This window comes from Nelumbo lutea, chromosome 4 (genome assembly GCF_056320005.1).
Source record: "Nelumbo lutea isolate HS-2025 chromosome 4, American lotus-T2T, whole genome shotgun sequence".
Taxonomy (NCBI): Eukaryota; Viridiplantae; Streptophyta; class Magnoliopsida; order Proteales; family Nelumbonaceae; genus Nelumbo; species Nelumbo lutea.
Window position 1 is genome coordinate 42,079,262 of NC_142687.1, and position 144,179 is coordinate 42,223,440.

The 144,179-nt window shown below is 39.3% G+C and overlaps 3 protein-coding genes and 1 pseudogene across 3 annotated transcripts; 2 read left to right on the forward strand and 2 right to left on the reverse strand.

Moving 5' to 3' along the window:
• Window positions 1-11,371: 11,371 nt before the first annotated feature.
• On the reverse strand, window positions 11,372-11,809 carry LOC148855419 (uncharacterized). The gene has a single exon (XM_088984909.1). The coding sequence runs from the start codon at window positions 11,807-11,809 to the stop codon at window positions 11,372-11,374; it is 438 nt and encodes a 145-aa protein (XP_088841035.1).
• A 20,194-nt stretch (window positions 11,810-32,003) lies between these two features.
• LOC148855420 (putative metal-nicotianamine transporter YSL7) lies at window positions 32,004-39,768 on the forward strand (annotated as a pseudogene).
• A 2,403-nt stretch (window positions 39,769-42,171) lies between these two features.
• Window positions 42,172-59,436, forward strand: LOC148855421 (eukaryotic translation initiation factor 3 subunit B-like). The gene is made up of 12 exons (XM_088984342.1): window positions 42,172-42,440; window positions 42,565-42,691; window positions 42,802-43,039; window positions 50,182-50,328; window positions 52,688-52,816; window positions 55,714-55,842; window positions 55,931-56,014; window positions 56,097-56,221; window positions 56,321-56,519; window positions 56,604-57,136; window positions 58,408-58,516; window positions 58,857-59,436. Exons 2-12 carry the CDS (start codon window positions 42,570-42,572, stop codon window positions 59,205-59,207), a joined length of 2,166 nt encoding a protein of 721 aa, XP_088840468.1. The 5' UTR covers window positions 42,172-42,440; window positions 42,565-42,569; the 3' UTR covers window positions 59,208-59,436.
• Window positions 59,437-76,390: 16,954 nt separating this feature from the next.
• On the reverse strand, window positions 76,391-103,077 carry LOC148855422 (26S rRNA (cytosine-C(5))-methyltransferase NOP2B-like). The gene is made up of 17 exons (XM_088984343.1): window positions 102,694-103,077; window positions 102,435-102,601; window positions 102,233-102,296; window positions 102,012-102,145; window positions 101,835-101,918; window positions 100,764-100,838; window positions 100,615-100,686; window positions 100,423-100,496; window positions 99,600-99,652; window positions 87,494-87,603; window positions 87,026-87,094; window positions 86,802-86,876; window positions 86,186-86,278; window positions 86,012-86,091; window positions 85,831-85,930; window positions 77,021-77,307; window positions 76,391-76,864 (listed from the first exon to the last, which is right to left on the reverse strand). The coding sequence occupies exons 1-17, from the start codon at window positions 102,944-102,946 to the stop codon at window positions 76,792-76,794; spliced, it is 1,863 nt and encodes a 620-aa protein (XP_088840469.1). The 5' UTR covers window positions 102,947-103,077; the 3' UTR covers window positions 76,391-76,791.
• Between the last annotated feature and the right edge of the window lie 41,102 nt (window positions 103,078-144,179).

Here is a 144,179-nt window from a genome sequence, read left to right on the forward strand (position 1 = left end):
TAAATCCACATATTTAGAACATCTTCCAAAAACATACACGATGTGAGGCTCCTGTGGGTGCTGATGTGATCTCAGTTGGACCGGGTCGCAGCATGGATTAGACTCGTTCAAAGTAAAGACTCGTTCAAGCAAGACTCGAGAGACGAAGCTGTGAGTAATGACTCAGTCATATGAACTTAACGCGGCGGAGCAGGACACTGGACACCCCGATGCCAACTCAACAAATATTTATACCAAAGAAACTTAAAACTGTCATCCACATCCCCAACTCGGAGATACTTCTCACTCAGTTCGAACTCGGATATGGCGATAAATACTCAGACAATCGGAAGCATATCTACTCCTTGCGCAGGGAGAAGAGCTCGTTTGGTTCCCAAACGAGGTAGAATTCTCATCGTCATCCTGAAAAAGACCTGCTCCCTTCTTCCTTTCACCAAGCAACGACGCCGTTGTAGTTCTTCTGCTGTTTGCCCATTACCCATCAGCTCCTCTTCTTCTAATTGATTTCTCACTTTGGCATTAATGTTTCCTCCAGAAGCAAAACAGAACAGGCCGGAGTTCAACTGGGATCCGGGTGGAAACTCTTGTATATTGACATAATACTTTACAGCTTTTAGTTTGATCATCTGAGGTCATCCTCTGTCTATATAAACAGTTTGTGTTGTTGGATTCAAGGATTGATTATTCAGTTTCTTCCACCAATGAGTACTGGTATAGGGCAGTAGCTAACGGAGAATTCAGAAATCAGTAACAATGAATTCATGATATACAAAATCTATTAAAACCAACTAGAATTAATCTTCGCAAAACCAGAAATTGATTCCAGTTGAATTAGGGAACGTGTAACTGTGCAAGTAAGGAGGTGGGATTTTCATTTTGAACGTTTCTCGGAGACGTTAGTGGGACCCATTACGTTAGTACTTCATTCATTTTTGAAAAAGTGTGATTGACCAAGACGTTATCCTTTCACTAAGTGGGGATATTGGCATTTCACTTTTCTCCGAGAAGGCAACAACTTCTCGTCGTCTCCTGTTCAGGGCTGCAAATAAGTCGGATCAGATTCGATTCGAATCCGATACCGATCCGAGGATTCGGATATCCCTCTCGATTCTAACAAATTGGATCAGGTCGGAAAAGCCAATCGATCAAATTCAGATATTGGCTGATCCGATCCGCTGTGGCCCGAATCAATCCGTTAATTATGAAATATTATATATTATATATTATTTAGATATTATATATGTATATTCTATATATTATTTAAATAATTATATATTATATATTATATATTTTAATATATTATTTATATTACATAATATAAATATAATTCTAATCAAATCAGATTTGAATCAAATATCCGATAATACATTCGAAGTCAAATTCGAATCATGCTTTTGAAAATCCGACAAATCCTTATCGAATTTGGATCAGTCGGATTTTCTTAATGGATTGGAATAGATATGCCCTTACCGAATCCGATCTGATCCATTTGCAGCCCTACTCCTATTAGGGGTGCTAATGATCCGATATCCGATCCTCTTTGTATTAGATAGTGTATGCCCTTAGCTCCAATTAGGTTGATGCATAGATACATTTATTGTAAATGAATAAATGTAAATTATTGTTTCATATTAATATTGGTATGCTTCTATGTAATTACCCCTTAACTGCACACTTATGAGACTCGTGTTAATTTAAAATGTTCTTAGCCGTTGGATAAACTTTGGGAGTTTATCCTGTCAAGGTTGACACTGATGTGCTATCAAAGAAGTTGGGGCAGCTTGTCTCAGTTGATAGGGTTAGACCCGAAGCACTTGTAGTGTGTGTTTAGATGAAACACTAAATCCAAACCATTTTCCAGTTATGCCCTGGTCCTTGGAGTTTGATGGGCAAAACTAGAAAGAAGTCGAGAAACAGTTGGAGAGACAGATCAAAGCCCTTTGATTAGATTGAAGATGTGAAAATCTCTCCAACAAATTTAGGGAATACTTAAAGGACAATGGGATTATAAAACAGTTGTCTCCTCCTAAAACACCACAATTAAATGGTGTGTTAAAGAAAAGAAATTAGAATCTATTAGATATGGTCCGATCACTCATCCATTTAGAGTTACCTATATCCTTTTGGTGGCATGCATTGGACACTACACTTTATGTGCTGAACCAGGTTCCAGCTAAGTCAAGTCCTAAGACTCCTTTCAAATTATGGAATAACAGGAAACCAAGTGTAAGACACTTGAAAATATAAAGTTGTCCAACACACGTCAAAAAGACAAGTGCGGACAAATTAGAATCCAAAACTAGTTGTTGCTTATTTGTAGGCTATGCCAAGGACTCCGTAGGGTATCTCTTCTATGACACACTTGAACAAAAAGTGTTTGTTAGTAGAAATGTCTACTTCTTGGAGGACTACATCCTGAACAATCATCATTAGGAAATTGTTCTTGATGAAGAGAGCTCAGGAGTAGTGGAAGATAATCCACTGATTCCAGATAATAATATCCAGCCTAGAAGATCTACCTGGGTTTCTAGACCTTCAATTCATTACGACTATAATCAAGAAAGTTACTTGATGAAAGCTACGGACAGTGAGAAAGATCTCGTGAGTTATACAAAAGCTATGATGGACATAGACTCCCTAAAGTGGGTAGATGCCATGAAAGTTGAGATGGACTCAATGAAAACCAATAAAGTCTGTACTCTCATAGACATGCTCCTTGGGGTGAAAGCAATCAGTTGCAAGTGGATCTACAAAAGGAAGAAGGGCCCTGATGAAAAAGTTGAGACCTATAAAGCTCGGTTTGTACGGAAGGGTAAACTCAAAAAGGAGTCATTTATGGGGAGACCTTTTCGCTAGTGGCTATGCTAAAATCCATAACGATACTATTAGCTATAGTTATACATTGCAACTATGATATTTGGCATATGGATGTCAAAATCGCATTCCTGAATGGATATCTTACTGAAGATATCTATATGTAGTACCCGCAAGGCTTTGTTGTTAAGGGTTAGGAACACATGGTGTGTAAGTTGAATAGATCCATTTATGGGTTGAAGCAAGATTCTAGAAGCTAAAACATCCAATTTGACTTAAGAATCAAATAGTTTGATTTTGAGAAAAATTCGGATGAATCCTATGTTTACAGAAAGGCAATAGGAGATAAGGTTACATTTATAATTCTGTATATAGATGACATTCTACTCAATGGGAATGATATAGGAATGTTTACTATGGCGAATGTATGGTTTTCTTAGCAATTCTCCATGAAAGATCTTGGAGAAGCCTCTTTAATCTTAGGACTTCGGCTCTATAGAGATAGATCGAAGAGGATAAGTGGATTATACCAATCTAATGTTGACAAGATCGTTAACATATACAATATGCAAAACTCCAAAAAGAGATTTGTTCCTTTCAGGCATTAAGTTACTCTCTCCAAAGGAATGTCACCTAAGACCCCTGAGGAGATTGAGGACATGAGAGAGGTTCCCTATGCCTCAGTCGTAGGGAGTGATGCGTTTGGATTACACTAGCAAGTGCACTAGCCAATCAAGTAATATATTGATGAATAGAGTATCGTCCCCACGGGGATTAATCCAACAACTACTAGTACTAGATCTGCTTTATGTTATCTAACAGTCCAAAATCTAAAGACTGGTTTCCTAATTAACGAACTATCCTAAGTATTCTCAGGTTAAACCACCTTAAGTAATTGGAGAAAGTGCTTCACAAAAATGCTAGCAGAACCGATTCAACAATTATATCATTAACCTATCCAACCGAAGTTGATTTCAGCTATGGGTTGGCTATTTCCTAATTGCATGAGTAGCCTCTTTCAAGCACATACCCATCTATCTATGAGCAACAACTCTTATATTTCTATCAAGAATTTAATTGCTATAGATGCATTAAAGACAAGGAAATCAAATGAAGTCAATTCTTGATGAATGAATTCCAAACGAATCATGCAAATTATCTCTAAGATACATTCAATCCATTTTTTTGATCAGTTGATCTAATTACCTAAACCCTTTTTCAAGAAATTTAAGTAATCCAAGAAACAAGAGTAGTTCGGCCAAAATTACTCTTATTATCGAAAACCCTAATCAAGAAATTCCAAGACTGAATCACCAACAATTGAATTATCTTAAAAGATTAATTACAACTCTGAATTAACATCAGCCATGGTTCGCATAGTAGAAAGAAAGAAAGATTCAAACAAAGAAAAACCCTAGTTGAACCTAGATTATCGAAATCATTGAATTAAAGAAGAAGACAACTCAGAAGTTCTACATCAATCTTCGATCTCCTTTCAATTCTCCTTCGGTAGCCTTGTGATCCTTCTCCTAGCACTTCTCCTTCTTGTTCTTGTATCAAGGGGTCAAACCCTAATTTTTTCTTTTCCTTTTTCTTTTATACTCTTTCTTGCAGCTTTTGGTTGAGAGTTCTACTCCCCTTCAAACTCTGCTAAAGTCAGCCGCCTCTTGGAGCCACCCATAAGGCTGCGGTTGGGCCTCTTTTCTTGATGAACTGAAGTTCTCCCCTTGCCGCCATATCAACATGTCTTTATGCTCTATTGACCCTAAATTGTCCCAAATTCCTAGTTTCCTGAAATTCAGCTCAATTAGGGTAAAAACAATTAAGAATCATCATCAAAACCTTGTATAAAACAATAAAAACAATGTGTAGCGTGCACACACATCAAACGCACCTACACTTAAGTTTTTGCTTGTCCTCAAGCAAAGATAATACTCATAAACTAGCCATTCCCCCAGATTATTCCTATCTATCGCATGAATTTTAGGATGAAAATGCATTAGGTGGTCGGAAATCATACGTAAGTGTTCTAATTCATCCCCATGACTGGACACTCTTACCACCTACACAAGAGAAAAAGAAGGGGAGAACATGAGATTCTTCATGCTCCAACATTCAATTCCGTTCAGTAAGTATTAGTTCCTTGACTGGCATAACTAACCATCACCTCGAGCTTAGTCTTGAGTCCTGTCAATGCACTAAATTGAATGTCCAACTATATTTTTGTCCCCTTGAACTTCAACCGTCACCGAATTTTTTTTTTTTGAATGTGAGTGCATTTTATGCTCCATCTCACACGGGTCACAGGCTAGAGGCAGATGACAATACTCATATTCCAAGTTGCTAGTTTTACTATTCAACTTGGAATAGTGGAGTTGGGACTAAACTCATATCATAAACTGCTAGTTTTACTATTCAATTCATGACAACGGAATAATTCGAACTTTGTCCCTTCTTCTTTTTTTCTCAATTGTTAAAATTCATGCATTAATAGTTCATGATGTTCAATAATGGCTCGAGTGTTCATTAAAACTTCAATCAAGTACACTATACACATGAATAGAGTTAGTGCTGGCCATGATGAAAGTCCATGATGAAAGTCCTATTCGACTTCCTAATCCTCATGTATTGGATAAAATTGGATAAATCACAGGAACAAATTCTAGCACTTACAAGTGATTTTCCTCCAACTTCATCATATTCTCTCTTGGAATTCACCTTATAGACAACAATAATTTTAAGGGGATTACCAGTTTATGCGGCCTATCAATGTATTTATGTATTGGGGTGCATGGCTATAGCCTCCCCCACACTTATCATGAACATTGCCCTCAATGTTCATATGGATAGAGTGTGAAGATGGTTTAACAATGTGGATAGTAATAATTCAAGCATCTGAGGGGATTGAGAGAACTTCCCTGAAAAGCTTTTAGAAATCTGAAGTGGCTCCTTCGTTTGAACCCTCTAGCTGCTAAGGATCAAAAGAAACTAGGAGGAGCGAATGGCAAGCAACTAGGGATGATCAACTCCCAATGCAATCAAGACCCTAAAACTAGAGAAAAAAAAAACTCAAATGATACGGAAAGAAGAAAGAAAAGAAAAAAAAACTACTTATCGACATTGGGTTGCCTCCCAATAAGCGCTTGTTTTCTATCTGAAGCTCGACATTCCAGTGGGATCAATGATCGTCTAGGTATACAGTTGATGGGATAGGCAATGCTCCATCCACTATATATGGTTTAAGGCACTGACCATTGACCTTAAACGTGCCTTGTGTCGGGTGCGTTACCTCTACAGCTCCATGAGGGAAAATTTGTGATATGGTGAAGGTCCGGACCACCTTGATTTCAGCTTACTTGGGAACAACCGGAGGCGTGAATTATATAACAGGACTTGCTGTCCTACCTAAAAATCATGCCTCAATAAATTCTTGTCATGCCATCGTTTGGTTCTTTCCTTATATATCTTGGTATTCTCATAGGCTATAAGTCTGAATTCATCCATCTCATTTAGTTGTATTCGTCTCTATGCACCTACGCCTGCAAATCAAAATTTAATAATTTTAGGGACCAATACGCTTTATGCTCAAGTTCAACAAGTAAATGACATGGTTTGCCAAAGACCAACCTATATGGGGACATGCCAATAGGTGTTTTGTATGCAGTCCTATATGCCCTCAATGCATCATCTAACTTGACTGGCCAATCCTTTCTAAAAGAGGATACCATCTTCTCCAAAATTCTTTTTAATTCCCTATTAGCTAATTCGACTTGGCCACTGGTTTGAGGGTGATATGGGGTTGCTAATTTATGCGTAACACCATATTTTTGCATCAACCGCTCAAATTGGGTGTTGTAGAAATGAGTTCCCCTATCACTAATTATGGCGCGAGGTGTGCCGAATCGAGTGAATAGCTTTTCAAGGAATTGAACTACTCTCCTAGAGTCATTTATGGGTAAAGCCATGGATTCCACCCATTTGGGCACATAGTAAACAACAACTAGGATGTATTTATTTCCAAAAGAATTTGGGAAAGGTCCCATGAAGTCAATACCCCATACATCAAAGAATTAGTGAGAGGCATTTCATTCTGTCAAGAGATATTACCTATTCTTTGGCATTGGTCACATGCATACACATACCTGTGAGCATCCTTGAACAAGGTGGGCCAATAGAAACTTGATTGTAACACTTTGGTTGTTGTGTGGTTGGCTCCAAAATGCCCTCCTGCTTCTTGGTCATGGTAGTATCGGAGTATCGACTCCATCTCCTCGTCAGGGACACACCTCCGAATGATCTGATTTGCACAAAGCTTATACAAAAAGGGGTCCTCCCACAAATAGTGTTTCACATCAGAGAAGAATTTCTTCCTCTGCTAATATGAAAGATTAGGAGGGGGGACGTTTCCAGCGAGATAGTTAGCAAAATCAGCATACCAAGGAGATGTATCTACCTGAATTGAATAGAGCTTCTCATCCGGAAACTCATCTCGGAGGGTGCTGGTCGTCTTCCCCCCCCCCCCCAAACTCATCATGGATTTCAACATCAAAATCTTGCAGCAACAGAATCCATTGGTAGATGTCTGAGTGTCGAGTGATTTGTATGCACAACAACCTTGGACAAGATCAGATATGAGTGAAATTTATCAAAAGCAAAAATTACCACTAGTAAGTAGTTCCTTTTCCATTGTGGTGTAATTCTGTTGAGCTCCGTTCAAGGTCCTGCTAGCATACTAAATTGGATGGAAATTTTTGTTCACTCTTTGTCCTAGAACAACTCCAACTGCTGAATCACTTGCATCGCACATCAACTAAAAAGGGAGTGTCCAATCCGGGGCTACCATGATCGGTGCATTAATCAGCTTATCCTTCCACAGGATATGATTGATTAGCTGATGTTTCAAAATTTAATGTTGGTTCATTGGAACCATATAAACCCATACCCAGAACTCCTAGTAAAAGAAAAATAGTTGTATGCTTCCAAGCATTCAAGGGCACATCTTTCTGCGATAAATTGGACAATGGCTTAGCTATCTTGGAGAAATTCTTGATGAACCTTCTGTAGAATCCTATGTGTCCCAAGAAGCTTCTCACAGACTAGATGGATGTTGGTGGTGGCAACTTCTCAATTGTCTCCACCTTGGCTCTATCAACCTCAATCCCTCTCTGTGAAACCTTGTGTCCAAGTACAATACCTTCTTGCACCATGAAGTGACATTTTTCCCAATTCAGCACTAGATGGGTTTCCTTACAATGCTTGAGTACCTTTTCCAAGTTATGTAGACATGCATCGAAGGAAGAGCCAAAGACTGAAAATTCATCCATGAAAATCTCCATAAACTTCTCCACCATATCAGAAAATATAGCCATCATGCACCTTTGGAATGTTGCTAGAGCATTACATAAACCGAATGGCATCCTCCTGTAAGCAAAGGTGTCATAAGGACATGTGAAGGTGGTCTTCTCCTGATCTTCAGGTGAAATTGGTATTTGATTGTACCCTGAGTACCCATCTAGGAAACAATAGAACTCAAGACTATCTAGCCTCTCTAGCATTAGATCGATGAAGGGTAGAGGGAAATGATCCTTGCGTGTGGCTTCATTTAGTTTTCTATAATCGAAGCACACTCGCCACCCGGTAACCATCCTAGTCGGTATGAGTTCATTCTTCAGATTTTGTATCATAGTCATGCCTCCTTTCTTTGGCACTACTTGGATGGGGTTCACCCATGAGCTGTCAGAGATCGGATAGATAATACCTGCGTCTAATAGCTTGATGACCTCTGCCTTCACCACATCTTTCATGTTCGGGTTCAGGCATCTTTGGGGATGAACCGTGGGTTTGCTTCCATCCTCCATCAGAATTTTATGAGTGCATATGAACGGATTGATACCCTTGATATCCGCTATCTTCCAAGCTAGAGCTGTCTTGTGTTCCCATATCATCCATAATAGTTTTTCCTTTTGCAAAGGGGTCAAGGCTGATGATATGATCATTGGTAGGGCTGATAGTACTTCTAAGAAGGCATACTCCAGATGCGGTGGGAGTTGTTTCAGCTCAAGGGTGGGCGACTCTTCAATTGAAGACTTGCTCTTTGGCATCGAGGGTCTATCCAAGTTCTCCAACTTGATGAATCCCTTTCCTTGAAACTGAGGATTGGCATTCAGGTATGCTAACATGCTTTGGATTTCTTCATCTTCTCCCATTATGGCTTCTCCTTCTTGTATGCATAGCTCAAGGGGATCGACGGACCTGTTAACCTAAAAACACCCTCCAACCACATAGTCAATGACATTTATCATATAACATGAATCATCACTAGAAGGTGCATGTTTCATAGCATCAGACATTTTAAAAATTACTTCCTCATCTTGAATCCTAAGGCTTAGTTGCCCTTGTTGGACATCAATCATTGCCTTTCCTGTAGCTAGGAAGGGTCACCCTAAGATAAGTGGGACGTCAACGTCCTCTTCCATGTCTAACACTATGAAATCCACGAGAAAAATAAAATTGTCAACCTTAACAAGTACATCTTCTATGATTCCCCTAGGATGCTTGATGAACCTATTAGCTAATTGCAATGCAACTCTAGTGTGTTGGGGTTCACTCAGCCCTAATTTCTAAAAAACTGAATAGGGCATCAGATTTATCCTAGCTCCTAAATCACACAATGCCTTATTAATATTTAGACTGCCTATAGTGCAAGGAATAGTAAAACTCCCTAGATCTTTCAGTTTCTGAGGCAGCTTGTTGAAGAGGATTGTTGATGTTATGGACACACCACCCGATAGTGCATTGTGGCGCAGTCATAGGCAGCAGCACACACAGCGGGCCGCCCAGCAACACGCATCGCACGGTAGCACCGCACAGCAGCCGGCAGTGCGCCACACACACTACCTGGCAGCACGCCACACCGCACGACAGCAGCACTAGGTAGCAGCATGCACCGCACGATAGCAGCACGCACCTCATGGCAGCAGCACTGCGAGATGCGCACACTGCCTGGCAGCAGTAGTAGGGCAGGGCCAACATGACAACTCATCAGGGTGGGCCCACACTTATCTTACCACATCAGCTCTGCCCGCCAACTCGCCGCCAACTATACCATTCCTCATCCCTTATCCTTATCTTTATCTTATCTTATCTTAAGTAAGAGTTGTGTGACCATTAGAAGTAGGTAATTAGGAGTTTGAGTTCAAGTTGGAGTTTGAGTTTAATTAGGAATTTCCTTCTGTAATCTCCTATTTAAGGAGCCACGAATTGAAGTAAAGCATTGAATTTTCCCAGTCAAGAAAGAGAGTAAGGAGAGTTTGGGTGGTCTCTTGGACAAATCACCCATTAGGAGAGTTTGGGTGATCTCTTGGACAAATCACCCAGGCGATTGCCACAATAGGGTCTGTACGCAAGGGCAAGGGCAAGGAAAGATAGGAGTCTCTCCTAGTGGACCGACCCGTTACGAGATCCTATGCACGGGACCATAACAACTGAGCATTCTTCATTCAATGCAACTGTAGCCACGTCTCCCAGTTTGCTTTTGTTCGCCAAGATTTCCTTAAGGAGCTTTGCATAATGTGACATTTGGGCTAAGGCATCTACAAAAGGAATGTTAATATGTAAACTCTTGAAAATTTTAAGAAACTTACCAAATTCCTTTTCCATTTTGTGTCGCTTAAGCCTATTGGGAAATGGCACTTGTGGCTTTTGACTTGTCTCTTTCCTTGAATCCACTGCTCTTCCTCCTTCTTTTAAATTTCTAGGGTTGTGCCCATCTTACCTTCTTCCTTTGTTTTCTTCTCCACCTCTTGCAGCTCCTTACCACTCCTCAAGGTAATGACTTTCACTTGTTCTCTTGGATTTGCCTCTGTATTACTGGGCAAGGCACCTTGGACTCTAGAGGATATCATTTGTGCCAACTGCCCCACTTGAGTCTCTAAATTCTTGATTGATGCCTCTCAATTCTGAAATCTTGTTTCCGCACTTGATATGAACTTAGTCATTAGCTCCTCAAGATTAGATTTCTTTTCTGACTAAGCAAAGTTTTGAGGGAGGGGTTTCACCACATTTTAATTTGACCATAACAGATTGGGGTGATCCCACCATCTGGGGTTAAAGGCATGAGGATAGTTATTGCCTTGCTACCTTTGCAAATTCCCTACGAAATCTACCTGCTCAGGGAACTACATGAACTGATTTCCAACATGGCATTCGATGCTGATATGACCTCCCCCACACCATTCATAGGCTACGGCTTGAACATGCATGGCTACCAATTGCATTTCATCAATCTTCTTGTTGAGGGTGTCGATTTGTGCAGATAGTGTTGTATAAGTGTCTACATTGTGAATGTTGGGTTGTCTCCTAACTTGGGCTCTCTCAGAATGCCACTGATAATTATTTGCAGCCATTTCCTCAATAAGTGCATGGGCAACCTCAGCTGTCTTGTTGTTAATGGATCCCCCAGCTGCAGCGTCCATAATGGTCTTGTTTGCTTCAATCAATCCATTGTAGAATGTTTGAACTTGGAGCCAGAAGGGAAGTCCATGATCAGGGACCTTCCTCAGTAATTCCTTGTAGTGCTCCCATGACTCATATAATGATTCCCCATCTTTGCTGCCTTTGCAGCCTTGGATGGAGGGAAATACTTGGATAGGAAGCAGTTGGTCATTTCATCCCAAGTAGAGATCGATCCAGCTAGTAGAGAGTTCAGCCAAGTCTTAGCCTTGTCCTTCAAAGAGAACGGAAATAATCTGAGCCTCACAACATCATCACTGACTCCGTTGTGTTTGAATGTGTCACATATCTCCAAGAAGTTGGCAATGTGAGTGTTCGGATCTTCATTAGCCAAGCCGCAGAACTGAACTGTGTTCTGGATCATTTGAATGATTGTTGGTTTGATCTCAAAGTTCTTAGCAACTATTGCTGGTCTCACAATGCTCGAGACTGCCCCGGTGAGGGTTGGCTTAGCATAGTCCATCATATTTCTTTGCTCAGCCATCTTCGTTATCTTAGCTTTCCCTTGCTTCGAAGCTCTAAGGTGATGGTGGAGAGTTATTTCAATCTATGGATCGTAGATGGTGCTCTCCTTTCCACTGTTGCGTGTCATATACTGAACAAGTCAAAGTCGTAAAGATACTAATACACACATATCATGAATATATTGTACAAAATCATATTAACAATAGTAGATGGTTCTTAATATTGTTGTGATAATCCCCAGCAACGACACCGAAAACTTGATGTGTTTGGATTACACTAGCAAGTGCACTAGCCAATCAAGTAATATACTAATGAGTAGAGTATCGTTCCCATGGGGATTAATCCAACAACTACTAGTACTAGATCTGCTTTATGTTATCTGACAGTCCAAAATCTAAAGACTGATTTCCTAATTAATGAACTATCCTAGGTATTCTTGGATTAAACCACCTTAAGTAATTGAAGAAAGTGCTTCACGAAAATGTTAACAGAACCGATTCAGCAATTATATCATTAACCTATCCAACCGAAGTTGATTTCAGCTATGGATTGGCTATTTCCTAATTGCAAGAGCAGACTCTTTCAAGCACATACCCATCTATCTATGAGCAACAACTCTTATATTTCTATCAAGAATTTAATTGCTATAGATGCATTAAAGACAAGGAAATCAAAGGAAGTCAATTCTTGATGAATGAATGCCAAACGAATCATGCAAATTATCTCTAAGATACATTCAATCCGTTTTCTTGATCAGTTGATCTAATTACCTAAACCATTTTTCAAGCGATTTAAGTAATCCAAGAAACAAGAGTAGTTCAACCAAAATTACTCTTATTATCAAGAACCCTAATCAAGAAATCCCAAGACTGAATCACCAACAATCAGATTAGCTTAAAAGATTAATTACAACTCTGAATTGACATCAATCATGGTTCGCATAGTAGAAAGAAAGAAAGATTCAAACAAAGAAAAATCCTAATTGAACCTAGATTACTGAAATCGCTGAATTAAAGAAGAAGACAAATCAGAAGTTCTGCATCAATCTTCGATCTCCTTCCAACTCTCCTTCGGCAGCCTTATGATCCTTCTCCTAGCACTTCTCCTTCTTGTTCTTGTGTCAAGGGGTCAAACCCTAATTTTTTCTTTTCTTTTTCCTTTTATACACTTTCTTGCAGCTTTTGGTTAAGAGTCCTACTCCCCTTCAAACTCTGCTAAAGTCAGCCGCCTCTTGGAGCCTCCCATAAGGCTATGGCTAGGCCTCTCTTTTTGATGGGCCGAAGTGCTCACCTTGCCGCCATATCAACATGTCTTTATGCTCTATTGACCCTAAATTGTCCCAAATTCCTAGTTTCCTGAAATTTAGCTCAATTAGGGTAAAAACCATTAAGAATCATTATCAAAACCATGTATAAAGCAATAAAAACAATGTGTAGCATGCACACACATTAGGGAGCATCATGTATGCTATGTTGTGTACTCTACTAGACATTGCTTTGGCCATTAGTCTTGTAAGTAGATACCAATGTTACCCAAGACAAGAGCATTGGATTGCTATGAAAAACATGTTAAAGTACCTACGGAGGACTAAAGACTATTGTCTTATTTTTAATGGTAGTTCAGTACAGATGGCTGGTTATACTGATGCCAACTTCTAGCCGGAGACAGATGATAGAAAGTTTATATCTGGATACTTTGGGACCCTGTGTAGTAAGAAAAAAATAGCTTATGACCGAGGCCAAGCACATTGTTGTAAGTGATGCTACCTAATAAGTAATATGGATGAAAATTTTGTCTTAGAATTTAGAATCCTACCATATCACACATTCCATTGTTGTGTGGCAACATTGGATCTATAAGAGATTGTTAGTAGAAGGGACATCTAGACTCAAAAGGTAGCATCAGCGGAGAATGTGGCAGACCCTCATTGACACAGAAAGAGTTTGAGAAACACATGGACAGTATGACATTAAGGCTTGTACCCAATTGGATCTAAGTGCAAGTGGGAGCTATTAGATAGTTTTGCCCTTATCTCCAATTAAATTGATGTACGAATACACTTATTGGAAATGAATAAAAGTACATTATTAATTCATGTAGATATTGGTATGTTTCCATGTAATTACCCCTTAAACTAGACACTTATGAGACTTGTATTAGTTTAAAATGTTTTCAGTTGTTAGATAGACTTTGGGAGTTTATCTTGCCAATGCTGACACCGATGTTCTACCAAAGAAGTTGGGGCAGCTTGTCTTACTTTCTAAGGTTAGACCCGAATCACATGTAGTGCATGTTTGAATGAAACACTGAACCTGGACCATTTTCCAGTTATACCCTAGATTTTGGAGATTGATGGGCAAAACTGAAAAATTACACATAACCCCTAGACTTGATTATTGTGAGCATCGAAAAACGAGTTCACTTGGGCTAGAAATGGAGTCACCACCCATCAGTTAGGAAATAAAGGTGATGAAACCTCCTAAACCAGTCCGAGTAAGACTCGGATGGGAGAGGGAAGGGGTTAGGTACCCCTTTCCCGGGTTCAATAGGTGGGGCCCACATGAGGTTCCAAAGCAAGGAAATAAGAATTATTTAAGCAAACCTAAAAAAAAGGAATAGAGAAAACCACAAGAATAGCTATCATAAAAAATTGTGCCTATTTTTATTTACCTTTTTTATTTTCCTCTTTAATTTTACTTTTTATTTTTATTGCTATATTTTGTCATTTTTTTAATTTTCTTTATTTTTTTTGGTCTTCTAACGACACACTATTTGTGTGTTTATTATTTAATTGATCACTAGCCTACTTTTCTCCTCTAACCTTTCCAAATTCGGTATTATATTTCATTTGCCAAGCTAATCATTTGGTATTATTATTATGCTGTCATTTTTCTTTTGCTTTTTGTTCCAGAACTACACCACTTTCTGTAACCAACATCCCCCTACATTCAGTATAATCTACAAACATATTCAATTTATCTCTCTCATCATCGATCCCTCATTTCTCTTTTCTTTCTTATCACATTTATCCCTCCTGATGTAGCATTTGTTTCATCTGCTATACATAGATTAAATGGCTTAATTTGAAGTACCTAAATCAACGATACAAAGTAAACACTACTTAATCTACCCCCAAACAATTGAAGTAAAAAAGCATAATCGGAACTGATCAACAATTAGCAATTAAAGAAACAAAAATAATACACTGGTATTAGCCATAAACACAACAGACGGAAGAGATGACAGATTAATAGAATGAAAGAGAGAAGAATGACTCTATCTTAAAATCAAGACCTATTGGATTTCCACTCAACCTGATCTAATCCTCATAGAAAAGAGAAGAAAAAGAAAAATAAAAATGAAATAAAATAAAACAAAACAAACTAGCTGGAAACTAGCAAAGAAAATCATTAGGAAGAAAAGTTGATAAAATACACTAATAGCACTTACCTGTCTAGGGATGTTGGCTTGAAATCGGACGCTGCAACAGAGGGATTTACCACTTAATTTCTTCAACAACAGTGATGATAAAAGATTGAAACCGAGGGACTAGCAAAGGATGACTCTACTTTGGATGCGGATCACTTTCAAAACCAAGGAATGTCAAAACATTTGAGCTGCAACTACTACTCGACGATTCTGTTCGACTAGCGACCATCACAAAAAAAAAAAAAAAAAAAAAAGGGGGTGCGGTTGGGGTTCTAATGAAGATGAAAATCTGGAGACTGAGGGGATAGTGACAGAAATGAAGGAAATGCAAGATCAAGGGGTTCAGTTATTGCTGGTTACATCCGAACGCATTGCTGCAACGATTTTCAGCGACGAGAGCTACACCCAAGGGCGATTGGGGCAATGTAGAGGGAGTGATGGAAAAAGAATGGAGAAATGGTAAGAGAAGAATGAGGGAGAATGATCAGAAGTGGAGGGGTTTTTTTATTGAAGTGTGAGACAAAGAAGAAGAAGAAGAAAACTGAAAGAGTGAGAGAGAGGTAGAGCGGAGGTGGGTTGGTTGACACCACTAAGAATGGAAAGGAGGCGGGGATTACATTCCCCATCCCCGACCCTGACCCCCATCCCTATCCCCGATCCCCGTCGGGGAAAGGAACCTTCCCCCATCCCCAACCTCGACGGGGATGAATTCTCCATCGAAGACCCAAATCCCCGAGGATTTAGTCATTAACAAAGAAAAAGTGCTGAGAGAGAGAAAGAGTGACTAAGAGAGAGAAAGAGAAAGAGAGAGGACCATTGCGAATTGAGGTCGGCAATAAGAGAGAGAGTTCGACGTGCGGCGACGATGACAGATGAAGGTCGAGTTTTAGTTATTTCTTCTTTGAGTATCTCCGTCCTCTGTTGAGACTCGAGTGGTAGATTGGTAGTCGGCAACGATAAACGTCCGACAGGTGAGTGGCGACAGTAACGGCGGTCGGCGAATCGGCGACGAAGACGAAGTAAGAAGAAGACTAGGGTTCAAAGTTCTCTATTTTGTCTGTCAAAGACTCGAAGTGTCGAGTGTGTTTTTAGTTTCAATCTTTTAAAAAATGAATAATATTATTATAATATTATAATATAAATATTATATAAATAATATTATATATTATATAAAAAATATATAACATTATATATATATATATATTAATCGGGGCCGGGTCGGGGCAAGGATTGCATTCCCCACCCCCGTCCCTAAACCCGATAGGGGATTCAAGGATAGCCCTATCCCCAACCCCGACCCTCCCAAAGTACCCCTCCCCATACCTGGCCCCGTCGGGTCAGAGAACTCGGGTATTCGTCGGGAACGGGGAAAATTGCCACACCTAGTTGTCACCTCTGAATCGCCACTACCTGGGTTGGGTTCGAACGAAGAAGGGGATGAATAGTCTCTCCTTCAAATTCTTCTGATTAGGGCGAATGAAGAGATTAGTTTGAATTTATATGGGAGGTAGGGGTAATTATGTAATTTTAAGGAATATTGGGGTATTTTGGTAATTTTTGATAAATTGGGTCGAACCAGGTCCAATGGGTTGAATCGAGGTTCTGGTCCAATGGTGGGTGTTTTTGGGTCATTAAATGGAAGGTTGAGAAGGGTCTAACCGCCGAGAGGGGTTTTAGCCGAAATGGAATCTTTTTAGATGAAAGGGTAAATGAGGATATTTTTGGGTGAAATTTGGAAATGTGGGGTTTTTGGACATTTTGGGTTCACTGGTAGGGTCAAATTGGCCCAACTGGGCCCATATCAGGCAGATTTGGAAAGGGCTTGATTTAGCTAATCTAGAGCATCGAAATGAAATCAGTATGTGATTGATGAGCAAACAAAGGCAGTTTCGAATGGAATTTCATAAGCTAGGGTTTTTGGGCAGTCGAATGTGATTGGTAAGGTTATATTAGGACAATTGGGTCTGGATTGGGCGGATTTGGAATCCGATCAATCTAGAACCTTAAAATAGAATCATGGTGCGATGGAGGGGCAAGCAAAGGTGTTTTGGGTGGTCAAGATCTAATGGTGATGTTTGATTAGTCTTGGATAGTCATGATCGTAGGAGTTTGTGTCAATGAGATGTTTTAGAATGAAATCTTTGTTTGATGGATGGACAAATGGAGAAATTTAAGAGTGACATTTTATGAGTAGGTGTTATGGTATGTTCGGAGTCTAAAGGTGTGGTGTGATCGGTTCGGATGTGTCAAGGTCAAGGTAATTTGGGTTCTAAGTGTTTAGGCTAGCGAGAGACATCAAAATGAAATCTTTGTTCGGTGAGAGGGTAAATGAAGGAAACTTGAGTTCAAATTTCATGGGTAGGTGTTTTGATAGGTCCTGTGTCTGATGGTTGTATTTGATTTAATGGTTAAGGTGTAAGTGGGGGTTTATCAATGTCATCGGGTAGGTTTAATGATGGATCCGGGGTTTATCAATGTCACCAGATAATGTCATTGGATAGGTTGGATGGGTATAATTGGGTGTTTACAGTAAATTATGGTTTAGGCAGCAAACTAAGCAAAAATTGAGTATTGACAATTATTATACTACACTATGTGTTGGATTGGGTTATCTTTGATATGCTAATCAGTGAGATCCATCTAGGGTCAAAACAAGGGTATGTTGGGGTAGTCTGAGAATTCACTTGAGTGGATAATCGTAGTGATAGGATCAGCCCCTTTGTCACACAAAGTGAATGATAGAGGTTACACTCTTCAGATGGAAACTTAAACTACTGGTAGTGTATTTCAATTGTGTTTGACATTTGATTTTGCAAATTCAATGCTACATTTGTAATTCTTTCCCATATTTTATACTTTTATAAAACCTGAGTTGGATTTTCTAGTTGAAATGGGTCCAAATGAATCCAAACCCATTTTGCGTGAGAATGAGATTGGACCACTGGATATCTTATGACACATTTCACGAAAAATAAAAAGATTAATGTTTGATGCTACAACTTTACAACATAGATAATTGTAAAGGATTAAACTTTCTTTTCTTATCCTTTTACTTTTCCAAGTATTATTATAATTTCATATTATGTGGTTAATCTCAGATGATGATCGCCAGCTTTAAATTGGCGTACCCTAGTGGTAGTGCAACTGCACACCTTATCAATAGTTTCCACACTCCTCAAGGATTTGAGCTTGCTAAGTAAGATTTGTTTGATAAACCACGATGTTTCTCTCATTAAATTTCAAAATAAAAATGTCAATATCTCCTATTGAGTTTCTCTTATATATTATTTAGGAACCAAGTCAAAGCATTAGGCAAGTTCTTCCCGTATAGCTTCTTGTGGTTTCTCTTCCAATGGTTCTTCACTGTAGGGGACAATTGTGGATTTGCAAAATTCCCTTTACTAGGTCTCAATGCCTATGAGAACAAGTACGTAAAGTACTCCACCATTCTTGGCATTATCCATTTAAATGTTACGTTGCACAAAAAATTGAAGACCACATGGTTTAAATTGAAACTCCAAATTCTAGAGAATGCATATATATAACATTTTGTAAAGTAGCAAACTTCTTCCGCAATTCTACCCTTTTATTAATATTTTCTTTAATGCCATAACATGTTTTAATGCTAAAAACCTGTGGTGCCCTAGGGTTTGAATGGTGAGGATTAGAAGTTAGGTGGCACCCTAGGGTTTGAATGGTAAGGATTAGAAGTTAGGTGGCACCATAGGGTTTGAATGCTAAAACGAGAGTGCACTAGAATGAATGGTGGAGATTAGAAGGGATGGAAAGTCGAGATTTAGCAGTTAGGGCGGCTAGGGTTTGTTGGAGATGAAAAGAATGAGTTGGGAGGTTGACGGGTTTGTCGAATCCCTCAAAATTAGTACTAGTCCCACAATAAAATATTTGCAATAAAAGTGGTTCTAGGTCGAATCCCACAGGGAGCAAATCAGTAATCTCTTAGCCGAATGGATAAAGTAATTGTGTGGGAATATTAAATAACTAAAATTAAAAGAATAACAAACTAAACAAACAAGAGAAAATCAGTCTTACCGAATTCTGGTTCAAGGGTTTGGGTTGAATCGATTGGCCATCAATCCTAAGTACAATTTAGCATTCTTGCAATTCAAGCATTTAACCTTAGATTTATTAGGATAGCCATAATAAACCTTGTGTTTTCCTAATTCAGTTGACCAAACCCAGCATTCGATCAACACTTATCACCACTCAACTGGGTACGATAGCGTTCCATGTTAAACAGTGATAGCATTAAGATTTGTGAAAACAGTTAAACCAAAATAACAATAATTGAGATAGCTGCAATTACTGAATTTTGTTCCATCGATTCTTTTAGGTTGAACCATGTTAAAACATTGGTCAAAGGCTGTCACGAACAATTGACCCAAAAAAGATAACAACCTAATTGCTACTTGTACCATTATTCGTGACAATTACGGATCACCGAAATCATGGATAGCAGTAGGAAAATCAACATTAATTCAGCTTGTCAGACTAATTAACATTAACATCCAATAAAAATGTGCACAAGAACCAATGAATACTTGAATTAAAAAGAAAGAAAATAAAGTAACTACAGAACCTCACAATGACACAATCGAACCTCCCCCCTTGAACCAGAAAAAGAAACTTAGCTACTCATGATCTGCACAATCTCCATGCTCTTCTTCTCCATAGCCGAACTGCCTTCTTGCTTCTTGATCTTCTTGATGATCTCTTGGATCTTGGAATGAGTGATTGCTAGAGCTGGTTCGCCCCCCTCTTATATAGCCAAAGGAGAGGGCTGTTTTCCAACTCCTTCTAGGAGATCATCTTATCTTTAGGGTGTTTTGATCTTATCTTGAACTAATCCTATCCTATCTCTTATCTAATGCTCTAATCTCAATCTTCTTATCTCTCTAGGATTACATTCAAGACTTTAGATCTGATAAAACTCTCTCCTTGGAGATTACATTCGAAATTCGAACTCTTAACTCTTGAATTCGAGTTGGGCTGCTTCAAGGTACTTCTGCGAGTTGGGCTTAAGTTGTGAAATGGGCTTGGCTGCGAACTTGCTCTGACTTTGGGCTCATTTTCGTACTCGATGCGAGCCGAATCTGTCAAAACCCAAAACATAAAAGTTGTGGGCCTTCCTTTCATATCTTTCTAATGCTTCTTGAATTGTCCAATTTGGTGTCCGGAATTGAGAGTTAGGCCCAGATTACTGACTATCGCCGAAACTGTGCAAAATCACCCGATTTGCCCTATTTTCTTCCAATTGCCTTTTTTATTGCCCTGAATCGAAATACAAGAGTAATGAGTCCATTTAAGTGCTAAATAAATGTAAAAGAGTGAATATTAGGAGATAAAATTAGGGTTTGTTTTAGTCTCATCAAAGGTGCCCTAGGGTTTTCTAAGGAGAGGGGGTATGCTAATACAGTAGAAGGGGCGCCATTCTGGGTTTAGTTTTTCACAGGAGGTGTCCTCTTGTGCTCAGTTTTTCACAAAAACACCCCCTCTCTCGGCTGGATTTCACACCAGCTTCCCAAAAACTATATTTTAGCCTTGAAACTTCCCCAGTTTTTCCCAAGATTTGCACAGAGATCCTCAAAGGTCACAATATTGAATTTAACTGGGAAAACGAGACAATTTAACTATTATAAGGCATAAAATACCCCTGAAATGATGCCCTTAATGCATCAAACTACAGAGTTATTAGACATTGACCAGCTAACAAATCGAATTCCGATACAAATATGGGATTCAACCATGAATCCAATAGTGGTTTGTGGTGGAAGCGCTTCATGACCCGCTTCGAATAAAGTTGAGAAAGACCCGAAGGCAAAATTTCATAGTGGTTTGTGGTGGAAGCATAGAGCTTGGGACGCAAGGATGTTATTTTAAACTTTGATACACCACTTAAATGGTTGAGATTAGATTAAAGATCTCAAGGTACAACTTTGACAATCCAAATCTTTGGGTAAATTAAACACATCATTTGGAGAGTTTATATTAGATAGAATCGTGGAACACCTTCTGAATGGATGGAATTAGTTTACTATCTTTGGATGCCATTTTGATGGCCAAGATATTAGGCGTTATTTCTCACATCACTTCTTTGTTTATGTTTTGTACGATTTTTTAGTTGCTTTACTTGAGTGGTCAAAGATTAGTTGAAATCTTAGTACTTTCCTTGCATGGACAATGCCAATACTTTGACTTTAGGAAACCATTATACTGAGTTGAAAATTTTTGTTGGATGGCATAGATATTAACACAATGATCCTAAGAGACAAATTTCATGATTTAAGTCACTGGGATAATTTGATGTACTTCATTTAGTATGCCACACATAGCTATGAACCGTAATACATCACTTGGATTTTAATGACAAGTTGACTAGTCTTTATAATTTCATTAAGATTCTGAGCCAAACATTAATCTGCTTGTTTCATCAACTTCATAACAAAGACAATAGTTCGGTTCTCCCTATTGCAGATACACCCTCTCCTAGCAACCTAACTCTTTCTTATGATGACCAATGCTGCACAAGACTCTTCCTAAAGGGCCTAATTCCATCAAGGTTTGCACTAGTAAGTTATGTTGTCATCACTACTGGTGTGTTCGGAAGTGTGTTGTTAACCACTTCGGAATACCAGTTTAATATTTATAAAATTTTTCAATTCTCAAACAATTACTAACGTAGTAAATGGGTGAGAGTGGGTCGTATCGACAGGGAAGCAAGTGAAAATTTAATATAGACTTAGATCTAGACAAGAGAATGCAATTGGGAATGGCAAAAAATAAAAAAATAAAATCTATTATTGCTGAAATTAAATGTCTTGAATTTAAACAAGACAATAAATAAATATCAGAATTTAATAATGTATGGGAATCAATAAAGGAAATAAAAGAAATAAATAAAAAAAATGACCCATAATCCGGATCTGGTGGCGATAGCTGTAGATCGACCAGACAGCTTGCAGAAACCCCTCCTGACAAGAACCAGGCGTCTGTCATTTCTACAACCCTCGAACCCCTCGAGACACCTTAGCATTGAACTAAACGAATTTAGATCTACAAAACAAAGAAACGAACAAGAATTAAATCTAAAAGATTGAAAAAATAAAAAATAGCAGGAAAGAAAATAAAGAAAAGAAAAGAATGGTTGATCAGATCTAGTGGCGGTAGTTGCAGAATGGTTGAACAGCTTGTAGGAACCCCTCCTGAAAAGATCTGGGCGTCCTCCCCTTCTACTACCCTTGAAATCCTTAAGAAACCTTAGCCTTATAAACTATGTGAATTGACCAACGCCTTCTACAGGGCCCCTAGGACACTTTTTATAGAGAATGATGGACACAACTAGAAATAGGGAGAAAGATGGGGGCAAAAGCTGAGTTTTAGCAAAGATAGGGATGCCCTAGGGTTTCTAATAGATGGATAAGATAGTTTTGGGGTGATCCTATGGCTGAAAATAAAAGGAGAGGGCACCCAATATTATGTAGGGCTGAGATTTGGATGTCCAGAAATGGAGGGTGTATATTAGAACATCTAGGGTTGAAGGGTTAAGATTAAAAGAATAGGTGGTGCCCTAGATTGAATGGTTGGGATATAAGATGGAGGGAGTGGCTGAGATTTAATAGTGGGGAATAGAATAGGTGGCTCCTAGGGTTAGAATGCTAAAAAGAGAGTACCCTACAATGGATGGTGGAGATTAGAAGGGATGGAAGGTGAGGATTTGGAAGTTAGGGGTGGCTAGGGTTTGTGGGGAGCATGCTAATATAGTAGGAGGGGCGCCAAACTGGGTTTAGCACCTAGGAGGCGCCCTCATGCTTTCAGTTTTTCACAAAAACACCCCTCTCTCAATTGGACTTCACACTATTTCCCAAATCTGCATTTCAACCATGAAAACTTCATAGTTTTCTACATAATTTGAATAGAGACCCTCAGAGGTCACATCATTGATTTTAACTGGAAAATGGTGCACTTTGACTATTCTAAGGCCAAAAATACCCCTGAATTGATGCCCAAAATCTGCATTTCAACCATGAAAATTTCATAGTTTTCTACATAATTTGAACAGAGACCCTTAGATGTCACATAATTGATTTAGCTGGAAAAATGGTGCACTTTGACTATTCTAAGGCCAAAAATGCCCCTGAATTGATGCCCTTAAGGCATTAAAATGTAGGGTTATCACACCTCCCAACTTAACCATTGCTAGTCCCTTAGCAATGCAGCCTTAAAATTACACTGAGTATATAGATCTTTCCCATTACAAAGTCATCCCTAACAGAATTAATCAAGCATCTTGATTCCAGCATTTTCAAATTCTATATAGATTGGTATTGGGCTTTAGGGGTAAAACTGTCTTATTTTGAATATTTTAGAAACATGGATTAAAAATCTTATTTACCCTTCCATTTGCAAACAGTCTTGATAAGATGAGATTGATTTTAAAATCAGACGTGTATTCTTCTTATTATTTCTAACAACGAATTTCTACCCCTAAACTTATTTTTATTGTTACCTTTCACCGTTTTACGTGAATCTTGACACTTGACTTAGGTGAGGAGACCCGGTTACTAAGTCTAGGGTGTCCATTGACCTTCTATTCCTTTTTGTTTTTGCAACACTGTTCAGGGTAGTCCACTGTCTCTTAACAATTTGAAGAATTTTGTCTAATTTCTCAATCTTTCTCTTCCTATCTTGACATGGGCAAACTTATGAGTATTTTTCAATTTCCAAACGGTTTCGACAATATTCAAACAAGACCAATTTTTGACTCATATCACTTGCTACCAATTTCTACAGAATTCAATATTCTTTTATTAGTTTCTTTAACTTTTTCTATTTGGGAATATCTTTTAATGGAGAATTTTAAAAATTTCAGTGAAATTTTAATTCTCCATCTTTAAAGGCATAGCTTCACAATTTTTTCAAATTTTCTCTCTCTTTCCTCACCCCCAACTTAAATGTCATTGTCCCTAATGGCATGACTAGAATGATGCAAAGAAGATTTGGGCCAAAGGGAACAACAAGTAGGGTTTTCCTAAGGGGTTCAAGGTATGTCACTTGGTCTCGAATCAAGAAAAGAAACAACAATTCTAACACTATAGGCAAAAATCAACTGAAAACTACATTGGGTTGTCTCCCAACCAGCGCTAAGTTTAACGTCTTCAGCCGGACACATTCTCGCATTATTCCCACCTATACTCCCTGACTCACTTTCATCTTCATACAAACAGGGCTCAGACTAGGTTAACCAAGGGGTATACAAGTCATCTAAAAAGTCATCCACTATATCTACCGTGAATCCATCTCTCCCTAGGTTTGAATACTTGGAAGCACTAAAAACATTTAACTAGACCTCCTACTCCCCAAATGAAATGTCCATTTCCCCCGATTTACAGTTAGTGTTTGTATCAGCCGTTGCTAGAAACAAACATCTTAAGATTATCGGGATGTGGTTCAGATCCTCTGTTAAGGTCATGTTTGGGATGATAAAATCCACTAGGAAGTGACAACTCTCTACCTTAACAATGACATCCTCAATAACACTTCGACGAGTCTTGACTGACAATCAGCGAGTTGCAGAATTACTGGGGTAGGCTCTAACTCACCGATCTTGAACCTGTTATGAATGAACGGAAGCATATTTATACCGACCCCAAGATCCAATAGAGCCCGATCAAAGTTAATTCCAATGATGACACAACTTATGAGAGGAGCACTAAGGTCTTTCATATTCTGGGGTAGTTGATTTAGGAGAGTTGCACTAACATCTACTAAGAGCATTATTCTTTGTGGGGCCGATCGTGGCTCCATCATTTGAATACATAGCTCTTTTAAAAACTTGGCATAGGCTGAGATATGTTGGATTGCGTCGAGGAGAGGGAAGTTAATATGGACTTCCCTGCTCTCCTCATTGCGAGCCTCTTTCTTCTTTTGCCACGGCCTGACTGTGAGTGCAATTAGAAAGGGAACTATGGGTTGGTTCACTATTCTTCTAAAGTTTCCGCTCCTTCTTCTTCTCCCCCCAACTTAGGGTCTTCCTGCTCCTTTTCACTAACTCTCTTTTTCTCGTACAGGTCCTCTAAAATCTTCCCACTCCTTAAGGTTGTAATAACTTTTGTATTTTTAGGCTGAGGGTCCTTAGGAGGTGGTTAAACTTGTTGTGAAGGAAAACCCAGTGGTTGATTTCTAGGACTCACAACTAGTTGATTTGGTAATTGCTCTACTCCTCTCCTCTTCTTGGCTTTGGCTATCTGTTTTATTCGACTTTCTAATCTATCAATGGACTGCTGCTGATTTAGGATCAGCTACTGAACCTTCATGAATTGGTCATCGATATTATGGGTTTGAGGAGGTTGTGGGTAAGCCTAATAAGGTTGGGCCGGTTGGTTTCTAGGATGCATCTACTGGAATTGACTTTACATTTGTGGCCTCTGAAATTGGTGGGCCATGGAGTTAGATAGGTTGTATTGGGACTATGTATAGGTTTGACATGGTTGAGCCGGTTGAGTCCCATGGTAATCATTGTACTCTTAGTGGGTCTATGCTTCAGACCACTAAGAGTGCATATCTGGTAGGGGGTTTTCTTGGGCTTGGGCCCTGTAAGTGAAGTTGGGCTGATTTTCCCACCTAGGGTTATATGGACTAAAGAGTGGGTTAGCATTGGGTTGGAAAAATCTGTTGGCCGCGTGTACTTGGTTTGGACTGACTGGTTGACATGGGCCTGCCACAGGGCACTGGCTAACATGATGGGCCAGGCTTGCACAGATGGAACATGATGGATAGGCTGACAAGGTTGGGTATGGGCCACTTTGTTGATGATATGCAAGGACTTGGTCAATTTTGTGGGCCATCCCATTAATCTTATCCAGTTGTCGAGACACATGGTTGCAATCTATCTATGGCTCAAGTTGGAAGTAGTTTCTCATTCCTCAAACTCCGACCATTGAATTCATTCTGTTTTAACCCCCTTTTTTTTAATTTGAAATTTAAATTTTGAATTTTAATCTCAAATTTAAAATTTTCAATTTAAACTCAATTTTGAATTTTTTTTTCTTCTCCTTTTTTATTATTTTTTTAATTTTTTATTTGAATTTTGAAATTTAAATTCAAATTTAGATTTTTAAATTTAAATTACTAAAATTTAAATTCAAATTTGATGTTTTTTAATTTTTTTGTTTTTTTTTTCTTTTTTTGAAATTCGAAATTTATATTTTTGAAATTTAAATTCAAATTTAGATTTTGAATTTTAAATTTCTAAAATTTAAATTCAAATTTGAATTTTTAAAATTTTATTATTATTATTATTTTTTGAAATTTGAAATTTAAAATTTTGAAATTTAAATTCAAATTCAGATTTTGAAATTTAAATTCCTAAAATCTAAATTCAAGTTGGAATTTTTAAATTTTTTTTCTTATTTTCTTTCTGTTTTTTTTTTTAAGGCAAATAAATGAACCACACGACCTAGGGGTTGACCTAGGGTTTCCTAAACTAGTGGTTCAACCAATGTGAATCCTTTTAGGTTCACTTGGAATTACACCATTTCCTTTGGTTAGCCAGGTAAGAGGTGGGGATGTGGGAGGCTCCCCTTGCTCTCGGAATGACCTAATTATGTAACCACAAAACCCGCTTTGGCGTAGCCATTTAACCTCTTTCCTTAGACACCAACCGCCGGTTATGGAAAGTAATTACAATCTTTCCTAAAATTCAGCACACCTTTGAACCAAATGTGAGGCTTTCCTAAAGGATCTTGCTATCCAAATTTTAAATTAGGGTTAGGGTGAACCGCATGTAAAGGATAGTGATTTTTGGGCCAAGAAAGGGTGATGAAATCCCCACCATATCTTATTTAAGTTGGATGCCCTTAAATAGATTAACAGGAATAAAAAATAAACAATGCAAATGCAACTAACTACAATGCATAAACAATTATCTCTAAAACGCAATTCAGCAATATAACATAGAAGAATAAAATAAACTAAGCACAAGAACCAATTAAAATAGAAAGAAACCTAGCACAACTAACACAATAATTTAGCAATTAAATAAACATATATGATGCATGCTCTAGAATACCATTGACGGGTTGTCGAAGCCCTAAAAATTAATTCTAATCCCACCTTAATATAAACTTATAGTAACTGTGGTACCAGGTCGAATCCCATAGGGAGCCAGTAATTAATTTCTCAGCCGAATGCGCAATATAAAGAGTGGGCAATTTGAATAATTTAAAATTCTAAAATAACAAAAGAGCAATTAACAACTAACAAGGAAAATTCAGCCTTACCGAATTCTGATCCAAGGGTTCAGATTGAGTCAATTGGTCATCGATCGTAGGTAAACTTCAGTAGTCTTGCAATTCAAGTATTTAACCTTAAGATTTATTAGGATAGCCATAATAAACCTTGTGTTTTCTTGAATTAGTTGACCAAACCCAGCATTCGATCAACACTTATCATTAATCGACTGGGTACGATAGCATTTCATATCAATTAATGATAGCAATAACCTTTGTGAAAATAGTTACACCAAAATAACAATAATTGAGATAGCTGCAATTATCGAATATTGTTCTGTTGATTCCCCTTAGGTTAAAAAATACCCATACATTGGTCAAAGGATGTCATGAACAATTGATCCATGTAGGATAATAACCTAATTGCTACTTGTACCACTATTCGTGACAATTACAGATCATCGTACAATGGATAGCAGAAGGAAGATCAACATTAATTAATTTGTCAGACTAATTAATATTAACATCCATAAGAACATGCACAAGAATCAACGGATACTTGAATTAAAAGCAAGAATTTAAATTAAACACAAAACTTCATGATGACACAATTGAATCGAAAATCCCCCTTGAATCAGAAAAGAAAAGCTTAGCCGCTCATGGTTGTCGACTCCCTCTTGCTCTGCTTCCCAAATGGATGGACTGATCTTCTGAATTGATTGAGTGCTTTAGTGATTGAGTGATTCCTTGATTGATTGTTTGATGCTGGTCTGCCCCCGCCCCCCCGCCCCCCCCTCCTTTATATAGCTTTAGGAGGAGGGGCTCTCTCCAACTCCTCTTAGGAGATTATTCTCAAAAATAGAAAGTCCTAATCAGTTTTGATCTAACCCTATCCTATCTCTTATCTAGTAATCTCTCTTATCCAGTAATCTCAATCCTCTTATCCTTCTAGAACTACAATTGAAATTTAAATCTAATGGGACTCTTTATTCTAGAATTCGAGTTGGGCTTCTTCAATAAATTGGGTTGCTACAAGGCTCTTCTATGAATTGGGCTTCAGTTGTGGGCTGGGCTTCTCTATGAATTTTCTCCGACTTCAGGCCCGACTTTGACCTCGATGCAGACCGAATTTGTCAAAACCCAAAACATGGAAGTTGTGGAGTTCTCCCTTATCTTTCCGGTGCATCTTGAATGATCCCAGTCGGAGTCCGGGTTTGAGTGTTATGCCTAGATTACTGAATGGTGCCAAAAATGTGCAAAATCGTCTGATTAACCTTGTTTTCCTCCTATCGCCTTCTTCCTTGCCTTGAATCGAAATATAAGAGTAATGAGTTCAATTAAATGCTAATTTAATGTAAAAGAATGAATATTTGGGGATAAAAATATGATACTTTTTATTTCCATCAACCGTACCCTAAATATTGGAATCAAAATGCAAGAAAAATATCAACCAATTTTATTTTGATTTTTTTTATATTTTTTTAATTCAAATTTTAAATTTTTGGGAGTATAAATTTAAATTCAGATTTTGAAATTTAAAATTGATTTTTTTTTATTTTTAACCTTTTTTATTATTTTTTTTCCCTTTTCACATTTTTAAATTTGAAATTTTAAAATTTAAATTTCGAAATTTGAAATTCAAATTCAAATTCAAATTCAGATACGAATTAAAACTTAAATTTAAATTCAGATTCGAATTAAAATTTAAATTTAAATTTAGATTTGAAATTTAAACTCAAATTCGAAAAGTTTAACAATTCCTATTTAACAATTAATTATTCAATTAAACAACTAAAAGAAAAGAAATTAAATAAAGCAACAAATAATAATTGCAAATAGAAAATACAACAACAATTAATTGTGCTAAACAGAATTAACAACTACCAAAAATAAATTCTGACAAACTAATTGCTAGTCTAGAAATTAAACTAAAAACAAAATGATCAAAAAAAATTATGCAAGAAATAGATAAGATAAAAGAAAAAAATATGCTGAATTTTTTTATTTATATTTTTTTGTTTTTTAATAAAAGAAAAACGTAAATCTAAAAATTAATATGAAAATAAAATTAATGAAAGAAAAATACACTGCAAAAATAAATAAAATAAAATAAACAATTTTTTTTGTTTCTTTTTTTTACTTTTTATTGTTTTTTATCTGAAATAAAAGAAAAAAAAGGTGTCTAAAATTTAAACCAAAAATAAAATAAAATAAAGTAAACAAAAGAAAATTATGCTGCAAAAAATAAAATAAAATAAAATAAATGATTTTTTTTGTTTTTTTTAATCTGAAATCAAAGAAAAACACAAACCTAATAAAGGAAAAAAATCAAACAAGAAATTAAAATAAAGAAAGAAGAATAGATCTAGAATCAATTGTTTGTAGTATTATTACATCCTGCAGAATCAAAGAGAAACAAGAATTAAATTGAGATAACGTATCAAGTGATAAATCAAAAAAGAAAAAAAATGAAACAGATCTGAAAAAAAGTAAATAAAAAATTTTCTTTGTGCTTCCCTGGCAACAATGCCAAAAACTTGGTGTGTTCGGAAGCGTGTTGTTAACCACTTCGGAACACCGATTTAATATTTATAAATTTTTTTAAATTCTCAAACAACTACTAGATCCAAACAAGAGAATGCAATCGGGAATGGCAGAAAATACAAAAATAAAATCTATTATTGTTGAAATTAAGTATTTTGAATTTAAACAAGACAATAAATAAAAACCAAAATTTAATAAAGTATTGGAATCAACAAAGGAAATAAAAAAAATAAAAAAATAAATGATCTAGAATCTGGATCTGGAGGCGGTAGCTGCAGATCGGCCAAACAGCTTGCAGAAACCCCTCCTAACAAGAACCAGGCGTCCATCCTTTCTACAACCGTCGAACCCCTCGAGACACCTTAGCCTTGAATCGAACGAATTTAGATATGCAAAACAGAGAAACGAACAAGAATTAAATGTAAAAGATTGTAGAAATAAAAATAACAAGAAAGAAAATAAAGAAAATGAAAGAATGGTTGATCAGATCCAGTGGCGGTAGTTGCAAAATAGTTGAACAGCTTGCAAGAACCCCTCTTGACAAGATCTGGGCATCCTCCCCTTTTACAACCCTTGAACTCCTCAAAATCCTTAGCCTTGTGAACTGGGTGAATTGACTATCCCTTTCTATGGGGCCCTTAGGACACTTTTTATAAAGAAGGGTGGACACAACTAGAAATAGGGAGAAAAAAGGGGGCGGCAACTAGGTTTTAGAAAAGTTAGCGATGCCCTAGGGTTTCTAATAGATGGCTAAGATGGTTTTGGGATGATCCTATGGCTGAAAATAAAAGGAGAGGGCACCCAATATTATGTAGGGCTGAGATTTGGGCGCTCAGAAATGGAGGGTGTAGATTAGAACATCTAGGGTTAAAGGGTTAAGATTAAAAGAATAGGTGGTGTCCAAGATTGAAAGGTTGGGATATAAGATGGAGGGAGTGGCTGAGATTTAATGGTCGGGAGTAGAATAGGTGGCTCCTAGGGTTAGAATGCTAAAAAGAGAGTACCCGAAAATGTATAGTGGAGATTAAAAGGGATGGAATGTGAGAATTTAGCAGTTAGGGATAGCTAGAGTTTGTTGAAATCCTACTACTTTTCTTGCATGGACAATGCTAATACTTTGAGACCATTATACTGATTTGAAAATTTTTCTTGGATGGCTTAGATATTAACACAATGATCCTAACATCACTTGGATTTTAATGACAAGTTGACTAGTCTTTAATGAGAACCATGAATAAAAGCATCTTCTTATGGTAATATAAAATGGATAAAGAGAAAATTTGACTCCTGAAATGCTCGGGACAGAAGCATTTTAGGATCTTATTAGTGTTTGACAATCAAATTAATTTTGAAATTTAATACAACTTGTACGATGCATTGCGAATCATATCCATTTGCAAAGGACCCAACATGTGGCTTGACTTGAAAAGAGACGTTTCGTCGTGTTTCCACCTCTACTGTTCTATTTTAAACCATTTTACAATTATTTTCTGATTTTGCTCGCATTAATTTCAACCATTCCGTTTTCTTTATTTGTGCATTTGTAGGCCTTTCTTAAGTTACCTTGTTGTATCCATGCGTTGTCATTGTAATCTTGCCTGGTTTTGATTTTGACTATTCAAAGAGAAAACAAATATTTCAAACCAATTTCAATCTAGGAATAGTCAAAACATGTGGCATGCGTTGTAAAATAGGCCCTAATAAGAGTTGCAATACCCATTTAAATCCCTGAGGGCTACTTGCATATCCCACACAAGCATCTCTATTCAAGATTCAACGATGGAGTGAAGACTAGATGATGGCATTGAGATCAAGAGTAGCCCCTTTGCAAACTCAAAAGACCAATCCTTGTTGGACAGAAAGGTTGTTGACAATGACAAGATGTCATTTGAGTGGACCTTCGAGTGTAAGGAGATCCCACCATTGCAAAACCAACTTACGCAAAGAGCATTTGTCGTGAGCTTCCTCTTGGGAATTCTATTCACATAAATCATGATGAAGGTCAACCTAACAACCGATATCATACCTTCTCTAAATGTTTCTGCGGGACTGCTGGCGTTCTTCTTTGTGAAGTCATGGATGAAACTCTTGGAAAAGTCTGGTATGTTAAGGCAACCTTTCACTCGGCAAGAGAACACCATCATCCAAACTTGTGTTGTCCGTACCTCTGGAATTACCTTCAGTGGTGCGTTTCTAATTTTGCCGTGGCTTTTTATTCACATCATCTCTGCAGAATTGCCGAGGCTTATGATAGGCCAAACATATGCAATAGGTTTTCCTTACCTTACGTTTGGGCCTAGCAATTCCGAGAATCACTTAACGAGCACTGATGGAAATAAACTTGTAAAAAACTACGTGGAGTTATAACATTTTGACTCTTATATAGATCACATTGTTCCAAATAAAACCATTCAATTTTCTCGTGCTAAATATGCACCCAATGGTTGATTTGCAAGCATTTAGTATATGAGTTTGCTACTGATCTTGCTTAACCCGTTACCTTAGCTAACATGTCTTAATTATTTGAACAAGCAGGGGGCTTCGGAAGTTACATTTTAGGAATGAGTTCGGTTGAGGTGAAACAATCTGCAGAAGCTAATGCGGCACAAAATGTCCAGAACCCAAAACTAGGATGGATGATTGGATTTCTATTTGTTGTTAGCTTTCTGGGTCTATTCTCTATAGTGCCCCTCCATAAGGTATTTGTTGCAGACCTATCCACTCATGTATTGGCTAGCCTTAAGGGGTCATTTAGGACCAATCGAAGCACTTGAATTGAATGGCTATGCTTTGTCGTAGTCTCCCTACGAATTAATTCCGTATTCAATGCTACGTTTGTAATGCTTTCCCATATTTTATACTTTTAGAAAACCTGAGTTAGATTTTACAGTTGAAATGGGTCCAAATGAAACCAAACCCATTTTGCGTGAGAATGAGACTGGGCCATTGGATCTCTTGGGACACATTTCCTGAAAAATAAAAAGATTAATGTTTGAGGCTACGACTTTACTACATAGGTAATCGTAAAGGACTAAACTTGCTTTTCTTACCCTTTTACTTTTCCAAGTATTATTATAGTTTCGTATTTTGTGGTTAATCTCAGATCATGGTCGTTGACTCTACATTGACGTACCCTAGTGGCACTGCAACTGCACACCTTACCAAGGAGTTGAGCTTGCTTAGTAAGATTTGTTTGATAAACCATGATATTTCTCTCTCATTAAATTTCATAACTCAAATGTCGAGATCTCATGTTGAGTTTCTCTTATATATTATTCAGGAACCAAGTCAAAGCATTAGGCAATTTCTTCTCGTTTAGCTTCTTATTGTCTCTCTTCCAATGGTTCTTCGCTGCAGGGGATGATTGTGGATTTGCAAAATTCCCTTCACTTGGTCTCAATGCCTATGAGAACAAGTACGTAAAGCATTCCACCATTCTTTGCACTTTCCATTTAAATGTTACATTGCACTGAAAATTGAAGACCTCATGGTTTAAATTGAAACTCCAAATTCCAGAGAGTGCATAGATATAACATTTTGTGAAATAGCAAACCCCTTCCGCAATTCTACCCTTTTATTAATATTTTTCTTTAATGACATAACAGGTTTTACTTTGATTTTTCGGCTATTTATGTGGGAGTCGGGATGATTTGTCCGGACATTATAAACATATCATTGCTGATCAGAGGGATTCTCTCCTGGGTAACATGTGGCCTCTCATTGATGCTAGAAAGGGTGATTGGTATCCTGCAGATCTCTCCAAGAGCAGCCTCAATGGCCTTCAAGGTTAAAGTGTTTGCTCTTCTTTGACTGCAGATCTTTATTGCCATTGCTATGATACAAGGTGATGGCCTCTGCAATTTCATTAAGATTATGAGCCAAACTTTAATCTGCTTGTTTCACCAACTTCGTAACAAACACACTAGCTCGGTTCTCCCTATTGCAGATCCACCCTCTCCTAGCAACCTAACTCTTTCTTATCATCACCAGTGCCGCACAAGACTCTTCCTAAAGGACCTAATTCCATCGAGGTTTGCACTAGCAGGTTATGTTGTCATTGCTGCCATCACCATCGGAACCCTTCCTCATATATTCCCCCAGCTGAAGTGGTATCATGTGTTAGTCATCTCTTAGACAGTTTTGTATGCCCTTAGTTTCAATCAGAATGATATACTTTATGAGTTTATTGTAAATGAATAAAAGTGCATATTTGATTCATGTTCCCTTGGTATGTTTCTGTATAATCCCCTTAAACTGGACAATTAATGAGACTCGTTTTAGTTTAGAATGTTCACAGCCGGTGGGTCGGTCTAGGGACACCTATTCTGACAAATCTGACATTGTGGTGCCACCAAGTTGGTTGGGGTGGCCTGTCTCAACTACCAGGGTGAGACCCTAGTCACATACAGTGTAGGATTAATTGAATATTTGAACTGGACCAGATTTTCAGTATTGCCCTAGACCTTAGAGATTGATGGGCAAAACTGGAAAGTTACACCAGACCCCTAGACTCGATTATGATATTGCATTAGGTGTCGGATTGGGCTGTCTTTGATATACCAATCAGTGAGATCCTTAGCGGGGGTCAAAACCTGGGTATGTTGGGACAGTCTGAGAATTCATCTGAGTGGGTGATCATAGTAACAGGATCAGCCCCTTTGTCGGACAAAGGTAATGACCGGGGATGCACTCTCACTGATGGAAACCAAAACTGCCGGCAGTCGATTTCAATCTTTGAGATTTGTTCTGCAAAATATATTTTATATGAGATATAAAAGTATATATATTATGGTTTCGAAACGATTTGCAAAATGTTTTAATTCCTAGGATCCATATAAGCAGAGAGTGCAACATTGTTCCTTGCAACCGAGGGAGAAGTCCTCTCTTGTCGGGCAATGTATGATATTTATGGGCTGAGAGGTTAAGTGTAAGACCACTGAGGATAATACCTGATGGGCTAATCTTGCATTTGCCCACAATCCCTGGGTGTTACAAGGTGGCTTGGCCCAGGGACCACTTAGGGTAAGTGTTGGGCCCATAGAGTCCATTTGATGGGTTTCAGGGGGTGCATTGTCTATAACAGTGTATTCGGCCAGGCCTTGTAATAAAGGCTAGGACGAACCCATATGGATAATGTGTAGATCAATGCTTGGGTCCCACGCCATACAAGGAAGCTCAACTAGGCAGCAATTAGGAAGGTTATGTGAGCACATAAGCTTAATGGGCCTAAAGCGCATTTCGAACTGGGCCATTTAATTAGTTAATAATGGGGCGAATTCTGAGATGGATTAGCAGATAGGATACGGTCTTGACCCTATCCACTCAGAGAGTCCAGATCTGAATGTGATTCAAATCTAGAAACCTCCTAATGAGATTAGGAGAAAACTAATCTAATCTGTAGATAAGATAAGGGTTTATCCCTATCACCTAAAGAGAGGTCTTATCCAAATATGATTTGGATAAGCACCTCCTAATTGGATTAGGAGCTGACCTTTTAGGTTAACAAAAGAAGGAGGGGGCGGCAGCCTTTAGAAGACACTCAATCAGGTTTTCTTCAGAGCTGAAATCACAAAGAAGAAAGAATTAAGCAACCCTGCAGAATTCTTTCTGGCTACCTCCCTATTCTTGACGCCCTGTTTGCCAGTTCGATCTCCAGTTGTGGGAGAAGTCAAGATTTGATCTTGACATCAGTTCTTTGAGAAAGAATTGATAGGAAGCTGTCCTCACGTGCCATCCTGTTGATTCTTGTGAAGGATAGAGTCATTGGGTTCAGATCTGGTTCAGTTTATGGTTCAAGAATGATCCTTGAAAAAATGATTTTCTAAATAGGGATTGTGATTCCCAGTTGAAGGGAGAGAAAAATTTTTGAAATTCGCTCTCTTTATTCCGCAATCTTTGGGCGTCCATACGATGGATCTCTCATCCCTTCAGTGGTATCAGAGTCATGGTTTAAATCTTGAACCAATTTGTTTCAGATCTGAACCTACGCAAATGGGCAGAGGGCGTTCTACTCGATTTGCGCAAATATGGGTTTTGGGAAACTTGTTCCCAAAATTAATGGGCGAATAATCTGAAATTAATTTTATATAAATTTGATTATTATTTAGAACTGTTCTTTATGATTTTCTTGATTTATGGACTGTTCATACAAGAGGAGATCAAAATCTTGATTTGCGCAGGGAACCTGCGATTTTGTAGTTTTTGGATTATTTTGTTACATTTGGTCTGTAAAATATTTTTTTTTTAATTTTTAGACTGAATGTATAGGTATTCGATCTGATGTAATCATTAATAGAAATAGGATTTCTATTTATTTTATTTTTGGATCGAAGATGGCGGCGCAAAAAGGGAGATTTCACAGAGAAGAAGATTTCGTAGATGGGAGAAATACAATTTGTGATTTGCAGTTTATGAAACTGCAAACTGTGATCTAACCTTTGTTTTGCAGGATGGATTGTGCGAACAACCCTGTTTGACTGATTCTTGAATTTCTTTTATCAGTATTTAATTTCAGATTATTTTCTTGAATTAAAGATTTAATTAAAAATCAAACCCTTGACCCATTCGAACCAAGATTGGTTCAAACAGTTCGGACCAAATCTAGGGTTTAATCAAGGCTGAAAGTCAGCGCTAATTTTCCCACTAATGGGCCTGAGGATTGATATTTAATTAAATGGTTAATTTGGCCCAACCTGTAAAGGCCCAATTTTAAATAGTTAAAACTGCAAAAAGCCCACTTAAAGCTATATGGGCTGAACCTTTTGACCCATATACCTAGATAATATTAATGGTTAATGTTATGGATTTAAAATGGGCTTCAAATGGGCCTTATAGATGATTAATTGATTTGATCAATTTATCCATGCATGAGATGTAAGGATGTGTGATGTGCTACGTACATGGACCATAAGTGCTTGGCCCATGCTTTATCGACAGTGGCTCTTACGCACACCATGGCTGAATGCACATCATTGCCATGGTGTCCCCTTTTGGTCATTGGATGACCTCCCTCAGTGGTGGGCCCCACACCTCATCAAGAGGTTACGTGCGGAACCCTAGCCGATTAAGGCCCACCAAAATCTAACTTTATGAAAGTCAATGGGAGCTACTTTGGTTTGACCTAAATCAAACTAAGGCGTAATAATTGTTCTCTCCAGCTAATATGAGTGCATGTGATAGGGAGATTCATATGATGAACTCTTTAAAGGCCTTCCATCATTAGCATGAGAATGGGTCCTTCAATAATGATGAAACGCACCAGAAAATGGGTTATCCATTTGCTGTTGGGCTTGTTAGGCTTGTCTAAGTGTTTCATAAGATGATAGGGGCGTCATAGACCGATGTGGGAGGGGCTTCACTAGAAAATGAGAACTCTCTCATAGTACCTTGGCGTTCACGAATATGATGGGTAAGCACTCACTGGATAGAAAGGTTTACATGAAAATAGTTTTGAACCTTGTCTGACAAAGGCCAAAGGAAAAACTCATATGAAGAGTGGATATGATCCTTCACAAAAAGGTGGTGGGGTTATGTAGCTGAAACAGTTGGCTCCATGCACCCTATGTGATTTCCCACATTTCCAAAGACAACCCATAGTCTCCGTCACTGAGAAAGGAGGGAAATCTCAGAGATGAATAAATAGAAATAGAACATAGATTAAAATCCATATCTATGTAATGAACATGAATCAAATAAGGTTATGGACTGATGTTTGCTCTTTTATCAGAAAATGGCAAACGGATCATTTGCAAACCTTCTTGACGACAACAAGCTTAAGGGCCCAAACTATGCCGACTGGTATAGGAACCTTATGTTGGTCCTAGCTTCTGAAAAGCTAGACAAAGTGGCAAAGAATCCTGCCCCGAAGCATCCGGGCGATAGGGCTTCTTTGTCGGACAAAGGTAATGATTGGGGATGCACTCTCACTGATGGAAACCAAGATTGCCGGTAGCCGATTTCAATCGTTGAGATTTGTTTTGCAAAATATATTTTATATGAGATATAAAAGTATATACATTATGGTTTTGAAATGATTTGCAAAAGGCTTTAATTCCCGGGATCCATATAAGCAGAGAGTGCAACATTGTTCCTTGCAGCCAAGGGAGAGGTCCTCTCTTGTCGGATAGTGTATGATCCTTATGGGCTGAGAGGTTAAGTGTAAGACCATTGAGGATAATACCTGATGGGCTAATCTTGCATTTGCCCACAGTCCCTAGGTGTTAGAAGGTGACTTGGCCTAGAGACCACTTAGGGTAAGTGTTGGGCAAATAGAGCCCATTTGATGGGTTTCAGGGGGATGCACTGTTCATAACAGTGTATTCGGCCAGGCCTTGTAATAAAGGTTGGGTCGAACCCATGTGGCTGATGTGTAGATCAATGCTTGGGTCCCACGCCATACAAGGAAGCTCAACTAGGCAGCAGTTAGGAAGGTTATGTGAGCACATAAGCTTAATGGGCCTAAAGCGCATTTCGAACTGGGCCATTTAATTAGTTAATAACGGGGCAAATTCCGAGATGGATTAGCAGATAGGATACGGTCTTGACCCTATCCACTCAGAGAGTCCAGATCTGAATGTGATTCAAATCTAGAAACTTTCTAATGAGATTAGGAAAAAGCTAATCTAATCTGCAGATAAGATAAGTGTTTATCCCTATCACCTAAAGAGAGGTCTTATCCAAATATGATTTGGATAAGCACCTCCTAATTGGATTAGGAGCTGACCTTTTAGGTTAACAAAAGAAGGAGGGGGCAGCAGCCTTTAGAAGACACACAATCAGGTTATCTTCAGATATGAAATCACAGAGAAGAAAGAATTAAGCAACCCTACAGAATTCTTTCTGGCCGCCTCCCTGTTCTTGTCGCCCTGTTTGCCAGTTCGATCTCTAGTTGTGGGAGAAGTCAAGATTTGATCTTGACATCAGTTCTTTGAGAAAGAATTGATAGGAAGCTGTGCTCACGTGCTATCCTGTTGATTCTTGCGAATGACAGAGTTCTTGGGGAAAAACACTGTTGATTCTGCTCCATCTTGCATTGTACCATCTTCAGTGGGAACAGTCTTTGAATCCTTTTTTGGGCATGAACACCTTCGTTGGGGGATACTATTTCTCCGTATCAGGTGTAATCCGCTCCTATTCCTTTTGGTTCAGATCTGGTTCAGTTTAAGGTTCAAGAATGATCATTGAAAATATGATTTTCTAAATAGGGAATGCGATTCCTAGTTGAAGGGATAGAAAAATTTTTGAAATTCGCCCCCTTTATTCCGCAATCTTTGGGCGTTCATACGATAGATCTCTCATCCCTTCAATCTACATCTTTGCACCCATCCTATCTTTCTGCAATGCATACGGGTGTGTACTTAGTGATTGGTCTCTAGCTTCAACTTCTGGAAAGCTTGCCATCTTCATCGTTGGAGCGTGGGCTGGGACTACTAATGGTGGGGTTATTGCAGGTCTCGCAGCTTGTGGTGTCATGATGAACATTGTCTCTACGGCCTCTGACCTAACGCAGGATTTCAAGACAGGGTACCTAACTCTGACTTCCCCCCGTTCCATGTTCATGAGCCAAGTGGTTGGGACTGCCTTGGGTTGTGTTATATCCCTGTGTATCTTTTGGCTCTTCTACAAGGCCTTTCCTGATATTGGGGTTGCCGTCTCAGAATATCCCACCCCATATGCTCTTGTCTACCGCAATATGTTGGTACTGGGAGTTGAAGGGTTCTCAGCTCTACCCAAGCACTGTATTACCGAAATATATGACTGAAAATGTCCATTTTTTTCAACCCCGGATTTCTATATTGATGGAGGGGCCAACACCGTAAGATTTTATTAACTAATCAAACAAAAATGCTATGAAGGGGATGTAGAAGGCTTACCCCTCTAAGCAGCGATAAATGGGGATGACATTATTTAACACCAAATTTTAATACAACAGCATGGAGAACCCGACCATCCCCTAAATCCCAACAACAAAATTAATTGAATCCAATAATTTGAGTTTGAATTTTATCTTCATAAAGTGGACAACCCGGCCGTCCCCTAGAGGAAGGTCTAGATTGAGAGAGAATAACTTGTCTTCATGATATCGTTCCATGCTAAGTTGGCTAGTGAAGCAACAACCCCATTGTGAACCCTTAGCAACCCACCACAACCACAAGTTCTAGGGTTGCCTTTTGTAGCCCCATCAACATTAACCTTTACTAAATTAAGGACCAAACATCACCAATCGGTAATCCACACTTTCGCAAAGACGGGTGCAACCCCTTACTACCAAGGGGTTGTAATTGGAGTAACTTCTTGCAACAAGTTTCCTTGACGTCTTTATAAAACCATTCAACTTTCTCGTGCTAAATATGCACCCAATGGTTGATTTGCAAGCATTTAGTATATGAGTTTGCTATTAATCTTGCTTAACCTGTTACCTTAGCTAACATCTCTTAATGATTTGAACAAATAGGGGGCTTCGGAAGTTATATTTAAGGAATGAGTTCGGTTGAGGTGAAACAATCTGCAGAAGCTAATGCCGCACAAAATGTCAAGAACCCAGAACTAGGATGGATGATTGGATTTCTATTTGTTGTTAGCTTTCTGGGTCTATTCTCTATAGTGCCCCTCCATAAGGTATTTGTTGCAGACCTATCCACTCATGTATTGGCTAGCCTTAAGGGGCCATTTAATACCAATCGAAGTGCTTGAATTGAATGGCTATGCTTTGTCGTAATCTCCCTACGAATTAATTCCGTATTCAATGCTACGTTTGTAATGCTTTCCCATATTTTATACTTTTAGAAAACCTGAGTTAGAATTTCCAGTTGAAATGGGTCCAAATAAACCAAACCCATTTTGCGTGAGAATGAGACTGGGCCATTGGATCTCTTGGGACACATTTCCTGAAAAATAAAAAGATTAATGTTAGACGCTACGCCTTTACTACATAGATAATTGTAAAGGACTAAACTTGCTTTTCTTACCCTTTTACTTTTCCAAGTATTATTATAATTTCGTATTTTGTGGTTAATCTCAGATCATGATCGTCGACTTTAAATTGACGTACCCCAGTGGCACTGCAACTGCACACCTTATCAAGGAGTTGAGCTTGCTAAGTAAGATTTGCTTGATAAACCATAGTGTTTCTCTCTCATTAAATTTCATAACTCAAATGTCGAGATCTCATGTTGGGTTTCTCTTATATATTATTCAGGAACCAAGTCAAAGCATTAGGCAAGTTCTTCTCGTTTAGCTTCTTGTGGTCTCTCATCCAATGGTTCTTCGCTGCAGGGGATGATTGTGGATTTGCAAAATTCCAATGGTTCGTGATACCCTTAATTTAATCCAATATAACTTAATTCGATACTATTACATAACCATATAGTGTATAATATATAATCTGATGCAGCCAGGAAGTCACCTTGTTGTCAAACTTAGTGAAATTTTAAAAGGAAAAAGGAAATTGTAAAAGAAAATCAAAGCATGTGGTCTCAAGAAAATAAAGAAAAATAAAAGGTTAGGCAAGGATTAACAAGATTAGGTATTGCATATGAGTTTTTTTTTTTTTTTTTTTTAACATAAATCCCATTAACATTCTAATATCCATGAAAAGGTGTTAAAAAATTGGAATATAAAAGTAGAAATAGGCTATCTATAAATGCTAAAAACCAATTAACAAGTTACTCAACCAAAATGCGAAAGAAAACATAAGCCCTAGAAAAAGTCAGTGAAATAAAATAATCTATCTTCGAAACTAGCTTCTATTATAGTATATTTGGAACTGGAATGTGTGAAAAGAAAATAAAGCTACATAATCAACAAGTTAGCAGGTTCACTTATAGTATCTCACTTCTTCCGATTTCGTTCTTGACAATATCTCACTTGTAGTGGTTCACCCTCCACCTTTGCTTTTCTGTGCTTCAAGTGCAATGGGCTTTCACGAGAGGGGCATGCTAGAAAAATCACTATTCATCCGAAAAATTTATGCCTTTTTGTTGAATGGTTCATTGAATTGGATAATAAAAAACTATTGAGGTGTTTGAATAGATATTTTATTCTCTAAATGGAGAGTTATTGTTTATTTTGGAAAGAATACAAATTCAAATATGTATATGTATATATAAAATAATATAGAAGGTTTGGCACTACATAATTATACTTGTACTCCTTCCATTAGTGAGCCTAAAGGGTTTAAGGTAGGTGATAATGCAAATTTTTTAAGGCATGAGGGCTTAAGTGTAAAAAGACAGACAAAACAGAGAATAGAATGATTTGGATCGATTGATGACCCGGCACCCGCCTGATTCGACACCATCGATATCATAAAACCCTAGACCCTTCTACCTCTTTTCCCTCTTTCTTTCTTTTTTTCCTTTTACTGCACCCTTATCGCCATCATCTTCCGCGGCAGCTCCGACATCGAGCGACTGCTCGACGGCGGAACTTTAGGTAATCTCTATCTCTCTTCCCCAAAATAATTATACTCTCCGCCCAACACTTCCTGTGCCTCTGTCTGTTTCTCTGTCTGTGTTTTTCGTAATCTAACCGACCTCTCTGGATTATTTTTGTGCAGTGTCGATGGCGACGATGGTTTCGATGGCGGATATCGAAGCGAAGGCCATGGGGCTGGGAATCGATCTTTCTAAAGTGGATTTAGACGTCATTAGGCTACCTCCCGGCGAGGATTTTGGTATTAAGAGGTACCATACCCTTAGCATAACCCTAACTCCACTACCCTGGCTAAGAATTTAGTTCTGAGTGTTTATAATTTTTTTATTATTTTAACTCGATTTATTGTTATTTTTAATAGTGATGATGAAGACATTCTTCAAGAAGATAATCTGGAATTTGAAAGTGGGTTAGGAAATATAATTGTTGTTGACAATCTTCCGGTTGTTGCACCGGAGAAATTCGAAAAGTTGGAGGGTGTTATCCGAAAAATTTACAGTCAGATCTGTGTACTTAAGGAAGATGCCATTTGGATGCCTCTTAATCCTGAAACTCAGAAGACACTGGGTTACTGCTTCATTGAGTTCAATACTCTTCAGGTATCCAGTCTTGTTTTCTTGTTTATCTGTTTGCTTATCGGTAAGTGATATGAATCGTTCTTCAAAGTTGTCTATTCACGTCTGTTAGAACCTCGTTGGTAAATGAGCTTCTGCAATTAAAATTTTATGACTTTGTTCACATGGGAGCACTGGAACAATTATACGTTTCGTTGGGGTTTTTAGGAACCACATTGTTATGATTTTTTTTCCATTCGTTTCTCACTGAATCTGAAATAGAAATATCACAGGTTTCCTTGAATTGTGCATTCCTTGTGAAAGTAAAACGTATGTAGGTATTTTTATTACTGGTTTAAGTTCTAGGGTTGTTAAGTGGTAATAGTTTGTAGAAGAAGAGGGGGACAAGAGAGAGAACTTAGGGTCATTAAGCAATACCTCCTGGAAAACCTTCTCAGGCAACAGGGGAATGGAGAAGAATTACGAAGAAAATTTTCCTAATGCATTTGCATCTAGCATAAATTTTCACGTACTCAAAATCTCAAAATACATTAGAGATTTTACCAACTTAGATAACTGACTTCTAGTTTAGTTTTTTATGGATCATCCTCTACTTTCCTACCTTTGAAGCCACCCATTGCCATGAAAGAAGTGAGAATAAGTTCGGCTGATGGTACACACAACCATATCAGGTTTCTTGAAAGGTGAGGTCTTGGGCTATGGCTGAATGGCAACCAAGTTTGGCTTTTCAGGTGCAGAAACTCAATGTGGGTTTCTTCTTTTTCTTTCTGGAAATGAAGAAGAAGCTCTTGACATTCTCAATTGTGAACAAGGTCAGTTCTGTTGCCCAGAACTCAAGCTAGGGGGATGGAGTCCTTTAGTTGGGGCTTAAAGGAACTTGGGTACAACAAGCTTGGTGTGGATAAATGTCTACAACATCCCCTTACATGCTTGGTTCTTCCAAACTTTTTTAGCTATTTGGGATGCATGTGGAAAATTAAGCTCTGTCGATTCAAAGATTTTCTCGTGGAAGAACCCGGTCACTACACATACCCTGGTTTAGGTTAAAGAAGCTGAAAGGTAAGGTTAAAGAAGCTGAAAGGGCAGGTTAAAGAAGCTGAAGTGGGGTTAATATCTTGAAACTAAAGGGCGCTGACATTTTTTCCAGCCATTATTTTAATAGTCTAAAGGTTTTTAAGAGAAGAGGCTTTAAACTTAGGAGTTCAAACTTCCTCAAAAGAGTGAAGTCTCTATCCAGGATTGATGCGGGGAAGAGAAGAGTTGGAGATGCTGCCAATTGGGTTTGGGAGATTCATAATTACAAGAGTTAAGGAGATGAGAAGATCGGTGCTTTCTTTGGGAAGGTAAGGCCAAGGACAAGAGTTTGCGACAATGGTTCTACAAATTCCTACTTTGGTTCGTGGTGTCATGACGATCAGGTTTTGGATTTGCTTATGGCTTCTTCAAAACATTGGACACTTGGTGATGAGTTGGCTCATGTCGGGGTTTACGAATTGGATGTGTCTTTTGACTAATGGCACAGGACACTTCAAGGCGAGGTGGTGGATGGTTTGGAGAAAGAGAGGGTAGATCAAAAGTTTATGTGGAAAAAGGCGAAGATCCTATTGAAGATACTAGCGAAGTGGTTGAAAAGGAATGTGCAGAGAAATTGGAGACTAACCATAAGACTTAGGCTTTTCAATTAGGTCTCTCTCAAGCTGAAATCTAGCATGTGTTGACCGGTAGGATAGGAGCTGACTTGGGCCATTAGAAGGAAGGTGGTTGGGATTGTGAAGACTATTGGCAGAGTCACTGTTGATATGGATGTTTATAATCCTCAGGGGTCAAGTTTTTCTCATATTGTACATGTGACTAAGGTGTTTTCGCAGTTGAAGGATAGCGTTGTGGGGGCAGGGCCTACAAATAGGTACAAAAGAATATTTAAAAGAACAGGAAGGAAGACAATGGTGCTGGTGTCTAAGGAGAGCTGCGGGGTGGGTCAAGTTTCTTGGGAATCAAAAACTATGGTGGGGAATCTCGAGTCTGAGGAAAGAAAGGAGGATGGGTTCAACTCTAAGGAGGAGGTGCAGGCTTAGTTCCTATCTGATAAGCTGCTAAGACAAGGATGTATGCCTATTGATGGCCTCACCAACAAAGATGTTGAGGTGGGTGGGGCTTGGTTTGTTTTTCTGGGGAGAAGAGGAGTTTGCCAGAAAAACCTTTGAGGAATTTGAAAAAAGAAAGAAGAGAGGGCAAGGAATGAGGATGATTTAGGGCAGGAGGAAAAGTTTGAAAGGGAGGATTAGGGTGTGCTTTTTAGGGTGTCTCTGGGTTTTTTTTTTTCAGTTGAAGGTTTGTTTTTGGTTTTCTGTAGGCATGATGGTCTATAGATGTGGTGCTTCATTTGTGGTGGTAGTGTGTTTTTCTGTGTGTGTTTTTTGGTTCCTTGTTTTGGGGGGGTGTAGTTTTGCAGTTAGTTTGGAGTTCTCTTGGTCTTGTGTTCTTCTTTTGGCCTTTTGGGTGATTCCTTATCACCTTAACAGAAGCAATGACTTGATTCCCATGTGGTATTTAACAGACCCCCTCTAATTAGAACCCCAAATCGAATAGGATGGTTCTCTTTATATCTTTAGGATGTTATTCTGTATTTCTGAATTACTAGTGATAGAATAAAATATTGTAAGAAATAAGGAATTTGGAGACATGAAGCATCCACCTGAGGATGTCTTGGGCTGTTCTTCCAGTTAAATGTTCGGGGAAATCCTGAAATCATCTACAATGGAAATCAGTTGATGTATTGGCAATGCATAGAAAAAGAAGTAACCCCGTGTTTGTTGAGATAAACATTTCAATCCTATGTTTTTCTGTTTATATAACAACTGTTTCCTGTGATCATTCTACTAAATCTCTATTAAAAACATGGAAAAGCTACAATGGTGACACCAGATGTCAATATCTAACAATAAAGGAAACCTCATAAAGAAATGTAAACAGTATAGTACAAATTCCAATGGCACAATACTTGCTACCCAGGAAGACCTGCTACCTAATATTGTCTTGTTTGTCCAAACCCCATTTCACGTAGAGCATCACCTAGATAGCCTTGGGATCCATTTGAACAAGATCTTCACTTTGGATTCCAATTTCCAAGAATCTAGCTTCTCCAGTAAAGACATTATTGTGAGTCCATGCATATGTGCTACGATCTTGGATTTGAATTGGATGAAAGAATGTGTCCTAATTAGTCAAGGTTACTTCCATAGCTTCTAAAACTCCAAACTCTTGATGTATCTATGTTTTCCATGAGATACCCATCAAGGTTGAGTTTGATTATTCTACAATGATTGATGACTAAGTTCTTTTAACCAGTAACTGAAATTGCTTTTATTGAGAATATCAGAAATATTAAGGTATTTACATTACTATGTATTCTCTGTATGGTGTACAATTCACTCATGGTGCTAGTTGATACTGTTCCCCTATGCTCCTAATAGATTCCCAAGATAATCTAGTCTTTGTTTTTAATGCAAGGGATATTCTCCCCACTGCAAAACCTTCTACTAACTCCTTGTTAGAGTCAGCAGGTGCGTTAATGGAATGAGGGATTCAGTAGAACCCTGAACCTACATTTTGCTTCTAACTATCTTGTTTCCCTTGTTTGATGCTGGAGTCTCCATTGTCCTCCCATCTCACCCTTCATCGAGGATATGGTGGTTTTTGGGTCTCCTTCATCCATGATATCTCAAAAACCAGTTTCAGTTGATATGGTGGTTCTTGAAACGTTGATATTGCTCCATTTCTGCTTCAATAAATCTTTGATACCTATTGGTCTGGGAAAAAAAGACAATTTGATTGGGGACTGTAGTACATCTTCATTTACCCTTCATTCCCAATGTAAAATGTTCCATTCTAGTGATTTTATCTTAGGGACAACACTTTAGCTTGCCCTCCTTGGGTGGGATCAAAGTGCCCATTTGGGAGGGCTGAAGTGCAGGAGATCAAATCAACCCCCCACATGACTGCTCCCTACATCGTCCCACAGCACATCTCTGCCGTGTATTGGGAACTTCTCCCAATGATGACATCATCATTTCTGGTACTATCATCGGGAGATGTTCCCAATACACGGCGGGCATGACTGCTCCCTACATCGTCCCACAGCACATCTCTGCCGTGTATTGGGAACTTCTCCCAATGATGACATCATCATTTCTGGTACTATCATCGGGAGATGTTCCCAATACACGGCGGGGATGTGCTGTGGGACGTTGTGGGGCGCAGTCTTGTGGGGGGCTGATTTGAACTCGAAGTGCAATAGCTTCTGGCTTTCCAAGGTGGGTCCATGCATCGTTTTCTGCAGTCTTCTGGGCTTGGCAAGCTTGGAAAACAAAAAGTCAATCTTTTTCCATTTGCTAAGAGAAAGACAAGAAGACTGAAAGATGCATGCTTAGAAAGACCGGAACTACCAAATTTTGGGAAGCTTCAAATGAAGCTTTTTGGTCTTTCTGTGCGGTAAATAGCTTTTAAATGAGTTATTAAAAGCCCAGTAGACTGAGCTGTTTACTAATTGGTCTTGATCTTTAAAGACAAGACCCCAAAAGTTCAAGCACAAACCTTCCTAAAAAGACTTGTCAAATGGCACCTTGATTTGCTATTTCTAGAGTGGATCATTTTACATTGGAAAACATTATTCTGAGTCCAGGTGCCTTGGCACAAATCATGGGTGATAATGGTGAACCTTGTACTTTCTTATACATGAGGCCTGAAGCATAGTTTTCAAGGCACCAAGGCGAGGCTAGGTGACCATGGGGCACCCAGGCACCAAAGTGAAGCTAGGTGACCATGCGGTGTCCAGGCACCTAGCTCTCACCTAGGCAATGGAATTTAAAAATAAGAAGCTGGTGGATTTTTGCTCCTTCTGAACTAGTTTTTTTGGTTTATGTATTAACCTACAAACTTTGAACTTACTCTTTTGCTTGTGTTTCTTGTAATCTTGCTTCAAGTAGGCAAAACAGATTATTAGAGTTATAACTTACAAGTTAAAACTTAAAAGAACTGGAGGGGGGCTGTAGCCCCTGTGTTAGATCAAGAAAACAATAGAACCTAAGAAGAAGGGGCGGAGCCCCTGTTTTACATCAAGAAAACCTAGGGAGCAAATACTAAAATAAAAAAAGAAAATGAAGAAGAAAAGTAGGGGTTGGAGCCCCTGTTCTAGACCAACAAAAGCTGGTGAAGAAATACTAAAATAAAAGAACATGAAGAAAATGAACATCGTCTTCTCTTGTGCTTCGTTCTTCAAAGTCTTAAGTCAGTCCACCGGTCCTACCTTCCCCCCTTTCCCTGTTGGTGAGGTTTGGTGCAGAGCAATACCTCCTAGGGTTAGTTTTTGTTGGGAAGCCTATCTGGAAAGAATCAACACTAGTGATCTACTCCAAAAGAAGAGACACAATACTTGCTTGTCACCTCAGTGATTTGTTCTATGTAAAGTGGATGGGGAGACTGGTTTTCACCTACTGGTATCTTGCCACTTTGTGAGGTCAATTTGGGACTGGGCTTCCTCCTTATTTGGATGCAGCTGGAATCCCGCATCAGACTTGCAGGGCCTTTTCTCCCCTACCTTTTTCAGGTAGCGGATAAAAAGGGGAAGGATAATGTGGAGAGGACTAAGGGCTGCAATATGTTGGACACTGTGGGAAGAAAGAAACTCCAAGATATTCTCAGAAACCCAGAGAGGAGCAGCAGATTTGAGGGCTATCATACATTTCAGGGCGGTACAGTGGCTGAAATCTTTGGAACTATTCACAAATTACACTGTGGATGACATGTTGAGGAAGTGGGGTGAAATTGCAAATTGCACACAGACCAAGTCAGTAATGAATGTGGCTTGGACTCCCCCACCTAGTGGATTCTTGAAAATAAACTTTGATGGATGTAGTAGGGGAAATCTGGGACAATCGGGGATTGGAGGTGTTTTTAGGGATGAAAATGGGGTCATCTCTGCCATGTTCTCAGGCCCAATTGGAGTGGGTGATTCCCTTAGAGCTAAGATCTTTGCAGTTATGGAAGGAGTCCGGAAAGCTAAGGAGTTGAACATCAAAAAACTCATAATTGAAGGGGATTCAGAGGTGATGATAGGGTGACTAACTAATGATCAAAATGGTTTATGGAAGTACAACAATGAGAGGAGGAAATTCATGTGGCTGGTGTGGAAGATGGAAGTTAAGACATGTTGGGTTAAAAGATCGGCTAATTCCCTAGCTGACGGTTTAGCTAAACAAGGGGCAGAATGGGATTCATTGTTTTGGGCTAAACTGTAACTTAGTGTCTTCTTTTCTCTTTTTCTTCTTTTTTCCTTTCTTGAGGCTCTTTGTGACTCTTGGAAGATAAGTGTGTTAGTCTTCCTTCTGTAAATTTTCTACTGATAATTTAATGAAAGTGTTATTGATCAAAAAAAAAAAAAAAGAAAAGAAGGGGTGGAGCCTCTGTTTCAGACACCAATGATGAGGTGTTTTACATCAAGAAAACCTAGGGAGCAAACACTAGAATAAAAGAAGAAGATGAAGAAGAAAAGTAGGGGTTGGAGCTCCTGTTCTAGACCAACAAAAGCTGGTGAAGAAATACTAAAGTAAAAGAAGAATATGAAGAAAAGAAGGGGTGGAGCCCCTGTTTCAGACACCAATGATGAGATGGTTTACATCCAGAAAACCTAGGGAGCAAACACTAAAATAAAAGAAAAAGATAAAGAAGAAAAGTAGGGGGTGGAGCCCTTGTTCTAGACCAACAAAAGCTGGTGAAGAAATACTAAAATAAAATTCGTTTATTCATTTGAACAAAATGTGTGGTTAAATGTGTTTTGTTTGTTAAATATTTAAGAAATGCTTCTTTTTTTTGTATCAATAACTGATCAGGCAAGTTCATTAGATTCAACTCAATTTTTACTGTATTATGTTATTTATCTATTTTCTACTGCTATTTTTAGGAAGCTGAGCTTGCAAAGGAGATGAAGAAATACTAAAATAAAATGCATTTCTTCATTTGAACAAAATGTGTGGTTAAATGTGTTTTGTTTGTTAAATATTTAAGAAATGCTTTTTTTTTTGTATCGATAACTGATTAGGCAAGTTTATTAGATTCTCTTATTTTTTACTGTATTGTTTTATTTATCTAGTTTTGGCTGCTATTTTTAGGAAGCTGAGCTTGCAAAGGAGAAGACCCAGGGTTATAAGTTGGACAAGTCACACATATTTTCTGTAAATTTATTTGATGACTTCGACAAGTTCATGAAAGTACCAGATGAATGGGCTCCTCCAGAGACGAAGCCATACACACCTGGGGTAACCCTCTCTGCCTGTTAATGTTCTGTGTGGGACATCATATTATGCTGTTGAATGGTCTAGTGAGATTGATGCCTGTCTTCCAATTTTAGGATATTATTTCCACTAGATATGGAGATTTGTATTGTTTATTAAACACCAAACAACCTAATGAGATCGATTTGGATAACACCTTGTGACTTACCTATTTTTGTGGGTGCTTACCTTCTACTGATTTAAATTGATGAAGGAAAGTTGGCAATTATATGTAATCATCCTCAAATCCAAATCACCAATATAGTGTGACAAGTTTTTCCTCTATCATATCTTCTATTTCTTTTATCTGTTTTTAATTCTTTTTGAAACTTGGGAAGTGAAGTGATCTTCATTCACTAGTTAATTATATTTTTAGGGTTTTTGATTTTGCATCTGGGAGAAGATTTTGGTTTACAGATTATTTTGCTTTTGGTAACAAAATTCAACATATTATGATTTAGTGAATGCTATGATAGTAGAAACTAGTGATGTATCTGAATCTTATTGAATCCTTGAATGTGTTTGGTATGGATGCTTGATGCTTGAAATAACTGGTTAATAATGTATAAATTATTTAGTTGAATTCTTTTAGTGTTACAATATTCCTGGAGGCCTTTGATGTCATTTGTCTCCATTGTTCTCTCCCTAACATTGGGTGGTCATAATATTGAAAAATTGAAATAAAGAATGAACAAATAGATGTGGACCCATAGAGTGCTGATCATAGGAGTTGGACTTTTTCCCTATATGGCTCCTCTGTTGCTTAATTTTTCAAGGCCTTATCCCAATACCTTCCCATAGCAGGTCCATCTTTTCTGTCAAAGAGATGCCAACCTATTCCTCCTAGAATAGGGGCTTTCTGTGGGGAGTTTATTTGGAGAAAATCAATATCAATGACTTAATTCAAAGAAAGAGGCAAAATCAATGCATGTCTCCTCAATGGTGTGTGTTATGCAAAGCCAATGGTGAGACTTGCCATCACTTATTAATCTCCTGTTCTTTCTCCTTGCATTTGGGTTTGGCTTTCTTCCTTGTTTGGGTGCAGGTGGATTCCCCTGGCTAATATGCAAAGAGTGTTTTGCTTCTACCTTTGTCAGTTGCCAAATAAGAGGGGTAGGATGTTGTGGAGATGCATAACAGCTGCCACATGCTGGGTATTATTAGAAGAAAAGAATCTCAGTTTTCTTATTTTTTTCAGAGGAAGAATGAAGCAAAACTGATATTATTGACAACAAAGAGCAGTTTCTGTCAATGTTAAAAGGCTGATATTTGAGGGAGACTCAAAGCTGGTGAACTGGTTGCAAAATAAAAGATCTGAGTCATTGGATGTATAATAATGAGAAGGAAAAGATTAGGAAGTTAACAGAAAACATGGATGTGAGAGTAAAGTGGGTAAAGAGAAGTGCAAATTCATTTGCTGATGCTCTTGCTAGACAAGGGACAGGTAGAACTCAATTTGTTTGGGCTCAGTTGTAATTAAGGATTCTGAAAATACTTGTGATCGGAGAGAGATAAGAAGGGTTATCTCTCATTGTTTCACTTAATGTGCACACCCTAATGTACCTTTTTGATGTCTTTTAATGAAAAGTTTCAGTATTGATAAAAAAAGATAAACAAATAGATGATTTGGTGTGCATGTTCAACTTTATATATTTCTTATTCTCCACTAACTGAACTGGTTTACTGTCTAAATATTGGACATATATTTTTGTAGAATTCTAGATATCTGAGTTCAGATATCTTGGTAATTGGCATATATTGACATGTAATTTTCAATTCAAACTAATTGTTTGGAGTGGTTTTCATGTGATATATTTGTAAACTAATGGGAGATTTTCATTGTTGGAGAAGCATTGGTCAAATTAAAGTTCGAGGAGGTTTCATGTTTTTTTTAACAAGTAAAAGAGGGGTTCTCATATTTTCTCTCTATATTTGGTTTATTAGAAATGTTTGGGGGGGGCAAGGGCGTACTGTATTTTGTTTCTTGGTGTTAATCTTGCAAATTTCTCATTTTTTTTCTTCTTTTTGCAAATATAATCCCATTTTCATTGTTAAAAGTTTTGGGAATTATCCTGGACCATAAATTTATGGGAAGTAATTAAAACATAATTTGTGTTAAAGCTTTGGTAATTCTGACTTTATTCACAGTTTGTCTCATTTTTTATGGATCCAAGGCAGAGGAAATTATTATTGTCTGTTTGCATGTCCTGATTGTGTTAGCAATATTTTTTTTTCATTATTTTCCTACTTCTATCCATTTGCACTTCTTTCGAAAGATATTGAATACTCAATGTCATGTTTGCTGGATATTTAATACATAATACAATTCTATATACTATTGCAGGAAAATCTACAGAAGTGGCTAACTGATGAAAAAGCACGTGATCAATTTGTTATTCGTGCTGGTAATGACACTGAGGTTTTATGGAATGATCCTAGACAACTGAAGCCTGAGCTTGTCTATCGCCGCACTGTAAGTGGATTCAGATTCTTCCTTTTCCAGCTTGTATGGCACAAGGTTTTACTTGTCAAGATACATGCCTCTTCCCAAAGGAAATCCCTTTGGATTTTTTCTACTTCTTGGCAACAGTAGTTGGTATTTTCAGCAGTGAAAGGCAGTAAGTGGGGAGACTTGAGAGCATTTTTATGAGGGTAATTCTGCCCCCAAGAGAGAGATATCTTGCTTTCCATTTTTCCAACCTCAATTCCACCCTCTCTATAACGGGTCTCCACGCGCTTGCTGACCCATATTTGGCCCCAACTGGGAGGCTAAAATAGGAAAAGGGAAGCCTCCCTATCTGACATTCTAAAGTTGCTGCTAAAAGTGATATCTCTTCCTGGCTGATCTCTCCAACTCCAATCAGGGTACTTTTCTCCAGATTCACCTTCATACCTGTTAGCAGCTCAAAATTAACTAATAATGCTCTAAGTTCAGAACTTGATCCTCCTCTGCGTTTAGGAAAATGAGAGTATCATCTGCAAACTGTAAACGGGAAATGTTGGCCTCTTTGATCCTACACTGAATCCTTCTAAGCAGCCCTGCTAAACTCCCCTCCTTAACAACAGATTTAGAATTTCCATTACCAGCACAAACAGTAAGGGGGACAAAGGATCCCCTAGTCTCAGCCCACTAGAAACTTGAAAAAACTTCGAAGAGACCCCATTAAGGATTAATGAAAGGGATATGGAAGAGATGCACCCATACATCCAGCTCCTCCATTTTTCTCCAAATCGCATCAGCCTTTGAATTTCTTCCAAGAATCCCCACTCCACATGATCATTAGCCTTCTCTATAATCTAATTTGCACTAGACCAGGCCTTCCACTTTTCAATCTTGAATATATGCACTCACTTGCCACCACAATGGCCATTTGAATTTCCCTTACTATTTCATGGAGCACTTTTCTCAGCCTATTTGATAAAACTTTGGCCAAGAGCTTATAAGGGCTGCATATTAAGCTTATTGGTCCAAAATCCTTTATGTTCGCAGCCCCGGGAATACCATAGCCAGTTTCATCTCTCATTCTCTCCAAACTACCCCTGCACAAACTTTGCTTTCTCCATTTCTCCTTGAACCCACCACTGAGATTAAAGACCTCAAGATTTTCTTTTCAAGTAAATAAGGTTGATCAAAAAGAAGCCATACCATTTACAATGTGATAGAGGGATGAAGGTTGAATCCTGCCTAGATGAATCACATGTCAACATGGAGTACCAACTACCAAAATCTTAGATTGTCTATATGTAGGAAGCAAATGTATTTAAATTATCATTTTGAATATGTTTTGCATGTTATGTTTATGTATTTTAGGTTGAGATAATATGTTTTATAAACATTTATTTTAAAATTTAAGTTCATATTTTTAATTGATATTTTGTTTATTTTTAATTTTTTATTTTGTTTTGCATTTTTGCATCTTGCCTTGTGCCTAGGGTATAAAATGCTCCTTGCACTTTTTTTGTGCCTTGTACTTTTAAAACACATTCCAAGTAGCTAAGCGAAATCATGCATCTTGGAATAGCTTCGTTACATGCCCATGTCGAGAAGGATATGGGAACCCTTGGCTATTTAACAACCACAATTGGGCATTGTTGTTGTGGGTTGCTTTGCGGACTGCCCTACCCCCCATCTTTGCCCACTTGACATTACAATGGGGTTAAATTATAGCCACCATTTCTGGAGATTGCCCTAGCATGATCACGAAAAGAGAAGTTAGGATCCATTATCATGAGAGTTCAGCAAAAAATTTTAGTGCTAGCTGCCAACTTGATGCAACTTTCCTTTATCCTAGTTTGGGACTGGCAGTATTAGACAAGCTCACATTAGCAGAGTTTGTTCTTGCATAAAATTGAAGAATGAAAATTTACATGCTTCACTATTTTACACAATGATGGAGACATGTAATGAAACATCTCCCAATTCAAATTGCTATGTTAGTCATAATAAGTAGAACCAAACAAAGAAAATGCACTCTTGCCAAACACCACATCAGTAAGAACCATGGACATGGATCATTTAATCTACTTTTAGTTGGGTTATTTTTATGGGTCATGGAATTTGAGTTGTGAATTGGAATTTGAGGGAACCATCAAATCGGGTAACCGTGTGTTAGTATTATCCATCTTAAGTGGTAATGATCAGTGATTTAGTGTTTTTCAAAGGTCTTTCATGGGTTAATTACTATAAAAGAAGTGAGGGTTGCAGCTTAAGGCTTATCCTGAACGCAAGGATCTAGGAAATTGTCCAAGGCTCAATGTTGAAAGTCATGCCTACTGATTAAAAAGGTGGGAGTTCATTCCTTTAAAGTGAAATTTCTTTCCTTGAAGGTGGAAATATTATTCCTTACTATTCTTGATCATTTGTTCTATCTACTTGTTGGGATTGGACTGGAACCTTTAGGACTGCAACTTATATATCCTTGAGGTAAATTGATGACTACTGTTTGGTTTGATACGTAAAATTGTAAATAACTAAATTTTAAATCTTAATTGAGGTACTTTTGTGTCATAAGACTCATAACTTGTTTATGTTATAAATCATTTACATAGTTTATCATCTACAGCAAGTGAGGTATCGTTTATCATTTTAATTTTTCATTTCTTCATTTAAGTTCATGTTTCTTTCTCCAAAAATTGAGGCTTCTCATGATGCTTGATCAGGTCATGCCTAGTGCATCTGAGGTTCTATTGTCACCTTGCTTTTCTAAAAAACTGCTTTTGATTTACTTTTTTGGTAATTTGAGCCAATACTTATCTATTTCTTCCTTTTTGTGTCTAAGTTGCCTTTTTCTCCTTTTTGCGTATTTAATTATTTACCTTTTACCTTTTAAGAAGTTATATAAATGAGCAAACTTTTGCCCTGTTTGGCAGTTTTGGACTGAGAGTTTTGTTCAATGGTCCCCACTTGGCACTTACTTGGCCACAGTTCACAGGCAGGGAGCTGCTGTTTGGGGAGGTGCCACTACCTTCAACCGCCTAATGCGTTATGCCCATCCACAGGTTACTTCCTGTTCATAATTTCACTTTTTTCTATTTGATTATCTTGCTTTCATTTTTGTTTGTAATTGCTTTAGTGAAATGATTACAGGTTAAACTCATTGATTTTTCTCCTGGGGAGAAATATTTGGTTACATATAGCAGCCACGAACCAAGCAATCCCCGCGACACACATGTGAGTATTTTTATGCCTTGGGAATATTTTTTTTAATTTATCCAAATGCTTCATCTCTCGTGCTGACGTACTCTTAATTTAGAGGGTTGTATTGAATATTTTTGATGCGAGGACTGGAAAAATTATGAGAGATTTCAAGGGAAGTGCAGATGAGTTTGCAACTGGTGGAGCTGGGGGTGTTTCTGGAGTGTCATGGCCTGTCTTCAGGTGACTTTTCTTGCACATATTTATTAAGGTACCCATGTTGAGCAACATTGTTTGGTTTCTTTCATTTCATGGATGACTGTCATTTCCTTACATTTTCAGATGGGGTGGTGGAAAGGATGACAAATATTTTGCTAGAATAGGTAAAAATGTTGTATCTGTCTATGAAACTGAAACATTCACCCTCATTGACAAAAAGTCATTGAAGGTTGAGAATGTCTTAGACTTCAGCTGGTCACCTACCGATCCTATCCTTGCATTATTTGTTCCGGAGCTAGGTGGTGGGAACCAACCTGCCAGGGTGAGTAGTAGAAGTTTTCTAAATGAGGAGTCCTTTTTAGAATGATAGTATCTATTTATTTTCTCAGTTTTACTCTGTTTACAGGTTAGTCTTGTTCAAATCCCTGGGAAAGAGGAGCTGAGGCAGAAGAATCTCTTCAGTGTAAGTGACTGCAAAATGTACTGGCAAAGCAATGGCGATTACCTTGCTGTTAAGGTTGATAGATACACGAAAACAAAGAAAAGCACATATACTGGCTTTGAGCTCTTCCGCATAAAAGAACGAGACATTCCCATTGAAGTTTTGGAGCTTGAGAATAAGAATGACAAGATTGTTGCTTTTGCTTGGGAGCCAAAAGGTCACCGATTTGCAGTTATCCATGGAGATAGCCCAAAGCCTGACATAAGCTTCTACTCAATGCGGACATCTCACAACACAGGCCGGGTCTCGAAGCTCACAACTCTGAAAGGCAAGCAGGCCAATGCACTTTACTGGTCACCTTCTGGGCGCTTCATTATCCTTGCTGGGTTGAAGAGTTTTAATGGACAATTGGAATTCTACAATGTTGATGAGCTTGAGACTATGGCAACAGGCGAGCATTTCATGGCAACTGACATTGAATGGGATCCTACTGGGAGGTATATTAAATATTTTGGAAACTTCTCTTATGTTTGTTTTTTTCTCTCATTATATGTCATTTGTTATGGTATTTGGGATTTAAAACAATTAAAGTTCAACAATCCTCTGTGATTATGGCATGGACCTTACTCTCGATCTGGGTGCCATAATTATCCATGTCAAAATTGGGTATATGTGTTAATACTCAATTAGGAATTTGTACAAGTCTATGAATTTAAAATTTGTAGGGTATAGATCATAGTTTTCAAGGTGCCAAGGCAAACCTAGATGACAGGGGAGCGCTTAAAAAGGGGATGAACCCCTATTTTTGCCATTGAAATAGAAATAACAGAAGGGCAGAGCCCCCTATCTTTCTTCCAGAAAAAAGAAACAGACCCCTGTTTTTAGTTCCAGCAGAAGAATATGAAGAAGAAGAAGAGAGGAGGAAAGAAGGGGTGGAGCCCCTGTTTTTGTTCCAAAAAAGAAAAAGGGGTGGGGCCCCTGTTTTTTGTTCCAGAAGAAGAAGAACGGAAAGCATACCTTCTACATTATGTGATCGATTTCCCTCTCTTCTTCAAAGACATACAACTTGGAACCTTGATGAGAATATCTCTTGAACTTGTCTTCGAATATCATATCTCTTGAACCATCTTCAAATATTTTATCTATTATAAACCTTAGAAAGATAAAAAAGTTAATAAAATTTATTATAATATCAAAAAAATAAAAATATAGATTCGGTGCATCATGTCTATGTTTATATTATTGACTTAAAATATAAAAGCATATTAAATATGCAAAACTTACAACAGGTTATAGACTTATCATATGGCATTTGGGCAAGGCAAGACCCAAAAAGTGCCTACATGCCTAGGTGACTGCCTAGGTGTCGCCTTGACCAACTATGGTATAGATGACTATTATCTTTGAAGAATTCTTGGTTTTTTGGCTTGCTCTTTTTATTTATATGATATCTGTTGAAGGTTTTCAAATGCAGTGTATTTGTATAATTCTATTCCAAATGGTTGTGTTTTGAGGCCCCTGATGGTGTATGGCTGTGGACAATTTGGTTTTTTGGTTCTGGAAAACCCTATGTTAAAGGTCTGTTATGGGTATTTCTGGACCAGACAGATCCATGGACACCCCCAAATGCAACTTATCTCTTTTTATTGAAAATTGAGTAGGATTAATTTGTGTCAAGATAGATAATACTCCTATGCCTCCCCTTCCCCAGAATCAGTGAAGATTTAAGGATGAATGTTTAATTTGTCTTCTTTCTTTGGATTTGTAGATATGTTGCAACTTCTGTTACTTCAGTTCATGAGATGGAAAATGGATTTAATATCTGGTCCTTCAATGGGAAGCTTCTATACAGGATACCGAGGGATCATTTCTGTCAGGTAAATATACAAATACCTTGATAGAAATTTTGTAAACATTTACCCCCTTTGTACATTTGTCTCGTGTAATGGTGCACACTGATGATTGATATGTTGCACATGAACAGTTGATTCCTTTCTGTTGATCCTCTATTATTTCTTGTCATACCTTGGATGGCTGGGTCTGGTGACTGGAATCATGTGGTCATATTGATCCTATATGCGGATGTCATCATGATTCCTTACTATCATTTAGTCATAAGTTGGCATAAGTTGTGTTTCTTGAAAATAGATTTATCAGAACGTCACTCACTATGTTCTAGTGACTTTCATTTTCTTATACTTCCTGTTGCTCTGCCAGTTCTTGTGGCGTCCAAGGCCACCATCTTTCTTGAGTGTGGAGAAAGAGGAAGAGATTGCAAAGAACCTGAAGAAGTATAGCAAAAAGTACGAGGCAGAGGATCAGGATGTATCATTACTCTTGAGTGAGCAGGATCGTGAGAAGAGGAGGATGTTGCAGGAAGAATGGGACAGGTGGGTGATGCAATGGAAGCAGTATCATGAAGAAGAGAAGGCCTACAGGAAAATGTTGAGGGATGGGGAAGCAAGCGATGCAGAAGAGGAATACGAGGCCAAAGAAGTGGAGGTCGAGGAAGTATTGGAAGTCACAGAGGAAGTTGTTTCTTACGAATTTGAACAAAGTGAGGGTTAAAAAAGTGATCAGAAGTTGTATCAGTTTGATTTTTTAGCCTGAATTTCAATACAAGCAACCTGAGGGTTTTGACTGAGACTTTTAGGCCATATTGGTTAGAATTTTTTATCTGAATTGTAGTCCCTCTGAGAGAAGCCCCAATTTTCTTTCCCAGGAACTAAGAGCTGGTTAACTTGATGTTTTGCCCATGTTCATTTATGTTGTTTAAGTTAAGAGCACATTTCTCAAAGTACTCAATTGTTTGAGTGGGCTAAGGTTTTCAGGGCGAATGCGGGATTTTTCTTGTCGACGCTTTCATGCTTGCTTTTTGTTGAATTGGATACCCCCCCCCCCCCTTGTTTCTTTTTGTGCTAAATAAAAGGAAGCAGCTTTCTTTATTTAAAACCAAACTTTACATGCTATTCGCTGTGATTTGATCCAGTAATATGATTTGTCGCTTTAGTTAGTGACCGGTTCATAAGTTGAAGCGAACCCAGGGTCAGAATTTTTAGGCCCAAAGTAAAGTTGGGGTGGGTGGGTGGGTGGGTGGGCATTGGTGTGTAGAGTAGGGGTTTTGACATTTTGAATGTGTTCTGTAGTGGAAATCAGAAATCTGCATTGGGCCTGTTCGTATTTTTCTTTTAAACAATTTTGGCATCATCGTATCGTAGCTTCCTGTCAACCAACATGGTATTTTCCTTGAGCGATAATGATGTTGCTGCCATTGGGACATTAGATAATGTTCATCCTCGATCTGAAAAGGGATCATGAGAACCATAGATTTGGAATAGAGAATGATCTGTGATATTAATATTAGACCCTGTTCGCATTTTGGTAAGTTATTTATCCAGTAAATTCACTTATCCAGGTAATTGTTTTTCAGGAAAGACTTATCTGAGTAAGTGTATTTATCCATGTTCTTTTATTTTCCATATAAATAAGGCAATGATCATTTTATCCACAAAAATCCACTATTATAAGGGGCATTTTGTCCCTTTCAAATGTTGACGACTTTCCTCCAAGGTGAGAGTTATTTATCCACCTAATAGAGATACCCAAGAAAATAAACTTACCCATCTTAATATTCATTGTTTGTTGCACAATTTAACTGTGACTGAGTCCCACTCAATTGTGGATATGGGTGTAACCTGGCTCATCAAACAGTAATTTATTTCTTCCTTCCCCCATGAAGTAAAGGATGACGCAATCCTTTCCAGAGGTGAGAACGTGCAGTTCAGTGACGTTTGTTTTGAGGGTGTCTATCTAGAACTGTATAGTCATGTGTGTGGTTGTAACTGGCACCAAATAGCCCGGGAAAAGGACAGGCAAAAAGGAGGTGATGAGGATCTTTTTGTTTACAGCACAAAATACGCATCTAAACCTTCAGGTTTAAGCCATTTGGCACATTCGTTTTTTTTTTAAGAGACCATCCCATAAAAATTTCCATAGGAATCTTAAGCCTCCAGATAAGATTAGGCTCCATTTCAAGTGAGTAGTGGAAGGGGCTGCTAGGCTGAGCGCAGTGTATATCCTAAGTGGGTTTTCTTCCATACCGCTTTGTCCACCAATTCTGGGTTGGGCTGAATGGCCAATATATGTGGGACGACTGTTGGGTCGAAGGTCTCATTTAGAAGTGTTTAATTCCATATACCATCAGTATTTAGGAGGGAGACTTTGAGATGGGAGCCGTGTAGTGTTGAATCGGTTCTCAATTTGGAGCTGAATTAAGTGGGTTTGCAGTTGCAAGAAAGGTTACCAATACTGCTATTCCAGCAACATAAAACCTCCAGAGTGACCCCCTACCCCTAGGCCCTAGCTTCTTTTTAAGTTTATGAGAATTGGTTGACAACAACCGTGTTTTGGAGAGGAAGAGGAGGCCTGGTTTTACTTTCTTACAGAGGCTTTGGAAGTGTCTTATTACTTTGAGATTGTGGTCCACATTTATTGAGATTGTGGTCGAGACCCATTATGAATATTGCAGATATGGGACAATTTGTTCTTCTTGAATATTGGATGTGCTCTAAACAGAGCGCCCCACAGCCCATTGTAGGCTGTTAAGAATGTATCAGGATATTCTTTGGATATATATATATATATATATATATATATGAATATGGACAAAAAATCAAGATATATTGATATATTAGGAAATAGAAATAAATCATAAAAATTATATTAATGACAATATATAAATATAAGTTTTATATGACTATAATTCAGTTATTTAAACATAAAAATGGTTCATATACATTGTGACACATCGCAACACATTTGATAATCAATGAAAAGTGATGGAAGAATTTTAATTTTAATGTATTAGTTTTCACAAAATCAATATAGTTTGTATTATTTTTTATTATTATATAAATTTTAATAATTAATTTTAGCATTTATTACCAAACATTCTTTAGGAAGAGAAAAATTAAGAATCAAAGTGCATATATTTATGACAAGCAATTATAATATAGTGCAATGGTAGACTTGTGATCATTACAAACTAAGGACTAGGGTTCACATCTTCTTGTTTGCAATTTTTATGGTCAGTTTAAAATGTGTTTAATGCATATGATAAATTCGAATTTGTAACATTAATTAAAGGAGTTAGTTTAAAGCATATGATAAATTACTCTCTATAACTATAGGGGTTATAGAGAGTAATTAAAAGAGTTATTAGAGAGAGAGAGAGAGAGAGGGAATAGTGTTGCCATGATAAAAAAATCGAAATGTAGCTGATGGTCTGTATCGGGTCTGTATTAACTGATAAGAAATGACTCAATATGGGCTTCTATTGAACCTATACAGACAAAATGAAAGGAAACCCTTGATTTGCGTTCCACATATTAGACTCCTATAAAAATGATTTGTTGGCCGCTACAGGCCAGTATGTTACAAAATTTTAAATCTTGTTGCGTTATCATTGGTCCCACAGCCTGAAATACAACTATCAAATTCAGCTAAATTGCTTTCAATTGAGATCATTTGGTCATATGCATAGAGACCATCTATAATACTTGTTAGGACAAGTGATTTATTACAAGTTGAAGGGACTAAAGGAGTTATAAGAAAATCGAAAAAGACTTGGGTTGAGGAAATAAGAAATGATTTAAGCACCCATATTAACCATCAAAATGGCACCCATAGATTAACCATGAAAAAACGAAACTCATCTAGCCAACCCAATATGGTTGGGACAAGACTTAGGTGTAAAATGATGATGATGATATTAATATGTAAAGTTAAAGAATATATATATACATATAGATAGATAGATAGATAGATAGATAGAGAAAACTAATGTAAAAATATAGAAGAAACATTGGGTTTATTTGCTTCACGGTTAGGGTCAGAATTGGAACCAGATTTTGAAATCACCTAGAATCAGAATCGATTCAGATTTCGATTCCCATCTTGACCGATTTGAAAGAGTTTTGTTCACACCTGCTTGATATCAAAGAGAATTGGAATCGGAAGAGTATCATCACTACCACAAATTAAAACATGATCCTGATTGATTTATGTGGTCCCTAGTTGGTAGGAAGATAACTAAGGTAGGTGAAAAGTAGGGGTGCAAATGGATCGGGATTTGATCCGAGATTCGATTCTATTTGATCATCCTCCTATCTGATCCAAGAAGATCCAATCCGATATATTATATATCTATAAATAAATAAATAAATATATATATATATATATAATACATATATATATGTTATTTATTTATTTATTTATATTTTTATATTATATTTTATAAATTTATTATATTATTTGTTTTTTATAAAAAAACATGTATATGATGAAAATAATTAAAAAATACTTGTATTTTTTGTTTCTACTTTATTTAAATTAGTATATTTTATTTTTCTTTTAATAATTTAATAATTTTTAAAGAAAACAAGTTGGATCAGATCATATCAGATCCAAAGATCTGACTTATCGATAGGATTCAAATTCAAATCGAGTCTTATCAAATCCGATCGGATCTTCGGATCAGATTGGATTTAACATGAATAGTGTCAGATCAGATTCGAAAATACCCTGATTCAAATCCGACCCGATCCGTTTGCATCCCTATATCAATGGACTAGGTTTGGGTCAAAACCGAATAAGTTGCTTTAGTTATCTGAATTTTCGATTTTATTTCCTCAGTTTTGTTTGGTTTTTTGTATTTTTTATTTTTTTATGTGTACCCTTAGTTTAAACCCTCCCTTTACATCTTTTTTCTTCTTTCTCATTCAAAGTGGATGAAAAAAAGATAATGTGCTTTGCACTGCCCATTTTTATCATTTGAAATGTCATCCTTTCACCCATATGAATCTTAAAGGGAATTTTAATAAATTAACTTTTCTATCAATCTAGTTAATGGAGAGGGGCCAAAGTTTTGGAGTCTTAATTAAAGTTCAAGGGGATATTTGCCACGTGAAGTTCAGGGGCTACGTATCACTATTCCCAAAGTACATGATGGTACTCTATCATTTACTTTTTTTAACATTACATAACACACATTATAAAAGAATTGGATCATTAGTTTGGAAAGATATAGGCATTGTTCTATAGTGTGGATGTAAAATTGGGTGATGTGAATAAATCCATTCCATACCAGTCTAGAGTTGTTCTGTAGCATAGACAAATTGCAGACTGAACAACACCACACCTATAAAGGTGTTCCCTAGGTTGTGGTGTGATTCAACCCACCTACTATTTTGATTCCATGCATCTCCCATATAATATTTGAGATGATCTACACCATTGATCTAGTATAAAAATTATATTTTTCTATAAATAAGTTAAATAGTGGAAAATAACACAAATTAACCATGATTGAATAAATTACAAAGACCCCCTATACTATGGGGTTAGTGACAAATACCCCTTGAACTTTCATTTGTGACAAAGACCCCTTAAACTTTCACTTTGTACAAATACTCCCTTCATTGGAGTTCCATTAGTTAACTTTGAAAAAGGTTCTCATTCAGATTTTTTATTTTTTTTCAAATCCCCAAATTACTCTTTTCTTATTTATTTGAACAATTTATCATTTGATTAGTTTTCTAAATATAATATTGAAGTCTTCTTGGTTGCTCCAATAGATCCTTGTAATTTTCTGGCTGGATTCAATATTCAAATGAAATCATAGCGGTTTCTTTTTGATAGATAAAATTTATGATTTTGTTTGTTTTTTTCTTGACTTATTGGAGAAAGGAGTAGATAATTTTTATATTTTAAGATGATGAGAGACATTCATGTCAATGAAACAGATGGAGAATTAAAGAAAGACTTTCTATGCCAATGAAATTATTCTTGTTATTTTAGTTGGTATTCGTTTGGAGAAAATAGAGGTATTTTGATCAATTAGGGTTTAAGAGAAATGGGTGAGCAAAGGAAAATAAGGAAGTTCAGGTGGGCATTTTGGTAATTTAGCACATTTTGTCATCTAATTTAACTGTTAGGGGATATTTGTTGTAAAGTAAAAGTTTTGGGAGCCTTTGTTGCAAATGAAAGTTCACTAGGTATTTGTCACTAACTCCTAGGGGTGAGTAAATGGGTAGATTCCTACCCGGAACCGAATGGAACCAACCTTACCCAATATGTTATAGGGTAGGGTCTGGTTCCAAGTTCTTGGAACCGATCCCCACCCAAGTAAGTTCTAGGGTGTAGGGGTACCCTACCTGAACCGACCTTGGTTGGCCTTGGTGGAACCTACCTTGGAACCGAACTTGCCTTTAAATAAACCCCAAAATACTTTTGAGGATATGAAGATTTAAACCCAAGCACTCATGGTTACAAAGGCCATAGTTTCACATGACCACTGAGCTACTTAAGTTATTTGATCATTTGTTTTCGTTTAAATATTTGAATGTGTACAATAAGTAATGTAAAATGTAATGTTTACAAAATTCAAATTATAAGTTTTGAACCATGTAATGATAATCTACATATTAAGTTACTCAATTTAATCAATAAAAATAATATAAGTTTTAAACTATATATTATATTTATTGAGAATCAAGTGTTTTTAAAGAACATTCTTCTTTTTTTTTTAGGGGGGGAGTAAAGAAAAAGCAGGTTCTACGAGTAGACCTTGGAACCGACCATGGAACCACCAAGGCTAGAACCGACCCTGGAACTGACCTTCACAGGATAGATTTCAGTTCCAAAAACCTGGAATTGACCCCTAAAGGGTAGGTTCCAGGTTCTGCCATGGAACCAAACCGAACCGAACCAACCCATGCTCACCCCTACTAACCCCAACAGGGGGTCTTTGCAAATTTACACTAACATAAAACATAAACATGTATTTACTAATAAATGTAAAATATAAAAAACAATCTTAATTACAAAATTAATTAATAAAAATAGTGAAATATTAAATAAACATATCTACCAAAATAACTAATAGAAATTAAAGTAATCAAATATCTAACATTGATAAAATTTAATAAAAAATAAAAGATAAATTAGTTTAAATACTTTTTTTATATGATACTTTTGAAATTTATGTTTAATTTATAAATTATTTTAAAATAATAAAAATAAAACCATAAGTTATAACGTGAGAGAGTGTAACACTGAATCATTTCTTTTTTTGTATAAAAACCAATCGTCTACGCTGCAATGTGGACCAAATCATGATAATACTGATGGAAGATATATTGCGATATGTTGTAATTTTAGGTTGTGTTTGGTACCATTGGGTATCATTGTTGTTTCTTCAGGAAACATCAAATCTAGTGTTTCTACTATAAATGCCAACATCTAATCCAATGCCAATATTTTTTAGTGGAATGTGAAAGTATTTATTTGATATGATGTGATAAGTTTGTTGGTTCGAATGGTTAGGTGTTGGTGGGCTTAGTTTATTTTTTATGTTTTAAGTTCTTTAGTCTGTTATGGGCCTTTAGTTATTCGGCCTAAACCTGTTTTATTTTATTCATTATGTCTAGGTGTCCCATCCCTAATCAAGGGCATTTTAGTCTATTTCTATAATTTCTTATTGTAAATATATATAATAGCTTCTAGGGCCGTCTGAGATAGTATTGCTGCTCATTCTCAAACTTCTTCTTTTCTCTCCTCTTCTTTTCTTCTTCCTCTTCTACTACTGCACTTTAGCAAACAAAGACAATTTCTCAAAATTTTTTATTGACCAACACAAAATATTGCAAATAGAAGTGACAATGATGTTAAATAGTATATGTCCTTAGCTCCAATCAGAATGATGTACATTATGACATTTAATGTAAATGAATAAAGTACATATTTGATTCATGTTATTGTGGTATATTTCTGTGTAATACCCTTAAACTGGACACATATGAGATTCGTGTTAGTTTAGAATCTTCACAGTCGTTGGATAGATCTGGAGAGCTTTATCTTGCCAAGGATAACACTTATGTGCCGCCAAGTTGGTTGGGGTGGCTTGTTTCAGTTGCTAGGGTGAGACCTTAGGTACATGCAATGTGGGTTTTCTTGAAACCCTGAATGGGACCAGAATTCCAGTATTGCCTTAGACCTTGGAGATAGATGGGCAAAAATAAAATGTTACACTTGACCCCTAGACTCGATTATGATACTACACTACCTGTCAGATTGGACTGTCTTTGATATTCTAATCAACGAGATCCTTAGAGAGGGTCAAAACCTAGGTATGTTGGGATAGTCCAAGAGTTCATCTTAGTGGGTGATCAAAGTGACAGGATCACCCCCTTTGTCGGACAAAGTGAATGATCGGGAATGCACTCTCTCTGATGGAAATCAAAACTGACGGCAATCGATTTCAACTGTTGAAATTTGTTTTGCAATATATATATATATATATTATGGTTTCAAAATATTTGCAAAATGTTTTAATTCCCGGGATCCATGTGAGTAGAGAGTGCAACATTGCACCTTGTAGTCGAGAGAGAGGTCATCTCTTGTCGGGTAGTGTTTGATCATTATGGGCTAAGAGGTTAAGTATAAGACCATTGAGAGTAATACCTGATGGGCTAATCTTGCATCTGCCCACAGCCCTTGGGTTTTTATAAGGTGGCTTGACCCAATGACCATTTAGTGTAAATGTTTGGCCCATTAAGAGCCCATGGTGATGGACTCAGGGGTTCATTGTTTCCTACAGTGAATTCAGTTAGGCCTTGTAATAGAGGTTGGGCTGAACTCATGTGGCTGATGTGTAGATCAATATTTGGGTCCCACGCCATACAAGGATAGCCAACTAGGCAGTAGTTTGGAGGTTAAGTGAGCACATAGGCTTAATGGGCCTAAAACCCAATTCGAACTGGCTTAATAAGATTAATTAAATAAGGGCGATTTTGGGATTTAGATCAGCAGATAGGATAAGGGATTATCCCTATCCACTTAGAGAGTCTAGATCCAAATAAAGATTTGGATCAGGAAACTCCTAATTTGATTAAGAAGACTAATCTTTATCTGCAAATAAGATAAGGGATTATCCTTATCTCTTAAAGAGAGTCCAGATCCAAATACAAGATTTGGATTAGGAAGCTCATAATGGGATTAGGAGATGCTCGCTTTAAAGGCTATAAATAGAGGAGCAAGGCGAACCTCCAATATATAATTCTCAGTTCACAGATTACAAAGAAGGAAGAATCTGCGGTTTGACTGCTCCTGTCTTCTGCTCTTTCCGCCCCTGCCAGTTCGATCTCCACCTATGGGAGTGATCAAGAAAGGTTCTTGATATTACCTTTTGGTAGTAAAGGTAATCTGAAGTCATGCTCACCAGCCCTCCATCACATTCTTGTTGAAGAATTTGGTTCTTGTTGAAGAGCCATCTTGCTAATTCTGCTCCACCTCACACTGTGTCATCTTCAGTGGGAGCAGTCTTTAGTTTTCTCCTTGGGCAGAACACCTTCGTTGGGAGTTATTGTTACTCTATATCAAGTATATCCCTTTCCTACCTTTTGGTTTCAGATCTAGTCTAGTTTGGTTTCAAGATTGATCATTGAAAATGCAGTTTTCTAAAATTGGAAATGTGATTCCCACATTGGAGAGAGAAATTTTTTAAAATTTGCCCAACCTTCTTGCAGGGTTCATCCATCCATATGATAGATTTCTCATCCCTTCAAATGGTACCAAACACAACCTTAGTCACAAAACACTTATGGCATGTTAGTGAAGGGATGGACTAAGTAATCCAATGTAGGCTATATAATGGACAAAATTCAATTTTAATGCTCCCAATATGAGGAAAAGAGTGGTTGTGATATTATTGGGATTTTACAAGAATTTTAAAAGAAAAATTGGTTATACAATGGGCGGCGTGATTACAGTTATACAATTGGTTACATCCGATCTGAGATTAAAGGATTCCAAATCTAGCCTCAACAGCTCCATCCCAAAATCCATCTCAATAGCTCGAAATGACACCATGTATATTTTAACACGAACAAGCATTATGAGCATGCATAAGTCCATGTCCATCCTGTTAGTTTCTACCCCAATCTTAATACCCAAAAGTCCAAAACCCTTCTCATTGTGACTTGTTGCTTGAGGTTCATAGGCCAGTTGAACTTAGATCGGCAAAACCCTTCTCATGTACATAGTTCTCCTACTTTGTATACCTCTTCTACATGTTTTTCTTTTTATCTTGTAATAGATGAGCTTGTCATTACATGTATATAGGAATACAAATCAGCTAAGGAAAATCATCTTGGCTTTTCTCTTATACCAAATTCATTCATGGTATTAGAGCATTTGACCGGCATTGTCTTCTCTGACCCATATCGTCTCATCATGTCGAAAACTAGCAATGGTTCCTCCAACTCTTCATCCTTGACAAGTACCAACCTTTTGGGAATCTAGTTTGTTCAACTCATCTCGTTGAATGTTAATGCTTCAAATTATATCATTTAGAATTTTCAAATAAAATATTCCATGCTTAATCACAATCTCTTTGGATAAATTGATAATTCAACTCCTTGTCCATTTTTGTTCCCTTTCTCCTCCTTGACATACCCAACCATTGGAACCTAGGTCAAATACGTTCAGTTAGATGATTGCCTCCCTAGCAGAGACTACATTGTTGGATGAGTTAGAATCCAGAATATGGACGACTGAATCAGGTTTAATGGATGCCTGAATTTCAAAAGTTTTCTAACCCAACTCGGGAACCGATTTCTTAGAGATTTTGAAATCTAAAATTTCCAGATCGATCTTGCATTGAACCGGACCAAATTTGAAAGAAAAATTAATACTAATTGTATCTAATACAAAGTCCACAAATCAAAGCTCCCAAAGTGGTAGTTTACACTTAAAATCAGTCCCAAAAATCGGCCTCCAACTGAAGATGGTGCAGTGAATGAAAAGTTAATTCAGCAACACTATTTTCTAGAAAACTGCTATTCAACTACCTTGAATCATATGGGATTTTGTGAGCCTGATTTCCTCAAAGTTTTTCTTGAAAAAACGCAGTGGAAAACTGATAAAAATTAGTTCTTTCAATGCCTAGGTCGAATTAGGGTTTTTGGGAGAGAAGATAAAAGAAGAGAGAGCAAGAGAAGAGGAATACAAGTTCCGTTCTCCCTTTTCCTCCTAATCCACTTATATGGAGCATTATCCTAACTAATTAGGAGATTATTCAAATCTAATTTAGATCTGAACTCTTTTAATAGATAAGCATTGTCCTCTTAAGATGATAAGTGCTCTATACCCAAAATCATATCTAGTTTCGATCCAAATCACATGACAAATTAAGTTGTCAAGTGACAGTTTAACTTATCTCATTAGTAATGGACCTTTGGCCCATTTTCTTTAACAGGTCACATCCCTAGGTGTTGCATGGCCACTTTGGGTCTGATATTGTATGGCGTGGGACCCCACAAAGATCTCATACAAGTCCATGAGGATTCGGCCCCACCTCAAGAAGAGGTTAAGCCAAATTCACTGCTCATGGTAGTGAACCCCTAAGCCAATCATCATCATGGGCTCAGTTTGGCCCAACATTTACACCTAAGTGATCTTTAGATTCGACTACCCTATGAAGACTCAAGAATAATGGACTTATGTGAGATAAAGCCCATCAGGTAATCAACCTTGTAATGGTCTCTTACATTTAACCTCTCGGCTTATAATCATCAAAACATTGACCACAAGGAAGGACATCTCTCTTGACTACAAGATACAGTGTTACTCTCTCCACTCGAATGGATTTCAAGATTAAAGCCTTTTGCATACATTTTTTCATAAAATAGTAGTACAATAATATATAAATGTATTTTAAAAAACCATATTTCAAACACACATTAGGTTTCTATTAGAGAGAGTGCAAAGCATGATATTCACTTTATCTGACAAAGGAGTCAATTCTATCACTATGATCATCCACTCAAGTAATTTCCCAAATTGCCCCCACATGCCCAAATATTTTGGTCCATGATGGATCTCACTAGTCGGCACATCAAAGGCAGCTCGGTCCACTATTTAGTGTAGTATCATAATCAAGTCTGGGGTTATATGTAACTTTTCAGTTTTGCCCATCTATCCCCAAGGTCCAGGCATAACTAAAAATTGGTTTGGGTTCAGTTTTTCTTCCAAACATCCAATGCATGTTCTTGAGATCTAACCCTAGTAGCTAAAACAAGCTGCTCTAACTATTTGGCAGCACACTATTATTAGCCTTGTTAGGATAAACTCCCTAAGTCTATCTAATGGCTGAGAACATTCTAAGCTAACACGAATCTCATAAGTGTCCAATTTAAGGGGTACATCACAGAAAACATACTATCATTAACATGAAACAATAATGTACTTTATTTATTTACAGATAATTGTTTATGTACATCAATCTGACTGGAGTTAAGGGCATACACTGCCTAACATACATTGGCCCAAGTTGTGGGTTGCAAAACCAGTAAACAAGCATGGGATACACTTGAAAAGCTTTACTCACCTCAAGGCATAGCCACTGTAGATTGTTGAAAGGGTTAGAAATTAGATTTCACATGGTCGAACTAGGTTTAGTGGTTGGCCCAATTTTTTAAATACTTTTAACCCAACCTAGGAATTGATTTCAAAGTGATTTTGAAATTTGAAATTTTGGGATCGATCTTGCACTGAACCAGACTAGATTTGAAATCCAAATTAAAACTGATTATACCTTGTATGAAGACCACAATTTGCAGCTCCTAGAGTGGTAGTTCACGACCAACATCAGTCCCAAAGTCGGCCTCCAAGTGAAGATGGTGCAGTGTGTATATGAAGTTGATCCAACAACACTATTTTAACAAAACCGATTCCTAACTTGCTTGGATTGATGTGGATGTATAAACCTAATATCCTCTAACGTTTTTCTTGCAAAAACATAGTAGATAATTGATGGAAATTAGCCCCTAACACAACTGGGTTGAATTAAGGTTTCTAGAAGGTAAGGAGAAGAGAAGAGAGTAAGAGATTGGAGAGAACTAGGTTAAATTGTCACTCCCCTCTTAGTCTCATATATAGAGCACTTTCCTAATCTAATTAAGAGTTTATCCAAATCAAATTTGAATGAGGACTTTATCTTTAATTGATTAGCATTATCTTGTTAAGAGAACGAATGCTTCATACTCTTATCTATACCCATTTTCAAACCAAATCACATGACAAAGTTGTCATGTGATCTCTTAGCTAATCATATTAGTAATGGGCCTTAGGCTAATGCAATGGCTGGTTTTAGGTTCCAGTTTGTTTGCACTTGTGTTTTTAATGTGTGTTGAATAACCTCACATTTTAAAGTGTCTAACACTCGGTTTCTTGCAAGTACAAAGCTCATATGGAGTCTTAGGAACCAAATTGATTAGACCCAGTTAAGCACGTAGGTCATAGCCTCTAATATGTGTCTCCAAAAGGATATGAGTAACTTTGAGTGGACGACGAGTGATCAGGCCATATCTAATAAAGTTTGATTTCTTCTCTCTGATACGCCATATAATTATAGTGTAGCAAGAGGAGACAATTGTGATATAATCCTATTACCCTTGAGTTAGTTACTGAATTCGTTAGCGATATATAATCCTATAGCAAGAGTTGCAACAACAGTTGCAGATGTACTCATGTAAAGCACGACTTGTCATCACTCAATCATCTTCTTTCTTTGAACCCCTATAGAGTTTTGTATGCATGAGTGGAAGCCCTAGAGTCAATACACCAAGAGGCAGAAGTCATTGACACTTTGCTCCAGCAGTCATTGACACTTCTCCACTATCTACTAACTTTGCACCTATTGTACCATCCACTTGCATGATTGCGTGTGCTCAACATGGGATTTTTAAACCAAATCCTAAATATGCCTTACATGCCAATTCCTTGAGCTTGAACCCACTTTCTATACATAGGCTCAACAAGGTGCTTCTTCAATTCACAATAATACTTGGACTCTAGTTCCTGCTCCTCCTAACAAAAACATCGTCGGAATTTTTTGGGTCTACAAAATTAAGAAATGAGAAAATGGTTTCATTGAGTTTTTCAAAGCACGTCTTTTCATTAAAGGATATACTTAGGAGGCTAGCATTGATTTTGATGAAACCTTTAGTCCTATTGTGAAACCCACAACTATTCGCATCATCTTATCTTTTCTCCACGATAAACTACAAGAGGAGGCTACATGAAATAGCCCATTAACTTCATTGATCCTCACTTCCTTGATTATGTTTGTTGCCTCAATAAATCTTCGTATGGCCTTAAACAAGCTCATCGAGCTTGGTTCACTCAATTATGAGATCAATTACTTCTCTTGAGGTTCATTGGATCACATGCAAACTATTTTTATTCTTTAAGCATGATAGTGACTCTATTTTGTTTATTCTCATTTATGTGGATGATCGGTTCCGTTTTCTCCCAAAACCGTTGATTTCGGTCAGCAAACCGTTGAACCGTCCAGTTAACCGTTCGAACGGTTTTGACCATTTTCCTTTTTTTTTTAATTTTTATTTTTTTGTCAGAACGAGCCAACCGTTCGGGTCAAACGGTCAGATCATTCGAACCAATAACCGAACCCCTGACCGGTTCATTTTTAAAAACCATGGTTTGTCGTCATGTGCTGCCGGTGAGTTCGTTGGAGAATTCATGATGAAACAGTGGAAAGCTTCTCTAAGATAGGGGTTAGGGTTCCTTCAAGTTCTCTTCGAATGGGAAATAATGGAGGAGTTTGGGTATTAGGTTTTGCATGCTCAGAATGTATGAAATCACTTCTTCCCTTAGTAGTAGTTAGTACATAAATTTTTTTTGTATTAGACCAATAGCAATCTGCTACACCATTTAAAAAATTCATTTTAATTTTGAAATGGGAAGAAGAGGCTGGTGTGGCAAATTGTTATTGATATGGTCTAGAAAATTTTCTATACCAAGGTAGAGAATGTGAACTCGTAATGCATGCTTGTGTTGATATATACATTGCACCGTCTCGTGTTGTTAGGATTAGATTCAGATTTACATTGAAGCAAGGTTCTAAATATTGATACGCCCAATACACCGATAGGGGCGTATCGGATGATATCGATAGTGTTTTTTTTTACTCTTTTTATTTTTTTTCAAAATCAGTTCAGGGGGGGGGGGCGGTTTAAGGCTCCTCCACCCCCTGAACCAGTCAGAACCCCATGAGGGTGTGTCAGGGAGCCCCCAAAATGATGCGTATTGACCGATACAAACTGATACTTTGAATCTTGCATTGAAGGCCCGATAAAATTAGGTGAAATAGTATAGACCTCCCCACCTTTAAAAGGGACTAACACCAAGTTTTGCACATGCTTCGAGTCAATTACCTAATTATACAAAATCAATTATCTCCTTTTCAAATCGAAGAACATTCATAGTAGATTCCAAAAAATTATGTAAAAAATTCTTAAAAGATAAAGAATGATTAAGTATTTGGGTGCCCCTATTATTGATGGTAAAGTCTCAAATGATCTTTTTAAATCCCTCAATGAGAGAATGACTAAGAACCTGGCTGGGTGGAAGAGAATCACCCTCTTGCTTGCTGGCAAATTAACATTAGTGAATTCTACAGGTAGTATGGTCCCCCAATTTATTATGCGATCGTTTAAAGTGCCCAATAATGTTATAAATGATATATGGAGAAAGCTCAGAGAGACTTTATATGGTTAAATTCGAGAAGCAATAACTCGATACATTTAGTTAACTGGAAAAGAGTTTGTACATCCAAATCTATGGGAGAGCCTAGGTCTCAAAAGTCTAAGATGGATCAATAAAGCTTTCTTGGACAAGCTTGCATGGAAAATCATTACAAATAAAGAGAACTTATGGGTGAGGGTTGTGAGCTGTAAGTATTTAAATAAAATTTGTTTTTTTTTTTATTTTTTGAGAAATTAATCCAAAAAAAAGGTATTTCATGAACTTTGAGAGGAATCTAACCTCTAGAGAGCTGCTCATTAGATGTACCATTTGGAAGGTGGGCAATGGGAATTTATTTTCTGGAAGGAAACATAGGCTGACAATACCGCTATTATCGATGAAGTGAATCCGGCTGGTACTGAAAATTTGGAGATGTCAGCATGTGATATGATTGACCAAATGGCCAGGAGAGAAACATATGGAAGGGAAGATCTCATTAGAGATTTAGAGCAATTGTTCCTAATTCTTCCTGGTCTCGCATCAAACCCATTTTGATCCCGACTATTAAAACAAATGATGAGTTTAGAAATTTATCTCTAACGTAACCAATGGTAATTTCTCAGCCAAGACACACCAGTACTTAAGCGCTGCAGCACAGTAATGTAACACTGGTGATGGTGAAAACCATGTTGATAAACCAGCGTATCAACACTTTAACCAAAACACCCAAGGCATGAGAGGTTTCTAGAAGTATGTTGTAATTGAGGCCTAAAGTTCTCATGCATTCAGATCATCCCTGTGTGTAAGCTCTGCTGAACTGAATCCTCAGCCTTCTCACAATCTCCATTAAAGCTTTTTGTAACTCTGCCTTTTCATGCCATCTATAATCTCTGACCCCCACTATTGCATTACCCCCCCCCCCAGCCCAGAAAAGCTGTGGCGCCAAATCCAATTTTTGGCAAAACATTTTTACTTGCTGATGTGGCATGCAACAAAGCCAAATGGGTTTTCGTGCGACAGATCATGTTTTTTTTTTTTGCCTGTTGGGTGTCTTTTAAGAACCAAATCGCATGTGAAACGCCATGGTGCCAAGCACCATTTAATATATATACAATGATCCCAAAAACTTGGTACAAAAAACTTTGTATGTTGTTAAGAACATTCTTGAGAATGTCACGTTACCATAGAGTGGGGTAAAATAGTAATTACTCCCTATTTTCTTTTGACCAAAAGGATAGACATGGGCGTGAATGGTTGAATGTTTCGAGCCCATAAAAGCTCTCTAACAGCATAGGCTGTTGGCCCCCAAAAGCCGAAGTTATCCCTGTATCGCATCCATATTTGAAGCTTCTATGGCCGCTGTTGGCCACCAAAAGAGCAACTGAATCAGCACAAGCGCACAACCAAAGCCATTGTTACCAGCCTCACTAGTTTCTTTCATTGAATCGATGTTCATTTTCCTACACTCGATTAGGCATTGTTATTTTATTAGTTTTGGCATGAGCAAGCAGGGTAACGAATTTGGGATCCTCTATAGGATTTCCTAGTTTACAGAGTACAATAATCTTGTAAATGACAACCATGGAATTTGTCTTAAAAGATAACAAGTTGCATAGAAATGCAAGGTGGACGAGACTGAAAATGAGTGGGGCAGTCTGGTTGTAAGGTGCAGACGTGTAGTGGTGGTGCAATGAAGACAAGGGAGAAAATATAAGGAAAATACGAGATTAGGTTGAAAGAATTTTCCTCTTAGGCTCTTACTATTATATTCAATTTTTAAATGCTTCTTAACAAAGGTGTAAAAGTCACACGCTCAAAGGACACGTCCTGATTTCAATGAAGATTTTGAGCAACGGATCCAGGTGATGAGTAACCAGCAGATCCGGAGTGGCATCTGGGAGCTGTGCGTTCTGACGACCTGAAATCTGCTGAAGCCCGGATCTGATTCCTGATCCAGCGAAGGAAATGTCTCACCCAACTTTTCTATAAACTGTAGTCATCCAATAAAAGAATAAAAAAACTTTTCTATAAACTGTAATCGAAACATCACTAAAGCTTATGGTGGCACTTGGACTTGGTTTCAACTTCAAGAATGAGAATCAGAAAATAGGAATAGCAAAAATATATCTGGACGTTTTAAACACTGATTTTCTAATCCACAAATTTGCCCATTCACTGGGGAACCTTGCAGGCTGTATTATAGGTAAACAGAATTCCTACTTCAATCGATCTGTTTCTTTTCAGGGAAATAAACAAATACAAGCATGTTGACATGAATATGTGGAACCCGTATGAAGCAAGAATATCCCTTCCACATCCACATACGGGAGATGCAGAATCTGATAAGGATGCTGTCATGTTTGACTTTTCATTCAAAGGTTGATAAATTTGACACAAGTACAAAGACTAAAAGATGCCTAGATAACATAGAAATACCATGTACACTGAGCTCATGTATCTTCATTTGGTGACCTGAAATTCAAATAGCATCCTCATGAATCTGAAGACGTGTTCCAACAACCACAAATCATGTTACCATGCAAGTTCACTAGGCCGTCTTTGCCCTCTTATTCTTCTTGCTAGAAGCTTTACTTTCCCTCAAAACTTTTCTTTTTTCTTCTCTGCATGAAGTTCATAAATACAAAATAAGACAAAAAGCATCCATTTTCTTCCAGGAACAGATAAGCTGATAACATCATGGTTTTACAGGAATAAACTGATGCAATTATCCTTGTGGGGGAAAAAACGAGGTGGGCATGAATGAAAATGCCTCTTACCTTGCTTTTGAAATTTCATTTCGAGATGGAAATTTCCTTTTCTGTTTCTTCGTCTTAGTTGTGGAATCAGACTCATCCTTTCCATTCTTGGGTATTCTCTTTCCTAAGCCACCATCAGACATTTTGTTCCTATCCTTGAGATCACTAGGAACTCTGAGTTGTTGAGATTTTTCTTCCAGGTTGTTCTTTATATTAGTTCCATTATCGTTAGGCCCAGTTGCCTGCTCTACTGCTTCTCCTGTTTCAGATGGTCTTGTTGTTGGCTTAGAATTGCTCATCTTCTTGAACTGAAGAAACAATATTACCCACGTTATTCTGCTTGTACCAATAAAGCAGTGATCAAATAATCCAAGATTGCACTCATATTTTATACAGAGAAAATTTCCTTTAACATTCACAAAGTGGTAAGACTTGAGACTGACAACACACCCCATAATGTATGGTAGTTCAGCCCATGGTTGTCAAGGTTACGACTGATGACTAGTCAGGCACTTAGGCAATAAGTTTTTTTTTTGAGGTTAGTGTCTCACCTGGGATTTCCATAATCGCAGGTCTAACAATTTTAGGTATAGTGCAGCTAATGAGGGGGCCGTAAAAGAACATCATGAAAGACCAGATTTCAACTTAGAAAAGCAATGGGTTTTCCCCCTCTTTGTTCTTTTTTATAAATCCCCTTTAATCACTCTAGTCGTGATCATAACAAGCGCTCTGCCCCTTCTTTTGTTCCTTTTCCTCAGTAACACACATACTGATGTATTTTGTCCTCTATATCTCTTTCAAATTCAAAACAATAATAATTCTGACCTTTTATATGTTTTTTGTTATTTTATTTTGACACAGACATTCTCTTTGTATATCCCTCTTGAATTAACAAACTATAGATCCATCTCCTAATTTTCCACAGGTTATGTAATATTATTTGAATTCTAATTTCAGTGTTTGATTATACCATTTAGATCACTTGATGTTTTCTAATTGCTACACCAACTAGGGGAACAACATAATTCACATTAATTGGGAAACAAAACGAAGTCAAACCAGATTTTAATCAGATATTACCCAGATTCAAGTTTGTTCCATTGACATTTGGATTTCGAGGAAAGCACAAAGGAATTTTCTAGAAGGGTCAGTCAACCAAATGTTGCATTCAATAGAGGAATTGTTATCCAGAGTAACATGGGTAATACTTGTTTCAGGGGATTTACAATGTGATGGCTAGCTAAGGGCCGAAAAAGTTAGCTTGTAATGAATTGCCATTAGAGAACTGAGGGAGATGGGAGAGTTTGTGGAGGTAGGCCGCTGGAGAAAAGCCTTGAAGATTGAAACTAAGGAGCTGCTATTTGAGGAGCTGAGATTAAATGGTAAGCTGAGCTTGAAGATCAGGGAAGCAAAGAGAGGGATGGTGCTGTTAGAAGGGTTGAGGATAATAGAAGGGATCAAGGAGTTTGTAGAAGTTGCAAGTAACAAAGGCAAACAAAGTTGATGGAAAGAGTTTCTCTCAGAAACTGGAAGAAGATTTGTTGTAGAATGTAAGAGAAACCTTAAGGGTTATTTTATATCTTTGACAGAATTCTTTGGCAAGGGAAGAAAGCAGATGGTCTGCCTACCAGAAGGAAGGAAGAGTCAGGGCTGCAAGGCAGTCCATGGGGTCTTATGTAAACTGCTGCAACACTTGGGTGCTAAAAGAGAAGAAACAGTAAAAAGGAAGATAAGCACTTCTACTAGTCTGGTGAGAAATAATAAGCAAGAGACTCTATTAGTGACAGCTGGGGCAGGAAAATACAGAATGGGAGTAAACATACAGAGACGAGATTGGGAAAGTAAGCTGATAGTTAAAAGCTTCAGCTCATATACTAGACTGGAGGAAAGTTGCAGATCTATTAATAGCAAATTTAAACCTGAAGAGTACATTTATTTTAACACCCTTTGAGAAGGATAAGGCTGTGCTGGATCTGCTAGAGAATAGAGTAGAAATTGAGGCATTAAATATCCAAGCTGGTCTTGGAAGCTTCACAGTATCAAGATGGTGTCCAGGATCAAACTCCAAAGATTTCTTTTTTGAAGATGGAGTGCTGGTACATCTCTTAGGCCTTCCCTTTAACTTGTGGAAGCAGGAAGTTGCTGATGCCATTGCTTTGATGTGTGGAGGATCTTTAGGAGGTGCCTTTTGGGGAGACCTTTGTTCAGCCTCCATTTTATTGAATGGTGTAAAACCTGAGGAGATTCCTAGAAAGATTGAGGTGCTAGTTGAAGGGCTTTGCTATTCAGTGTGATTGGCTTCATCCTTTGAATCAGTGCTCTGGAAGGAGGCTCGTAGGGAGGGAGATGAGAAGGTTGAAGAAGAAGTACTGCGTGGCAAGAAGGAATTGGTTGATTCAGACAAGAAAGGAACTTTCACAAAATGGAAAAACCAAGACTGGAGAAACAAAAGAGTAGCATTCAGGGGGTGGGTTTTATGCGTGTGGGAGCAGTCTGGAGGGTGGCAGGTCCTTTGCACAGGTTGTAACAGGCACCAACTTGACCTGTTTGAACAAGGAAAAGGAGCTGGTCCAAGGAAGAACTAGATCTAGACCGGATAAAACCAAACCGAGCCTGGGGTCGGGTGCGTGTGACTCTTTTAAAAGTCACGTGAGGTCGCAGTGGCTTAAAAATGGGCCAAAGCCAAAGCCCATTCGAAACGTCTTGGGTGCGATTAAAGGCCCATTTGGGTCAGCGGGCCCGATCCAGTGGTTTAAGAAGGCGCGTGAGCCTTTAGTAACTCACGTGACTAGGGACACGACTAAGATAGACGATGCTAATGGTCTATCATCGTCCCCAGTCGCGAGACAGGGGGGAACACGCGTAGCACCGGAAAACAGAGAAGAAGCTCGACTTGCAGTGGGTTTCCCGATGAAGTCGAAGCCAAAGCCAAGTTACGTTAAGGGAAGACCTGAAGAGAAGGAAGGTAAGGATGAAGGTTGGGTGCAGTGCAGTGAAGGTGATGAAGACTCAGAGGACTGTTCGGTTGATGGTACTAGCGTGGGCAGTGCAAACGACAAAGGCAGTTGCGTTGGAGGTGACATGGATGGGTGGAATATTGTAAGTTTATTTCAGGGTGACGAAGGTAAGCGGTACAACCCGTTCCTAAGACCACAGAGTGTGCAAGGAGGATCAGAAGGGGCAGACTGGGAGAACCAGAAGCAGAGCAGGAACACACCATCAAGGGGTGAACCAAGGGTAGAGTGGAAAGATCACCAGGGTGACCAAAGGATAGAAGTACTTCCCGACCAACTCAGGGAGAAATATTTACCAACCTCTGGAACAAGAGAGGGAGGCAGGGAGCAGTCCTTTTCCAGCTTGTCCATCAGTCCCAGGTAACCAAGTGATTTCGGTTTGTGCTACTAATGTGTCTCCAGTGTCTTTGGTTCCAGATTTCGTTCCTGCTCCATGTCCTGTAGCCCATGAATATGTAGTTGAGCCAACAGACGGGCTCTCCGAGGAGGGAGAGACCGGAAGGAAGGAAGGTGGGAAGGTATCGGAAGGAAGGTTTAGGAGTGAAAAAGTATGGGAAATTATTGAAAGAGTGCTTAAGGAAGTGGAAGGAGAGCTGATCTGGAGAGGGGAAGGGGAGGTAGGAAGAGGGGAGGGGTTAGTGGAGAGAAGGGAAAGGAATGAGGGTAGAGATGGAGAGGACTACGGTGAGAGAGCAGGGTTGGAGGGAGGTAATAAGAAAGGGAGGGTGGATGGAGAATAAAGAATAGAGGTGGGACCAGAGGAGAGGAAGAAGGGGGAGGTGGACAGAGATGGAGGGGATTCTGTAGGAAGGGTAGGGCTGGTGGACTCGATGAAAGAAGACATGATAGCAAAACTTGTAGGGAAGCTAGGTTGTAGGTTGAAAGATCTGAATGTGCTGAAAGAAAACTTACAGAAGAGGAAGGAGAAGATCAGAATAAAGAAGAGGAGATTGAGTGAAGTAGAGAGATTGAAGAGAGATGTAGAAGGCGATAAGAGGCTCGGGGTAAAGGGAGACAGGAGGAAAGGGGAAAGTAGTGGTAAGTGGCAAGGGGTTTACCAAGAAGCGGAATGAAGATTCTTAGTTGGAATGTGAGGGGAATTGGGAGTGCAAGGAAGAGGGTGACAATAAAAGAGGTAATAAGACGGTGTGACCCAGACATTGTACTGCTACAAGAGTCTAAGAGAATGCAGTTTAATGATAAATGGGCAAGGAGTGTATGGAAAGCCAGGGGAATTAGCTGGGTGGTTGCTCCCTCGCGGGGTGCTTCCAGGGGGATTGTAACAATGTGGAAGAAGGATGTGGTGGAAGGTCTGGAGGAGTTGATCGGAAAGTACTCGGTGTCTCTGAAGTTTAAGCAGCAAGAGGATAACTATACATGGGTGCTCACAAATGTTTACAAACCGAATGACTATAGAGAGAGAAAGAGGAGTTGTGGGAGGAATTGGTTGATGTTAGAGGGTTGTGGGATGGGCCTTGGTTCATGGGTGGGGATTTCAATGTGATCAGATTCTCGGAGGAGTCCAATAAGGTTAACCAGAGGGTGACAAAAAGCATGAGGAAGTTTAATAGTTTTGTGAATGCCTTTGAGCTTAAAGAGATTCCCCTAGCCCATAAGACGTTTACATGGTCAAACCTCCAATCTAGACCCATTTGCACTAAACTGGATAGATTCCTATTCTCTTTGGATTGGGAAGAACATTGGGGAACCTTGGCTTCTAGAGCTCTCCCAAGGGTGACCCCAGATCACTGGCCCATAGTATTATGTAAAGAGGAAAGAAGGTGTGGAGGTCCTACCCCCTTTAGATTTGAAAATATGTGATTACTTCATCCAGGGTTTACTAACAAAGTGAAGGAATGGTGGCATGACTGTAACCCACTGGTGGAATGGGAGGGGATGAGATTTCATAAGAAACTACAATTCATGAAAGCAAGAATCAAGGAGTGGAACTTGATGGAGTTTGGGGGGATAGAAGAAAGAAAGGGAGATTTGATGAATAAGATTGAAAGCCTCGACTCTAAATAAGAAGAGGGAGAATTTGGAGAGGAAGACAATGATCTCAGGAGAGATTTGAGAAGACAGCTAGAGGATTGTCTGCACAAGGAAGAAATTAGTTGGAGGCAAAAATCTCGATGTAAGTGGTTGCAAGACGGAGACAGAAACACTAGGTATTTCCATTCTCTAGCAGATGGCGGGAGAAGGAAGAACTTTATCTCCAAATTGGTAGTAGATGGAGTTGAGTTAGTACAACAAGAGGAGATTGTCAGGGCCTGTGTGGAGCACTTCAAATCTATTCTAAGAAGGCCTGTGAGTAGAAGGGTGTGGGTAGAAGGTTTGGACTGGCCAGATGTAGGGGTGGAGAACAGGAGAAGGCTGGAAAGAAGCTTTACTCTAGAAGAGATCAAGGAGGTTGTGTTTTCTATGGATAGAACAAAAGCTCCAGGGCCAGATGGTTTCACAATGGCTTTTTATCAGGACTGTTGGGATATCTTGAAAGATTATCTCTTGCAAGTGTTTGAGGAGTTTTTCAGAAGATGAATTGTCAATCCGCGTGTAAACTCTACATTTATAGCTTTAATTCCAAAAAAGAAAGATGCATCCCACTCGAAGGATTTTAGGCCAATTAGCCTGGTTAATAGCTTGTATAAGATCATTGCAAAAGTGTTGTCTATGAGGTTGAAGAAGGTATTGCCCAATATCATTGCACACTATCAAGGAGCCTTTGTGAGTGGAAGACAAATTACTTATCGAATTTTAATTGCTAATGAGACTGTGAAGAACTTTAAGAGGGATAAGAAGAAGGGAGTGGTTTGTAAGTTGGACTTGGAAAAGGCTTAGGACTTGGTGGACTGAGATTTCTTGAGGAGAGTTTTGACTAAATTTGGGTTTGGGGCTAGATGGTGCAAGTGGATCATGGATTGTTTCAGGAGTTGTCATTATTCAGTACTAGTGAATGGGACAGTGGTAGATTTCTTTCCAGCCAGTAGGGGTATAAGACAAGGAGACCCCCTGTCTCATTTCTTGTTCATTCTAATTGCGGAGGTTCTGGGGAAACTAATTCACAGAGTAGATGCTAGGGGGCTCAATAGAGGCTGGAGAATTGGGAGGGTAGAAACCCCCCTCACTCACCTATAGTTTGTTGATAACACGATTCTATTTTGTGAAGGCGGTAATGTGAGCTTGATCAGGAACTTGAAGTTGGTGATACAACTATTTGAGCAAATGTCTAACTTGAAGGTTAACCTTGGGAAAAGTTGTATAGTGGGGGTGAACCTGGAGGAGGGAGAGCTCAGGGAGAGTGCTGAAATGTTGGGGTGTGAAGTTTCGGGGTGGCATTTGAACTACTTAGGGTTGCCATTAGGTGATAATCCCATGCGAGAGAGCTTTTGGAACCCGGTGGTGGAAAGGTTTGAAAAAAGATTGGTATCCTAGAAAAAGAACTACCTCTCTCTCGGTGGGAGAATTACACTAATTAAGGCCACGCTTGCTAACTTACCCATCTTTTTCCTATCGGTGTTTAAAATCCCAGTGAAGGTTGCTAACAGATTAGAGAAGTTTACGAGAGATTTCCTATGGGAGCCAGGAGAGGAGAAGAGGGATCACATAATTAGCTGGGAGATAGTGTGTAGGAGTAAGTCTTGTGGTGACGTGGGGCTTGGGAGTGTCAGGAGAAGGAATATGACTATGTTGGGAAAGTGGTTGTGGAGGTTCCCTATGGAGAAGGAGAAGCTATGGGCTAAAATAGTGGCAAGTATACATGGGTTGGAGGACAATGGATGGAATGCTGGAATCAGAGCTAGGACCACAAGCAACTCTCCTTGGAAAGCCATTCATGACCTGCTACCAGTTTTCTTCCCCAATATCAGGTATGACTTGAATTCCGGTAACTCCATAAAATTTTGGGAACAAACCTGAGTGGGGAGCGCCCCTTTAAAGGATCAAATTCCTTCTTTATATGCTCTTTTTTATTTGAAAAATGTGCCGATCTCGTCTTTCATCACCCCGTCCTCTTCCACTTCTGGATTGGGTGGAACTTGGGTTTAAGAAGGGATTTGAGGGACTCAGACCTCAACAGTATTTCGAGCCTTATTACACTTCTTGATAACGTTGTCTTAGACCTCACTAGGAAGGACTCTAGAACTTGGACACCTACCCCCAATGGCTTCTTCTCTTGTGCCTCGTTCTTCAAAGTCTTAAGTCAGTCCACCAGTCCTACCTTTCCCCCTTTCCCTGTTGGTGAGATTTAGTGCAGAGCAATACCTCCTAGGGTTGGTAGTTTTTGTTAGGAAGCCTATCTGGAAAGAATTAACACTGGTGATCTACTCCAAAATAAAAGACCCAATACTTGTTTGTCACCTCAGTGGTGTGTTCTATGTAAAGCGAATGGGGAGACTGGTTTTCACCCACTGGTGTCTTGCCACTTTGCGAGGTCAATTTAGGATTGGGCTTCCTCCTTATTTGGACGCAGTTGGAATCCCCCATCAGACTTGCAGGGCCTTTTCACCCCTACCTTTTTCAGGTGGCGGATAAAAAGGGGAAGGATAATGCGGAGAGGACTAAGGGTTGCAGTATGTTGGACATTGTGGGAGGAAAGAAACTCCAGAATATTCTCAGAAACCCAAAGAGGAGCAATAGATCTGAGGGCTATCATAGATATTAGGATGGGTACAATGGCTGAAATATTTGGAACTATTCACAGATTACGCTGTGGATGACATGTTGAGAAAATGGGGTGAAATTGCAAATTGCACACAGACCAAGTCAGTAATGAAAGTGGTTTGGACTCCCCCACCTAGTGGATTCTTGAAATTAAACTTTGATGGATGCAGTAGGGGAAATCCGGGGCAATCGGGGATTGGAGGTGTTTTTAGGGACGAAAATGGGGTCATCTCTGCCATGTTCTCAGGCCCAATTGGAGTGGGTGACTCCCTTAGAGCTGAGATCCTTGCAGTTATGGAAGGAGTCTGGAAAGCTAAGGAGTTGAACATCAAGAAACTCATAATTGAAGGGGATTCAGAGGTGGTGATAGGATGGCTGACTAAAGATCAAAATGGTTTATGGAAGTATAAAAATGAGAGGAGGAAATTCATGTGACTGGTGCAGGAGATGGAAGTTAAGACATGTTGGGTTAAAAGATCAGCCAATTCCCTAGCTGACGGTTTACATGTTGGGTTAAAAGATCGGCCAATTCCCTAGCTGACGGTTTAGCTAAACAAGGGGCAGAAAGGGATTCACTGTTTTGGGCTAAGCTGTAACTTTAGTGTATTCTTTTCTCTTTTTCTTCTTTTTTCTTTCTTTTATGAGGCTCTTAGTGACTCTTGGAAGATAAGTGTGTTGTCTTCCTCCTGTAAATTTTCTACTGATGATTTAATGTAAGTGTTTTTGATCAAAAAAAAAACGAAGTCAATCAGATTTATGTGATGTATAACCTTCAGTAGTTCAGTGCTTAGGCAACAAGGTACTGTGGCTTCCCAGCCTCAGCTTAGCACCTTGACTATGATTCAATCGTACTAAATTCCAGCCATGTTTAAATTGATCTTTCTAAACCCAAGAAAAATTCAACAAACAAACTTCAAAGAGCACTAAAGATTACTAGAATTTCCTGCAGATACATTTATGTGAATAATACCTTCCAAAAATAAAAGTGTTTGCATTCAAATATGTTCCAAGGGCTTTTTTCCTTTTTTGGAGAGGGCATTTTATTTAAATGAATCAATATCCAATATGGCAATTTATGCAATGCACACAATGGACATTCATCCAGTATATGATACAGTTCACAATTATTTTGGACACAGAATAAGCATCAAAAGATACCTTTGCTACAAAAAATCCATCCATGTTATGAACATGTGGGTAGAAACGCCTTGTCTTCTCCAATGATGGATGAAACCGGTTCTCCCTAAAGTGGGTAAATCTGAGGAAAGAAATAGGTCAGTGAAAATATAGGAAACCACAAGGTCACTGATAACTAAGGAGCATGAAAAACTTGAGTTACCCAGGACGGCCAAAGTCTAGTCCACATGGCACAAGTTTTACATCACGCTTTTTGAGTGCATAGTCTATAACTGCTTCATTCTGCAAGTCACAAGCTCAGAACTCAGATAAATTGACATTACCAATCATCAAAAGAGGAGCCCCCGTTTCTTAACAATAAAAAGAGGCTACATACCTCAGGAACCATTATGGAGCACGTAGAATAAACAATGTACCCCCCAGATTTGGACTTAGCATCAGCCATGTCAATTGCTGCAAGAATCAATTGCTATGAAACAGATACAAAAGTAAGTTCTTATTGATAGAAAAATATAAGTTTTGGAGTCACAGAACTAACCATTTTCACCTATTGAAGGAAATTAAGTGCAAGTATAAACAACAAAGAGAACAATAAAATATGTCTACGATCATGATTACATTTTTTCAGGAAAAAACCGTTTCTCCAACAACCTAATCAGAAAGTGCATGCAGTTCAATGTTGGAAGCTTGGCATCAAAAACTTTGACCTTTTATCCGTAGAATTTATTAACAACAAAGAGGGAAAGGAATTCAAAACACAAGGAAGGTAGATAAAAATAAATAAATAAATAAATAAAAGGACCTTCTAGCCCTCAGTGCCCAAGGATGCCAAGCCCCACCTCATATATATGGATTATGGAAAAGCTCATAACAAGAACAGCCTCACCCCCCCCCACCCCACACACACACAGGGAAAAGGCAAACAAGAAAGCAAAGATAATGACATGAAATCCCTCTCCGAGAAAAGTTAATTAATTGAAAAAAATAAATACCTTCTGCAGAAAAGCACACTTCTGAATATCTTCTAAACTTTTAGAAACTTTTACAGATTCATCCTTAGATATAACCTGCATTATAAATAAGAATAGCATGGAGTGTGTTGTTTGTCAAGAAACACGTTAGAAAGGAAAAAGCGCCACTGAAAAAATGAAGTAGGTATTTATCAAAAAAAAAGAAAAAATGAAGTAGGTAGCGAGACAAGGTCCAGTCAACTTACCCCAGTCCCACTACAGGGGGCATCTAGTAACACCCTGTCTACAGAATTTAGACCCAAAATCTTGGGCAGCTGAAAAAAAAAACAAAAATAGAAAAGAAAAATTCATATAATCAGCCATATTACATTTAAAGTGTAGTGAAGCCTTACCACAGTATGCAGATATGCAGAAATGAACATTTATATGCAATATGCATGCTTGCATATAAATGCACAACATACATATGCATGCACGTGTAAAGTTGGAGACTTTCAAGAAGACCCTTCATAAGACATGTAGCATGCTTCATATTCATATAGTCATATGTGGAAATGACACATGTATCCATTCAATAAACAAAGTAAATACATTGGCTAAAGAATGTTTTGCCAACAAAACATTAAGAAAGTGCATGGCATTCATCAAAACAATAAAATAGTAATAGTCATTATAGAGTAGCAAGTATTGATGGATGTGGAACTTGCACTGACCTCCTTTCCATCATAGTTGGACACTATGGCATTTGTCACACCCATGCGTTGTAAATTTGCAGTAAGTGACTTGAGCCTGGACTCCTTCATCTCATTTGCATAAATTATTCCTGATGAAAGTTGCATTAATGCACCAAATAAATTAAACATAACATAGAGTATTCATAAGACACTAATGAAGTAAAGAAATGGAAGTACATAAAATGAATGTTAAGGATGACTTCACACTAAAAACATCTCAACAGTAAAAATATACCTAGAATGTAAAATAAAATATCACTGAAATGCATTATAAGCCAATTTAGCTTCTCAAACAGGCACAAGTACAAGAATATCCTAAATTGATATTAACCTTGTTTTGACAATTTGAGAAAGCACATCTCATAACATGCTTAGCCTTATGACCTTAAAAGCACCTGATGGGGATCTTCTGACAATATGAAAGAAAACTTTTGGAGTTGGATTATGTGGATAAGGAGAAAATATAAGATAAAGATCCTAACCAATAAAATATGGTAACCTTTGTACAATTAAATTCTGTACAAATTTTTATACGGGCAGTGTACTAATTTTAGGTGTAACACATCAAATCATTTCACTGTATACATAAGGATACAAGGGTGTAAAGTGCATAAAAGAACACTTTTCTAGTTAGAGAGCAATAAAATGAGTTTGGGCAAACCACAAAAGCAGTGGGACAATAATGTCTTCACTGCTATAGGGTTTCAAGTGGCAGCCTTTATCATGTATTCTTCACAAGAGGCTTCTTCTACTTCTCTCTCAACTTCCATGAGCAAAACAAAGTATCATCTCTCACTATGGCATATTAGGGGCTTATTTCTCTTTTCTTTTGATAAATGAATGGTAATTTCATTAAGAAGGTGTACAATCACCCTAAGAGGAGGCACAAGATGTTATCTCCCCTTAGAGATTAGAATATGGTCACACTCTTAACAGAAATACAACTATAAGGTATCCCAAAACAATTCACCCCTTGACACCCTTTGTTTAGCCAAAGAATCAGCCATAGCATTGGTCGATCTGCTAGCTCGCTTGAATCTGATTGACATGTTCCTTGTAAGCCAATTAACTTTCCTGAGATCTTTGTAGCCCCAGAAAATTGTTTCTGGATCCAACAACCAACACACTACCACCTTGGAGTCCCCCTCAACTATCAAGTGCTCCACTCCAAGTTGATTTGCAAACTATATTCCTTGTACTAAAGCCAGTATCTCAGCCCTTATAGAGTCACCAACTAACATTGGTCCTGAAAATAAGATATTGCTATCCTTGTCTCTCAGAATCCTTCTTACACCCAAGGGTGCTGGATTACTTTGATTGCTCCCATCAAAGTTCAACTTTACCACTCCCTCTGGAGGATGTCTCCATTCTGCTGGTAATCTATTCTTTTTGGAGACTGTGCAGGCTACTTCTGCCCAACTATTCCAAAAATTGTCAAAGTAATAATTCGCAAAAGGATCTGAAGTTTTCAGCCTAATAATTGCTCTTGTCAGTCTGCACTCCTTTACTTCAGCTAGGCTTCTTTCCTTGGAATATTTTGGCATTCCCCTCCTCCCAAATGGTATACATAATAGCTGCTTTAACACACTTATGTTTCTCTCTCTTTGTTGGCCACCCAAAAGTAGTGGATCAAAAAGCAGATATACTTCTGAGGGCAAGTTAGACCTGCACCCGAACAACTTAAAAACCTAATTCCAAATATTAGTAGCAAAGGAACAAGATATCAACAAGTGGTGACGGTCCTCACTCTTTACACAAAATACACCAATTTGGGGACAAACACAAATAAGGTCTCTTCTTTTGCAGGTTATCCTTAGCATTGATCTCACCATAATAGGCTTTCCAACAGAAGACAATTATTTTAGGAGGGATATGCCTTGACTAGATTTTCTTTAACTGGGAACACCCTAGAAGAAGGAATAGAATACAGACTTTAACAAAGAGACACAAGTGAAGGAGACACGAGGGGTCAAAGACCAAATTCTTTTATTAGGTTTAGGGGGGTCCAAACAAATAGAGTTCAGAAGAAGTAAAAGCTTAGAGACATAAGCAAATCCATCATCCCTAAAACCTCTAGCAAACCCAAAGTTCCAATTTAAAGTCATCGGGAAAGCCAAGGGTGAAGGAACCTTGAAACAAGCTTCTCTTTAAAGAGGGAGATAGAATAAAGAGAGGAGAAGCAGTATTTTAGGGGTTAAGTGCCCAACCAAACATCTTCCCTAAAAAGAACAAAACATCCAAAGTACCTATCATACTTCACAAACCTGATGAATTTAGGGAGGGTGCCAAAAATTGCCTGCCAAGGTGTTGTGAGTAGAGCCCATCGAGATACCCCAACATCCCAGCCAGTTTTAGAGTAACAATGGATATTAACCACCACCTTATTCCACAATCTCTCTCTTTACAAAGGCTACCTCCAAAGCCATTTGCTTAGAAGAGCTTCATTCTTACTAACTAAATTCCCTAACCCTAAACCCCCTTCTTACTTCAGCTCACCACTTCCCACCTAATCAAGTGATCCTTTTTCTCTTCCCTTGGCTCCCACAAGAAGATTCATCATCAATTTTTCTATCCTCTTAGCTTCCCTATTAGGTATCCTAAAGACTAACAAAAAGTAAATTGGCAAGTTGGCAAGTGTTGCTCTAATTAAAGTTACTCCGCGCCCCTGAGAAATGTAGTTCTTCCATGCCTCCAATCTTTTTTCAAACTTTTTTTATCAATATCTTTTTTCAAACTTTTCCAGAACAAGTTCCAAAATCGACTTTCCTTGGGGTTAGAAGTTAGAACCTAGGAGCAGTCCCAAATAGGACAAAGGCCACTTAGAACAGGTACAATCTAAACAAGAAGCAAATAGATTCCATCTCCTCCCCATCCAGGTTTAACCCCACCACACAACTTTTCTCAAAATTGATTTTCCAATTAGAGGCACCCTCAGAGCTTCTAAAGCATTACCACCCCTAGTTATGAACCGAAACTTTACAAGGTTAAAATAAGGGAAAATATTCGCATAAATTTGATCTATCCACGAGTAATCTTTGTTGGAGTCATTAAGCTTTTATATAAGCTCTTTGGCATCAGAAAAAAACTGAGATTTGCTTCAATTGTAGATCGCTGGCTTGTTGCAGTCCTCGAATTATAGCTTGAACTTCTGCATTATAGCTGTTGATTGCTTTAATTTGATGGCCTCCTGAAGCAATATAAACATTTATTGAAGCATGTTGGAGAACATACCCAATTCCGGCTGTACCTGTGTTAGGGTCATATGATCCATTTGTAAATAAATAAAAGTAAGCATTTTTGCTTTTACAAGGAAGATTAGATGTTGTTGATGGACCGTTGAGATGCAAAGTGTTCTACTCATGAGTTCCCATAAACCTCTTGATTTGATTTAAGATGTCGTGGGGTTGAAGTTGGATATTATTATGCAGCTTGTCAAGTCTGAACTGATGGGAAGCCGAAGTGGAGAAGTTTTTCATTTGGTGAATAGATGGAAGTCTGAACTGATTATTGAAGCGAAGAAATTTTTATTTGAGAGCGGATGGGCCAGAGGAAAGAACCTGTTAAAAATTAGGGAGGATGGAAGGCCACGATACTATTGTTTGAGGAAGCAGTGGCATGGTTAAAGGGATTTATTGATGGTGTTATACGATCGGTTAGGACAATAGGATGGAAAAATGTCTTTGAACTGGGAAAGAAGAGGTACGAAGTGGAACTGAGATGCAATGGTAAAGGCTGGTTCATCATGGTCACAGAATATTTCGACGCAAGAAGACAATTGCTTTGCTTACCGGAAGGGAAGAAGAAACAAGGTTGGATGGCGTTGCAGCAGTTTCTTGTCTCTGTCGATGTGGTGTTGGAGCAAGAACGAAGTTCAGCACCCATTAAAAGCCTGGAGAAGCCGTTGAAGAAGAGCACATGCAGTGATGGTGAACTTATTTCGAGCTCTAATACAGGGGTGAAGCTGTGGTTTGAGGGTGAGAAAGAAGACTGGGAGCGAAGAATGGTGATCTCAGCGAGCAAAGCAATACAAGATTGGAGGAAGGTCCTAAACTCAGTGGTGCACAACTTGAAGCTGGAGTCCGAGGTTGCTCTGAAACCATTTTCAGACAGGAAGGGTCTTCCCTTCCATCTCTGGAGTGAAGCAAATTTGGGAAATATTGTGAAGCTGCTGGGCGGAGAAATGGAGGAAGTCCATCTGCAAGATTTTTGTGCCACTGTGGTTAGGATGGTCGGGGTGAGACCGGAATCGCTCCCAAGAACAATAGAGGTTCTTGCTGAAGGTACATGGTCTAAAGTATGGTTAGTTTCAGAGGTGGAGGCAGTGTTGTGGGGCCAAAGACCCAAGGTAGAAGACGATGCTGACGTGGAGGGTTGGATTACTAGGGGCCTACAGCTGGAGGGTAAGACTGAACATGGGGGGCAGCTTAGAAAGGAAGCTGAAAAGTCGGTGGGAGAGAACCAAAAGCCACGAAATCTATTAAAAGAAATAAATTCAAAATTTTTTGAATTAGCTGGTAAATTGAAGGGACAAGACACCTTCGCTGATGTGGTTAAGAAAGGGAGATTTCTGCAGGCCAGGTCATCTGAACCGGTGGGTGGACCGATCGGCTCAGCCAGAAGGGGGAATCCCTACCCACGTGATTGTTTAAGTGAGCACGTGGGTCGGGGGAGATGGTTGGGGACTAATCTTCTTCTTCTTCGAAAATTTTGGACGGGGGTGCGGTAGGTGATCTCAGGCAGTCAGAGCGAAGCTCAAGTACTCTCCGATGGGTGCCTCGCGCAGTTCCTGAAACACCCAGGGAGGGATGAACATCACAAGACAGACCAAACCCCAGGTACAATCGAGCTCATCTCAAGGAAAATGATGGTTTTGACGAGGGCTGGGTGGATTGCGAAATGGAGGAAGAAGACGTGGAAAAAGTTTCGGATAACCAATCCAGTTTAGGCAGTGTTTTGGGTGAGAAATTTTCAGAGGAAGAAGCTGCTGCAACTTTTGATCTAGATACATTGTTCTCACAAAGACCAGGTGCGGTAACGTCTCACTGTGCTAAGGAAGAGCCGTACATTGTTGTCGCTGAACACATTTCGAACTCTGGGGATGGAAACTCTAACTCACACTCAAAAGCTCCATCTCAAAATCTCCTTGAAGAACAGGTTTTTTGTAAGGGATCCCTCAAAACTTCTCAAAAGCAATATGGGGACAGTGGGGAGGCATAAACAGGTTGGTAAGAGATGTGATCTCTGTTTAACAGAGGTGACGGAAAGGCTAACTAATCAGAACCGAGCCTTGGAACCAGATGGAACCCACATTCCTTGTCAAGGCCAGACTGTTTCTGTATCCAACTCCAGCACTCCCAATCTTCCCCACCACAACCCAGGTAACCGTGTCCTTTCACTTTGTGATACTAACTGTTGTTTTTCGACTTCCGTGCCAAATACAGATCCCAACCCAGAGGCTGCAGCCCTTGAAGGAGGGGATAGGGTGAGAGAAAATAGAAGCGACAGGGAGGGTCAGGAGAGAGTAGGGAATGAAGGAGAAACAGAAAAAAAATAAAAGAATCCTGGAAATCCTAGAGTGTCTGTTAAATGAAGCAGTGGTGGAAAACGGTCAAAAGGGTCAGAGGGAATTAGAGCAGAGGGTTCTAAAGAGGAAGGAAATAGAAGGGGGAAGACAAAAACAGGAGAGGGAAGTAGAAAGTCAAGTGTAAGAGATGTAATTAGTGAGGATTCTGTGGCGGGTTTTGTACAGAAACTGGGGTGCAAATTGAAAGATCCAAATGCTCTCAAAGTATTTTTGAAAACAAAGAAAGAAGAAGCAAAATCTAAAAGGAGAAGAGTGAGTGAGGCTGAAAGGCTGCTAAAGGAGGTGGGAGGAGATAGAGGTTTGAAGGTTAAAGGAGAAAGAAGGAAGAGGAATAACTGAGGGCAGGAGGATCTAAGGAGAAGATAGTTAGATGAGGATCTTAAGCTGGAATATCAGAGGTTTGGGAAGTGCTAGGAAGAGAGCAGTAATAAAAGAGGCCATCAAGAAAACAGACCCAGATGTGGTACTTTTGCAGGAGACCAAGAGAGCAGATTTTGACATTAGGTGGGCAAGGAGTGTCTGGAGAGGCAGGGGGATTAGTTGGGCGGCTCTGCTTTCTTGGGGGTCTGCGGGGGGTGTTGTCACAATGTGGAAGAATGAAGTACTCATAGGTCAGGAAGAGTTAATAGGACAATTTTCAATTTCCTTGAAGTTTAAACAAGTGGAGGATGGGTTTGAATGGGTGCTCACCAATGTATATAGTCCAAATGATTACAGAGAGAGAAGGAAGTTGTGGGAAGAACTGGCCGATATAAGGGGACTATGGGAAGGGCCTTGGTGTTTTGGAGGTGACTTTAATGTTATAAGATTCCTGGAAGAGACAAATAGTCCAAGGTGGAGATTGACCTTGAGTATGAGGAAATTCAATCAATTTGTGGATGTTTACAAGCTTAAAGAGATCCCACTATCACCCAGCTCTTTTACTTGGTCCAATCTCCAAGTGAACCTGATTTGCTCTAAGCTGGATAGATTTCTATTCTCAAATGATTGGGAAGAACATTGGGGGAACCTAAACTCTAGAGCATATCCGAGGGTGACTTCTGACCATTGGCCTACTGTAATCTGTAGGGAGGAAGCGAGAAGTGCTGGTCCTGCTCCCTTTAGGTTTGAAAACATGTGACTAGGACACCCGGGGTTCATAAAGAAAGTCAAAGAGTGGTGGCTAGAAAGCAATCCAACAGTGAAATGGAGTGGAATAAGGTTTCATAAGAAGCTCCAATATCTGAAAGGCAAAATCAAGGAGTGGAATCTGTTAGAGTTTGGGAGACTGGAGGAAAGAAAGCAAATAGTGACTGCACAAATTGAGGACCTGGATGGCAAGGAAGAAAGGGGTTGTCTTACAGAAGAAGATAAGGAGCTAAGATGGAAATTGCGTAAACAGTTAGAGGATTATTTTCTTCAGGTGGAAATAAGTTGGAGACAAAAATCAAGGTGTAAATGGCTAAAGGAGAGGGATAGGAATACCAAATTTTTTCATGTGGTGGCAAGTGGATGAAGAAGAAGGAATTATGTATCAAGTCTGGAGATTGAAGGGGTTACAATATCCACCCAAAGAGAAATAGCAAGGGCTTTTGCAAATCACTTTAGGTCTATCTTTAGAAAACCCCTAAATAGTAGGGTGTGGATTGAGGGTATGGAATGGCCAACTTCGCAGATAGAGGATAGGGATTGGTTGGAAAGGAAATTTGAAGTGGAAGAGATAAGGGAGGTAGTGTTATCTATGAATAGATCAAAGGCACCAGGCCTAGATGGTTTTACGATGGCTTTTTATCAAGATTGTTGGGAGATATTAAAGGAAGATTTATAGACTGTGTTTGATGAATTCCACTCTAGAGGGGTGATCAACCCAAGGCTGAACTCCACTTTTATTGCACTGGTTCCTAAGAAGAGGAATGCATGTTACCCAAAGGATTTCGGGCCGATCAGCCTAGTCAACAGCCTTTATAAGATTATCACCAAGGTGTTGTCCATCAAAAAAAGGAAAGTGCTCCCAACAATTATAGCAGATAATCAAGGAGCCTTTGTGAAGGGGAGACAGATAATAGATCAGATTCTAATAGCAAATGAGAGCTTGGAGGAGTTTAAGGTATCCAAGAAAAAAGGGGTGATTTGTAAACTGGACTTGGAAAAGGCTTATAATTTGGTGGATTGGTCTTTCTTGATGGAGGTGATGACCAATTTTGGTTTTGGGGATAATTGGTGCAGATGGGTCTTGGGTTGTATCAGGAACTGCCATTACTCCATACTGGTAATTGGGACAATGGTCGATTTCTTCCCAGCCTTGAGAGGGATTAGGCAAGGAGACCCCGTCTCTCTCTTTTATTTACTTTGGTAGCTGAAGTTCTGGGGAGACTAATTTATAGAGCAGATTCCATGGGCTTAATCAGAGGTTGGAGAGTTGGGAGGGAACTTGTGCCACTCACACATTTGCAATTTGCAGATGACACCATACTCTTTTGTGAAGCAGGGGACCCTAACAAGATTAGAAATTTGAAGCTCACTATACGACTTTTTGAGCAAATGTCAAACCTTAAGGTGAATTTTGAGAAGAGTTGTATAGTTGGGGTAAATATGGGCGAGGGGGAGATCTTTGACGGTGCAAACATCTTAGAATGTGCAATAGAAAACTGGCCCCTTAATTACCTTGGTTTGCCATTGGGTGATAACCCTCAGAAATGTGAGTTTTGGGTTCCGGTTGTGGAGAAGTTTGAAAAGAAATTAGAAACTTGGAAGAAAAACTATTTGTCTCTTGGAGGGAGAACCACTCTAATCAGGTCTACTTTAGCTAACCTTCCTATTTACTTTTTATCAATCTTCAAGATTCCGACAAAGGTGGCTAGTAGATTAGAGGGAGAGAGGTTTGGGTATCGGGAATTTAAGGAATAAGAACTTGGCTCTTCTGAGGAAATGGCTTTGGAGGTTCTCATTGGAGAAGGACAAACTTTGGGTGAAGATAGTGGAAAGTATTCATGGGGTTGCAGCAAATGGATGGGACTCTGGGATTCTGGCAAGGAGTACAAGAGCATCTCCTTGGAAATCTATTCAAGCTATTCTACCTTTGTTCTCTCCATGGATCAAGTATGACATGCACTCAGTCAATCTCATTAATTTTTGGGAACATGTTTGGATTGGGGCCTCCTCCCTAAAAGACCAATTCCGAAGCCTTTTAGCCCTTTCCACTTTTAAAAATGAACCGGTGTCTTCATTCATTGTTCCTTCTAATTCTATTTCTGGGGTCGGCTGGAACTTGGGCCTGCGAAGAGATATCAGGGACACAGAGCTTGATGGTATCTCATCACTGTTATCCATTCTTGAAGGGGTGTTCCTAGAGCAAACAAAGGCAGATAGTAGAATTTGGACTCTCACCCCCTCTGGTTCTTTCACTTGTGCCTCTTTCTTTAGTGCTCTCACGCATTCTTCTTCTTTGGGCTTGTCTTTCCCTGTTAAAGAGGTGTGGTGTCATCCTATACCTCCTAAGGTTGGGAGCTTCTATTGGAATGCCTTTTTGGAAAGAGTTAACACAGCAGATTTACTTCAAAGAAAAAGACCCAATAGTTGTTTTTGTCCTCACTGGTGTGTCCTCTATAAAGTTGATGGTGAGTCTGGATATCACTTACTAATCTCCTGTCGGTTCACTAACATCATTTGGGAGTGGTGTACTTCTTTGTTTGGGTGCAAGTGGACCCCCCCCTTCGAATGTGCAAAGCCTATTCACATATATGCTGTTTCGGCCAACAAAAAGGGCCAAGTTTATGTGTGTATGAGGGCTGCAGTCTGTTGGGCTATTTGGGAGGAGAGAAATTCACGAATATTGACAGATAAGGAGAGAAGTTTGGAAGCAATGCTGGAGGTAATCCACATTAGGGTTATACACTAGATGAAAACCTTGGCTCTGTTCGCAGAATTCTCAGTTGATGAGCTGCAAAGAAAGTGGAAGGAGATAGCAGAACTTGTTCCAATGAGGAATGCCTCAAATGTTTGTTGGATCCCCCCACCCCATGACTTTGTTAAACTGAACTTTGATGGCAGCAGCTTGGGCAATCCAGGGCCATCTGGAATAGGAGGAGTAATAAGAGATGAACAAGGGAAGCTGTTAGCTATGTATTCTGGACCAGTTGGGGTGGGAGATTCTTTGAGAGCTAAGATTCTTACAACTCTTGAAGGGGTACAAAGAATCAAAGATATGCATATTAACAAGTTGACCATAGAAGGAGATTCTGAAAGTCTTAGACTTTGGAATTACAGTAATGGAAAGAGGAAATTCAAGTGGCTGACTAAGGACATGGAAATCCAATACAAATGGGTAAAAAGAAGTGTGAACTCTTTGGCAGATGGTCTAGCTAGACAAGGGGTAAACAGACATTCTAATTTTTGGGTTGTCTTGTCATTTTTGTTCTTTTGATGCTTAATGGTTGTTCTTGGGAGCTAAGATTGTTTAACCCCCTTGCCCTGTAATTTTCTCATATTTTTAATATTAATTCAATCCACAGTTATTGATCAAAAATAAATAAATTAGAGGCACCCTCACAAAAAAATTATAATGTCATCTGTAAACTAAAGGTGAGTTACCAAAACTCTACCTCTTCCTATTCTCCACCCTCTTACTAACCTAGCCCAATCCGCTTCTGATAGTAGCTCACTAAAGTATCGGCAACCAATGTCAATAAAAAAGGGGGGACAATGGATCACCTTCTCTTAGGCCCCTATATGCTGGGAAAAAACCATTGACTAGAATAGAGTAATAGCAGGGTGTAAGGCAACCACTAATCCATTTACATCATCTATCCCCAAACGCACACTTCCTTAGCACCTCTAACAAGAATCTCTTAATCCTCTCCTATTTTTAACTAGATCGGGGGATCTGCCTCCCCATTTTTCTCTTTTCCATGCAATTAAGACATTATATGCATTTTGTCTTTTAACTAGATCGGGGATCTGTTTCATAGCAATTGATTCTTTGATTTAACAACTTGTTTTGCCTCCCCTAGTTCTTTGAACAAGCTAATTCATAAAGAAAGGAAACAAGCTAAAACTACCCAGATTCTAGGCAGGTGCAGAATAACTCAAGTCACAAGGTGCTCCCAAGTCCCATCACCTGGCCTCAAATTAACACCTAACATTTATGGTATGAAGAAATATTGATGAGTCCCTCATAGCACTGTACAAATGCATGCATTGCATACACTTAACACCCCAGTGAACCAAATAAAGGTAGTGGAAGTGGGCCAATATTGTGGCAAGGGTGTATATAAGTAAGTATTTTTGCTCTCATGTACAAGTCTCATTGAAGAACTAGAAGGCCTGTGAAGGCCCTTCTTTAGGCCCAAGCATGACAGATGATATGATTTGAACTTTTTGAAGGACCTAATCTAAAATAAGAATAAATAGGTGTAACTAGGATGGAACTAGAAACCTAAATGGGGAGTTTGGGACCCAGGAGAAACTTCCTTGATATATAGCTGTGTGTTCTATGTTAAGGCATTGAACCAGTCTCACAAGACTTTCCAAAGGGATTAAATATAAAATAGGAAGAGGTGATAGCATCAAATTCTGGCAGGAAGTTTACCATCTAGTTTTCTTCTTAATGATTAGATTGGAGTATCCGATTAGCATTTGAGTCACTATTTTTTTTTTTTTGCCATTTTTCCCTTATATTGCTCGGGTTAGATTTAAACAGCACATGTATTGGTTGTAGCCAGTGTTGCATGGACAGACACAGAAATTGGAATCTAACATGTGTCCAGGAGACCAACTCAGTGAACCCAAAAGATAGGATTAGTTGACACATCTCAAATATATAATTATTCTTAAAATCCATAGAACTATTAAGTACAACTTAAATAGTTAAATTACAATTTGTAATTAACAAGTTAAACTTATAATCTTTGCCTATTTGCCACATGGCTGCATTAGTTGTTTTTCATTGTTTTCCTAATTTCAAGGGTAACTGAAAAGATCTAATAAACAATGGGTCGCCATTTATGTGTGAATCAAGAAAAGACAATACAAGAATCTCCTATTGGACAGTTTGAATGGTTGTACACCTGTAACATAGAGATTTTTAAAGTGGAAATTTTTAATTTTGGAGATTCAATATGGTGGCAATTTGGTAAATCCAACTGATTCGCACTGTAGCTGAGCTCAACTCATATTTTAGAGTATGACAAAAGTAAATTCGTGGACACACATTGATTGACTCGCAAGTCCCCACCATGCAACACTGATTTTAGCTTATTTTCCCCAGACGGCATTATTAGAACTGATAAGTGATGACTAAGAGACTTGGCAGTGCAGCAAATAAGACATGGAAAATGTGTCCACAAGTAATATAGTGGTAAAACTTGTAATCTATGAAAAAGTTGAAAACAGAGGGTGATAATGTAACAATCAGATCGATCAAGAACATCCATACACAAAAAAGAAGCAAGGCCATGCATACAAGAATAATTAAACCTATTTCAGATAACACTGGAATCATCTGAAACAAAAGTAAACACATACCACTATTCTTCATAAGAGCTGCAATATATGTAGTTTTACCACCAGGTGCTGCCCTGCAACAAACATAGGCAAAAGAACACAGTCAAAAAGATAATATAGTTTAGTATGTTAATGTGCTACAACATATTGAATTTGTGGTAAAATTGTTGTGCAACTTTTTTTACAACAAAATTGATTATTAAAACAAGTTGAAAATTGGCAGGTATAGTTACCTTATCTCTCTGAAAGCAGATGATAACTAAAAATGCAAAAAATAAGACCCCTCAGGTTCAGGGGGTGTTTTCAGGAACAAAGGAGGAATTGTTGTGACTTTGTTTTCAGGTACAGAGGGTGTGAGGATTTCAGTTAAATCTGAACTCCTAGTGGTTATTCATGGAGTACAGCTGGCAAGAGAGATGAACGTTGATAAGTTAATTATAGAATGAGACGGTAACTTGGGTTTACATGGAGGATATTAAGAGATTTAAATGGATTACTAGTAACATGACATGAATTCAATGGGGAAGAAGACCAGCAACTGGAATGGTAGATACTCTAGCTAAACAAGGGGTCACCAGGGAGCATTTGTTTTCGAATTTGGGCTCAATTGTAATTAGCACTTGATGTTTGAGAAAGTTTTCACCTTGCAGCACTCCTCTTTCTTTGTTATACTTCTGACTTAACCTTAATAAATTCTTCATTTATCTATCCAAAAAAAAATTCTTATGCCAACAAAAATTTCCAAAAATTATAAATTAGTTTTTGTGCTTGGTAATAAATAATGTTCAGAAAACAATAGTTCCATCAAAAGCATTGTTTTCTTTCCTGTAAACAAAGCACTTACGCCATATCCACAATTCTTTCCTTGTCTTGCGGAGCAAGGGCCATGACTGGCAAAAAGGAGCTTGCACTTTGCAGCTGGGAACAAATTAAACAAAAGGAACTCTCATCATTATAATAGAAGTATAAAAAACTAGAAGCATACATCTACATAGAACAATAACAAGTATATCAAGTGCATGAAAGCAAGAAGTACCATGTAGTAACCAGCCATATATTCTGGTGTTGCTCCTATAGGTACTTGAGAATCGTACACAACCAACCCAACCTGTCAATTTATATCATTACATAAAATTCACAACATAAGAATACCTTAAAGACTTCAGAACATAAAATAAGCTTTACCTTTGACCATTTGCTTAATGGATCCAAGTTCACACCTCTGTTTATTAAAACATCAGCAAGATCTCGTCTGCGAGTCTATTTGCAACAAGAAACCAATTATCAATATGCAGAATACTAATAACGGTGATGTTAAAAAAGGAGAAGAAAAGGTGCTGGAGACAAGAAACCAATTTAGGTCCAAGGTGCAGCACTTTCAAAAGGTGTGTACCTGCTGTGCCTAGGTGTGCGCCTAGTGCACCTTGCACTTCAGCCCAGCCATGCACCTTTTGAAAATTTGCGCATTTTTTCTGTTTTTTATGCCTAGCAGCTGAGCCAGGGGCTCTGCTCCCAAAAACCCCATATTTTCTGACATTACTCTTACTCGTTCATTTATCCTAATAAAAGGTATTTTTAAAAGAGAATTAAAGTTATAAAACCTTTTTCATAGGAATTAAGATTTTAACACCCTGATATGGACTTGTTTGGGTTTGCCTCTAGGGGCTTGTTACTAAGGCAGCTTGTAGAATCAAGAACACATAATGTCTAACATCACATTAGCTATTTGAAGTAATACAATTGGGAAAAAAATAAAGAATTGAGAGCTTTACATGCTTGATTTTATTTTTAAAATTTTCATTTTAAATATATTTTTTGATAGGTTCATTTTAAATATATTTTACATGTAATGTTTATGCATTTTAATTTGAGATGATAGGTTTATATTTTACATTTACTTTAAATTTTAAGTTTATATTTTTAATTAATATTATGTTTGATTTTTTAGTATTTTGCTTCGAAAAGGCGCATGCCTCACCTTGTGCCTCACAAGTCGGGTGCAAAATGCCCCTTGCGCTTTTAAACACTTGATACTACAAAAAAAAAAGTGCAATTTTGAGGAATCCAGATTTCCTCCTCACAGATTGCTCCTCACACCCACCTCAGCACTTGCAGCCATGCACTGGGAACATCTCCCACGAGTAAAAAACATTCAGGTACGGGAGATATTCCCAATTTGCAGCTGCAACATGCTGAGGTGGGTGAGAGGACCACTCTGTGAGGAGGAAATCCAAACTCTATTGAGTGTCATTTCACCTTTAGAGTGTTTGTCCGCAGGCAAATTGGTCGGGGCTTTTCAAAAGCTTCGATAAGCTCAACAAGCTCAACTACTGGAAACATCTGTATATACAGCCAAAACAAAAATATGAATATGGGAATGCAAGCAAGGATCTCCACTGTTGCTTTCTGGGGTAGCAGTTAGATCCAAATTACCTCCACCAAAACACCAATCAAGAAGTCATTGTAACCATAGTAAGAACTCAAGTCCAACTTAAGTTGCTCAATATAATCCTTTCTTGCAGCTCCCTCTTGCCTTAAAATTTTGAAATTTGATAGCACTCTAACAACTAAAAGTATGAAAAAATAACAAAACCAATTATTTGTCATAAGCAAAAGGAAATCAATGCAGAAACTTTAAAGGGTCTATTGCTCACTCTCTTTTATTCTCCGTTGCAGATTGGGAAGATCAGGAGGTCGAAGTGCCTCTTCTTCAAGCTCCTAAATGTGTTAAAAACTAAAAGTAAGCTCAAAAGGGAACATGGGGTTTAACGAACAGCATGTTCCTTGAAATTTTAACTAAGAAAACTGTAAGAAAAAAAAAAACGTAATTAAGGGCGGAAATTAAAAATGAAAAACCTTCTTAGTGGGCAAGCGGAACTCATCGGATTCTTCTTTGATGTTGAGCTGCAACTCGGCCCCTGCTTCTTCTTCCTCCCTCGCTCTTTCTTCATCAATAGCCCTTGACTTCTCCTCTATGTCGGACTCGTCCGATTCAGATTCTAAGTCCGAACCTGATTCCTTCCCTGCAACACGTAAGCAAAACAGAATGTAACCCACCTCCCAATACCAACGAGAACCTAAAATAAAGTATATATGGCATAGAGAGAGAGAGCACCTGCTTCATCGCTTCCTTGGAGGAAGTCATCAGCGAAAGGGTCATCTTCATCAGAATAAATTTCAGAACCAAAGTCATTTCCTTCTTCTTCTTCTTCTTCTTCTTCTTCTTCTCCTTCTTCTTCTTCACTTGGGCTATCAGAATCTTCAAGTTCTTTCGGAGGCTTTTCCGAGAAGAATTCCTTCTTTTGCTTCTTCTTAGGGGAAGGCTTACGAGCCTTTCCTCCTTTTCCCTTTGCCGAAGCTGCCGCCATTGATTCTATAGAGAGCTCAGAGAAGATGGGAAGCAGGGCTCTGACTGAAGTTTTTGCTCCAACAGAAAAACGAAAAAAAAAAGTCTAAACCCTACGCTTGAGGTTTTTGCTCCAAAATCCGAATCTAGCTCGGTTATGGAAACTTGCATCTGGACCTTATCCGATATCCGAGATGCAAGTTTTCCATAACCGGACCGGATTCAGATTTTGGCAAAAACCTGGGTTTAGACTTTCTTTTGGTAAATTACAAAGACCCCATTGTATTATGTCCATGAGACTAAGACCCCCTTCCGCTAGACTTCCGTTAAAATCTGTCATCACAATTTTGTTAATCCCCATATTACCCTTGTAACATTGTTCATCTTCCTCGACCTCACGAGGAGGTAGTTGTTGTAGTGGTGGCGAACTTCGGAACCTCCCTCTCTCTCCCTCGATGAGGAAGCGTGAGTCCGAGCAATCGCGGAAGTGAACGGCATGGCGGAGTGCTTGTATAGAGGAGAGAACATGAATTACACAAATTGATGTAAGGACTGTTAGCCCCAAAAAATATCCATTGAGTATTAACGAGTTCATGCCAAGACTTAGTTCTCTAAGTAACAGTCAACACATTTAGAAGTTGGAGAGTGGAGGCCGGCAAAATCTATTCATTGCGTTTCTGCAAGAAGCAATGAATCATACACGGCACACAATGCTATAACAGTTCAAACACCAGATCAAACAGCTCCTCACAGAAGAGAGATCACATGCTAGAACAGTTCGAACTCTAGATGCCCTCCTATAGACTTGATCACTGGAACTCCGAGATCACAAAACTTTGGTAACTCTGGTGGGATGGCACACCATATTAATGCCCAGTTCAGGCCCTCAAAGAATGGATGTTGCTTAATCTCTGGATTCTTTACCAACAGCCCTCTGATCAAATCTTTTGCCTAAAAATAGACCATTAGGCTTTCAGGAAACTTGAGGCTCTGTATCACCACATTTGCTAAGGTCTCCTCATTTCCCTGGCCCTTGAAAGGTGTTTTACCAAATAAGAGCTCATAAAGAAAGATCCCAAATGTCCACTAATCCATAGCACTTCCATGACCCTCTCCTTTGATGATCACAGGAGCTAAGTAATCATGGGTGAGTGGTCCCAACAAAGGAGTTGGACCGGGTAGTGGTTGGCTCTGCCACAAGCAACCTTGGTGAAAAGCATGAAACCTGCGCCTAGGATGACTAGAGACAAAAAGGATCTATACAAGGGGATTCTACACAATCTCCACAATTGCTCGGACTCACTTCCTCATCAGGGGAGAGAGAGAGAGAGGGGGGGGGGGAAGGTTCCGAAGACTGTCGCCGCTGCAAGAGTTACCACTGTTGCTATTCGTGAGGTCGGGGAAGATGAACTATGTTACAAGGGTAGTATGGGGATTAAAAAATATTGCAACAACGGATTTTAATGGAACTCTAATAGAAGGGGGTCTTTGTCTCACAGACATAGTACAAGGAGGGTCTTTGTCACAAAACAAAGTAAAGGGGGTCTTTGTCACAGACCCCATAGTACAAGGGATCTTTGTAATTTACCCTTTTTTTCTCTATTGGAGCAAAAACCTCATTCAAACACAGCTCTCCATCTTCTCTTTCTCTTTGTAGAATCGATGGGGATAGCTTCTCCAAACAAGAGAGAAAAGAGGGAAGACTCGTAAGCCTTTTCCCTAAGGTCTTGTTTGTTTGTTTATTGGTATATATGTATGGGAAATTTGATTAATAGGTATCTTTTTCCCATTAACCAACTTCTCCATGTTTTCCATGATAAAATCACCTTTACTTTCTTAGTTAAAATTTATCCATCTCTCAGGTGAGTAAGTAACTTTCCCACATGGGAGAAACATTTATAAAATATAATGGGACCATTTTGCCCATTTTAATACTAATTTCTTGTGGGTAAAAATGAATCCTAGAAATAGAAAAAAAAACATGGGTAACTTAATTTACCCATGAAACATTTACCTATGTAAGTGCATTTACCCAGGTAACTTGTAAAGTCGTAAACGAATAGGGCCTAAGAAGAAGCAAAAGTAGTTTTTTTATGACTGTAAATGGATCGGAATCAACAAAATCCAAATCTAGCCCGATTATGGAAAACTTGCATCCAAATTCTATTTACTATCTAATTGAATTTGGATACCTTGGATTTGAATTCAAAACTTTAAAGGGCTTGAATTGGATTAGGATTTAATTGGACTATATTTTAATGTTTTAAAATACAAAAAAATTAAAATGCTAATTATTTTTAAATTTTATATATAATAATAAATTAATTAAATAAAACATATTGAATTTATTTTGTATATAATTTCATATTGTAAGGCCCGAAGCCCAACTCGTGAACAGGTCTAATCTAAACCCTAAAATTTGGGGGATTGGCTAGGTGGCTTAACTAGAAAAAGGGGGGGAGAAAAGGAGGAGAAGATAGCTAGACTCCCAAAGGGATTGCCAACATATCTTTCGGCTCTAGGATTGGGTTAGAATTAGATTCAATTCTTACACTAAACTTGAACAGATTTGAAACAAAAAGTTTGATGTGAAAATTGTTTGTTATGAGAATTTGGTTCTCAGTTTGAGCTAATGACTTGAATAATTTATCTTTTTATTTTCTGTCATTATTTAGAATAATTTTATGGCAGAATCTTGAATTTATGGGTTAGAGTGTTGGGGGAGATCAAATTCTTTAATCCTAGAACCAGTCATTAACTTAATGAGAAAAGACATAAATGCCCTTTAGGTGTCATCGAATTTTCTTTATCAATCATCCAAATGCCCAAATCTGGCGATGGAGACAATATTCTCTTGAACACAAAGCACCATTTTACCAACTTGAAGAGGAAGTTGGGAAGAGTTTATGCTATTCCGACGAACAAAATACAAATCTATATACCAATTAACCATGAGGCTGCGGTTGGAAGCAATGCAAATAAGTGTGAATGCAAATATGTAGAGTGTAAAACGGACCATATAAATCGCAAAATTGGGTTAGTTTTGCACTGGCAAATTTATCTACTTACCAAATAGGCTTTTAGCCGTAATGGATGCAAACACTAATTCCAATAAAGCATATGCCTTTTTTTTTTATCAAAAGCCCACTTAAATGCAAATTTTCTTTTTTATTGGTGTGCTTTTACATCTCATTATCAAGGTAAATATGCATTGGAAAATGTTTTCTTTCATTTGTCAATACATAAATGAAATTAATATTGTCAAATACAAGCAAAAGTGAACCAAAGTGCAAATTTACCCTGAACCAGGACTTACACTCCATTTGCATCGTTTTCAAACACAGACTAACCAAATCGTGATATTAACAATCCACATGAAGATTATCGAGGGGAGAAAAGAAAAGCTGTCAAGAATAAATCAAGAACTTGATTTCGCACCTCACCTAATCTCTCATTTTGTTTCCTATCAAAGCAAATCCAAAAGTCTCAAACCGCCTCAACTTTCTCTTTCTTCCGACTTGTATTTTCTAGGTACAGTCTGCTATCATGGTAGAATTTAAAATCTGTACGTCGTTAAAGAGTACGAAGAATTTAATTACCATAAAAAAGTATAGTCCCTAATCAATTGTTATTCTTGATTTGGAATTTGAACTTCGTTCTACTTAAAAGTTTTCAATCCTGTTTTCTTTCATCGAGAAATTCTCAGTACCACAATACAACTTTCATGGTGAAACACATTTACTAAAAAATCAACAACAAACTGAAAGAAAGAAAAACTAATTAAATTATTAACAAACTAAACGGACAAAGCTAGAAAAGAAAGAAAAATGAATAAAGCCAAGTCTAATAAGATCAAGGAGATATGGTACTTCACCTGTGTAATCTCAACAGAAGTAACCCAAATGAAAACGATGGCACCAATTAAGCATAAACCAGCTCTGTACCTCTAACTTGGAGAATTGGCACCAATTTCTCAGTGTTTTGCACCTTTATTTCATCCTCTTGAGGAAGAAGAAAAACAATGTTTTATTTTGAAAGTAATTTTGACATTTTTAAAAGTTTTAAGTTGTACATATAACTGATGGTCAATTAATAGCAGATTCTGGATTGGTACATTTTGAAAATTCAGGAACTGAATTAATTGTTGCGTTTTAAAGTTCATGAACCAAAGTGACACTAGACCCAAAGTATTACTAATTAGAAATTTTTCCATCTTTTATTTCTGAAATTTAAAAAGGTAAAATCCATATAAATAAAAAACATTACATCCTAGTTGAGATTAAAGGAGACCCAAAATCCTTGCCATTACGATTTATTTCTTGAGGCTCATAGGTCAGTTGAACTTAGATTGGCTAAAGCTGGTTATAAACCTTATTCCATTCAGAGCCTCCACTTCCATTTGGGATTTTTCACTCACTTTTCCTACCCATTCTTTATCGGCCGCCAATTGGATCTCTATTATAATTTGAAAAATGTATAACTGCAATTCATGACGGGTAAAGAATGGATAGAAAAAGTGAGCAGGAAATCTAGGCTCTCTTGATGGTCGGGTTTTCAATCCCTATTGACCCAAAAATGGGCAGGTGTTCTTTTTCAAATATTTCCATCTTATATAGGTAAGGCATAATACTTTCCCTGACGTCATTTGCATAGTAAGGCCTATACTCTCGTCAAAGTACAAATTCTATATTTTGTGCATGGGGATTTAAAATTTTTAATCCACCTTACAAAGTACTTCCGAGCATCATGATAATCGGGAACAATCAAATAAGTAACAATATCAGTAGTTAACCACTATTATCAATGTGGCTATAGGAATCAGAGGGAGATGGAATAGAGTCATAATCTAAATTTTAGTAAAATGAAAATTTAAAAAAAAATTAGGATTTTGCAAGAAAAAATATATTTTTTGGTGATTCATTGCCCAATGGGATAAAGATTCTTTGAATTTTGGGACCAAAGTACGGTGTGGGAATATATTAATTACCCTATACATGCCCAGTTGAATTAGTATCTTTTTCACCAATGTTTCAAGGCAAATTTAATAATTTGGGCATTTAAAAAAAAATATACCGAACAAACACACTATTAATTTATTGAAAGAGAAAAACTCTAGATATTTAAAAGTCTTATATATAAATTGAAATTGTGAGATCAAACAAGTGATCGAATAACTAAGCAATTAATTAATGAAGCAATTTGATAAGAAATCGACTATAAAGAGAATTAAATGAGAAAATTAATCTTGATGGGATTAGCCAAATAAAAGAAGGATGAGACAATTTGTTTACAAAGGAAACAAACGATTATGCTTACTTAGCTAATTATATAAAAAATCTTTCAAAGAAAATGAAATCTGAGAAGCAACAAGGATGTGCAACTAATCTATCTATTGAATGAAATATCAATGCAAACATGGGTATCGTAGGTATGCAAAAATGAAATGGATGAATGAGTGGACTTATTATACTAGGATGGATTAAGACAACGTAGACGAAAGAGAACAATTCATGCAACTCTAAATGCCTAGAATGAGGGGAATGCTCAAATACAAGTTAAGAGAGTTAATATAGCAATGTTCATCTTCGGACGACTAAAAGGTCAATGTTACTTGATTACTTAAAATAAAATTAAGAAAGGAGAGGTGGGAATTAATTATCAATGAAAACTAATAATAATAAGAAAAAGAAAGAAAATACCTAAGGGTCAAAAAACACTATTTCTTATATTATGCATAGATGATCCTATAATCAATTGAAAATACCTAAGGGTCGTGTACATACTTATTAATGCAATTAGAAATATAATATAGAAGGATGTTGTAAAAATAATTAAGAAGGAATAGTGGAATTAATCGGTAATCACTTTTCAAATCGAAATTGTAGAGATGTGATGTTGCAGAAACTCGGAACTTGGAATTGCAGGTAGAAGGAGGGCTGAGTCGTGCCACTTGGTCACTCTCCTTACAACCGCATTTGCCCCTTACGATGCAGTCAGGTGATCGCAAATCAATCGTCAAGATAAAATAGCCCACTGGTCATTGGTAGGCATGCACTTGCTAACCAGACCTCTGCGAACCACAGAAGAATGATGCTATAGAGAAGAAGATTGTCGAAAAATGTTGTGTGAAAGCAAAAGCGATTCGGTGTATCGCGTGTGCGTATACGTATATGCACACACACACGTACATAGTGCGAAGGGATGGGTATTTATAGAGTTTTTGGGAGGACTCAAGAAGGGAATGGAGGACTAAGATTTAAGATTGGGGAGATCAATGGATGAAATTTAAAATGATTTTTGAGGGAGATTGAATGTGAGAAAGGGCTGGCATTACAACTTTATGAGAGATCTTTTCAATCAATCAATAAAATAATTGGAATGTTTCACAAAATTGCCTAAATTGAACATTTCAAGATTGGGTAGTTGGCTTGATTGATTGAAGACTCCTTACCCTGTTAAATTATTTTTAAAAAATAGTTTTAAAGGATTTTGGTGATCTTGGGGTCGTTGGAATTTTGGGCTCTACGTACTTATGGTGTCCGACTTATGATTTGATGTCAGGTGAGGTTTAGGATCAAAATGATCCCAATTGGATAATCAGAATCAGTTTTGGCTTTGTGTCTTAAGATGAAGGGGTAAATGGTGACGGATTTGGGCGATCTTGGTGTTGTTAGATTTAGAATTTTGGGATCTCTATGATTATGGTGTTTGAGTTGTAATTTGATGTGAATTCAGGTTCATGATCAAAATGACTCCAATCAGATTATCAAAAATTGGTTCTAGCTTTGGGTCTTAAGATGAAGGGGTTAATGTAGTCGGACTTGGGTGATCTTGGTATCTTTGGATTTGGAATTTTGGAATCTACATACCTATGGTGTTCGATTTCTAACTTAATATAAGATGAGGTTCAGGACGAAATTGATTCTGATTAGACGATCGGAATCGATTCCGACTTCGGGTCTTAATATAAAGGGGCAAATTCGAATTTTGGGCTCTATGTACCTATGGTCGTAAATTTGTGACTTGATGTGAAACGAGGTTTCAACATCGAAATGACCACAATCAGACGATCGACATCGGTTCCAGCTTTGGGTCTTAAGATATAGGGGTAAACGATTGATATCGTTGGATTTGGAATTTTGGATTCTACGTACCTATAGTGTTCGATTTCTAACTTGATGTGAGATAAAGTTTAGTATCAAAATGATTTCGATCGGATGATCATAATCAATTCTAACTTCAGGCTTTAAGATGAATGGGTAAATGGTGTTGTATTTGGGTAATCTTGATGTTGTTGGATTTGGAATTTTGAGATCTCCATGAATATGGTGTTTGATTTGTAATTTGATGTGAATTCAGGTTCAGGATCAAAATGATTCCAATCAGATTATCAGAAATTGGTTCTAGCTTTGGGTCTTAAGATGAAGGGGTAAATGTAGTTAGACTTGGGTGATCTTGGTGTCGTCAGATTTGGAATTTTGGACTTTACATATCTACGGTGTTCGATTTCTAGCTTAATATAAGATGTGGTTCGGGATCAAAATGATCCCGATTAGACGATCAGAATTAGTTCCAGCTTTGGGTCTTAACATAAAGGGGTAAATTAGAATTTTGGGCTCTATGTAGTTATAGTCTTAAATTTGTGACTTGATGTGAAACGAGGTTTTAGGATCAAAATGACCACAATCAGACAATTGGAATCGGTTCCAGCTTTGGGTCTTAAGATATAAGGGTAAATGATGTTGAATTTGGGTGATCTTGATATCATTGGATTTGGAATTTTGGGCTCTACGTACCTATAGTGTTCGATTTCTAACTTGGTGTGAGATAAAGTTTAGCATCAAAATGATTCCGATCGTACGATTGGTGAAATTTGGCTAGCCACTAAACATGGTTCTACCAATATCTAATTTGATTTCTAACACTTCCAATAGCTACACCACTATTGCCAGTTGTGGAATTAATATTGCAGCTTTCTCTAGGTTTGGTCAAGATCGAGTTATAGTGATCTAAACATGTGACACGATGGCGATTGGTGAAAGGAAATATTTGCAAAGGTGGTGTAGCTGCACAAGACTTGCTTCAGACATTCACAACAAGCATGTTCATCTAACTTTAGGTTCATATAACAAAAACATATAAATATAGGAGGAAAGCATGGAGTGTAATCCGAGTAAAACACGTGCGAGTGGGAATGTGGGATTTTGATGAAATATGAAGAGGGTCGAAGAGACCAATATGCTTCAACAGTTCATAAGTGCCTTTCTTTCGTTCAAAATTGCAAATTGTAACAAAAAAGTAGAGGTCTTAAAAATTGAGAGAGGCGGTTTCTTCTGTCCCTCCTGCATTCTTGAACAAAATGTGTAGAAAGTAGAAACTTTTCTACAACACGTGCCTAATTCCATATTATCCTTTTTAGGGAAAAAAACATAAATCTCCCTTCTTGATAAATTAAAACTCCCCTTCTCAACGAGGATTAAGATATCAACTAGGGGTGTCCATGGTTCGGTTAATCGAACCATGGCACTTTTTTGTAAACCGAACCGGTGGTACCGGTTTTTCCAATTCTCTAAACCAAAATCAAACTGGTATCACTAGTTAACTAGTTCATCGGTTTTGGTTTTTGACCGGTTCGGTTCTTCGATTTTCTGGTTTTTTATATTTATAATATATATTATACAAATATATGTATAATATTATATAATAAATAATAAATGATATCTAATATATTATAAATATTTGAAAAATATATAATATATTATAAATAGATCATTATAAATATAATATAAGTATATATTTATATATATAATGAATATATATATATATATATATATATATATATATAATACATAGAAAATATGTGACATATATTAAAAATATATATAAAATATACATAAAAAATATATGCCCATTTTCAACCCAAATTACATGATAACTTAATTTGTCATGTGATCACTTAATTAATCATATTAGTAATGGGCCTTAGGCCCCACCTATAGTATAGGTTAGGGCGAATTCATTGTTCAAGGGCAATGAGCCAATGAACCCCTGATCCTGATAAACTTGGGTTCAATTTAAACCCAACATTTATACATAAATGGTCATTGGATTTAGTTATCCTATGAAGACTCAAGGATAATAGACTTACTTAAAATGAAGTCTATCAGGTAATTAGCTTTGTAATGGCCTCTTGCATGTGACTTCTCAGTCCATAGTCATCAAAACACTGCCGACAAGGAAGAACCTCTTCCCTAACTACAAAATGCAGTGTCACACTCTCTATTAAGTTGGATCCCAGGATTAAAATTTCTGCAAACCTTTTCCATAAAATAGTAATATAACATATACATATATTTTACAAATCAAATTTCAAATACAATTGAGATCTATTGCCGGCAATTTAGGTTTCCATCAGAGAGATTGTAAACCCTGATATTCACTTTGTCTAACAAAGGGGCCAATCTTATCACTATGATTACTCACTCAAGTAATTTCCTAAACCGCCCCAACATGTCATATATTTGACCCTTGATAGATTTCACTGTCTGGCACATCAAAGATAGTTTACTCGAAAACCTAGTGCAATATCATAAACAAATCTTGAGTTAAGTGCAACTTTCAGCTTTGCACTTTTGCCCATCTCCAAGGTTTATGGCATAACTGGAAATTGGTTCGGGTTCAGTGCTTCTTCTCAACACCCATTGGCCGTGCTTGGGGTCTAACCCTAGCAGCTAAGATAATTTGCCCCACTAATTTGGCAGCACACTAATGTCAGCCATGTTAGGATCATAAACTCCCTAAATCTATCTAATGACTGAGAACATTCTAAACACACCAATTTAAGCATAAAATAATAATGTATTAATTCATTTACTGATAAATGTTTGTATACATCAATCTAATTAAAGATAAGAACATACACTACCTAACAATAATGGTAGAAGAAAACTCTCGTTGAATCCCAAAGAGTCACGATCATACTTATTCAAGATGATTCTTCCATGGTAACTAGAAACCCACTAAATCTAGGTTCCAACCATTTGAATAGTTTCTTTCATTTTTCCCCTATCCTTTTTTAATGAATATGAAACTTGTACATGAATAATAAATAAATAAGTTGTAATATTAGTTCATGAACTAAAAGGGGGTTGATGAGTTGCGGATGGATGAAAAGAAGAATCAACGTGTTGTATCTTCTTCAAGAAATAACAAAGAGCTCTGAATGCCTCTTTCAAAATGCCCATGAGAATTCAACCTCTCTTTGGAACAAAACGAGGAGCAGTACTCCCCGTAGCTGCTAAGCTGAGGTGGCCAACGTTGTTATTATTAAAACTAAAACAATCCCATCGTCGTTGAGCTAGTATGGTCTGATTGCATTTTTCCATAATAAGCAGGTGAATGAATGTGTTTCTCAAGATGCCCTTGAGAATTCGACCTCTCTTTGGAACGAAACATGGATTAATAGTTGTCGTTGCTACAACGCCGGGACCGGTGCTATTGTTATTCAAGTTCAACCACCCTCGTTGTGGCCAAGCTATTATGGACTGAAAAATACCCAGCTTTGATCCCGCTAAAAGGGTTTTGTGTTGATCGATCACCTTTCTCTGAATGTGTAATAGAGTTTGAATTAAAAAATACTTGAAAAGAAGAGAGAACTAGTATGAGGGGAATTGACTTCAGTGTCTTGGATCACTGAAGCTAATGGTATTTATAGGCTCCATTGGAGAGTTTGAATTAAATATGGAAACATATAAGATAGCAACTAACAACAGAAGATTAGATAGAGTACATGAGAGATCATGTTGATCTAGTCTTATCCTTATCTATCTCAGAGTCCTTATCAGAGTCCAGATTAGATCTAGATTGGTTAAGCCTACCATAGTTCATATTAGATCTGGTTCAATTAGGTTTATCTCCAATATGCCCCCTCAAGCTGAACGACCGGATGTGAAGCTTGGACCATAGAAGATTGAACTGAGGTGTGGCTAGAGGTTTGGTGAAAACATTAGCTACCTGGTCTTTAGAACAAATGTAACAGATGGATAGTTTGTTAGCTACACAGAGATCCCATAGGAAGTGAAGTCTACTTCCACATGCTTAGTTCATGCATGAAAGACGGGATGTGCAGCAAGATAGGTAGCACCGAGATTGTCACACCACACTGTAGGCTTTAAAATAGGAAAGCTCAAATCAATCAAGAGAGATTGAATCCATAGAACTTCAGTGACAGTATTGGCAAGAGATTAGAATTTAGATTTTGTACTGGAACAAGCCACAATATGTTGCTTTTTTAGCTCCAACTGATGATGTGATGACCCAAATAAACAACAAATCCTCCTGTAAACCAGCGATCATCCAGACAGCTGGCCTAATCAACATTCGTGAAGGCATTTAGCAGAAGAGAGGTAGAGAAGGAACCAAAATGAAGACTACGATCAAGCATGCACTTGAGATAACACAGGATGAGTTTCTCAATAGACCAATGCTCGTCAGTTGGTGTTTGAAGAAACTGACAAACCTTGTTGACGGAGAAGGAGATATCCGGTCTGGTTAAGGTAATATACTGAAGTGCACCAACAATGCTCCTGTATTTAGTAGGGTTGGAAAGAGGTGTCCCTGATGTTTTGCTTAGCCGAGCAAATGCTGCCATCGGAGAACTGTATGGTTTGGTTCCATCAAGTTTGGTATGATGCAACAGGTCTAGAATATACCATTTCTGAGAGAGGTGGAGGCCGTTAGAGGTCCATTGTGCCTTAATTCCAAGAAAATAGTGTAATGGTCTGAGGTCCTTGACAGGAAACACTACCGAAAGCTATTGAAGTAGGGAAGAAATAGCAGATGGAGAGTTGCTAGTAATGATGATATCATCAGCATACACCAAGATGTACATAGTAATGGACTTACTCTTGTAGATAAACAATAAGGGATTAGCAACAAAATTCTGAAAGCCCATAGTAAGTAGAGTGGAAGTTAGGCGAGAATACTAGGCACGAGGAGCTTGCTTGAGTCTGTATAGGGCCTTCTTCAGCTTGCACACATAATCTAGGTAATCTGGATGTTTGAACCCCTTGGGTTGATGAACATAAATAACTTCGGCAATGAGGCCATGAAGAAATGCATTGTTGATGTCTAATTGCTGAATAGACCATCGGTGAGTAGTGGCAAGAGCCATAATGGTGCAAACTGTGGCTGGTTTTACTATTGGACTAAAAGTGTCAATAAAGTCAACGCCTGGTACCTGATGGAAACCTTGAGCAACTAGTCTGGCCTTGTATCGCTCTAGAGAGCCGTCTGACTTCTATTTAATTTTATAGACCTGCTTAGTATCTACAACATTCATGGACGGATGATAAGGCACGAGATCCCATGTGTGATTCTTCAAGAGGGCATCGAACTCCAGTTGCATGGCCGATCTCCAATGCGAAGATTTGGCTGCTCGGTATAGGAACGAGGCTCCATTTTAGAAGAGATCTAAGCAAGGCGGCTGGTATAAGGTATCTTGTGGTTAGATGGGACTGAACAGGGAGAGTGCCATCCATGGAATGTGTAGTCATAGAATGCTGTCAGGTGGGTGGTGGAATAGACGGTGTGGTAGCCAACAACTCCTTCATCATACAAAAGAAAGGTTGTCTGCGGACAGGAGCTTCAACTGGAGAAGTATGTGCATTTGAACTGAAAGGAGAGCTTTCTGGTAGAGGGGCTGTAGAAAGCAGTTGAATTCCAGAAGGAGATCCCTGAAGCTGAGGGGAAACATGTAGATAGAAACTAGGGGGAGCACCAGAAGTGGACGGCGGAGATGGAGATGGAGGGACAGCAGGAAAGAGATCATCATCGAACACTACATGGCATGCAATAAACTCTTTACTTGTCGATGGGTGGAAGCATTTGTACCCTTTATGTGAATGACTATAACCCAGAAAAATGCATTGCAACGAATGGTACTGAAACTTGTGAGCATTATATGGCCACAGGAGAGGATAACAGGTGCATCCAAAACACCGTAACATAGAGTAGTCAGGGTTCTTCTGAAACAATGTTTGAAAAGGAAATGAACTTTGCAAGGTGGGAGACGGAAGCTGGTTAATCAAGTATACGGTTATCTCGGTTGCATTGGCCCAGAAGGAGAAGGGGAGCTTGGAGGTATCCAGTAGAGCAAGGGTGGATTCAATAATGTCGCGATGTTCTCTCAACTGTATTGTTTTGCTCATGTGTGTACAGACAAGACAACCGATGGGGGATACCCTATGAATCAAGATAGGAAGAGAGCTTGCGATACTCCCCTCCCCAATCAGATTGGAAAGCACGAAATTTGGAGTTGAAAAATAGTTCAACATGTTGCTTAAATTTTAAAAATACCTCAAAAAGATCAGATTTTCGTGCTAAGGGATATATCTAAGAAAATTTGGAATAATCATCAAGAAATAACACATAATAAGAATACCCTTTATTAGACTTAACTGGGGAAGGATCCCACACATCAGAAAAAAATAGTTCCAATGGACTCTGAGACCTAGATGAAGACAAAGGCAAAGACAAACGATGACTCTTATACCCATTTGACAAGATTCACAAACAAATAAACTAGAATTTTGACTAGAATATGGTAAACCATACTGAGGGATGACTTGTTGGATAGTACGAAGTGCTACATGACCAAGATGCTGATGCCAACCTTGAATGTTTGTTCGTTCACCAACAAGAGCAAAAGGTCCAGTTATCGAGCTGTGTGAAATGGTTGCTATTGATGGGAAGCAGTACAATCCTCCTCTACTGACTCCTCGAAGCAGGATTTTCCCTGTATAGTCCTTCACAAAGCAACAATCACGGTAAAACTCAAAGAATATATCGTTGTCCTTTGTAAACTTACTAACAGATAATGAATTATTGCAGATTGTAGGAACATGATAGATATCAGTCAATGTGAAAGCGTGCTGATTAAAGAGAAGAGACGAGGAACTAGTATGTTTTATTTGCAAACCTTGGCCGTTACCCACTCTGACTTGATCCGAACCCAGATACTCCTGACCGGTTTTGGATGTTATCGGCGTTGAATGTCATGTGATGTGTCATGCCTGAATCCGGATACCATGTTGGATAAAACAACGTATTACCATTGTTGTATGAAGGCACAATATGGCTGTTGTAGGCGGCAGGTTCGTAAATTTGGTCATTATTATTTGCAAAAATATATTTCGCCTTCCTGCATGTGAGTGCACCATGTCCTGGTTTGTTACATATCTGACAAATAATCAGAAATGCCTTACCACATCCACCATTGGAGAATTGGTGCTGATTGTAATTTTGTTGTGGATTAAAATTCTAAAAAATTTGTTGTTGACCTCTCCCTCGACCTTTACCACGACCATAGGTATTCTGAGATTGTTTTTGCTGATTTTGGAAACCTGAAATGTTTTTTGGTTCCACTCCAACTACATTAACAGCCGGTGAAATACTCGAATTAGATAAGATGTGTCATTGCTCTTCAAGCCAACTCTCATGGTTCAGAAGAGAGCTAATAATATCATGCACACCAAGGGTATGTGCATTTGGTTTGTTGTTTATAGCAGTCACAACAGACTTATATTCATTCCCTAATCAACTAGAATATAAAGAACCAAATCAGATTTACGAACAGGTTCAGTAACAATAGACAAACTGTCTGCTATAGATTTTGCTTTTTGAATGTAAGCAGAAATAAATAGAAACCTTTTCTTTAAACTGTGCAATTGCTTCCTAAGTTGCAGGATGCAAGATCTAGCATGGGATGAATAAGAAGCAGCAAGAGAGCACCGTACTTTTGTTGAAGTTGAAAATTCCACAACTTGGGCCATGACACCATCAGTAAGAGAAGAAATTAACCAGCTCAGAAAAAGTTGATCAGTATCATACCATTTAACATATTCAGGGTTCAATATACTCCCTTTGCCTGTTGGATTAGGTATCATCTCTGGTGAAGGTTGCTTTTTCCCTTCAACAAGATCCATCAAACTATGATGTTGGAGTATGGGAAGAAACTGCGCACGCTACAGCAGGTACTTGTCACTGCCTAGCTTGATGGGGAGATAGTGTGTCACATTTTGAAGAGAGGGAATCGAAGATGTCGATCTTGAAACATTTGAACCAACATCCACATTGGTTCGGCTGCCATTGCTTCCTTGAGAGAACTCCATCAGCTCTAATACCAAGTTTGAATTAAGAAAATATTTGAAAAGAAGAGAGAACTCGTATGAGGGGAATTGACTTCAGTGTCTTGGATCACTAAAGCTAATGGTATTTATAGGCTCCATTGGAGAGTTTGAATTCCATATGGAAACATACAAGATAACAACTAACAACAGAAAATTAGATAGAGTACATGAGAGATCAAGTTAGTCTTATCCCTTATCTATTTCAGAGTCCTTATCAGAGTCTAGATTAGATCTAGATTGGTTAAACCTACCAGAGTCCATATTAGATCTGAATCGATTAATAGAAATTGAGAATGCTTCTTTCAGGCAATGGCGCTACTGAAGAAAATTAAATGAATGAAAAATGATGGAGATGGACAAACCAAAGAACAGACTCGATCGAAGTTGCCTCCATCTCTATAGGGTGAAAGAGCTCGAGTGAAAACCGAGTAAAGAAACGAGTTACAGGATTTTCTGATGATGAGCCATGCATAAAGGGGGAGACTCAATAACCATTCTGATGCGTTGGATCTATCCCTTGCCCCTTGCTTTTTTGAGAGGCCACTTTATTTTTCAAGATGCCATTTCTGATCACTCCAATAGTCAAAACTCAAAAAACTTGCTTAGGTGGCATTTTCTCTGGTTCTCTGCTCTAAATAAAAGAAAAAAGATGGGTGGGTTTTGATGCATGGAAGCTTTACTTTTTAAGTTTTAACTCTTTAAGAGCGTGTGGAACACCAGCCACGCACAACACATGTGTAGTGTGTACTTTACGAGTTCATATCTGCGTCACAATGATGCAATTTTCATGGAATGCACCATTAGATTTTGCCAATTAAGGATAATTTTTTGAATAGGGATACCTATAATACGGATAAGAAGTGTGAAATAAAATCTCTACAAAAGTTTTCTGTCATTAATCCAATCTTGTACTCACAAGGTCCTCTTTATATCTAATCTCTCTGCACTATTTCTGAAGTGGCTTTATGGATATTGATGAAGGAAGATTTGGCCCGACCTCTTGACCACCCAACACGTGGCAGAAGCAATAGCTCGGCACGGCAGTACGCTCAAGGCGTGAGCTCCGAGAGGAGGAACCAGCGGTCCGAGCTCTCCAAAAGGAGCCCGAACTCTCCCTTTGACCCCGAGCCTTACGAGGAGCGCAAAGGGCAACAACCCGAACTGGCCCACCCCAAGGCAGTTCGGGCCACACCTCTACCCGAACTCAAGACTTCACCTCGCACACCACTCCAGCACTTCAGCGTCAGGCCACTGAACTGAACAACCGTACCTGACACCAAAGGGGTCTGTATCCTGAGGCGGCGCACCTGACTGACTTAGGATCTGACACTTGACAGCCGCACTTCAACGGCCACCTTCCACTGCCACCTCTAGTCATAGAGACGACTCCGACAAAGAGAGCAGTGGCGGTTGCCTGCCCCAGTAGAGGTGATAACACCCGAACTGGCAGAAGTGTAGAGTTAATGATACCCGACTTGACAGAAGCTTGGGAGTGAGTGCGCGAAGTGGTTATAAAAAGCTCTCTTCCCCCCCCCCCCCCCAAGAAGGAGGTATGTGATAACTTTGCGCCATCTGGTTTATTATCTTGCCTTTGAGAAGATACTAACTTGAGCTTCGGAGCACTCTCATCGGTTTCCTCCCCGGAGATACTCGCTTTCTTCCCCGTTTTAGGTACCTTCTGCTCCAGCCAGAGGCAAGATCATTGACAGCTAGGACCGACCAGATTGCACTCCATCAATTGGTGCCATCTGTGGGAATGCTTCTAAAAGCCTCCCTCTAAAACTCTCATAACCCCCCTTTTTTCCAAGAAACCCCAACACCCATGGCTTCCAGCAATGCTAGATGTAGCATGGAGATGAATGCCACCGGGGAACAACTTCAAGTCCCCAGCCCGAATGCGCCATGAACAGTGGCGCCCGTGAATCTTCCCGCCATGAACGTCCCCCTTTCTCTCCCTGTTGAGACAACCTTTACCGAACCAACAATTGCCCCCTGGCGACTAGTCAAAACCAGTTTGATGACTTGATGCAGTGCATGCGGGCAATGCAAGCCCAAATACAGCAGTTACAGTAGCATAAGCTCCAGCAACACCAAGTATTGCACCACACCTCTCAGTATCACTATCAATAGTAGTTCCCCCAACTGTTTCTGAACCAACCACACCAAGTATCGCACCACACCTCTCAGCACCACACCTTAGGGCGGACGCCTTCACCGAAGAGAAGCCTCCCAACTTCAGAACCCCTCCAAGAGCCAGGCTTCATCCCCGGGCCGGAGGGAAAGAAAAATCACCCCCACCAAGTCAGCACCTCAGCATTCCAAGTCTGAGATCCCGCCCATGGAGAACCGATTCCGCGTCCTAGCGGCAGACTACCAACAGTCCAGGCCCATCAAGCTCGGCAACACCAAAGCCAGCAGTGCCAGTACCAGGCCCACTTAGCAACAAAGACGCCGGCGGAGTCGCCAAACCACCACCCGTGTCTTGCCCGAACTTCGAGGTAAAGAAGAGACAAGCTCGAACAAGGTAAAAGCTGTCCCTATTCTCTCAGTCCCTTCCCCCCTCTCATCAGAACTTGTAGTCCCCATGCCCAGAGATTTCAAACTACCCCCTTTAGACAAGTATGATGGGTCATTCGACACCAACGACCACGTCGATGCCTTCCAGTCCCAAATGCACCTAGCAAGGGCCAGTGAATCATGCATGTGTGTGGCCTTCACTACCACCTTCAGTGGGGTGGCCCGCACCTAGTACAGGAACCTGGCCCCTGGGTCAATAAAAAGCTGGACCCAGTTCGTGCAGGTCTTCACCACGCACTTCGTTACTAGCAAGCGGTGCCCTAGAACCGAGGAGAGCATCTTCGGAGTAGTCCAGAGAGAAGGAGAGTTCATTCGGAGCTACATCAAGCAGTTCAAGGATGCGTGCTTGTAGATACCGCCACTGGACCCCACGGTGCAGCTTGTGGCAGCCAAGAGAGGGGTGACACACAAGGAGTTCAAGTGGCACATGGTAGTTAGCCAACCCGCGATGGTAGCTGAATTCATCAAGCTCGCAGATAAATTCATGAGAACAGAGGAAGAGATCAACCAAAGAACCGAGAGCGGGATCGAGAAAAGGAAGAGGGAAGGCGAGCCCTCCAACCCAGATGACAGAAGGAGGAAAGATTCAGCTCGGGAGACGAAGCCAAGCCAGCTGTTCCGAGCTCCCTTAGTAGCTCGGGCGGACTACACACCCTTAAACGCGAAGCGGGCTAAGATCTTGATGACGATCAAAGATGTCTCGTACGTAAAGTGGCTACCTCGCCTAAAAGGGAACCCCAACAAGAGGAACAAAAACTTGTACTGCAGTTTCCATAGAGACCACGGTCATAGTACCGAACATTGTAATAATCTCCGGGATGAGATAGAGGGACTCATCCGTCGCGGGTACTTGAGAAGTTTTGTATAGCAAAGCAATAATAATAATAATAATAATAAGACAGGTCGGCAAGGGGATCACGGTAAGGATGCCCCCAAGTCCAGCAGCAGGCTGGCCGAACCGTCGCAAAGACAGCCTCCGAAAGAGAGGCCTGTTCGGGGAACCATCCATGTGATAGTGGGAGGTTCGGTAGTAGCGGGTTGCACTTCGGCAACGGCCCGGATGTCAGTTCGCGAAGCTGCCCGAGAAGAACAGAACCTTCCAAAGAGGCCAAAGATGGAGGAACCAATTTTTTTTCATGGAAGACGATGCCTGAGGGGTCCACTACCCCCACGATGATGCGCTTGTCATCAAACTAAGGATCAGTAACTTTGAAGTCAGGCGCGTGCTTGTTGATTCAGGCAGCTCGGCGGACATTCTCTTCAAGTCGGCATTTGACCAGCTTCAGTTACAGAGAAGCGAGCTGAAGCCCGCAAACACTCCTCTGGTGGTCTTCAGCGGAGAGGAAGTCAGGCCTCTTGGGAAAATAACAGTACCAGTGGAAGTTGGCACATGGCCCTGTGCGGTCAGACTCAACCACGATTTCCTGGTGGTTGTGACCCCCTCCCCATACAATGCCATAATAGGGCGGCCAATCACTCATGTCCTACGGGCAGTGGTCTCCACCTACTACTTGGCAATGAAGTTTCCTACAGACTTTGGTGTGGGAGTAGCACGGGGCGAATAGCTAGAGTCTCGCAAGTGCTATGTTGCCACCCTGAAGGGAAAAAACAAGGTGGCCGATGACCTCGAACTAGAGCGGCCTACGGAGCAAGGTGAAGAATGAGCTGCACCCATAGAAGAAACGATCACGATCCAAACTTCAGCTGCGGACCCAGCTCGGACGCTACAGATTGGTGCGTCCATCCAGGAACCTCTATGACCCGAACTGGTAAGTTTCTTCAAAATTTAGATATTTTTGCATGGTCCGCAGTCGATATGCTCGGTATTAACCCCAGACTTATAACTCACAAACTTAATACTGACCCTGTAGTCAGACCCATTAGACAGAAGAAACGCAACTTAGCCCCAAAACGCTGGAGGGCGGTCGACGAGGAGGTTGAAAAGCTCCTCGCAGCTTATCAACTCATGTCCCGAGGTCGCGTCCACTATGCGGTCAATTCTGGGAGGGGGAAGCAATCTTTTGGGCAGGCTCGGTTCAGGTCAGTGCAGTCAACGCACATGCGCCACTTGTCATTTGCCTTTTTTACTAGCACTGGGTTGGCTACCTAGCTCGGGTAGTGTGTTAGACAGTTTTGTATGCCCTTAGCTTCAATCAAAATTGATGTACTTTATGAGTTTATTGTAAATGAATAAAAGTGCATATTTGATTCATGTTCCCTTGGTATGATTCAGATCTAGAAACCTCCTAATGGGATTAGGAGAAAGGTGATCTAATCTGCAGATAAGATAAGGGTTTATCCTTATCACTAGAAGTGAAGGCTGATCCAAATATGATTTGGATAAGCAGCTCCTAATGGGATTAGAAGCCGATCTTTTAAGTTAACAAAAGAAGGAGGGGGCGGTAGCCTTTAGGAGATATACATCAGATCCTCTTTAGTGCTGAAATCAAGAAGAGAGAATTCTGCACCCTGCGAATACTCTCTTGCCGCCCTGTTTGCCAGTTCGATCTCCAGTTGTGGGAGAAGTCAAGATTGGATCTTGACATCAGTTCTTTGAGAAATGATTGAAAGGAAGCTGTGCTCACGTACCATTCTATTGATTCTTGCGACGGACAGAGTTCTTGGGGAAGAACACTGTTGATTCTGCTCCATCCTGCACTGCGCCATTTTCAGTGGGAGCAGTCTTTGGATCATTCCTTGGGCGTGAACACCTTCGTTGGGAGATATTACTTCTCCATATCAGGTATAATTCTTTCCTATTCCTTTTGGTTCAGATCTGGTTCAGTTTAAGATTCAAGAATAATCTTTGAAAATATGATTTTCTAAATAGGGAATGTGATTCCTAGTTGAAGGGAGAGAAAAATTTTTGAAATTCGCCCCCTTATTCCGCAATCTTTGGGCGTCCATGGGATGGATCTCTCATCCCTTCAGTGGTATCAGAGCCATGGTTCAAATCTTGAACCATTCTGTTTCAGATTTGAACCTGCGCAATTAGGGAGAAGGCGTTCTACCCAATTTGCGCAGATATGGTTTTTTGGGAAATTTGTTCCCAAAACAGATGGGCAAATAATCTGAAATTAATTTTAAATAAATCTGATTATTATTTAGAATTGTTCTTTATAATTTTCTTGATTTATTGGTTGTTCGTACAAGAGGAGATCGAATTCTTGGTTTGCGCAGGGAACCTGCAATTTTGCAGTTCTTGAATTATTTTTGGGTCTGTAAATAATTTTTTTATTTTCTAGACTCACTGTATAGGTATTCGATCTGATGTAATTATTAATAGAAATAGGATTTCTATTTATTTTTATTTTGGAATGAAGATGGCGGCGCAGAAAAGGAGATTTCGCAGAGAAGGAGATTTCGCAGATGAGAGAAACGCTATCTACGATTTGCAGTTTGTGAAACTGCATTCTGTGATCTAACCTCTGTTTTGCAAGAAGGATTGTGCGAACAACCCTGATTGACTGATTCTTGTTTTTCCTTTTATCAGTATTTAATTTCAGATAATTTTCTTGAATTAAGGATTTAATTAAAAATCAAACCCTAGACCCATTCGAATCGAGATTGGTCCAAAATGTTTGGACCAATTCTAGGGTTTAATCAAGGCTGAAAGTCAGCCCTAATTTCCCACTAATGGGCCTAAGGATTGATATTTAATTAAATGGTTAATTCGGCTCAGCCTGTAAAGGCCCAGTTTTAAATAGTTAAAACTACAAAAGCCCATTTTATAGGATAAAGCTATATGGGCCGAACTGGGTAACCCTAATTTAGCCCATATACCTAGATAATATTAATAGTTAATATTGTGGATTTTTAACGGGCTTCCAACGGGCCTTACAGATAATTAATTAATTGGATCAATTTATCCCTGCATGAGATGTATGGATGTGTGATGTGCTGCGTACATGGGCCATAAGTACTTGGCCCATGCTCATTCGACAGTGGCTCTTGCGCACACCATGGTTAAATGCACATCATTCCCTCAGTGGTGGTTCCCACACCTCATCAAGAGGTTACGTACGGAACCCTAGCCGATTCAAGGCCCACTGAAATCTGGCTTTATGAAAGTCAGTGGGAGCCACTTTGGTTTGACCTAAATCAAACTAGGGCGTAATTTTGTTCCCTCCAGCTAATATGAGTGCATGTGATAGGGAGATTCATATGATGAACTCTCTAAAGGCCTTTCATCATTAGCATGAGGATGGGTCCTTCAGTAATGAGGAAACGCACCAGAAAATGGGCTATCCATTTGCTGTTGGACTTGTCTGAGTGTTTCATAAGATGATAGGGGCGTCATAGACCGATGTGGGAGGGGCTTCACTAGAAAATGGGAACTCTCTCACGGTACCTTGGCGTTCACGAATATGATGGGTAAGCACTCACTGGACAGAAATGTTTACTTGAAAATGGCTCTGAACCTTGTCTGACAGGTACAACTGAAACAGTTGGCTCCATGCACCCTATGTGATTTTCCACATTTCCAGAGACAACCCATAGTCTCCATCACTAAGAAAGGAGGGAAATCTCAGAGACGAATAAATGGAAATGGATCGTAGATTAAAATCCATATCTATGAAATGAACATGAATCAAATTAGGTTGTGGATTGATGTTTGCTCTTTTATCAGAAAATGGCAAACGGATTTTTGCAAAACTGCTTGATGACAACAAGTTGAAGGGCCCAAACTTTGCTGACTGGTACAGGAACCTTATGCTGGTCCTAGCTTCTGAAAAGCTGGACAAAGTGGCAAAGAATCCTGCCCCGGAGCGTCCGAGTGATAGGGCTTCTAAGGCCCGAAGGAGAGACTATCAAGAATGGAAGGAGAAAAACTCCCTTGCTTGGTGTTACATCATTGCCTCCTTGGACAACCCGATACAGAGGCAGTTCGATCAAATCGAACTTGCTAAAGACATATTGGACAGTCTCAGGACAATGTATGAAGAGCATAATCGTTCTACTCGACAAAAGGTATTGAAATAGTTCATGACCGCACAAATGTCCTAGGGTCAACAAGTTCACGACCATTGTCTTCGGATGATGGGATACATCAACGAACTGGAGGCTCTTGGATCCGGGCTGGACCTTGCAACCCAGATAGATGCTATCCTTAACTCTTTGCCTCCTTCCTTTAATCCATTCATCATGAACTATAATATGAACAAGCTGAATGTCAGCTTACAAGAGCTCAGCAATATGTTGCAGAGAGCTGAAAAACTGATTAGAAAGGATGAGCCTGTAGCCATGCTTGTTGAAGCTGGCAAGACAGGCAAGAGAAAGAGGAAGGCAAAGAAGCCTCAGAAGAAAGCCACTAAGAGCAAGAAGCAGAAGAAAGACAAAGCATCGGATGCCTGTCGCTTCTGCAAGAAGACCGGCCACTGGAAAAAGGAACTATCCTGCCTGCCTGGAATCAAGAAAGGTAACTTCGAAACTTGTGTTATAGAAACCAATTTGTTGGTAGATTCTGCGTCCTCGTGTAATGACTCTGGGGCTTCAACTCATGCTTGTAATTCACTGCAGGGGTTCAAGGTAAGCAGAAGGCTGAGTGAAGGAGAAGTCACACTCTACTTGGGGACTACTGCAACTGTTGCAGCCGCGGCCATAGGAACCGTGGAGTTAATTTTTAGAGAAGGAACAATTGTACTGAAAGACTGTCTTTATGTGCAAAATTTAAGAAGAAATTTGATTTCTGTCTCAAAACTGTGTGCAGATGGTTATTCTGTCTTTTTTACTAATACGATTACTATTAAAAGAAACAACAGATTCATCGCATACGGGGAACTAGAGAACGGTCTCTATGTTCTACATCCTTCTCTAGAAACTAACATAACCGAAACTACGTCGGCTGAAATCCCCAAGAAGAGAGCCCGTGATACAGTTAATCCCACGTGTCTGTGGCATTATCGACTTGGCCACATCGGTGTTGACCGAATCACAAGGTTGGTAAAGGATGGTCCTTTGGATTTTCTAACTATAGAAGATCTTCCCACTTGTGAGCCTTGCCTACAAGGCAAGATGACGAAACGACCATTTAACGGTAAGCCTGAAAGATGTACAGGCACATTTGACCTAATACATACTGATATATGTGGTCCCCTGAGTGTTAGGACACGAAATCAACACGTGTATTTCATCACCTTCACAGATGATTTTTCATAATACGGTTACGTGTACCTAATGAGACACAAGTCTGAATCTTTTGAAAAGTTCAAAGAGTTAAGACAAGAGGTTGAGAAACAGTTAGGGAGAGAAATTAAGGCCCTTCGATCAGATCGAGGTGGCGAGTATCTCTCTGACGAATTCAGGGACCACTTAAAGGACAATGGGATAGTATCATAATTAGTTCCTCCTGCTACACCACAACTTAACGGTGTTTTAGAGAGGAGGAATAGGTCCTTATTGGATATGGTCCGGTCGCTTCTCATACACTCAGAGTTACCCACATCCTTTTGGGGTTACGCATTAGAGACTGTGATTTATGTGCTGAATCAGGTTCCAGCCAAATCGGTTCTGAATACTCCATATGAACTTTGGACCGGAAAGAAACCAAGTGTCAGACACTTGAAGATTTGGGGTTGTCTAGCACACGTTAAAAGAACGAGTGCAGACAAGTTGGAATCCAAGATCAGCTATTGCCTATTTGTAGGCTACCCAAAAGGCTCTGTAGTTTACCTATTCTATGACCCAAAGTGAGCAGAAAGTGTTCTGTAGTCGAAATGCGCAGTTCTTGGAAACCGATTACATCCTGGACACCCATCGTCAGGAAATTGTTCTTGATGAGGAGAGCTCAGGAGCAGTGGGAGATGTCCCACAAGTTCCAGGTAGTGACCAACCTAGAAGATCCACTCGGGTATTCAGGCCACCAGTCCGTTATGGTTATAACCAGGATAGTTACCTGGTGGAAACCTTGACTAGTAAGGAGGATCCCGTTACTTACGCGGAAGCTATGTTGGACATAGATTCCCAGAAGTGGGTGGAGGCCATGAGAGCAGAGATGGACTCAATGGAGACCAATGGAGTCTGAACTCTAGTATATCCGCCCTCCGGGGTAAAAGCAATCGGTTACAAATGGATTTACAAGAGGAAGAAGGGCCCCGATGGTAAGGTTGAGACCTTCAAGGCTCGTCTGGTGGCGAAAGGGTACACTTAGAAAGAGGGCATCGATTATGAGGAAACCTTTTCGCCTGTGGCCATGCTTAAATCCATTAGGATCCTGCTAGCTGTAGCAGCATACCATGATTATGAGATTTGGCAAATGGATGTCAAAACTGCATTCCTGAATGGAGATCTTACTGAAGATATCTATATGCAGCAGCCGCAAGGCTTTATTGCTGCAGGTCAGGAAAACATGGTATGTAAACTTAATAAATCCATTTATGGACTTAAGCAAGCTTCTAGAAGTTGGAACATCCGTTTTGACTCTGCCGTCAAATCGTTTGACTTCGAGCAGAATCCGGATGAACCCTGTGTCTACAGGAAGTACAGTGGAGATAAGGTTACCTTCTTGGTTCTGTATGTAGATGACATTCTACTCATTGGGAATGATGTAGGTATGTTAACTACGGTGAAAGTATGGCTATCACAACAATTCTCCATGAAAGATCTTGGAGAAGCCTCTTATATACTAGGTCTTCGACTCTATAGAGATAGATCGAAGCGGATAATAGGATTATCCCAATCTTCCTACATTGACAAAATAGTTAAAAGATACAGCATGGAAAACTCTAAGAAAGGAAATGTTTCTTTCAGGCACGGAGTCACTCTCTCTAAGAAGATGTCTCCCAAGACTTCTGAGGAGATTGATGGCATGAAAGACGTTTCCTATGCCTCTGCCGTAGGGAGCATCATGTATGCCATGCTGTGCACTCGTCCTGACATAGCTCAGGCAGTGAGTGTAGTAAGCAGATTTCAGGCCAACCCAGGGCAGGAGCATTGGACTGCTGTGAAAAACATACTTAAGTACCTTCGAAGGACAAAAGAGTTTTGTCTAGTATTCGACGGTAGCTCACTACAGATCCAAGGGTATACAAATGCTGATTTTCAGTCAGACCCAGATGATAGAAAGTCTACATCTGGATATGTTTTCACAATAGGATCGTGTGCTGTTTGCTAGATCCACTGCAGACTCCACGACCGAGGCCGAGTACATTGCCGCAAGTTAGGCTGCCAAAGAAGCCGTGTGGATGTAGAAGTTCATTCATGAGTTGGGAAAAAACCAGGATGAACCAGTCCGATGAGGAAAAAACCACCTTCATAACCGATGCTGCAAGTCCAGCATGAGAAAAGATCTCAGGCCGCCATGTGCTTCACCACCACTCCCTAATGACCTCTTGACATGTGCTTCACCACCATGTGCTTCACCATGTGCTGCAAGTCCTCAATGCCCTGAGAAAAGATCTCTGTCCTCTCCCTAATATCCTCTTGAAGGTATTCGACCTGATGTTGCAAGTCCAGCCTTAGGTCCGCCATGTGCTTCATCACCACTCCCATGGCCTCGGTGTCTCTCTGAGACCTCGCCAGCCTGGCTTGTGCAGCATGAGAAGCCGCTTCGGCAGCACGAAAAGCCTCTTCGGCAGCTCGTGCCTGCCTCGAGCTCCTCTCTGCTTGGGCCACTAAGGCATGGATGGAGGAGTTCACCTACCAAAAAGAAAAAATAACGAGAATGAGCAGCAACGAGAAAGGTAATGGCAAGGAGCCCGACAAGAAGTCGCTGACTTACCACCATGGCATGAGAGGCAGTATGCTCGACTATATGGTTCAAAGGAAGCTCGGTCCAAGCCGCGACCTCCTCAGGGTAAATGGCCTCCCTACTTTTTTGAAGAGCGTGGTTTGATGACAACACGCTCCTAAACTCGCCTTGGCCTCCCGAGCCTGAAGGCCCAGTTCACGTATAGGCAGTCTCAGTGTAAGGAGGAGCCCTCGTATAAGCAGCCTCGGCATAAGGGGCCCCTGCCGCTTCTTGTACGGGAGGGGCCATCTCGGGCTCCCTGGGCGGATCCACTGGCGGGTAGCCTGACACCTCGGGCTCCGCGTCTTGGGGCAGTTCGGCACGAGCCCATTTGGCAACTCTCTTCCTCCTCTTTATGGCATGAAACAGGTACCCACCACGAGTCTTCTCTGCCTCCATCACACCTGCACAAAGAGCTCAACATCAGAAAAACAAGAACGGAAAGCAAAACAAAAGGCAAGCCTCTGTGCAAGGAACCTACCCGAACTCAGACCGGCCTGGATGAGCTTGGCCTCCATCAGATAATAGTGGCATTTTAGCCCAAGCCAGGCCCATTCCCGGAGGCCCTTCACCGTCTCCCTATCTAGCGTAACACCGGCATCAGGGGCAGCCATCCCCCACCCGGTTTGGAACGGCCACCCCATTGCACTTCACACCCCGAAGTAGTCCCGTTTCCATGCTGGGACCTTGTTAAGAAGATCGTGTAAAAGCTTGAAACCCGGGCGAGGAGATAGGTAGTACACCCGCCTACGCCCGGGAAGGGGACCCGCTTGCTTCTTAAGCATTAGAATGGAGGAAAAGATCTCAAGGTCTAAAGGCAAAATCTATTCACAGAAGAGGGAGATAGTCCCAACCAAATTTCGGATAGAGTTCGGGTGGAGCTAACCAACGGCAACGCTGAAGTGGTTCATAACCTCGACGATGAGGGGGTGGAAAGGTAGGCACAACCCAACGGTGAGCTGCTCCCAGAATATCACGATCTCATCATGATCGTGTTTCCAAGGGAAGTCGCCCGAGGGTATAAAGTAGGTATACTCCCTAGGCAGGTTAAACTGGGTGATAAGGGAGTAAAGCCCCTCAGGCGTCATGGTTGAGGGCCTAAACTTGTCCAATGTCCGACCTCGACGGGAGGTGGACGCCAAACTACCCGAGGCGACTCGGCCTACGGGTTCGAACTCTTCCTCGACCTCCTCCTCGAGCTCTACCTCGGGTTCACTAAGGCTGTCAGGGGTTGCAACTCGGTTCGTAGAACCTGCATCTGACCCCCTCGAAGAACCGTCTGAGTTGTCCAAGCTAGACATTGGGAGAAAAAGAATACCAGGAAGAAAGCATCGACTCACCCGAAAAAAGCAAATGGACTACGAAAGGTTGATGCGAGCTAAATAACTTGGACGTGAGCTAAGAAACTTGGACGCGAGCTGGAACTTGGACGCGAGCTCAAGAAGCAAACGCATGAGAATGGCAATGGAAAGTGATTGGGGTCCCCCACTATTTATACCCATAGTGACCGAAAACCGACGGTTCTGATTGAGGCAAATCCAACAGCCCACGATCAAGCTGACTGCACACCTCCTAAGACCGAGACGTGACTGGCCGCACATCTTTTGAAACTGAAGCAGCGTCGGCGCACGTCTCCCCACATTGAAGGCAGCAGCGACGCGTTTTTCAAATTTGAAATAGCGCTCGCTATCACGTCTCCCAGCCATGTGTTTTTTAAATTTTGAAATAACGTGCGCTGTCACGTCTCCCAGCATTTAAAGACAGATTGGCGCGTTCCCTGACTTTTTGGCGCTCGAGAAACCCAGAAATCTCCTGACGAACGCACACTTCACGCTATCAATAAACCGGTTCGAAGTATGGGTCAAATCCACCCGCCACCTCATAAACTCCCCGCGCTAGGGCAAGCCCCTTAGCGCGAGGAGTGGGGGACAATTGATGGAAGATTTGGCCCAACCTCTTAACCGCCCAACACATGGCAGAAGCAACAACTCGACACTGCAATACACTCAAGGCGCGAGGTCCGAGAGGAGGAACCAGCGGTCTGAGCTCCCCAAAAGGAGCCCAAACTCTCCCTTTGATCCTGAGCCTTACGAGGAGCGCCAAAGGAAACAACCCGAACTGGCCCACCCCAGGGCAGTTCGGGCCACACCTCTACCCGAACTCAAGACTTCACCTTGCACACCACTCCAGCACTTCGGCTCCAGGCCGCCAAACTGAAGAACCATACCTGACACCAAAGAATTCCGTATCCTGAGGCGGCACACCTGACTGACTTAGGATCTGACACTTGACAGCCGCACTTAACGGCCACCTGCCACCGCCACCTCCAGTCACAGAGACGGCTCCGACAAAGAGAGCAGTGGTGGTTGTTTGCCCCAGTAGAGGTGATGACACCCGAATTGGCAGAAGTGCAGAGGTAACGATACCCGACCTGACAGAAGCTTGGGAGTGAGTGTGCGAAGTGGTTATAAAAGGCGCTCTTCCCCCCCAAGAAGGAGGTATGTGATAACATTACACCATCTGGTTTATTATATTGCCTTTGAGAAGATACTAACTTGAGATTTGGAGCACTCTCACCGGGTTCCTCCCCGGAGATATTCGCTTTCTTCCCCGTTTCAGGCACCTTTTGCTCCAGCCAGAGGCAAGATCGTTGACAGCAAGGACCGACTAGATTGCGCTCCATCAGACATCAAGTAGAATTTTTATTTATTGTTATTAATACTTTGAAGAACATTAATTATGAAGTAGTCTTTTGCTTTTCTTTTTCCTTTGTTTTTTCTACGTTTTTTTTTCTCAAATTGAAACTAAAATATACTTTCCTTTTCATTTTGTTTTAATTTTTCAGGTTTATTATTTTATTTAATTAATTAATCGTTCAACTATATAAATCTAGGTTTCATTCTTAACAACTAATTATAACAGGGAAAGGAAGACAAAAAACATATATTCTTTTTGGTTTCTAATATTGACTACTAAAATATTTAACTAAAACAAAATAGGTTTGTGCTAGATTAGGACTTGGTGGGCATAGCTTCAAAAATAAGAAAAATCAGTGCAAAATTAAAATTTATTATCTATCCTTAGTTTGAACAGAGGGGTAACCTAGTTGGTACGCTAGATGACTTGTCTAGGCAAAGATGCGGCTTCGGGTTCTATTACTATTGTCTTTGAAAGAAAAGAGTTGTATAAATACCTAAGGCTGCGTTTGGTAGAGGTGTAAAATCGAATCGGGGTAAATTTTACACCCCGGTTCGATTTTGCAGGCATTTGATCGGTGTAAAATTATATTTTACCAAATTACATTGATAATCGATGTAATAAATACATCAAAATTATCAATGTATTTATTACATTGCTCACTCTCTCTCTCTCTCTCTCTCTCTCTCTCTCTCTTCTTCTTCTTCCTCCCTTTCTATCTCTTTCCGTCACCGCTACTGCAACCAATTGCAGCGACAGATCTGAACCCAGCTCCTTCTTTCGCCTCTGGCTATCTCTCTCTCTCTTTCGCCACTACTAACTGACGCTCCTCTCCTTCTGCCTAACTCCAAGTTCCCGCTATAAGTCTAGAGATCTTCTATTTTATTCTGCCAAATCTGGAGTAAAAAACATCAACTCTAAGACAACACGAAAGCAAGCGAAACCTATGGATTCGCCACTACTAATGGGCATGAGGTTTAATGGAGAGATCTCCAATCGAAACGAGGAGGAGAAGGAGAACGACAGGAACCAGAAAACAACTCCTCCATCAGTGGGTTTCTGCGGATGTGGCTACAGGGTAATCGATGGAGGAGAAAGAGATCTCCAATGGCTAGGTAATAAATTAATTTAAGACATTGGAGAAGACCGATGGAGAAGAAGGAGATCTCCAATAGTTAGTTGATGGGTTTTGTCTCCCTTTCTCTCTCTGATAAATCTCCCCAGAAAATCGGGTAATTGATGTAACCGTTTCTGGTCATGTACCATTTTTTGTGATGTAACAATTTTTTTGGCTAAGTACCTCATTATTTGACCCGGTACGTGCCTTGGTGATGAGCTACTTGATGGCGAACTCCCTGGTGGCGAACTGCTTGGTGGCGAATTGCTTGGTAGCGAACTCCCTGGTGGCGAACTGCCTAGTGGCGAACTGCCTGGTGGCGAACTGCATGAGGTGATCTTCTTTCCTTTGTAGGCAGTGGGATTTGAGGGACCTGCGAGAACTCCATCTTTTCCTCCTCTTTGTAGGTAGCGGGAGCTGAGGGACCTGTGAGAACTCCACTTTTTCCTCCTCTTTGTAGGCGGTTGGAGCTGAGGGACCTACGAGAACTGAATCAGAGGACCCAGGGGTATTTTCCCAGCGGGGACTCTCCGACGCTTAAGTTAGCACTCTGATTGTAGAGAGCTTTGAAGATGATATTGGAGAAACGAGAGATAGAGAGCAGGGATTACCTCCATTTTTTCCAACCTCTCCCCCCCTTTGGGGGATGAGGTCTTTATATCCCAGAGTCCTCGCGGGTTAGGTGGGTGAAAAGCCTCCAAACGTTAAGACTCATCACATCCTGTCAGAACTGGGTTATGGTGGTGAACTCCTCGAGGTCGTCAGGCTGGCGCTTGTGTCAGGCAGCCAGGTTGTCAGGTTGGCACCTGCGTCAGTCGGCGGGTCGGTGTCTGGGCCAGGTTGTTAGGTCGGCGCCTGCGTCAGTCGGCAGGTTGGTGTCTGGGTCAGGTTGTCAGGTCGGCACATGCGTCAGTCGACAGGTCGGTGTTTGGGCCAAGTTGTCAGGCAGGAGATCTTCCTATGATACGCCAAACTACTCTTCTGTACCGAGCTACCCAACAAGTGGCAAGCTGCCCGGTGGAGCTATGCCGAGCTTCTTCTGGTGAGCTCTGCCGAGCTGCCTGGCTCCTTGGCGAGCTCTTTGGTGAGCTACCGAGCTCCTTGGTGAGCTCCTTGGTGAGCTACCGAGCTCGTGGGGTATGCATGTCGAGTTTATCGGTGGGCATCTTATGGGCGGCTAGGTCGGCCAGGTCGGATCATGTGCCAGGCTGATTTAGGTCGACTAGGTCGCGCAGGCCGCGTGCAGGTCAGGCCAGGCCACACTAGGCCGGCCAGACTGGTGCCCGAGTGGGACACCAATTTGGTAAGTTGTTGCCTGGGTGTTTGCCTATTTGTCATGAGGTGCCATGTGTCATAATTTCATTGGAGGGTCAAATCTGCCCTCATCATTTATCAGGCAGTTCACCACCAGGCAGTTCGCCACCAGGGTGCTCGCCACCAGGCAGTTCGCCACCAGGCAGTTCGCTACCAGGCAGTTCGCCACCAGGCATTTCTCAATGAGAGAGCTCGCCACCAAGCAGTTCTCCACTAGGGAGTTTGCCACCAAGTAGCTCATCACCAAGGCACGTCACCACCAAGTCAAATGACGAGGTACTTAGCCAAAAAAATTGATACATCACAAAAAATGGTACGTGACCAGAAACAGTTACATCAATTGGCGCCGTCTGTGGGAACACGCTACAAAAAGCTAAGTTCTCATCTTACCAAAGCTAAGTCCTCACTTTTTAGAAATTGAAGCTATCGCTTTATAGTTTACATTTTTTATGAACTCAAAGACTATGCAGTGAGCTAACAGACTAAGTAGCTCTACCAACCTTACTTTCAATTCAAATAATGCCTCATCAGTCCTCTCTGCAAGGTCCCCCCTACAAAGATGAGTTCTTCATGGCTTCCGTGGGAGTTGGCAGCCAACAGACTACATAGGTGCCCTTACTGGTTGAGCCTTCCAAGGCTTCCATGTGAGTTGGCGACCTAAAGTTAGTAGTAGTGCTGCCCCCGAAGGTCGAGCTCCTAGTAGCTTCTTGTAGGAGTGGGTGACCAGCATTACGAAGCTGATGCAACACAATCATAGCTCGACACCTCACTGTCCAAGCCTATGGGCCACATTACTACTTAAGACCCGGTCGCCTCTTCGGCACGGGAAAAGTCAAAAAAGAGTAGACTACGAGTCACTCCCAAAGCCTATGGGCCACATTACTGCTTAAGACCCGGTCGCCTCTCCGACACTGGCAAAGTCAAAAAAGAGTAGACTACAAGTCACTTCCAATGCCTACGGGCCACATTACTGCTTAAGACCCAGTCACCTCTCTGGCACTGGCAAAAGTCAAAGAAGAGTAGACTACGAGTTACTCCCAAAGCCTACGGGCCACACTATTGCTAAATATCCAGTCGCTTCCTCAGTAGAAGCAAAATCATCAAAAGTGAACTATAAATTGCCCCAGAGCCTAGGGGCTACACTACTGAACTGGCGGAGACCCCCTCACCTTACTGGCAGCTCCCAAAGCCTACGGAATTGGATCAGCACTTACTAGCTCATCGACTTACGGGCCAAAAGAAATCTACTCCCTTTGCTGAGTTACTCTCAACTCGGGAGTGGGGGGCAAATGATGAGGGCAGATTTGGCCCTCCAGTGAAATTGCAACACATGGCACCTCCTGACAAATAGGCAAACACCTAGGCAACAACTTACGAAGTTGGTGTCCCACCCGGGCACCGGTCTGGCTAGCCTGGCACGGCCTGGCACGACCTACACACGGCCTATGAGTGGCCTGCACGCGCACCTGGCCAACATGAATCAGCCTGGCACATGATCCGACCTGGCCGACCTAGTTGCCCATAAGACGCCCCCCAATAAGCTCGGCATGCATACCCCACGAGCTCGGTAGCTCACCAAGGAGCTCGCCAAGGAGCTCGGTAGCTCACCAAAGAGCTCGCAAAGGAGCCAGGCAGCTTGGCAGAGCTCGCCACAAGCAACTCGGCATAGCTCCCCCGGGCAGCTTGCCACTTGTTGGGTAGCTTGGTACAGAAGAGCAGTTTGGCATATCGTAGGAAGATCTCCTGCCTGACAACCTAGCCCAGACACCGACCCACCGACTGACGCAGGTGCCGACCTAACAACCTGACTCAGACACCAACCCGCCAACTGACGCAGGCGCCAACCTGACAACCTGGCCCAGACACCGACCCACCGACTGACACAGGCGTTGACCTGATAGCCTGGCCCAGGCACCGATCTAGCCGCCTGACACAAGTGCCAACCTGACGACCTCGAGGAGTTCACCACCGTACTCCGGTTCTAACGGGATGTGATTAGTCTTACCGTTTGGAGGCTTTTCACCCACCTAACCCGCGAGGACTCCGGTATATAAAGACCTCACCCCCCAAAGGGGGGGGGGAGAGGATGGAAAAAATGGAGGTAATCCCTGCTCTCTAGCTCTCTTGTTTCTCCAATATCATCTTCAAAGCTCTCTACAATCAGAGTGCTAACTTAAGCGTCGGAGAGTCCCCATCGGGAAAATACCCTCGGGTCCTCTGATTCAGTTCTTGCCGGTCCCTCAGCTCCCGCCGCCTACAAAGAGGAGGAAAAGATGGAGTTCTCGTAGGTCCCTCAGCTTCCACTGCCTACAAAGGAAAGAAGATCACCTCATGCAGTTCACCACCAGGCAGTTCGCCACTAGGGAGTTCGCCACCAGGCAGTTTGCCACTAGGGAGTTTGCCACCAGGCAGTTCGCCACCAGGGAGCTCGCCACCAGGCAGTTCTCTACCAGGGAGTTCGCCACCAAGTAGCTCATCACCAAAGCACGTCACCACCCGGTCAAATAACGAGGTACTTAGCCAAAAAAATTGATACATCACAAAAAATGGTACGCAACCAGAAACGGTTACATCAGTAACTGATGGAGGAGAAGGAGATCTCCTCCGGTGGCTAGGTAATAAACTAATTTAAGTCATTGGAGAACATTGATGGAGAAGGAAATCTCCAATAGTTGTTGGGTTTCCTTTCCCTCTCTCTCTCTCTCCCTCTTTAATAAACCTTCCCATAAAACAGGGTAACCTCTAACCAAATAGGACAAGTATAAATGGGTACAATGGCTGGTCCGTATTTATCAGTTACCATCGTGTCTCAACTCCATTCCATTATAAGTGTAAATGTGCATTTACACCGGAAACAAATGAGCCTAAGAAGTTATTGATGTGATGTTGCATTGTTAATATAAAAAACATCGGCCCTATAGGGCATTCAGGCGTTGATTAATATTGCAAGAAAATCCTTAGTTTGCATAAAAAAGTAAAATTATACTTGTTTTTATAATTTTCCCCATCGGAGTTGCAAAGGAAGATAATATGTCACTTGGGTTTTTTTGAGAGTCGAACAATGTAGTAGTGTCAGAGTGGGGGTTAATGAATGGAAAGAAATTCTTCAGAGGTATTTGGTCAATAATAAGTTTTGCAGCTGCCACTTAGAGGCCAGGGAGGTGGAATGATGTGTGGAGCTAACTTGGAGAAGCCAAGTGAGACTGAGAGAGACGAAGCTTGAAGGGAACAAAATGTTATTTGTTTTTTATGCATAGTTGCTCTAGGTACACTACACTCGGATGGATGGTCGTGGATTTGTAATATAATGGTATTAAGCTCCTCCTGAATTCAAGAAGAAGATTTATTACGTCCCCCTTGAGCTATGGTGCTGTCGAACACCACTCAAGTTGAGGAAAATAATGACCGATGGCTTATTCACTATTCATTGGAGTTTATATTACATGCCTATGGCCATTACAAATCTATATAATATAGTGGTATTAAGCTCCTCCTGAATCCAAGAAGAGGACCTACCAGTATACACAAATTATATTCTTTTGTAGTTAGTTCTATAAAAAATGGTTTGAACACCTTGCTTTCAAGGTTGTGAGGCAAGTTTTGCTAAAATTTGGCTTTCCATATTCTAAGAGTCCATTCAGCAATTGTGAGTCATGTCAATTAGGAAAGAGTCACAAGTTGTCTGTCTTCTTTTTAGTTCTCAAAAAAAGGGACCACTTTATTTGTTTTTTACATGTGTATGGGGTTCTTCCCTTGTTGCATTCACTGGAGATTTAAATATTATGTTATTTTCCATGCTTTTTAAAAACAAACCGGAAATAGAACCAGTTAGGGGATCGGTTTCTGGTTAAGCGGTTAAACCGTCTGGGTCGAACGGTTCAACTTGTGATGTCATAAATAAATTAAAAATAATAAATATATTTATAAATAACAAAAATAGCATAAAATTAAATAAAAACAGAAAAAATACAGAAAAATATAAAAAAATAAAAAATAATACAGTACAAAACACATAGAAAATATAAAAATAAAATACGGAAAAAACACAAATAAAATTAAAAAAATACAGAAAAAACAGAAAAATAAAACTATCTAAATACAAAAATAACAAAGTACATAACAAATAGAGAATACAAAAAAAGTACAGAAAATACTGAAAAAATACAGAAAAATAGAAAATAAAACACAACATATAGAGATTTCAAGAAGAAAACCCTCAAAAAATTCAAGTCAAATTACAAGAATACAAAGCTCTATATTTGGATTCAAGAATCAAGAATCAAGAACCATACAAGATCATATTTTTAGTTGGAATCTAATATGCATTGTGTTACTTAGAAATCAAAAGAAAAATCAAAGGAACTTCCCAAAGTATCACACATTTTGAGCCTGTTGTAAAAATCAAACAGCACCTAACAGATGAACTCTTAGAATCATCAATCACTCGGATTTTTAGTTCAATCCAGCCTCTAAGCATTAGGACTGCTCAAAAGTTTAAATAATCAGAAGTTTGATGTCATTTTGTAGTTTATTATACTATTTAACTGAAAGAAAAACTTCCTTATTGTAAACTAATTAGAAGAAAGAAAACGTTTGTAAATAGACCTGTTTTATGATCTACCTTCAGGGTTAAAAGAGGCAAGCAAGTTCAGATCCAAAGAAAGGCCAGTTCTGCATGTTTTGGTTCTTAAACTATCAAGAATAGTCGGCAGTTAAAGAGATGCCCTTTGTGTATATAATATCTATAAATAAACCCTTAAATCTCTATGTAAAAATCAGTGCTCACTAACCAAGGGAATGTAAAGTCAGCTAATCTTCAATCTTTCTTCTGTGATAAATCCTTCAAAAATAGCTTGAAACATTTAAGAGAAAGAGATACTCGGGCTTGGTCACAGGCAACTTGCTGCTGCAAGTGCTGCTCCAACTTGCAGAATCGCCAATGGTGGTGTTACTGCCATTGCAAACTCCCCACCTGCCACTGCAAACTCGCCAGCCGCAACTCTTACTGCTGGAGCTTGGAAGTGCTGACTTTAATCATATATCAACCTTGTACTTCTTTCTAGGCTGATGCAGTTGAGACAACTATCTATCTCTTTAATCATATATCAACCTTGTACTTGTTGGCTCTTCTCTTTGTAGAAATTATTAAGAGTCTTTGGGGTGTGCATGCTACCCATTACTACAACCATATAACAAGTTCATTCCATTCCTTCAAAATGTATATTTATTGAATAGAGTGGGGCCGACAAAGGTTATAAATGCTACCATCCTTCCTTTAGTAGAGCCTACATTGTTCAGCATGTCATGTTTGATGAGTCATGCTTTCCAGCCGGAACTCTTTCTCCCTCCTCACCCACCATTATATTGATACTTCACTCAACGGCACCTTCATCTCTCTGCCAATAGTGTCCAACAAAGACATGGGTTCGCCTCATTCTTCATGTGATACTTTATCTCCTGTTCACGAAACTAGCACCGATCCTATATCTCTTGACATAGTTGTTGTATCGTCACTTGCTATTAGCTCTAGTTCAAAAAGCTCTTCTATTCCAATGCCAAGAGGTATAAAACTTGTTCAAGATTTTCTTAATGTCACACTTGTTGCTAAAGCTTCAGTGCATTAGTCTTCTTCCTTGTCTCAACTAGCAACCCAACCCATTTCTTCTTGCTTGCACAGATACATTTATTGTAAATGAATAAAAGTACATTATTGTTTCATGTTGATATTGGTATGTTTCTATGAAATTATCCCTTAAACTAGACACTTATGAGACATGTGTTGTTCTTAGCCGTTGAATAGACTTGGGGAGTTTATCCTACCAAGGCTGACACTGATGTGCTGCCAAAGAAGTTGGGGTAGCTTGTCTCAGCTGCTAGGGCTAGACCTAAAGCATGTGCAGTGTGTGTTTGGTTGAAACATTGAACCCGAACCATTTTCTATTTATGCCCTAGACCTTGGAGATTGATGGGCAAAACTGAAAAGTTACACATAACCCCTAGACTTGATTATGGTATTGTACTTGGTATTAGATTGGATTGACTTTGATATGCCAATCAGTGAGATCCATTGAGGGTCCAAAACTGGGTATGTTGGGGCAGCCTGAGAATTCATCTGAGTGGATGATCATAGTGATAGGATTGACCCCTTTGTTGAACAAAGTGAATGATAGGGCTTACACTCTCTCTAATGGAAACCTAAACTGTTGGCAGTGGATTTTAACTATGTTTGAGATCTGGTTTTGCAAAATATATTTATATGATATATATAAATATATTAATGTTTTATGAATAACTTTTGCAAAAGGTTTTAATTCCCGGGATCCATCCGAGCAGAGAGTATGGCACTGTACCTTGCAGCCAGGGGAGAGGTCCTTTATCGGGTAGTGTTTGATCATTATGGGCCGAGAGGTTAAGTGTAAGAGACTATTAAGGGTTGATTACTTGATGGGCTTTATCTTAAATAAGTCCATTATCCTTGGATCTTCATAGGATGGCTGAATTCAATGATCATTTAAGTGTAAATGTTGGGCCCATATTGAGCCCATAGTGATGTGCTTAGGGGTTCATTGCGTTTAACAATGAATTTGAACAAGCCTTTTCACAGAGGTTGGGCTGAACCCATGTGGACTTATGTGAGGTCATTGTGGGGTCTCACACTATATACAAATCCAGCCTAAGTTGGCCATGCAACACCCTTGGGTCGTGAGCCTTAGCTATATGTGATTGATATAGATCAGTTTTTCCTCTTATTTTTGCAAGAAAATTTCATGGTATATTAGGCTCAACTTCCCTAGTTCGATCCAAGCAGTTGGGTTGCATTTTTGCTAAAAACTGTGTTGCTAAATCTGCTTCACCTATGTTATACAACAGTAGTCATTAGTGTAAATTATTTAACAAGCCTGTGCTTAGAGTTACCTATTTAATTACATAACTTATTTTTGTGGTTAAAAAATCCTAATTAACTTAATTAGGTAGCATAATTATTAATTGTTATTACGAATGAAAAATAAAAAGTTATAATTTTAATCCATTTAAGTCATATTTAATAATAATAATAATAATAATAATAATAATAATGATAATAATAATAATAATAATAATAATAATAATAATAATAATAATAATAATAATAATAGTAATAATAATTAATTGAAAGCCCAACTAAATTACTAATTTTGTAAATAAAATTAATTTTATAATTAAAATTAATAAAAAATAATAATCTCATAAAATTTAAAAAATTACATTAATAAAGCTTTATAGTAGGCCTATAGCCTAACCGAGCTCATGATCACACCTAATTAAGAATGCCATAAGGCTTTTTCTACTTCAATTTCTTTCACAAAAGTCCATGCATAATAAAAATAGAGCATAGGGGAATAAGGATGTCAAGTCAATAATCCATAAACCAATCTCCAACATAAATTAAAGGCTCTTGAGTTTTCAAAATGTGTCACAAAAAAATACAATTGAAAGAAAATGACATGAGTTGTGTTGGTATCAGTTTGAACCCTATAGGGTTTAGTGGGTTTGCACAGGTTTCACTGAACCCCAACTCGACCCTCCCATGCTTCCACTCAAGCCCAACCCAACCCGTCTTAATACTATGCAGTTTTTGAACCTACCCCGATTCAACTCAACACCGACCTAACTGGTCTCATAGTCTTTCAATTGTAATTTTCGTGATACTATTTTGAAAACTCAAGAGCCATTAGTTTAGGTTGGAAATTGGTTTATGGGTTCTAAGGTTAGAAGGCATACCAAATTACAAGAATACCCTTTATATGTATAGGGGTATTATGACCTGATGGGTGGGGGTTAGCCAAACTTGAACCTGATTTGGGTTAAATAATCAAAACTCTAACATAACCCTACACACTATCTGGGTTAAAGCAAACAAACATATTATTGAGGATAACCCTACTACCACATCATCAGGAGCTGCCATGTCATCAGATAGATTTCCATCTACAGATAGATCTCCTTCTACAGATGTAACTCTATCCAGATTGAGATAGAACCCAATTAACTGGACAGATCCTATCAGATAGAGTTTAAATCTATGATAAACTCTATCTGATAGAGTTCAATGTTATCTAACTCTCTCCAACTACTGTTGTACCCAAACTATATTTCTTCATCTATAAATACATAGGGTTCGAATGGTTCATTAATTCTATCAAACCATTCTTCATTTATTTGGTTTTCTATTTCCTGTTTTATTTATTTAACTTGGTATCAGAGTTAGTTCTCATGGCTTCTTTCAATAGCTCGACAAGAAGAGAGATCAACTACCTAGGGTCGTTGACACCACCATCTACAACAGGCACACCAGGTTTAATTCCAAATGTCTCTCACTATCTCCCTATCAAGCTGAATAGGGAAAACTACCTACTATGGCAAGCACAACTTCTTCCCATTCTTCGTACTCACATACTCATGGGTATCGTAGAAGGGAAGACTCCTGCTCCTCCTAAAGAAATTGATGATCCTGAGGATCCATCAAGGAAGATTATCAACCCAGCATTCGATCGCTAGTATCAACTGGATCAATTAGTACCCAGTTGGATCATTAGGGTATCCTAGATCAGGTCATAAGTATGTCCTCATCCTTTGAAGTTTGGAGTGCGTTGGAGGAGTCCTTTGCTTCCCACTCACGTTCCAGAGTCTTGCAATTAAAGAGACAACTCCAGAGTATTAAGAAAGGTACTCTTTCTATTTCTAAATACATACAGAAGGACAAAGGTATTGCTGACAACCTTTCTGCTATTTCTGAACCTATCTCTCGACAAGAACTTGTTATGTGTATTTTGAGTTGACTTGGATCTGAATATGAGTCCATTATTACTGCTATTGCTAATAGACCTAGCTTTGATAGACTGAGAATTGTTGATGTTGTTGCTAATTACTCAATCATGAGTCTTGGCTCAAAGAAAATCATTTTACTAAGTCTGATGATGGAGCTTCTGCCAATTTTGCTTCAAACAATAAAAGTAACTAACAACACTCCCAACAGTCGTGCAATAGTTCACAGCGCGGTAGAGGCAAAGGAGATCATAGGAACCAGACTGATGGTTCCGGAAAAGGTCGTGGACGTAGAAATATTATCCATCAGTTGTGCAACATCCCTGGCCATGGTGTTTGGAAGTGTAGACGCAGGTTTGATATCTCCTATCTTGGTCCAGATCAACAACCTACTCAGAATACCACACCAGATCTAGCTGTTGCTTTTCACACTGGTTCTTCATCACAGTTTGATCCGACCTGGTATCTGGATTTTGGAGCCACACACCACATCAGGTCCAATTTGGACAATCTGCAAATTTGATCAGACTATGGAGGGTCTGACCAAGTGAAAGTTGGTAATGGCACAAGTTTGGAAATTAAAAATATTGGTTTTTTTGTTATTTCTCATGATAAAAATAAATTTTATCTTAAGGATATTTATCATGTTCCCTCTATTATAAAGAACTTACTTTCTGTTAACAAATTTACCAAAGATAACAATGTTGTCTTTGAATTTCATCCTTCATATTTTCTCTTGAAGGATCATATGGGGAGAGTTCTACTCCGCGGGCCCAATAAAGGTGACTCTATTAGTTTCCCACTTCAGCATCCATTCCTTCGTCTTCCG

Bases quoted from the DNA above. Each gene is read 5' to 3' on its own strand.
- LOC148855419 (XM_088984909.1), bottom strand. From the start codon at position 11,809: ATGGCTGAGCAAAGAAATATGATGGACTATGCTAAGCCAACCCTCACC.
- LOC148855421 (XM_088984342.1), top strand. From the start codon at position 42,570: ATGGCGACGATGGTTTCGATGGCGGATATCGAAGCGAAGGCCATGGGG. The intron at 42,692-42,801 runs GTACCATACCCT...TATTTTTAATAG, and splicing joins GAGGATTTTGGTATTAAGAG to TGATGATGAAGACATTCTTC. The intron at 56,015-56,096 runs GTGAGTATTTTT...CTCTTAATTTAG, and splicing joins GCAATCCCCGCGACACACAT to AGGGTTGTATTGAATATTTT.
- LOC148855422 (XM_088984343.1), bottom strand. From the start codon at position 102,946: ATGGCGGCAGCTTCGGCAAAGGGAAAAGGAGGAAAGGCTCGTAAGCCT. The intron at 87,604-99,599 runs GTATGTGTTTAC...AACTTTCATCAG, and splicing joins AGCTCTTATGAAGAATAGTG to GAATAATTTATGCAAATGAG. The intron at 85,931-86,011 runs GTAACTCAAGTT...TTCTTTCCTCAG, and splicing joins CTAGACTTTGGCCGTCCTGG to ATTTACCCACTTTAGGGAGA.